General features: G+C 40.3%; 1 protein-coding gene across 2 annotated transcripts; it reads right to left on the reverse strand.

The window, feature by feature from the left end:
- Positions 1-2,167: 2,167 nt before the first annotated feature.
- ldlrad3 (low density lipoprotein receptor class A domain containing 3) lies at positions 2,168-102,529 on the reverse strand. Of its 2 annotated transcripts, none has more exons than XM_084734925.1 (6): positions 102,156-102,529; positions 66,197-66,343; positions 49,166-49,291; positions 46,095-46,226; positions 4,096-4,498; positions 2,168-2,693 (listed from the first exon to the last, which is right to left on the reverse strand). In XM_084734925.1, the coding sequence occupies exons 1-6, from the start codon at positions 102,208-102,210 to the stop codon at positions 2,489-2,491; spliced, it is 1,068 nt and encodes a 355-aa protein (XP_084591051.1). In that variant the 5' UTR covers positions 102,211-102,529; the 3' UTR covers positions 2,168-2,488. The 2 variants fall into 2 exon arrangements, with proteins under 2 accessions (XP_084591051.1, XP_084591050.1); XM_084734924.1 differs by having other exon boundaries at positions 46,095-46,229.
- Positions 102,530-126,497: the final 23,968 nt, after the last annotated feature.

The raw sequence follows: 126,497 nt of genomic DNA on the forward strand, positions 1-126,497 counted from the left end.
CCGTTCAGTGCAGACTCAGATGACATTCCTGCAACTCAGTCTTTATTATGTGGGGATCTGTGATCTGAGGTTTGTCTGTCTGGGACGCAGGCTGGCGGTACAGCTCCAGACTTTGCAATAAACAGATTTTCACAATATATTAAGCTGCTGAGAAAATGTAATATTAAATCTCCAGGAAGGCTCATACACACATACACACACACACACACACACACACACACACACACACACACACACACACACACACACACACACACACACACACACACAATCTGAGTCTGAATTTTATATTACTTTCAGCACAAGAGATAAAAAGATCAGGATGGGCAATGTCACAAATATGTAAATAACTAACCTCATGATATCAAATCAGAAAAAAGAAAATGGAAGTTGATCTTAAACAAATCCATGATATAAAAAACAGAACAGACAGACCGGTATAAATTTTGTCCTGAGAAATATTTTCCAGTTTTACAGCAAATAACACCAATTCTGTTTTACTCAATAAGTTTTTGCACATTTGAATATAATAACGGTACAAACAGTTGTGACACATAATTACTCCTTTGGAGGGTAATAGCCTTGGGTTAAGGTTAATAATGATTATCTTTGGTTTGATTGTTTTGCTTGTGCCCGCATTATCACTGCTGGCTCTACAGCGAAAATGAAATGAAAAGCACAGCTATATTTACACATTCATCTCTCACGTTAAACTCTACTTTTAAATAGACTTCTTTACTTTGCCTACCTCCTATGTACAGTGTCGAACAAACCACTTTGAAATGAACAAACAAAGTACAATAGTATATTTATAACACAGATCCTTCAGATATGGATTTCATCAGTCATTGTCTAACACTACCGAGGATAAATTTCCAGAATAATTCACAACCAGAGTTATATACATTAAAACGTCTCAAGAAAAATGTGAACAATCTTATATGAGACAAGATATTCTTAAATGTATGTTTTCATGTTAGCTTACTATAAAATATCTGACCAGGCAGTTGTTTATTTTTGGAGGTTTAAAAAGGCTTTTTGTGCCCAGAAACATATCGTGTACAAAGGCACTAACTGCCAAACTCGCACAGAATAAGGCCTCAAGAAAATTATTTCTATTTGTTTTTCTGTCTCTACATGAAAACATTATTGGTCTTTAAACAGAAATGTAATAAAAAGTTATCTTTGCTGACAGAGGTGATTCTTTAGCTTAGAGGAATGATTTATGAAGCTCACTTGGTAAGTATATATGCTTATATAATTTCTGCTCAGCATTATTTTAAATCTCAGTGGTCCTCTTCACATTTTTAGCCTGAAGTTAATCAAACAACAACAAAAAAATACTGTGAAAAATATTGGGGGGAAAAAAAGCCCATGACCTCCCTTGCTCTTTTAGAAATACCAGTACCACTTTGCAATAAACCTACCCTGATAAATTATTTATATTAGTATGGTATTAATTCGGTTGTAAAAACTCGATAAATCATTAATAAACAATTCTAAACAAGTTCATGTAAAGTGTAAAAATGGTGCATGTCTTACTGTAAAATGGTATCGAAATATCTTTCAGATGTCTCTCAACAACTCAGTGAAAACACGGAGCTGATACAAGCTTGAAGTACCACTATAAAAAAAGCTACAAAATGTTTTACTATAATCAGGTCACTGTTCACATCATCACTGAAAAAACAAATTTTAAATGTTTGAGTACCTCCAAATGAGCTGCTCTTCTATATCAGATCTGCAAGTGTTTATGTTTAACAAGTAAAAGTCTTAAACAACACTACTGTATTGTTGGAAAGTGTATCAACTTCAGTAAGAATAAGGCAACAACATGTTTTTGCTAAAATGATTTGCGTGCAGTGAGTGATCAAATAGTACTGATTTTATCTAACATTCAGGAATTTAACAAAATCCCACTATGAAAAAATATTGATTCGAAATGAAAAACAGAGAGGAGGATAAGAAAATGACGTTGACTCATCTGTCCAAGTGCTGCCAAAGTGTGTTACACAAAGGAGAACAACACCACTCTTTCATGATTATCCTTAAACACAATGACCATTTATAGTGCCATTATATGATTAATGAATATGTTGATGAATGGCTGTTTAAATCCTGCTTCTTTGTAGATGCAGGTTGTGGTATGTCAGGCATCATACACAGTACTTCTTCAAGGGGAGCACAATTCAGCTGAACTGAACTGATGAAAAACGAATGAAACTGATTAAGGTGTAGTGTAGCCGTGACCCCAGCAGGGGGAGCCAGCATACAAGATCAGTCGAGCAGGATGGGCTTGTCTCAGTCCAGTGCTTCAGTAAGCCGATGTGTAGGCGGCGACTTTAGGGCACTGTTTAGTCTCTTAGTCCCTGTTGATTCTCCTCAGCGGCTCTCTGCTGTGGACTGTCCTGGCCCCGTGTGGCCCTGCAGCCCGGTGCTTGAGTCCCGCAGTCTGTGCAGTCTAACTACAGTCTCTACATGAGAGCGGCTACAGCTGCTCCGACTCCTCTCTCGAGCTCAAACTCGGCTGCGTGCCCGAGGCCACAGTTCTGGGTGTGGAGGGTACAGAGGGATGTGCTGTGGGGTGGCTCAAAGGGTCCTGGGGGCCCTCGTATTGAGGCAGCTCGCCCTCTGATGGAAGCTCCCCATCTGAGAGGTACGGGGGTGGAGGGAGATCAAACCAGGGAGGCCGACTGGGGAAAAAACAGAAGAAACAGATGGAGGAAGAATATGATGTCAGGGCCAAGAGCTATTACATAAGGACTGTACAATGAATAGTTTTCAACTGGGACCAGCAGCTAGCAAACATTCAGGATGTATACCCCACTCTGACAAAATAACATTATTAAATAAGAACCATTATTTAAACAGATTTAGTCTGAAACTAATTATATGAGAAAAATGAGGTGAGAACTAAATTAAATTACAGTCTTATTAGGTTATATTAAAATTAAAGTCAGTGTATTGCCTACAGTACTTACCATTGCTTCTGTTATTTTTTGTATTGTTCTGTATTTTGTGTTCTTAATAACTTCGTGATTTTTTAAGTGGAAGCTTCAAATAAGTCATCTGAGATTTAGCTTCTCTCTGCACTGCACATAATATGTCGTCTAAACTAAAACTAAACCAAAACTAGATGTCGGTCAGTGTGCTTCAAGAGGCAGGGAGGGGCCACAGCATGGAAGCTAAGCAATGTACTGCTGTGGACAGGGTCAGCAACAAAAGGTATTTCAGGCACTTAAGAAAGGTTCACCTAAAAAGTTCAATATCAGTGTAAGTGCATGGTATTTTTAGAACATTTTCACAGCTTTACTTTGCCTTCAGGCAGCCTTTTCCGATGGGAAATTATGGTTATGCAAGATAAAAATTGCTCTCTCCAAACCAATTGAACTCCATAGTAATTTTACTTCAGAACGCAGGAGTTGCTGGTCTACATTTGACTCGGTCTGGTAGTTTGTTTGTGTTTTTGTGTGACTTAGGTGAATCTGAACATCCTTTTGAAACACCATAGTCACACAATAACACAAAATATCTAATCAATTGAGGCAGTTGTAGGCCAGCAACTCCTGTGACCTGCAAGGTAAAATTACAGATTTTGGCTATGGAGTTTGGCTGGTTTACAGACAGTGACATTTGGCTTATATTGAGCGGTCTGACGGCAAAGTAAAGAGATGAAAATGTTCAAAATATAGCGTACACACATGACGTGAACTGATATCGATTTCAGGTCAACTTTTTTTAGACCCTGTCCATAGCAGTACATTGCATACGATCTGTGCTGATGCCCTTCTCTGCTTCTCCTAACTGAGGCTGTGCCTACTGTAGGTACCTTTACAAACCTGTATAAAATAATCAGAACTATCCAAAAATCACAAAAAAAGTGCCTTGGAGTTTTTCATTATTTTTGTGTACATGTGTCCCTATCCAAAATGCACCTTAAATAAGCACATTTTGGGGGGAGAAAGCACTACCCAAACATTTTTTGAAATCTGAACTAACTATCTAACTACCCTTTAAAGTGAAAAGCTAACTTTATGGTTAGAGACAAAAGCTTACAAGCTTTCATACAGCTGGTAGAATCATTATTCCTTTCACCTGACATCTAGAACAGCTTGTGAGTATGACGGAGGTGAGTCCATGGAGAGTCCCGAGGGATACAGGGTACCAGACAGCAGCTGCAGTGCCTGAGGAGTTGAACGGTACTGGCCCGCCACAGTGGGGGAGCCGGGGGAGAGGCCTGGACCTCCAGGGTGGACGTGGCCCCGGTCCAAGATGACCAGACGGGACAGTAGCAGGGGCTGGTGGTGGTGGTGGTGGTGTGAACTCCCTCTTACACCTCTGGGCAGCAGGACACTCCGCTTCCTCTGGTGGTGGAGCACCAAGGCGAGCAATGCCACCACCAGGACGAAGATGACGGCGCTGCCAATGACGGCGTAGGTGATGCTGGGGTAGTAGCGCAGGCGATAATCTAGGGTCACAAAGTCCTGCCCTGGAGCTTCTGTGTGGAGAGGAGGAAGATGAGGTGAGGATGGTGCAAGGCAAGGCGAGGTAAGTTTATTCATATAGCACCATTCAGACACAAGGCAATTCAAAATGCTTTACAGGAGAATAAAAATAAAATATTAAGAGAACATCAAAATATTATTTAAAAAAACATAAAAGGAAAAAGCAAGCCAAAAGTTATTACGTTGCAGAAATTGCAATAAAAACAAAAAGCAAAAGAAAACAAATACAGATTACTTTAACAAGCCACAGTAAGCAACAATGTTTTAAACCCCCGATTTAATGAGCAGACCTCAAATATTCAGGAAGTTTGTTCCACAGGTGGGGAGCACAGAATTTAAAAGCTGCTTCACCTTGCTTGGTTTTGATCCTGAGAACAATGAATAAACCTGTTTGAGATTATCTGGGAGGTCTGGGTGCTTCATAACGTACATGTAAATTAGAGATGTATTTAGGCCTGAGAATATTTAGTGTTTTATAGACTAGTAACAGGATTTTTAAATCTATCCTCTGGTACACAGGAAGCCAGTGCTTCAGTGCAGGAGGTTGGGAAAAAGAGCGGTTGAGTGGCAGTGAAGCAGACAAGAAAGGACTGTAGGAAGGAAGGATGGAGATAAGGAGGAAGAAGGAAACAATTTAAATGGATAGTCACTATTATTTAATGTGAGGTTGTGTGAGGTACTAATCAATAGGCAGTGTATTAACTACAATAGATGGCGGTCAGCACACCCCGAGTTTGAAGAAGCAGAGAGGAGCAACAACACAGATGCCAAGGAACATAATGCTGTGGACTGCAACAAAAGGTATTTTAGCCACTTACATCTAAAAAAATCAATATCTGTTTAAGTGTATGCTATTTTTAGAATATTTTCACTGCTTTACTTTTCTGTCAGAAAAGTAAACCACCATAAACATAAGCTAAATATTGCTCACTCACTGATTTCACCCATGGAGTTTGGTTGGTTTGGAGAGAGCAATATTTGGCTTATATAATGGTTCAAAAGGCAAAGTGATATTGATTTTTTTAAGTGGACCTTTTTTAAGTGGCTAAAATACCTACTGTTGCTGACCCTGTCCACAGCAGGACATTGCTTAGCTTCTGTGCTGATATTCCTCTCCACTTCTCCAAACTGGTGGTGTGCCAGCTGGCATCTACTGTAGGTAGCCTCATATAACCCCAACATAACATAACCCAAACTATACCTGTACAGGAGTTTGAGGAAACAGGAGGATGAGTTGTGGAGTTGCATAGACAGGGGAATGGAGAACGGAGTGAAGGAGAGAAGAGGCATGAATATCAAGCAGTGAATTGTTTTCAGGTTCATTCTGAAATGCGTTCTCTGTGATTCAACAGAGGCAGCCTCTCCTGGAGATGAGAGCGCTACATAATAAGCATAACAGCAGTCAGACTCTCCCCGAGAGCTTCCAGAGACAACGAGAACAAATGGAGCATCGTGTACGGTGCAGAGGCTAGTTTTGAGAGCCTAGTTTAAAAGTAAGGGACCTCACTTTTTATAATGAAAGAAAAAAGAAAGAGAAAGAACAGAGAGAGAGGACAAAACAGCTTACAGCAGTTTTAGATAAAACAAGACTCGAGTTGCTCTGCATTGAAGATGATAGAAGGCAGAGGAGCACCAGGGGCTGTCACAGATTACCATGTTTGTCGCAGAGAACAGGGGGTGTCTGCAAACTACTTAGGAGTCCAGGGAACTTAAAGTTCGCAATGAGAGCCGTGGCCAGCAGTAAGAAATGCAGAGCAGCCAACTCGCTGCCTGCCTGAAATGAGGAAAGGGACTACTATAATGCCAGAGAGCAGTGCAGCTTATTATTCCAGATGGGATGAGGGGAATAGCACTTAAACATTTCCGCTGACTGATATTACAGTGTGAGAATTTCAATCAGGCACTCGGGGTGAGGCTCATGTAAATGGTGTTTCTGCTGCTTACCGGCAGACAGTACTGTTGTATTACGGAGAGAGGGAGGGAGAGTGGAAGGAATCCTATTTATTACGGAGCTGCAGCGAGGCTGTGCTAATGAGGAATGGGCTACATAAAAGTATTTTACAGTTGCTGTTTCAGTTCAAATTACACTAATGCCTCAGGGGGCTGTAAACATCAAACCTCTGTGTGCCTCCTAAAAAGTTCAAAACACTCATTGGAGTGCTTTCAGTGTTCTGTGTTTGAGGTTTCTGTGTTGCTGCTTAACAGACTGTGTGTATTAACACCTAATATACGCTTAAAAGGAATCACATCTCTGTCCACTTGCCATCATGCAGACAGTTGAGGATATTGCCCAGAAATCTTGCCAGGAAATAACCATTACAAGGTATCTCGAGGTTGAATCAATAGTTTGAAAATGGTTCCATCTGTAAGGATTAGATCCCCTGAAACTGCAAAGCAGGCAAGCCTTTTTTCGAGCTTTTCTGAAGTATTCCAGGCTTACACAGACTTACAGGCTCTTGGGGGATATTGTGTTTAGACCAGGGCAGAGATTCCCCCCAAAACATACGAGCTACAGCTACAGGGCCCCAGAGAATCACATGAAACCAGCAGAGCTCCCCAAAATTCAACCAGTGTGATCCTTTGATAGTCAATTACAGGTCAGCTCCACAAAGCTACATCAACTAAAATGCCTATAAAAGTAAACTTCACTTTCTGATTCCAAAAAACTAGTAATGTACTGTTTATATGTACTGGAATTCAAGTCATGCATTAATAGAGGTCACAATATGTACTTAAAGGAACAGTTACACATGTTGGGAAATACATCTGTTCTATCGAGTGAGGTGAGAAGATTGATGGGACCCCCTTAAACTTATTTCATCCAGATACCCATGACCAGTGCACAGTTCAGTGACCTTCATGACCATCTCAACCCTTGCTCTGAGTACACACCCACAATATGAGATCAATTTCTTTACAAAATGTGAGAATTTAGCCAGGTAAAAGTAATTTGAACATTTGCGGGGGAGTCTAGCTGCAGTTGAAGCTGTGTGAGCAGTACAAGAAGTAAACATCTAAGTGTATCTACATAAGTCAGTGATCACAGAAAATAAAAAAAATCATCTCTGCTTTAAATTATAATTGGGCTTAAGGTTTCCTGTATGTTTAATGTTGGGGTTAAGGTAAAGATTATGTTAGTAAACAACTTTTTGAGGTTACGTTTTTGCAAACTTATCCAAAAAGCGACAAAGATGGCCCGATGCCAGCCAGCGAGAACGCTAATCAGGCACACAACACTGTGTGACACAAATGTTGTAGGACACCACCCCAGGTGAAATATCAAATTTTTTGGGTGATATTTTTTTAGGAGAAACGACACTCACATCTACACAGGAAACAGCCAGCAGCTGGCTTACTTAGCTTAGCATAAAAACTGTAAACAGGACAGAGGGTTTTACTTGTACTAAAAAAAATGAATAGAAAACAAAAACCAAACCTCCCAAGACAAATGGAGATTTCACCTGGCTAAGTGCCAGACTATTTCTTGGCTGGGTGCAGTGACTTCCTGGAGTCCAAGCTCATCCAGGAAGTGACTTGTGCCTTTCCAGGAAATTGTCTGGCACATAACCCCCAATATACTGCAATGTGTTGTTTTTATATTTCAGTTTTTCTTGGGATTTAATAGATGAGATGTAATGTGTTAATTAGTGAGATTTAGAGGGGCTCATAAGCAGATAATGTGACCGTACTGATGTGATGCTAGCTGTTTTTCTCATTTCCAGTCTTTATGCTAAGCTAGGCTCAACTGGTACTGTCTTCATATTGAGAGGTATCAGTCTTCAGGTTCCCCAAAATCAAACTATTCCTTTAAGAAAAAACGTGGTTGGGGTAGAGAATCTATCGAAGATTAGTATTATATAGTATTTGTCCGAGCATCTGTGTGGACAAGCAAGCTATCGTTAGAGGTGGAGTTTTTTTTTTTTAGCTTGTTTTCCCCTTCTTTCAGACACCATGCTGCATGTTTCCTCTGTCTACCTGACCTTGAAGGCCTGCGGGAGTCTTCAGCTGTGTGTGTGTGTGTGTGTGTGTGTGTGTGTGTGTATGTATGCACACATACTGTTGAATTCCCAACAACAACTAGCCTGGCATACAGCCTATTTATGTACCAGTGTGTAGTCAGGGGCCCCATGCCTTAATTAAATCTAATCTAATTCAGATGCTCCACCCGCCCGCTGCCCCAACCAGGCACCAGCCAATAAAACAAGCCCCCCTCGACCCCTCCCTTGTGATTTAAAATTGGCTAGTCCTTCACGCTACCAATTAATTATGAACTGGACTCTCAGCAGAGAAAGGCCAAAACAAAGAAGAATTATTTCCATAATTACCTAGTAAAAAAGCACAAATAAAGAGATCCCACCGCTGCCACCCTACGCTGCCTATCAGGTTTCAGTGCAGTCCTCTGGGAGCAGAGAGAAACACACACAAAAGGAACTCATAATGCTGTAACATTAACAATGGGAGCCTATTCGGTACATTAGCGATAGAGGCCTGAAAGGCTGTTTCAAATCACACAGGAGATGAAAAGACAGGGAGAAAAAGAGAAAGAGACTGAAGCAAGCTCTTTTTCTGTCAGGGGAGAGAGGTCCTGTGTGTGTGTATGTGTGACCCCTCCCTTGCTGTGTGTGTGATTGAGCTTCGCTTTCACATTTTGAGCTGTTAGTTGTAGTTAAGGGACAAAGAAAGGTGTGATCATCACGTGCAAAGATAGGTGAGGGGGGACTCACAATAACAAGGGTAATTCTGTTTCAAAAGAGAAGCGTCCTAATCATAACTTACAGACACACGCACACGTTATGTCCTTTGAAAGCAGGATGTTACTGTTGGTTTCTATCTGCATATCTTATTTTTAGTTTCTACCTGTAAATGTAATCTCTATGAAGAATGGATTCACACATCAAAGTCGTGGATAGCTGAGACAGAGCCAGATGTTGGGTTTAAAGTACTTCAAAGGAAAAAGCCACACACTCACTGATGCAATCTTTTTATTTTAGATTCTATGGATCAACATTTCTGCAGATATTGCAGCCTTTAAGATAAAAACCAGCAACCACCTGGCTGATATATTATGTATAAACAGGTAATTCAAAGCAGTGGACTTCATATGTCCATCCAAATCTCTGAGTAATGGTGTTCTCACATTACATACATGTACTCATAGTGCTTGGTCCTGCTAGCATCTCTGGAAATGTTATTTTGTACCAAATTTATGTGATGGAACTGTCATGATCAAAGTTGAACATCAAAGTTCACTAGAGGGCTTTCCTGTCTTGTCAAACTTGACATGAAAGGTTCAGCTGCATTCGTGCTGTTGACCAACAAAGCTGCTTGGACACTGTTGACTTCAGAAGGCGTAAAGTCCAAAGTGAAGGAAGCGTTCCTTTTAGATCATCCAATTTCATACAACTCTTGGGTGACATAATAAAAATTGAAATTCTTAAGACCTGCGGCATGGCTTACTGTCAGTCAGGATACAAGCTGAAGTAGATCAGTGCGTTCCAAACCACAGGAACTTGTACCAAACTTTTGTTTCCAGGGGGTAGTAAGCCAGAAGAAAAGTCATAACAGTTAGCTAAAAGTAATGGATAAATGATTGAAATAGATAGCTGAAGTAATACAAGGTTCCCTAGTGAAAATTAATATAAGTTAGCTAAAAGTTATAAATACCTTAAAGTAATGGATAAGTGGTTGAAAATTATAGCTGCAAGCAATAAACAGCTCAAAGTGTATTAACTTTGAAGTTAGCTATAACTACTTAGCTAAAATTAATGGATAAGCCTTTGAAATAGTTAGCTAAAAGTAATGTACACATGGTTAATAAAGCTAGTTAATTGTAATGGTTGAAAAAGCAAAAAGTATAGATAAATGGTTGAAACATTTTTCTTCCTCTCCAAGTGATAGTCATACAAATACAATCTTGACCAAACTGACCTAAATATTGACTATTCAACTGTATGAAAAAAGTATTTCAACAATTTTGACATTTTAATGATTTTGGTCATGGTCTGCCTAAACTGACTTTTTTTGATGGCTAGAACTTTGCTTTGTATTTGAAAATTAAGTTTTCAAGGATTTTTTTTTTTTCATTGTTGGACTCCGAGATGACTTTGAAAGATGTAAGTATGTAAGTTGCATACTTGAAAATGACCACAATGACTAAAAAGTACCAATACATTTATTACATGTTCATTATCATGCAACTTGCAACCTATCAAAATAGCTTTCTGTGAAACATAGAGCTACTGCCATTCTGTGAGTGGATTAGTGAGCAGTGAATGACCAGGACTTAATCTTGAGGGGGTTAACATTAGCTGACCCCGGGACAATTCTGGAGAGTTTCTAGGTGAAGATTCATGTTTAATGCACATCATGCACACAGATGTACTCATGTTCCACATGAGTAACCTCACTTTGCAGCTCTCCCAGTCATATTGGCACCTCTAATCGGGCTTCTATACTGTATTCATAAATACATAAACCTTCCATATGTGGCGGTATGAGGAGGGGGGCAAGGTGCAGCCTTTCAACTCAGCCACTTTAATTACATCAGAGTGCCTTTTCCCCACATCTCCTCCCTCCCGTCCCCTGTCCTCCCCACTCGCCTCGTCGCCACCTCTCCTGAGCCTTTTGTTTCCCTCTCTTGTTTCTTCTCTAATGCCTCCCCTCAGCTTTGTGTTCTCCATAGCTCCCTCCTCTCCTCTCCACTCGCTATTCCACTGCGCTCCCCTCTTGTTGGTAATTTACTGTCATGGAGATGACATGTACCATGCCTTTATGATATACAACAACTGCACTACCCCTGGATTGTACACTCAATAAAGTGCTTATCGAAAGCAAAAACCTATCAAATCTCTCTTTCAATGTTCTTCCACTTTCTCTTCCCTTTCTATTTACACCCTTCCGCCTTGTTCCCTCTTTCACTGCCTTTTCTCTTTCCAATAGCCTACCACTCTTTTTTGCATTTCATTATCTGCTGCCTGCATCAATCTTATTACCCCTGCATGGGAGGAGAGAATTATAGGGACATAGAGAGGTCACAGACAGCACAACAGTGGACAAAGGAGAGGAGCTGAAAGAGGACAGAGGTAGGAAGAAGGAGACGAGGACATGTCCAAAAGGAGAGGGAGGAGCATACAGTGTCTTTTGAAGTATCATGTGCACACATCTCATCTCCTCTAACACAGACTAAGAAAATTGAAGTCACCACACGCTGTTCTAAACTAGCTTTAAATCTATTACAAGAGGCAGAGTCACACAGACCCCCTGCTGTATGCCTTCAGTACCAGGAACGGACTCTTTTTGCCTCCATCCATTTTTGTTCTTTCACTCTCTTCTACATCTTTGAGCCATCTTTTATAAATCTGGCTAACGATCCTTATTTCCTCTGACAGCTTCCTTTGTTGTGGTACTTTTCAGTAAAATAAAGGAACTATATGAAATAAATAATATACGGGACAGATGCTAATATTTTTAATTACTGGTCCCACGGGCCACCAAGTCCCTAAATTTAGAGGCTACAGTATATATTTGGTGGCCCAGATGTAAACTTATGTATAACAAAATAGAAAAAAGACAATCTAATGCTTGTAGTGTTTCCTGAATGTAGCGTTTCCTGAAGGCATTGTCTCTGATAAAAAAGAGAGGAAACTTGCAGCACACAGTACTTTCACATTACATTCTTAGATGTGTCATATTCTAGCCTCTAAAACTCCTGCTTTTGTTCACTCCTACATGTTCGCTGCCGATTTGCTTTTCCGTTTGCCTTTAATGTCTCTGGTTCTTCTGTAAGGATCATCTTAGCAGTTTGAGTACGCTCAGTAAATGCATACTTCAGTAGACCTGACACATTAGTCGCTAGTTGTCGATGAGAACTGTTGGTTGTTTTCTGAGTATGTTGAACTAAAAGGCGCAAAGGAATTGGGATGTTTGTGGACCTGCAATGCTATGTTGGTAAAACCAAGTGTGGAGATAAAACTTGGTTTATATATGTATGTATATATTTACATTAGATGGAGTTTGTCCAGAAAAAAACACACAAACGTGTTTATTTTTCAACTAAAATGTTCCACCATATACAGTATCTTCATCTTAAAGCCAAACTGGGAAACCTCAACATTTTTCTCTTCAGCAATGTGACATATTTCCAACTGAAACAGAATGTGTAAGAAGGGTACAGTTACCAGAGGAATTTAAATAAAATTATTCAGATTTTTTTGTACTGCTCAAAAGTGGGTGTGGCTGAGTGGATACAGCTCAATATGAAGCTGCAGAAGATGTGTTGATCTGTTGGCCTTTATGTGTACCTCCCTCCTGTCGCTACATCAAGGAGGAGGATGAGGTAGATAAATTAACACAAAGACACAGGATTATAGCTTGAAAAATGTATTTTTCATTTTGTGTTGTGTCTTAAGTTGAAGGGAAAACACTTTTTTATTATATTATATTAAACAAATATCGAGAAGTTTATCATTATCATCATTATCAGCTTTTTTTCTTTAAAATCAAAATATTTCTCTGCTGAAATTAAATAAAAATCGAAATCCATTGAGGGATCCTACAGAACAAGATCAGACAAGAGTATTGGTGCACACACATACCCAAAAATAGAAAACTGTGCACAGCTTCTGGAGCAATGTGAGGGCCGATGTTGGTGCACAATAGGCTATTGAGCATGCAGTGATTAAAACAAGCTCTGAAGCACTCCTTTGTCTGTCTTTAATCAAACTACGCTGCAGGTCAACAACAGACATGCTGCTGGGTTGCTGAGATACAGGCGTTTTTGTTTTTTTTTTTCATTTTGTGGAGTGCATTCCTTTATCCTGATTGGCTACCTTCCACTGAATATGCTAACTAACAACTGTCAGGATACGCTCATCTGAAGATGAATGAGCGAAATAAAATGAAAAGAAATCGGGCTAATAAAAGACTCCACATATCTTAATTGCCACACTTTAAACGCCTCTGAATAAAGGGAATGGAGATATTTCCCCCCTCTGGCTCATTCCTGAGGGAACAGATAGGGCCTGCACAGATGTGCTGTACTTTCCCTATGCACTGAAGACTCATTTCACATTCACAAAGTGCCATCTTTAAAAAGAGTCCAAAGTGGGGGGAAAAAGTAATCATCCTCTGGCTTTGGCATACCAGGGTTTGCTGCTACGTGTCGAGTACCGCTGTCTTCGGCTGATAGAGGTTGGTCACAGCAGTACTTTCCCCTTATTGCACAGTCACTTTGTCTGACGCTAATTACAGGTGTGGGGCTGCTGGCTCATTTGGCAGCTTGGTTACCACAGTTACGCCCACAACAACAGAGTGATAAAATGAGAAGCAGAACTAGTGACAGGCTTGGCCATCTTGTAGCTCAGTGCATGAAGTCCAATATGAGAGGAAGAGAAGAGAAGAGAAGAGAAGAGAAGAGAAGAGAAGAGAAGAGAAGAGAAGAGAATGAAACCACTAGGGGGCAGACAGTTCTCATGTTAACTTGGCAACACACATACGTACAGTACACTCAGGCACAGTCACACTTCATCTGTTGTATTGGGCGGGCATCCAGAGCAGAGCCAAGGCGTGCTTTGGGTTGAGGGGTGGGTTGGAGGGGGGGGGGGCATGCCATCTGGCTTCAAACACCCGCAAACAGATGCAATTGCCATACAGTCCCCACATACAGAGCGCACACCAACAGGCACATATATTGCCTGTATGTTAGCATACATTAAATTTACTTACCTTACACTAAGTTCATCAGAGACAAAGTTCAAACACATCCCCACGCCCACACATTTGCACACAGACTGCTTTCAGATGCGAGTAAAAAAACAGCAATACAAACAAAATCCCAGAAACCCTTTCATCCTGGTCCAGAGCGAGCTAACTAAACCCATGCCACATGGTCGAGAAATGTGAAAAAAATTGGGGGGGAAACTACAAACAGCAACTTGCGGGCTGGTTGGGTGCACTCGTGCCTTTCTTCTCTTCGAACTCCACTTTCAGCAGAGAGGGTGAAAAACAAACTCTTAAAAGTGACTGCGGTGGTTATGGTCACAATAAACTTTGCTAAAAAGGATTATAAAACTGAGACTATCCCGCTTTTACCATCTTTCTGACCCAATTTACACCTGCTGTTAAACTTAAGTCTGCATCTGGAATATAACACTATCACTCCACTGCATTTACTCCCAGTGATTTGTCTTCCTTGTTGTCTGCATTCTGCCTGCATTGCGATTTGGTCTCATTATTATGCACGCTATGCAAAGCAGGTGAGTAGGTGGAAAGGCGAGAGGGTTATCTATTCCCCACAAAAAGCATGTAGGTGAGTTGAGGTTACTGTACAGACTACACCTTTTCTTTCTTCATGGGAAGCATCCAAAAACAGCAAGTTGGTTTTCAGCATTTGTTTTTTGTTGTAACTGTGAATGTTTCAATTTGAGATGGACTGACCCACTGTTTTTAAGTTCTGATCCAACTGCGATATCTGAATTTGGGTATCTGTTGATATAGATATTACACTGATACCAGTGTATTATTAATGTAATATTATTCTCATTATTATTATTATTACTGTTATTATTATTATTATTATTATTATTATTATTATTATTATTATTATTATTAGTAGTAGTAGTAGTGGTAGTAGTGGTAGTCTGATTAAATGAGGCTGAAACTTAACTTCAGACTGGAAAGCTTGTGTAGTTGTGTAGGCTGAGAGTTGGCCCTTATTTTCATAATTTCCCATAATGCATTGCTGAGAGTTGCATAATGCATTGCTGAGTAAATCTGGAGATGAAAAATGTCCTTTTAATATACCATTTCTAGTTGTGGAGCAGAGCTTGTAGTGATTTTATTTCTCCACCTCATGAGCGGACACGGTCTAATGCGATCCAATCCCTCTGCAAGCCAGATCAACTCCAGAGGTGGTCCGGCTGATCCGGTCACGTGCTGATAGTGTTTCTGTGTGTTCGCGCCTTCCATTAACATACAATATTCTTTATCAAGATAAGACATCCAGATAGAGATCAAACTTTAATTCCCACAGATAAATGCAGTCCACGCCTCACCTCCATCCCGGCTCGCATGTTTCCACTATTGCACCTGAGATATATGGTGTTTGTGTGCCGCACCGTACAGATGAGACATTTCCACTGATAAATGGCTTTTGATACAGGCATCCGCGCTAAGATACTATGGAACACTGAGGTATATTTTATCTAGCAGAGACCTGGAAACACAGGTCCAATGTCCTCAGCGAAAGGACATTGGATTTTTCATTAGGTTGGTTGCTTGACACAATGTATTTGCAGCAAATTAAATACTTTATCGCTCTGACCTGCCAAAGCCATTTAAGCAACTGGTTTCATGCAATCATTTCAGGGTGCCTGCATTTTAAAGAGAGCGAGAGCCATCCTTATTTGCCACTGTTGAGTTAGATGTACAAGTAGAGCTTGCTTGACCATAATGTAAAATACAATCTGCAACTCATGTGAGCTAGTGAGCTAGTAACAGTAACAGCTACTTCAACTTGTCCTTAGTTTGGACATATTTAAGTCTCCAAACAAAAAAACACAAAAAGCCAGACAGTAACTTGTAATCATTAGGGTATTGGTATCGGCAGATTCCTAAATTGGGTTTCAGAATTGGATCGGAACTGAAGAAGACTGGATCAGTGCATCTCTAGTTGTAGGGTTTTTACACACTGGTGTCAGAAATTTGTCATTTTAGGAATATATGTGAAAATTGTGACCAGGGAGGAAACCGGTAGAGTGCAATGACCAACTGGAGTCTTTTGCAAAAATCATGAGAGTTGGCAAGTACACTATGGAGCCATCAAAATGGGACATTGGTTGTAGAACTTTTGGGACTATTCTATTCTCCTGTTTTAAATCCCTACTATCTAAAGTTCTTAGGGTTTTCACCCCTTCACTTTCGAGTGTGATCACCCTTGTTGTCCTCTGTTATGTGTTATTGTTTTCATAAGCCCTTTCTGCCAACAAACTTCTCCCTGGTGGGACATGAAAGATTGATTGATTGAAAGCTGCTCTGCCAAGCCATGCTAGGAAGCAAGGCATGTTAACTGTTCTGTGACAGGACTGTTCCAGATCCCTTCGGCATCCCAGTATTAATATTCATGTCCCATGCTGTCACCCTGTTCCTGTTGCTGTGCCCTGTCATGTAGTATATGTCTGTTCTCGTTAGCATGCAGAGAGAAAGAACGAATTAATGGGCAGGCTCTGTGTGTGTGTGTGTGTGTGTGTGTGTGTGTGTGTGTGTGTGTGTGTGTGTGTGTCTGTGTGTGCGTAGTTCTCTATAAGTCTGCCTATCTTTTTTTCTCATTAAGGACTTATGCATGTCTTTATGGTTTCCTGGAAGAGAGGTGGTAAAAGTGCCTGTGTTGTGTGTGTTTGCCCTTGTTTTTTTCTGTCTGTCTCTAATTCTGTCCTGCTGTATGACTGTATATCTCCCAGTGTGTGTGTGTGTCTGAGTGGCGCTATGGGGAAGGGAGGTTTTCATGCTTCATCGGGCCTCTATTTGCCTGTCCTGTAATAACTTGTCCGCTCCATTGCTTGCAACTATCAGACCCCCCCAATAACACTCAGTCACAGCTTACTGTGGGATGCTAGAAGAGCGGAGGGGAGGTGGGTTAGAGCTAATGGATGACTTCAGCATCTGGAGAACATCCACAGAGGAGGTGGAGGAGTAAAGTGGAGGGACAGCTGGGGAGGACAAGGCAGAGAGGTTGAAGGACAGGTAAAATGAAAGCAATTGACTGATAGATAAATTTAAGGAATCAGCTATTGACTGTAAAATACAAGAAAGGATGCAAGTAGTAGAGCTGATAAATGAAATGAGTACTACCACAGTAAGAAATTCTTGTAACATGATAGCCTGATTTAATAACCAATAACAATGCATATTACTGCTAGTGCTTTACTATAATGATATCTGTAAACTGCATGTATTTGTGAATGTATATGTGCATATACAGTACAGTACGTATAGATGAGCACCCATCGTGCTGCCATAAATGCAAATTCTGAGGTGTTTAGTAGCATAGAATTTAGATTTAGTAGCATTAAATAAAACTACTGTGTTCTTTGTTGGCTATTATGAGCCCTAGTCCTATGGCAAACAATTATGTTATGTCCTTGCTGATCAACAATTGGCATTGTTATATAGAAAAAAAAAAGAAATTTAAGGAGTTAATGAGTGTCCTTTCAGTCTGCCTCCATCAAAGTAGACTAACCTGACACATACAGTTCATTATTGACTCTGCAGGTAAAGACACTTACTGAAAACTAATTACCTTTGTGACAAAGCGGATCTGCTGTCTCTGTTTTTGCAGCCATTTGTGAACCATTATGTGCTAAGAGAAGCAGAAAAACAGTTGAGTTTAAGACCCACTTCCAACGTTACTTTACACTGTTTATAAGGTTCATTATTGGAAGATGAGTCAACCCAATTCATGTGAATTATTCACATTAAAATAACCTCTGCTCCTGTTGTTTTTCTGAGTGGACAGATTGTTAAACCAAACTGGTAGAACTATATTATTTCACAGTGAAGACTTTTTGGACTCACTTCAATCTACAGGAATAATTGACACACATGTCATTTACTCAGTAACATCATCAACTAACCTCTGGTCCTTTAAGCCATAGAGCTCCTCTTTACTGTCCTACACTCTTTGGGGTGTTGGAAGAAAAACAGGGGTTCTTTGTATTGTTTAATGTGCAAAATGCGTTGCATCATTCATTTGAGTACTTTGACATTTTTGTTTTAGTGGACAGATATCACAGGTGTTACAAGTGATACTAATTAGGGTTCAAAAAAAAAGAAGGTTTTTTGTTGTAATCAAAAGAAAAACAAGAGAAAAAACAAGAAAAAACATACAAACATACAAATATAAAGGCAAAGTTTCCACTACTGGATCTCCAGTACAAAGGACTGTTGCTGCTGTTGAGGGACCATGGGAGACAGTGAGAAGTGGGATAGCAGAGTAGCCGCTGTAGCACAGTGGGGAAAGACTCTAAGGTACGCTCATGAATAAGCTTTAGAAAGCTGGTGAAAAGATGGGCTATGAATATCACTTTTGCTTGTGTATCACAGAGAAACAGACTCCGTAGGAGTAGCAAAACAAAGACGCGTCACTCATGGTTCTATTTGTAACATGTTGCGTGCTTCAACTGAGGCACACAAGTGGGAGTTTCAACTGTTTCTTTTTTTTTTTTATAGAAACCCTTTCAGTGGATGTGAAGGGTAGGCTATTTTTTTTCCTGTAGGAAAAGGAAGAATGGGGAGGGTGAGAGGTTGCTCGGGATCGTTGAGAGGCTTTGACAACAAGCCCGCCCCTCCAAACCTGATGGGTACAGTCGCCATGGCAACTGTTCTTTGAGGCCGAAAGGTGAGTTAGTAAAGGGGATGGAGGCTAGCCTGAGAGTGGACACAAACAGAACTCACACACAGCCTGACGCATGCGTGCAAACAGATGACGCCCGAAGCCAAGAAGTGATGGAGATGAGTGATAAGACTGTTGAGATTAAGAGTGCTACTCGGGCCTGTGTTCATTTGCAGGGATGGGATCCGCAGGCTTCGACCAGCCTCCCCAGGAGGGAGAGGAGACTATTATGAGCTGTAGCCTGCAGCGAGACCGACAAAACAGTTCGGCAGGATGACATGCAGGAGTCACAGAAGAGACGCAGACTCATCTGACAGCCTCAGTGACAGGGGGCTGATATGGGACGTCTGTCTGTTGAGGGCAAATTGGTTTTAGTGACTTATAAAACTTTCATACAATACAGAAGTAGCGCTAGTTGGGGTTGAATATTGAAGAAGAGTTCAGGCTGACATTCACAGAGAATTAGGATGCTCATTAAGCTCAAATGTGAAATACACAGAATGTGAATATATAAAAATGAATGGATTTTCTCTGCATCTCTGAAGTATAGTCCTGCCATGAGGATGATTTAACACAATAAAGTGTGCCATAATATGTTAAAATCCGTGAGAAAAGTATTATGTAAGCACTGTAGGGAATTTAAACATCCATTTGCATTTATCTGCTGTGGGTCCTAGAGGACAGAAGAGAGCTACTCAAATATTATGCGAGGACTTAACCATAAAAACACCTGAAATCTAAGTAAAACACCACATTTTCTCTTCATTACAGCTGGCCTCAAATAAAAGCTGGATTTATTAGAAGTCAGATACAAGGTCGACTGAGAGGGTAAATGGCACCAGAGGCAACCCGACCAAAAGACTTGATGAAAGACCGTGTTAGATGCGGAGGAGGATAAGGCTGAATTGATCAGAAAATGATGCTGTCTCGTGTTTATGTGGAGAAAAATGACTGTTTAAGGGCCACACAGTAAAGGAGAGAGATAATTTAAAACAAAGCCCTATTAACTGAGAGTCTGTCAGCAGCAGGGTGTAACAGGGCTAGTCTTTTAATAACTGAGAAGCACAGCAGTGAGGACCTATGCTGTACTGCCAGTATCCCAGTGTTATCTTTAGATTCTTTGTTCTGCTCACCACTAATTTAAGTTTCTCTGTCATCCAAAACCTTTGTTTCACAGCTCTTCAAAGCACTCAGAGGTCTGTGTGTCATCAAGAGCTTGAACTGAAACGAGTTTTCAACTTGAAAATGTAGTCCTGCCCTTAACCAACACATAAGTATGCATCTTTTCTCAGAATGTAAAAGGCATCTCTAAAATTATTTAAAGCACCCTATTAGTGGTTTTGAATGTTTTAAGTAATTAACTCCAAATTGTGCATAATGCCAAACATTTCCTTAAAAAGGTAGTTCAGATTATTTAATGTGGGGTTGTATGAGGTACTTATCAACAGTGTATTACCTACAGTTGATGAAGGTTGACATGCCCCCAGTTATAATAAGCAGAGTGGCTCCAGCATGGAAGCTAAGCCAGGAACTGCTGTGGACGATGTTAGCAACAAAAGGTATTTTAGCCAATTAAAAAAGGTCCACCATAAGAAAAAGAATAACAGCGTGAGTGTGCGCTATATTTAGAATTTATCTTCATTGCTTTACCTCCCATCAGACAGCCTTTTCTGATGGGAAAGTGCCATTATAGAGGCCAAATATTGCTATCATCAAATCAACCAAACTCCATACATGAAATCAGTAATTTTACATCAGAGAATATAGTTGTGTTATTGTGTGACTTAAGTGAATCTGAACTATCCATTGAAAACACCAAAGTCACACGATAACATAAGCAAATTAACATGTCAAGCCAGCAGTAGGTTGGCAATTCCCGTTTACTGAGAGAGAAAATGACTGATTTCGCCTGAGGAGTTTGGTTGGTATGGAGAGAGTGATATTTGGTTTATATAATGGCAGCTTCCCCTCAGGAAAGATTGTCTGACAGAAAGGTAAAGCAGTGAATTGCTTCCTATTGTTGCGTGGTAATTTAATCATGTATAGGAAATGTTTTGAAAACTCCTCTTTGGAGACGCTTTCATGGAAACTTGCAAGGTATCCAGGAGACGTGACTGGGTCAAAATCCTGGATCAAGCCTCTAGAAGCAGCCTGAAAAGGTTAAGGTGAGTGTTGTAATTTCTTCCAATAAAATATTTGCATTTCAGCAGTTCAATTTCAAATGCCACAGGGTCCTTGACTACACTAATAAGGAAAAGTCTTGTTTTGCTAGGAAATCAATCTAAAATGTGTTGTGAACTCAAAATCATTAATCGGTTACCATAATAGTGGGTGATTAATTTAATAGTTGACAACTTGAATGATTAATCAACTAGTCATTGCGGCTGTAAACACTGGTAAAGCCGTTGCTATAAATAAAAATGCACACAGTAGCTGTCACTATTGTCGCAATCTTTCTTGTGTAAATGCCCGTAGTTAGACTGCTAGTGTTTACTGAACTCTCTGAAGAGAGCTATCCCCACATCCACATACTGCAGCGATCAGATTAGTACATGGTTATTGCTGCTTGTCTAAAGTTGAGTGTGCCCGTGTAGTTGTCAGCTGCATTGATCACATAAGTGGCAGTTAAGCTATCAGTCATTCTCATGCTGCCACTCACAGGTTCACCTGCTGAGTTTGTCCCAAAGTGCCCTGCTGACTGGCAGGTCTATAGATGAGATTAGAGCTGGTTAAAAAGGTTGCTGTGGTGCAGCTTATTTATTGTATCAGTGCTGACATTATGGCACACAAAGATGCCGTGTTTGTCTTTTTTTTTTTTCAACCCTTATCTGCACAGTGTCGGATTCTGTGAAAAAACTAATCTATTTCAGCATTATGTTACATCTTTTTTTCTGTTTGTGTAGAAAGTTGTAGTACTTTGAACTGGGAGTTAAAATCCAATTATTCTGATATTGTTCAGAGAAAATTAATCCAACTATATTTCAGCATGTGTTAAAAGCAGAGCACTTAATCTTCCCTTTTCAGAAACAGAAGATAATGTGTTATGCTACATTATATTAAATCTAAACACAAACAGCAGCAACATGGAATGAAACTGTCAAACGGAGTTTTTATGTCAGATTTTTTCTTATAGCGGTCTGAGTAAAAGCTGCAGCACTCTCAGTTTCAACTCTGACACAAACTACACTCAAGACAACCACACACACTCAGGAACATGCATGAGCACACATGCAATACATTCCTCTTGGTAAGTTTATCTACTGAGAAGTGGTGGCAACAGGAGACTGTGTTTCAGTGAGTGATACAGTTGAAAGCATTTGATTTAGTATTCAGTGCAGAGTTCATAGTTGGATGGACAGGATTAATTAAGGTGTGTTGAGACTTTTTTCTCAATAACAAAGTAGAAAATGGACAGTTGTAGATTAATTAAAGGTACTCCGACCTGGATCTACCAAAAGGTTTTATCAATTAGATCACTGAAGAGTTTACCAGCCATCAAACTTCCCAACAACTGACTTTCAGATCGACTGCCACTTAATATTGCTGCATAATTTGGCTTGCTTAAAGTTCCCATGAAACAGCTGGCAGTGTGCTTATTTCTTGTAAAACAGGCAGCTAGGGAGGAACCTGTTGTAGACATTCATTGCCGTTTACAGTAGACAATAGCACTGTGCGTTATGCCCCCTGCCATGCAGTTAAAGCAGCCCATAGATGTCAGAAGGACAGCGATCATTTGCAAACACTTCAAAACTGAGAACTCTGAGTGCACAAAACCAGACCATGACAGTTACAGGCTAGTTTGGCAACAGCAAATAGGCTACAGTAGTCCAGGTGGTTGTCTTGCTGGGTATAGCTCTCAGCACCATGAGTCTGAGTCACAGCTAATCAAGCTAATAGCAGTTAGCGTTTAACTTAGTTTAGAAACAAGTAAAGTTATCTTTCTATCAGGCTGTGTTCGTCCCAGTGATGGTTGTGTTCACTGGGAGGCTGCAGGCAGATAACAGCTAAGAATTATGGTAAGCTACTTAAGCAAAAAATGAACTGTGCAGCAGAAGACCAGAAAAGAACCAGAAACAGTCAGAACCACAGTCTCTCACTCCGGTGAACAGATACATTCTCCTTCAATGCTCATAAATGAGAAAGTGTTTCACTGGAAGCAAATCTGGTGTACGCCTCAAAGTGAAGGATGATTCATCAATGGTTTTTAATAGTTTTCCAGGAAAAGACAAACCATTAAAAATTCCTGAGAATCTACTAAGGATTTACTAAATGACTTTATGTCATTGTCGGGCCAGAAACTGGCATATAGGTGATGTATAGCAAAATACATATGTAATAAAAAACACTTAAATAAGACAAACACACAAACAAACCCCTGCTTTAGAAATCTGTGTACACAGTTTGTAAGTTAGTTTGTGTGTTCATCCATAAGTATGCAGAAGGCCCAGTCAGTGCTGTTTAGGCAGCCATAGGCCAGCACGGACAGTCTGCTCAAGGCTTTATCTGTTAAAGTACAGTGAACAGCAGCCCACTTTATCCTGGCAGGCCATGCTACGATAAGTCTGAGCTCAGAGAGGAGAGGAGCACGGGGAAGTCAGGCCAGGATCTGGCTTCAGATCAAGTGGGATAAACCCTACAAAAACACACACACACATGCACATTTGTACTTTACACATGCACAGAGAACAAACCAAAAAAGTTGTCTGCAGAGGGCATTTAAATCTTTTGCAGGCATGCAGACGCACACATGCACATGCACAAAATATCAGTGGCTGCATACAATGCTGGTCCTCCCATGGCCTCAGTTCTGCCCTGTTCTTTTCCTGGTTAAGAAACAGAGCAAGACCCCTGATGCCCATTCCACCATCTAATCCCCTCTCCTTCAACAATAGGCCTGGTCAGGCTGGTGGAGGCGCGAGGTACCCCTGCGTCTTTTATCAAAGTCGAACAACAGAACAACACAGCCCATTGCTGAAGGTCTATGGCTCCTGCTCATATCTCTGCGTTCAGCTAGAGTGGAATCAATGGCCTCTGTCTGAGTGATAAGAAGTGGAGCATGATGGTCAGTTGTGCAGATTGTACATATTTGCTCCGAGTGTGAAAGCTAGGGTTGAGGAAGCATGGAAAGATTGGGAATCAGTGCCGAAGGGGAGGCTGGTACCTGGAGGTCAGAGATAAGGCTGGTCCCAGGGCGCTCGCTGAGATACATTTTTGAAGACATGACCTTTTGCATATGAGAAGGCGGGATGGAGCCAATCATTGATTGTGCGGTCTGAAGGCACCATGAGGAGCTGTTCTGACAAAAAAAAAGGGAGGAGGGAGTGGGTAGAAAAAATAATCCCAGCAGGAATTTTGGTTTGCCTCACCAGAAGGTATGCTAAGTATGTCACCAGCTCTGTGTGGTCTTTTGCATACTCTCTGGATATCACTGCATCTCAATCTTTCTCTTGTATCTGAGCCACTTTTTCTCTCTCTCTGCACATCCATTTGCATCTTCCTTCAAACCAAGTGAAGCGCACAGCTGGAAATAGCTGACTGAGGTCTTCTTGAAGACCAAAAAGACTGAACAGCGGTGTTCGATAAATTGCGAAGATGTGACGAGCAACAGTCTTTGGCATCTCTTCCCCTGACAATCTCCAACATAACAGCTTCATTAACCAGAAGGAAATATAAAGAAACTGCTCTTGTCGCTGAAGGGAAAGACTTTAACACAACACAGCCAATTAGGATCAATGCTTCTAAAATCAATTATGCATGTACTTTACTGTATATGTGCTATATACGCACAAGACCCCTGTGGCTTATTGGCTGAATTGAAGCAGTGGGGGTGCATGTGTGTTTAACCTTTATAAGTGGGAGGAGCAGGTTTTTTATACTCTTGCCATACAGCTTACTTTCTCAGTACCTTTTGCTCCTTCCTTCCTATGTGCTCTCATTTCCCTCCTGCATTTAGTTTTTTGTCCGTCTTTATCGACAGCACTCTTTCCGTCATTTGATCACTAAACACTCAATGAATGTTTGTTTTGCATTTGATGTCTTTGTTTCTCTGCTTGTATCAAACAATTCAGCTTCTTTATATCTGCTGATGCCATATTCTCAGCAGGAGCCTCTTCTAATGATTTGGATAGCAACATTAATGGCTTCCTTCAAATCAATAACAGCCAGACACAGTATACGATAGCATACTTAGGCTGCATCATTTCCAGCGTAACTGATCCTTGTCCCTGCACTCACACACACAATCGTTCCATCTCTGTAATTAATGCTTTTGAAAATATGCACATTTATTTATTATCCTATCCATCAGCAGCAGGCTTAGGCATGCACGCACATATTCTGTAACACAGAAACACAATCTCTCGCCCACGCACCCACAGATGAGACAGGCCACACATCAAGCTGTGGCACACAGTGCAAGTGAGTCAACTTTATGCCCATCTAATTAATAATGCAGCCTTCAGCTATGCATCATCCGCAGCCTGAGGGAGTCGTGTGATACTGTGTTATGGAGTGTGATCATGTACCATACTTTAGATGTTTAGTATGTTGAGGCACAATTCTCACAGATGCAATTACAGACACAGGGCTGTGTCCCAACTACATGCTAGAACTATACAGTATATTAATACTTATATCCAGACTAATGTGTTTTTGCAGTTCATGTACTTACGGGATGATTTTAAAAATAAAACAAAGGAATGCACAACGTTAGGTAATAATTAGTATATGTGAAACTGAGACAGCAAACCATAAAAGTGAACAAATAATGCTGTAATACATTAAAATTATTGGATTGATAAAAACTGAGAGATATCAACAATCAAGAGTTAGTTAGGCTCAGGTCTACAATGTCAGACTGAGTTAGCTTTTTCAGTTTGAACTGTTAGACTGATCAGCCCTAAACTTCTGAGCTTAAAGCTAAAATATGGAACATTTCCACATTAAAGTGTGTAAAAATGCTTGACATATGCTATATATTTTGTTTAGTTGAGTTGTTGAGTGCTTAAATTATCCCAACTGTTTCCAACAATGTTCATGCGCAAAGAAATTTGTAATTTATTCAAGGTAATGGTGTGTTTCCTGCTAGCTGTTGCTAGATAGTTTCTTTATCTTCCGGGAAAAATGGATGAAAAAAAAGGGATGCATGGTGGCTGTTTAACAGCAAAGAGAACAACTCCCATGATCCTACACCACTTCACATCATCAAACTATGTCACCTGTTATTGTTTTCATGTGAGAGAGACCTATTGTGTCAGAATTTACAAATTATGTAATTAAGAACAGTTCAAGTTAACATCCTAATGATAACATTATCATAGCACAAAAGAAAGACTGAAAAAAGAGTCATTTCTTTTTTCTGCCTTGCACTAAAGACAATGTGATATGTTTCTGATGCTGGATAAAAAGTTGGTGTATCATCAAATCAGTGAGCGCTCTGGGAAATGGATGTCTGTATCAAATTTAATGGCAATCCATCTTAACTATTTTATTCTGGGCCACACTTTTGCACAGAACAACCAACCCCAGGACAGAGCCACAGCAAAAAAAAAAAACAAAACAGCATACTATCATTGGAAACAAATGGGGGTGAGTTTCCAAAAAATGAATAGTGATTCTGATGCTACTTTCAGAATAGTAAATTATTCACATATATTTGGTGCTATGTGAAAAATAAGCCCTGGTAAAATGTGTAATGTATCAAGACATTCTTAGAGAGAAAATGAAACAAATCAAGACGCTGCTTTGAGAAACTAGGCTAGCGAGAACATAACATCCCTTGAAAGCCATCCCTCAAGAATAAACCCAGTTGGTCTAAACATTCACATCTATATTGTGTGCATTGTCTACAAGGAAATCACCTATAGCACAGTACAAACAAAGGAAATGCATATAAAGGAGTTTTTCATAATCAAAAGAGTAAATAAATGCACATTATAGCCTGTGTGAGGTGTTTTAACAGGCAGTAAGAGTCAACATTTGCACCATGACAGATAACCCTGATTAAAAAACACTGTAAAGAGCTTTGAAATTAGACACTCTCTCTCTCTCTCTCTCTCTCTCTCTCTCTCTCTCTCTCTCTCTCTCTCTCTCTCTCTCTCTCTCTCTGTGTGGTTTTCTGTCATTTTTTCAATATTCCTGTGAGAGTGGTCATTTGTTTTCAGTCTTTATGTACTTTAATCTAAGATTCTCATTGGCTACGAGGCTGGTTTAAGAACCCACACATTTGGATGACAGCTATGTAAGAATTTCTACCAGAGGGCAGAAATCTCACTCAACTTTGGTGGAGACACTGCAGCCCTGTTAATCCATCTACTGACAAATAATAAACTGTTGTATCAATGACTTAAATGCACATTCAAATTCCCAATAATTTCAATGTCAGTGTCATAACACTTGAAGTGCCAACCACAAACACTATTCTAAAACATACACTCATACTCCAACACAGAACACAGCCTTTGTTGCTGCATCAACATTATTTTAAAGGACGCTCAAAGCAAGTGGACATATACACACTCATCAACCATGATATACACTGATAATGTCAAAGTGCAAGTGTTTTCTGATTCTGATGTTGCAGTGGCTCCACTGACAATTAAAATGAAACCATTAAAGGCAGTTAGTTAAAATGTAGCCTACCAGAAGTTTGAGAAAGGTCAAAGCTAATTTGCACATCAGCCAAGAAAATTCAATATCTGCAATCGATTGGGTGACAAAATGCTTAGCAGCCAATAAATGTACAAGTACAAGTGATTCAGTATACTATAGGAATTCATCCATTAATCAAGGTCAAAAATGTCATGCAAATTGAAATCAGTGCCACATGCATTGCTACATGCTTCGAGATTTGAGCTTATCTAAGACACAGGAGAGATGGTGATGTATTTTTCAGACAGGAAACTCAAGCAGTAAGGAAGATTATTAAAGTACCAGACCAAAGTATAACCATCATGCCCTACTGATCATTGATAAGTAATCACTTTTAATCATTATTTATAATATTGAAAAATAAGTGAAAGTGATTTAATACGCAAAAAGCTGCACAGCAAAAACTTTTACATAACAGTATGTGCTATGTAAGCAATTAAAAACAAGAAGGATGTACAAGGATGTCACTTTAATGGAGGCTCATATTTCTATTATTGTTATATCAATCAATTTGCATTTTCATGGGTTTTCAGAGAAATGCATTTCATACACAAATATATTGTGTTCTCTCTCAATCTCTGTCGCTACTGTAATTTGAACTGCCCAGTGGCTCACAAATGTATATCACAGATGTGTACACTCATTTGCCTGCAGGCACATGTGTCCTTGCTTTTTGCTGTTTGTGCATTCTCACCATCAAACAAAGCTGCATAAGAGAAGGTCTCTACTTATTGTTTGCTGTATCTCTTGCTCTCTCTCGCTCCGTTTCTTTCCCTATCCCCTGGCTATCTCAATCTCCAGCATGGTCTTAGCATGCCTCTGGCATGTGGGTGTCCATATGACAGTATCAAACAATGACAACTACATAAAGAGAAAGAATGGGCGAGGCTGAGAGAGAAAAAAGGATGAGGAGGGTGTTAGAGGGGATGATAAAAATACAAAAAACCCCACCACTACTGGAGCACAGTATTCTTATCGTCTCAAGCGTTGCGTTTAAGCCTTGCCCATCTGAACAAAGCGACCGCAGACTGCCAGAGGAAGTGAGAGCAGAGAACAGAGGCGAGAGGAGAAAGGCCATGATGAGAGGAGACAAGACACTGGGGAACGAGGAGGTGAAATGGTAAAGAGAACCGAGGAGAAAAGGGTGGAGATGGGAGCCAAACGCCAAAACTGAAAGAAGCTGATGGGAGGTTAATGGTACATGAGCAGAGTGAGTCAGAGAGACGGAGCAGAGAGAGGGCAAGAAAAAAAAAAAGAGAAGACAGCAGTTGAGAAATATGGCGCAGAATCCAGTAATTACTGTGAATGAGACCACTGTTGCATGCAGGGACTAATCTAGCTCCCCTATTCAATCTCTGCGCTTCAAGTATGACCCCCTTCAAAATCTCAGCCAGTAGTTTTTCACTTCACCCCCAACTCTCATCATTCATCATTCACACTCCTGCTCTCCATTTTGTTTGCAAGGGTGTTCCAAAAATGGTTCTTCCTGAAGGGCTGAGGTTCTACCCAGAATCATTTGCTTCTGAAGAACCCTTGTTTGAAATAGGGGTAGTCAAGGGTTCTTTGTAAGACTAAAGGTATCATTAAGAACCCTTCATCTAAAGCCCCCCTTTTGGAAGAAAGTATTCTTCAAGGATTGGTGAAATTCCTGAAGAACTCTTTCATCAAGGGTTTGAGGGTTCTTGGTGGAACCCCCCTGGATGGGTAGAGCTATTACAATGTAGAGGGGTTCTCTGTAGAATCTCTCATAGGGGGTTCTGGGTAAAACCTTTCACAGATGGTTCTTTAATATTGGGTTCAATGTAGAAATCTCTAAATTGGTTCTCAGTGGAAGTTCCAAAAAGGTTTTTCCTATGGGAAAAAGCCATAAAGCCCTGTATGGTTCTAGTTAGCATCTTTATTTCTAAGAGCTTATTTTCAGTCTCTTTTTTTGGGTCTACCCTGCTTTGTTTCATTCCCACCTCGCCACTCTGGCTCGACTTCAATCCACTCATCCCCATCACTCACTTTGTTGTTTTCCGTCGTTTCCCCCACATCCTCTCTGTTCTGCTCTTACCTTTGCTTCCTGCACCTGTCTCTCAGGTTTCTACCTGTTTATTCCCCTCACTGCAGATGCCTTTTTTCATCCATACTTTCCTCACCTTTTCCTCCACTCACTTCCTGTCTTTACCTTGTTTTTTCTCTCTACCAGCGCCTCTGACCCCTTCGCCAGCTACCGTTTCCATCTCCCTGTTTCCCTCCGGTTCTTTGTCCTCCCCCTTGAATCCCTGTCTTTCTACACAATGAATCCAGAGGGTTTTATCTTTTTTTTTCCCTCAATGGCTTTGCCACTCTCCCTAATCCCTCATCTCCATCAGCTTCCCTCTCACTCTCTATCACTCTCTCCCTTGTGCTTTCCTTGCCTCTTCCGCTCCATCGTCTTCACACTCACACTTTGCTCTTTTTTCATCCCATATTTTACCCCCCCCCCCCCCCCCCCCCCCCCACCATCCTCTCACATTTCTATCTCTCACACTCTCTGACATGCAATCCCTCTTTTCTCTCTCCAGGGCACTCTTCTTTTTCCTCTGTTCCACTTAAGCCTTCCTTCTTTTTGCATTTTCCTCATGGATACACACATACCCAACACATATGTGGACACTGAACGCACACACAAACCACTGCACCCTCACCTTTATCACCACTCAAACACACACCTCTGCATTCTATCACATGCTTATAACTGCTGTGGCTCTTTGTCTGTCGAGCAACACCTTCAGCTCAACTATATCATGGGTGAATGCACACTTACAGTATTGGCAGAAAACACATTTGCAGAAAATAACCCAGCCCATTATAGTGAGAGAGCTGACTGACACCTAATGCATCACTCAACGGTGTATATCTGTTTAGTCCTAATAGCTCCACACCATTTTGCTCCATTGCCACTTGAGTGGTTGCATGTGAGGATAATGCTGCCTTTTAGTAATAATTAACAGTGGATTAGTTACTGTTAGGTAATCATTGCATAAATGCACATCATGGAAAAATCATGAATAAAAAAGGTGATGCAGTATTCAGCGGACTAGAAGATGTTAAGTGATCCAAAACCTAAGCAATTTTGTAGCCCAAAGGAGTGGCATTTATAAGGGTAAAACTTTTGATAAGATACGATAAGTCAGTGATGATTAGTCCTATTTCATGTGTCAGCTTCTATTATTTTCTTTAATACACCGACCACATTCAGTCAGAATAATTTTTTTATAGTGCTGTGACAGAATGGATTTTTTTCTTATTCATTTGTATCAGGTCATAAATGCAGCAGCTTCTCAAGACCAAGAAAAGTCTTGAAAATTTCTGTAAAAGTGACGGGGGTTAGCCCCACAGTTAGCTGAGTAAGCTAACGCTAAATTAATGCCAATGATAGTTGAATGATAGTCATCTTCAGTGTGATCATAATGATAAATTCAACACTGGATGTCTTTTGTAATTATTTACACATGTTCCCATCTTCAAAACAATCATTGTTGTTAGCATGTTGATAGCTGACAACTGACAATCCCATTATGCCTTGGGTTTAGTTTTGTGACCAATCAGAGGCTATATTCCTGACATGTAATGTGTGGCAGCACTGATCCATTGATGTATTAATGGTGGGGTGTGGTCCTCTGGGGAACGACTGTTTATATTTGAACTTGTCAACCAAACAAATCCTTTTTCATCGCTCCTTCAGAAGATTTTTCCCTTGTCCTCTGCATAGGAACTTATGCAATCTGTCGCTGATTGGCTGGAAGAGTGTTGTGTGGCATGGCTTGAGATAATGTTTGTTGCCATTTACAGAGCCAGGGGACATTTGCTCCCAGAGGAGACATTTGCTGAATTTGATATCAAGTGTGCTAGATTAGAATAACACACCCCATCTTTAATAGATCACGGCTCTAAAACACACTGTGAGACTCACCCTTCAAAATGAACTTTGTGGTGATCACAGTAGGCATCACTTAAATGCAGTTTTGTGGTAATGCAGCTGTCACCACAGAGTTTTAAACAATGTTTTATTAAACTGATTCGATTGGATGATGATTAGCTTTCTCGCCATCAGTGCTCCCTCACCTCATCCAGACTGTACCTTGCAAGACCACATCTGTGTGCTCTCTCTCTCTCTCACACACACAAACAAATAGACAGCATTTTTCAGTATAAATTCCAAGCCTGAACCAGATGCCAAAGCTAGGTACATGAAATAAACAAAGCAAGGACACAATTGGGAGAATGTCATCGTTTGGTCCATGAACTCTGCCTGAATAGTGCCTGGTTTTAGAGATATTTCAGACTGACTGTCTTATCATGAGTCATGACCACCGCAGCATGACACTGGGTTGTGTCTCCAAAAGCTGACTCTGTTTTAACTTTGCTGCTGTGCCCTGCTGCATTTTTTTTTCACTGCAATGCCTGATTCTGTCTGAATGTGGCCTTAGCCCTGCAAAACTGCAACACCAAATCTAGTATCACACTATGATTTACTCCAGCAGACTAGAGCTGTAACGCTACTAAGTGGCTCTGCTACTTATGGATGGGCGCATTAGACATGCCTGAAGAAAAGATAATATGGTCAAAAAAATGTGTGTGTGTGTGTGTGTGTGTGTGTGTGTGTGTGTGTGTGTGTGTGTGCATGCATGAGGGGAAATTAAATTGAGCTCTGGGCACAAACCATCTCTTAAAAGTACTGTATCTAAATTTCTCCAATATTCATCAAAGCTATTCAAGAGAATGAAATCATATTCATGGCACCTCTATGCTCTGGTTTCATAATTTTCACCCATTTTTAAAAGCAGTACAATTTAAAAATGCAAAAACAGCATTTTATTCTTCTCTTGAGCCACAAAGAGCCAGCAGAGATTAAAAAAGTCGCTTGTACAAACTTATGGAAAGATTTCTGAGAGAAATCAAAAACAAGGAGTGATTAAATGTTCCTTTCAAGTTCTTTTTATTGCACACTGAATGTATTAAAGACTTCATTAATATTCTCTAAACTTTTGCAAAGAAGTAGTCAAAGTATCTGCCACCACTTAACAGCTATTGAGGACTTTAGCAGAGTGACTAATGAGCAGTCAATATCTAGCACTGGTGCAGCCTCAACACCTCTTGGTCCGTCTTTAATGTGATATTGTTCAAGAAAGATAATGGCCTTGTGAGCCTCATTAGAGTGTTGCACAATGCAGACGAGGCATGCGCAATTTTCTTCCCAGTGTATGGTGAAAAGAGTGAAGGTACTGTAAATGACTTGAATGATTTAGATTCACAGATGGAAAGAAAAGACTTATTAGAGAGACGGAGCGCTATTCAAGCGCTCTTTACATGGTGATCTCACCTCCTTTCTGCTGTGAGCCAACCAGTAAGTGCATGGTGAGGGGCCAGAGAGGGGCATGTCTTTCAAGCCAAGTGTTGACGGAGCAGGGAAATGTTGCAGTTGAGGCCAGGCTTAACACACTCTAATGCAAATGTGATGCTCATAGAGGCTCAAATCAGCGAGCTAATGAGCTTGTTTTCTTCCCTATTGGGGTTTTACGATTTATAGAGTTACTTAAGTAATCTAATGGTTCAAAATCAGATCATTCACCTTGATTCAATCATCTTGGCTGCTGCGTAGCCATCATGGAGCGCGCCAGCTCAACCAGAGATTGACACTTGAGCTAAATTATCTCTAAATGGCAAACCTGAACTTTCCTCTGAGCCGCCCATCCAAAAAGCTATTTAATTGGAAGTGCATAAGAATGGCAACAAGTAGTGATGGAAAACAATTCCTAGAGCACCCACGCACATACAGGGACACACAAATAAATAAAAAAAAACAAAAAAAAACCACCCTCATTCAAAGTACAACTCTGCCCAGTAGCAACAGTAGAGCTATTGTTTGGAGTGAAATTCCTCCACTAGTAATGTGGGTGCAGGTCATCACTTGACCACCATCACCATGGCGACTGAATAAGGATAGGTTTAGGAGGGAAAGGTTGTTAATTTACAGGAGCCGAACAGCAATGGCTGACTGGAAGTGATTCAAGGACAGGGATGATTCATGCAGACTCTGGTCCCTGGAGTGACCCCCTCTGTGTAGCCACAGCCAATGGCAACAGGGTCCTTAAACAACAGGAGCTCTGAAAAGACTGACACTTAGCCTTGGTGTGCGAGGGTGGGGAGGGAGGGGGTGACAAGTAATGAAAGATGAAACAAGCGTAGACATATTCTCACACTTTGCTATAGCTGGCTGTGCACAACAGATAGGTGGATGGTATTCATTTATACCTACATGGATAACGACAGAGAGACATTCTACCAAATTGTTGCAAACTGCTGTTCATAAAAAACTCATTTAAAAAGCATTTAAGCGTGCAAATCTTGGATGTTTACTAAGATCCTTCTATCTGATATATCAGTACGCTCAATATATACAAAATCATCACTTGTAGGGTACTTTAAATTTGCAGCTGGCTATCCCAAACCCTAACTCCTAAATTTCAACTGCAAATGTAAACCATGAAACTTAATGTAAAAAATGGTACAAAAGGTTATGAATTTTCATGTCACTTCAAAAACAGTGAAAGTTTGAGTCAGTACACTGAGACAGATTTTCGTCACACCCATACATTTTTAATCAGTAAGTGTATTATATCTCCCTCTCTCTCATGGCAGCATGGCGAGTAGAGGTCCCATCATTTTAATGTAAATGTGTTCAAAAGTCTGAAAATCAGGGTGAAACTTTAAGTAATGTCTCTACCAAATACCTACTTTCTGTAATTTAGCAAACTTTTTTGCCTGTCTGTTATTGCAGCAAAAAAATATATCATGTGTCTACAACTATTCAGTACTGTGCTAGCCAACCACGTGCTGACTAGCATCAAAATGATCACAACTGTCACCATTGAAACAACCATGACAGAAACAAGATGATGAAGTTGCAACAAGATTGTTTTGGTAGTGACAAAAAGGAATACTGAATTCTTTATTTGGAGAAAATAAAATAATTTTAATCCCAGTCATGCAAATCCCAGTATTTTAGCATATATTCCATGTCAGTTAAAATCTGTCATGTGATGTCACAACCAAAACAATCATGAACTAAACATAGGATGTTTTGCTATGTTTCGATAATGTCAGTAAGGTGATATATTGCTATTGTTTAAAATCTAATTTCAGGAAAACTATCATAGTAATGAAGAACACACCACCATATGCGTAAAATCTGAGTTAAAAAGTTAACTTTTTATGAAATCAGAACAGTTAAGATAGATCACAACAGTGCTGTATAGTAGTTGGGTATTTAAACACAAAACTGCCATGAACGTATCACAATATCACAATACAGTGTTTTTTAGAATTAAGACAGTACTACAAAACCTAATACTGAAATACTCAAGAGTATCGATATTTTCATACACCCTTAGGAAAAATATTATAAATGTGTACTTTGGATATACTATATATTAGATATATTATAATTTATATACAGGAAAAACAGTAGAAAAAGACACTTCTTTTAAGATGCTTCCAACCCAATTAAAAATATACTCTTACTATATTGGAGAACTATTTTGTTTTAATTTAAATGACAGAAATAGGAAGCTGCACCCCCTCAGTTCAACTTTGCCAGCAGCAGCTAATAGCATCTTGGCAACTGCTCTGCTCTCGTCTCCTGTAGACCAACTGCCGAGAGCTCCTCAATGCTGCTTTGTGAACATGCTTTAGGCTAACAAAAGCAAAATCCTGAAACTTCTCCAGAGTTCAAATCCATGGGCGGTGACATGCGCAACCTTCCCTATTTGCGCCTGTCAAGTGTGCGTTGGCTCTGATGAACTGGCACTATTACATTCCACTCCCACACCTCAGTCTACTGCCATTATATTCCCCTGCGCCATTTCACGCTCCCTCCCACACCTTTCTCTCTCTGCCAGCAGCGCTCTGAGTGCTACTGACGAAGGGCATGAACGGACCAACATCTCAGCGTCACACACGTCTCTACCACAAAAATTGCACATGGATTAACTTGTCATTTTAATCTATAGCAGCTATATTATTCGAGCCCAAAGTCTGGCAGCAATCAATGGGGGAGGATGTGGCTGTGTGAGAAGCTATTAGCAAGCTAAAAGGATACCAATAGTGAATAGCGACTGAAGGACTTTTAATCACTCTGACATTCTTTGTTCTTTATATATCAGACTGACACCATATATTAATGTCTAGTTTACTGGCGACTCTAATGGGGAGGCAGGAGTTACTGCTGGATGTCAGCACACAGTCACTGTATATACAGCCCCATCTGAATTACTGGTGTTTATTGGCGCTGTAAATGGCAGGGCTGTGAAGACAGGTTGTTGAATACATAGTGCTTATGCAAAGCAGCAGATGTAGTGCTAGTGGATCTATCGAGTAGTTCTTACACAGCCTTAGGAGGATATAACAAATAGAAAGCTGCAGATTACTCTCTGTGGGAGGGAAGCATCCCTGGAGTTTAAAATGAGGGATTTGACTTCTCAGAGAGCAGCGCTCCATACACAAAACCAGAAGGTTAAAATTGCTTTTTGTACTGTCAGTGGGAATACAGAGGGTTTGTGGATGTGTGGCGATTGCAGCAGAAATAAAGCTTATGATATTAATGTTTTAGCTGGACAGACATTGTTACTTGCCAAATGCCCTTGATGCTGTGAAACAAGCGATTCTCCCTGAAAGGCTTATGAAAAGGAACTGGTAGGTTTAAAACTGTAATTATACACAGTCATGTCCTCCAAAAAGTCTTGCTGCCACTTCATTTCGCAGATCTTGGATCATGTTTAGTCTGTGGCTTAATTTTCATCAAACCAACCAGGGTCAAGAGCGAAGTCAGCTGCCAGTGTTTTGACAGTGTACTCATCCAGCAGACTAATGTTAATTGTCAGCTTGCTGCCCAAGATCTCACTCTGACTGACAGTTCTCTGAGGACCTGTAGGCCAATGATGACTCTGATGGGGTCACTGTTAAAAACCGCCATGCAGCAGAATGTGTTGTGGCAGTTAGACTTCACAGTAAAAAAATCATACAGGGATTTAGTGGAACCAGTTTCTTTTCTCATTAACTTGACAAAAATATCTAAGTTTTATTTCTTGAAATGGTAAGCTGAATGAATGTTCTGTACAGAGTTCAGTCAAGTCATTAAATTAAGTTTCTAAAGAAACAAGATCAGCATATAAGCAGACTTCCCAGCATGCAATGTGTGAAAGTTAAAACTCTCCTAACCATTCTTTTTTGTAGTTTGAAGAAAACATATATCTTGAAAAGTTGATGTGTTTGAAATGCACTTTAAGATTGTTGTTTGTTTTCACACCAATACTTCAGTACAAAATCGATGGCAAAATTCTGAAAATGTGCTGAAGACAGGAAATTCTTTCTGTCACGACAGGGACAGCATACACTTGTAAGTGGCGCAGTCTAATGGTAAATGCCAAGGGAAGAAGAAAAACACCACCCAGCACTGAGGAACAACAACAACTACATGTGTAGGACAGCAACATGTGCAGACGCAGCGGCAGCTCGACTTGTAAAAAAAAAAAAGAAAAAGAAAAACAGTAACAGAGCTGTGTATGGAAGTACTGTGTGTTCAGGCGAATCAACAGGGATTAATTGGAAACTTTTCAGGCATAAGGAGTAAACACTTATTTATAAATGCACCTCAAATCACAGTTCATGTTAATGTTACATTTAGCACATATCCAATGTGTTCTTGTTATCCTTATCATCATTACCATTTTTTTTTGTGTAAGACAGCTAGCATTGCTGTGTTACGTTCCATGATGTTTGCAATGGCTAAATGCAAAAGGCTACTGTGTTAAGGCTAACATAATGTAAACATAGCTCATAGTACTAATTTTTGGCTACCGTCCTGACTCATTACCATATAGTCTGTGTCATCGGTCATCAAAATATGCAAAATATTGTGTTAGAGTTTTGTCTATATCATGTCAGTAAAGTTAAACTACTGTTTGGAATCTAAGTTCAAGTTATACTCAAAGTTCAGCAGCAGAAATCACTGTCTCACTCCCTTACTGGCCAGACATGGCAGCATCGAACAGGCAGGAAATCAGACAGAGAAGGCGGTGAGAATCCGGGTAATTTTCAAATTAAAAGACCCAGTGCAGACTCACGTTCATAAAGACAGACAGAAAAGAAATTATTTAACCATGTAGCCTGCTTATCCATGGTAGACGCACAAACAGCAAGGAAAGAGGACCTAATCAACAAAATCTGAGCAAGTCAACATAACGAGGTGGGCAAAACGCTCCGCTGCTGAAATGCTTCTGAAACACTGCTGGTGGGGTTTGCAGCCGTGCAGAGGACAGATCACAACCACGGTGCAGATGTGCCATGGAATCAACTGCCAAGTCTTTTGTCTTAGAAGCTCAGAAGAGTTTTGTGACAAAGAAAAATAATAATGGCTGAATTTTATTGTTTTGTTTGTTTTTTACCAGGTATCCAATAGGGCATTTAAGTGTCATGGAAATTCACTGGTATTGGTATCAACCAGTAATGTTCTGGTGACATCCCTATTGTGAACCATGCTGCAACCTGGTATACAATCTTTAATTATTGTCTTTGGGCCAATGCTGGTACAAATTAGCTCCAACACAAGCAGCTGCAGCTGTAAGTTCTTTGATTTAAATGAAGAATTCACTGTTTAAACTGAGAAAATGTTAAAGTAAATCAAATGTGTTTGTGTAATTCAACAGTTGTTGTTTAATATCTTAGCTTAACATCCTTAGCTTATTGAACATGTTTTCACAAGTACAAATGAATTAATAATACGTTTATGTGACCAGAAAAGTTTATTTGTCTTAAATTATTACAATAGTACCTCAATTTGTCTTTTCAATTCAGTCAACTTTAAATTTTAAGGTGGCCTGAGCACTACCTTTTTAAAGTTAAAACTAACAGTTTATTTTAACAGACAATACAGCGTAATTTGTATGAGCATTCTTTCATTTGCTGAGGGATTTATGGTTTGTCTCCATAGGAGTCTAGACATTATGGAATATGCAGACTATACTGCAAACAAAGGCCTACCCTTGGGAGTGATTCCGTCACTCTAAGAGTGATACAAGATATCCCCTTTTTTTCATGCATTGTAGTTTTAATTACATGCTAATGTATTTATCCAGCAAACAGTATAAATGTATTCAACGATGTGTCCTGATTTCGAAAACATTTTGGTCTGAGGAATTAATGTTGCCCCTTTTGTTCAAAGAAGCTTAATTGATGCACAGATTCTTTTAAAGTGTTTGTGTGCCACAGGCGGTGCAGTCTTCACGTGTTAAAGGATTTATTTGCCTTTTATTTGTCCAATTATTGCATTGATATTATACAGCCTGGAGGAGACGCAGCAGTGAAAGCATAAATCTTCCTCATGTGATGTTGAAAAGCTGCACTGTGTCATGAAACTTAATGCAGGATTGTACAGCTTTACTATCACAACTTCACACAGTTTTAATGAAGAACATAACATAATTTGGACTTATATGTGTGTGTTATTCACTGAAAGAATAAATTCACATTGAAACAAATGCAAAAACACAACCAAAACAAATGCCTTTGATGCCTGTGAGCACACAAAGAATACCTTATCTTCAAAAACACACAAAGCCATTGGGAGCCTTTGAAGCCCTCATCCTCCGGCCTTCTGTTCCCACCTTCACATCACGTTGACACTTTTTCTCTCTCAGAACAACTTCAGTTAAGAAAAAGGCCAAGTAGGAGCTCCTTTGTGATAGAGGAGATGTGAGAATTAATCACTATCACACTCTCCCACAGTCACCACACCATCTGATACTCTTTCTCTACTTGTGTTAATTAATGCATAATGAGAGACGCTGATGTGTGCATTTTAAATCAATTACTTTTCTTAAATGACTCTGAGGGGATTCTCAGACACTTCTAAAAAAGAGCGTCAACTTCTATGCTCATCACTTTTATACTGAGTCCTTAAAGTTGTTTGTGCTGTGACCTTCAGGAAGTTTATTCTGGAGGTTGCGGAGTTATTTTTTCTCAATTAAATATGCAGAACAATCACTAAGAGATGCACTGTGACTCTTTGTGAGTGTGTGTGAGTGCACTCAGGCACTCATGCACATGCTTCCTTGGATATGCAGAGTGGCTCTCTTGTTCTCAGCGAGGGTTCCCCAAGCATCTGGCTATGTCCTGTGAGCCCGGCGGCGGTGCTTCAACAACAATTCGTTGCAGGGGCAAACATGCGCTCCATCACTGCGTGCTCTCTTCGCCCTGCTACGAGCAGCCAGGAGACCAGGGAGAGCAAAGAGAAGCTCTGCTTTGCTTGCTTTTCATGTGATTCCTGTTTTCAGAGCTACACTGCTCAGGCCTCAGGGCTCGACTTGAGATGGATGCCGCTCTCATCCTCTCCGGCTTATCGCTTTACCCCTCGTTCAGTTCTATCCAAATCCCTACCTTTCTCTATACCAAATCACCTGTCTCTCTTTGCTTACCTCCATCTTCCTGCCTATTGCTATTCATTGCTCTTTGCGACTCCCCTTCTGGTTCACTATATTATGTTTATGTGGTTTTCTTTCCATTTCTTTATCTCTGTTATCCGTTACAGGCTCCCCTTTCCTACTCCTTCTATCTCACCGAGCAATGATTGCACCGATGCATTTATAGAAGATTGTATATTGTTACATTGCACTGTTTGCCACTTTGCCACCTCTCTGCTATTTCAAAAATCAATTACCCATCAAATAAAACGATAAACAGTAAAGCTCCATGCTGCCTCATTCGTATCTAACTGTGCCAAATTGTTTAAAATCACTCTGATGGGAAATAAAAACACTGAAGGCATAAAGGAGCTGGAGGACGGCGCTGGATCTAATTATCAGACACCTCTAGGGCAGGATAAGCAAACGTTACTCTATAAATGCCATGATGATGTGTCCGCTGACAGGCCATGTGCTGAACTCTCGCTAGACTTTTCAAATAAAGGAAGCAAATGTGGAGACACTGAAGCACGTAATTATGGGTAAGGAGGAAGAGGAGTTGAACGGAGGAGGAGGTGGTATGGCAGAGAAAGTGAGGAAGAAGATGCTGTGCTCAGGTGGCTTAGAGCGGATATTGTATGCCTTATCTGTCACCTGCAGGTCTGTGCTTATTATAGAGAGAGGCAAAGTCAGAGCAGAATGTAAGGTGAGAATGTGTGCATGTGTGCGTGTGCGTGTGTGTGTGTGTGTGTGTGTGCACATGCAGAAAAGAGATGCAAGGAGTCAAACCCCAGCGATGCCTTCACTCCACAGTGAGAGATGATAAAAAAATAACTAAAAAACAAAGAAAAAAGCTGCTCTTCCTTCTTTCGTTCTGAAGGTCATGACAACATGACAGCTTGCACCTTCTTGACACTTGTACTTTACGCAGCACTACACAGGTTTTCAGCAGCAACGTAAGCGAGAGAACATTTAGGTCGTTTGCACCCCTTACATACAAATACTACCATAAAATCAGTGCTGACAAGGAGTCTTATGGAACACAACAACACGTCCAAACACTAATAGGTTAGAAGTGGGTGCACTGGTACAGATCTGAGAGCTGATTTGAAAACATGCAAAATACACCCCTGTATACTGGGAAGTTCAGACATTTTTGAGATAAGAAAAAGATGAAAATTTGGTACTTTATCATTAGACACCTGAAAACATTTTAGAGATGGAGGCAGTCTGAGAAGCCTCTCAGTCAAGCATAGCAGGCCTTTTAATAAAATCACTGCAAAGCAGGACACTTTTGTAGAAAAGAGTATAATAATTGTACTTAGGACTGGCAATATTATATATTATTAATAATAAAGCTCAGACCTTAGATCTTCACTCATCCCCTGAGGTACATAATATTTTATGATCCATTTTTGAGCTGTAATAAAATGGGCTGTTTTCTGCCAGGTAATTATCACTGAACACTAATTGTATTAAAGGTACCCTGTGAATTTTTTTTGACCACTATCAGTGCTATAGAATTATGTTTCTGAGTGGGGTCCTGTTTGTTTGAATCTTGTTCAAACTGAGCGTTTGGCTGCCAGGCTAAAGGTAAAGTGTGTGTGGGGCCATCTGCTTTCCTCTCTGCTCTGACTCTGAATCTGACACCCCTCGCTCTGCCAGCTCACTCTCCTTCGTCCACCACTGCTTTTCGTCGATGCTCCATTGACGGTTCATTTTGTAGACATTAAACATGCAGTCAATAACTTGAAACAAAACTTTGCATGGAAAATGGGTAAACTTGACGGTCTTCTTGTCGCAGCGTCTCTCTGTCCCACACCTGCTCCCCATCATCACACTTAAATACTTTGGCATGCTCCTTTCAAACTAACAATCCCACCCCATAGCTTGACAGCCACACAGGAGAGCCAATAGGGAGACAGTGTGTCATGACAATTTGAACTCTATTAAATGTGAAATGGGCAAACAATAAGATAAGTTGTGGACTGGAATAGAAAGCTGTAGCGTTGTCAGAGAAACCATTATTTCAGCTTAGTGTGTTTCGTTCTCTGATGACATATCATGGTCATTCTATGATTTATTACAGTTAATATATTACAGTTTTCTCCTTTACATCACACTCAGAATTCAAACTCTCAAATAAAATGGCGCAGGTTGAATATAGTGCAGTGAATATATACTGTATAGAAAATAGAGAGTGATTTTAGACACAGCCAAAGTCTTCCAAAATTCAAGTTTCTTACATGAGAAGAAATGCACACATTTATTAGGCATCAAGGATACAAACAATACAGTTCCTTGAAAAACAGTGCATTTTAACCACCGGTTACATTAAATGTAACTAAGTATTAGATTTTCTGCCAACAGTGAGCAGCTTGATCATTTCTGCTCTTCCTATCCAGTATTTCTTGTGAAGACTGTGATTCAAGACCTAATCTCTCAGATGCCATAACAAGACACAGCTACATCCTGCCAGCCGGCACCAGAGTCGGTATTGTTCACTTGTCAACAAGGAAATGAAGTGCAGTGGACACAGATATCGATCAATATTTCTGCATCACTACAGAGTTCCATCCAGCATTCTGTGGATCTGCATTGAGTGGTGTAGTGTGAAACAGACAGGCTTGTGATATTGGATCTATTCCCTTTCTTGCCTCCCTGACAAACACAAACACAGGTTAAAAAAGAATAATAAAAACTCTATTAAATCTGCTTCAGTAATTCGGCAAAATAAAACAATAGATTGACTAATGTCAGCATATTAAATTTAGATGGCAGGCTAAATTATAACAAGCGGAATAATTATATCCTGCAAGCATTATCCCATCTGTGTCAGATTAGAGGCATTTAAAAAAAAAAAGAACTGTTTTATTTTGTTTCAGAGTATAAATGGTGTTGAAAAGTTTCACTAGGATTTACTCTGTTTATATTCTGTTTATCAGACTTTTTCTGCTGACTTTGCCTATCTCAGTACTTGTAATAACATTACTGTCTTGTGGGCTATAGATGCTGACAGGTTATTGTCGACTTTTTTTGGTACTCTGCACTTTCCGTTTTGTTATTTCTGACAGACATTTTTTTTTAACTGCAGAGTAAATCAATGTGACAGCAGCACCTAGACAGAAGGATAGGGATCCACATGATTTTTTTAACAAAGGAAAGAAAAAAAAAAAAAAACACTGACAGTGGTCCACATTTGGTTGCCTGGGGTTATATGCACACCCGGGTTGGACTGCTGGCAGAAATCATGTCGGCTTGCCAGTGGAAGTACAGCTCAAGTGTTGACAGAAGCCGACTGCTGTGCCATAGTGGCAGCAGCTGCGTGAGAGAAGCGAAGCTGCCAGTGGAATGAGACATGCTATACCAGAAGACGTCAGCCTCACTGTCAGAGATGATACTGGTGCTATTTATGCCACAATCCAATGCACAATGTCATCAATATCATTATATTTCACAACATGAAGCTGGGAGAAAAAAATCGCAGCAGCTCATTTGGCATAAAGTTTAATCTGTCAGAGGCTTTGCTTTATATCTTTATGAAGCACAGACTGCAGAACAGATTTCCCGAGCGATGCTTTCAGAAATATCACAAAATGTGACATATTGAGTGACTGAATGTTCCACCTCCTCTATCATCATTTCATCCGCTTTTATAGAAAAGCTACCTACAAGCTTCCACCTGTTCAGAAATCTGCTCCAAAGTTCACTGCCAATAATTCCAACAATTATGGCCTGATTAAATTACACTCCAGTTCGTCACAATAAGTGGAAGCGACAGCGGTTACGACCCAGTGGGTTGTTGTTGTGAATGAACTCTGAATGAAGCAAATAAAGTGAGAGGAGATAGTGAGTACTATTTAAATACTTTTGAGGTGTTGAGGAAACTTATCTTACTCATCCAACATAATTGGTGTCTCTGTAGCCGTTTCTGTCAGACAGAATCATAGCATGTCAAGGTTTTTATTGTGCAGTGTTTTTTAAAACCCTCCATGAAAGATTATCATCTACTTGACCATTCTTGGCATGGTTTAATTACAGTACACATAAAGGGACTGCTAATTGTTATCTGTACACATAATGTGTAGCTTTAGGGATGTGATCTGGTAGTGTGTCACCATATTTTTGATAGGAATGCCTCAATCACATTTTTTTTGCCATCAATCACGATTGCTGATTGTCTATGAGCCAAATCAGATAATACTGACCTTCCTTTGTTTTGTTGTAGCAGCTGGAATAGCAGTATTATAGGTCAGTTTCATATTAAGCACTCAGCCACTTTCAAGTGAAACATAATGAGCCCATGCATGAGGTGGACTTGTAAGTCAGTCAGTATCCCACATTCCTGCAAATATGTCACAATAAAAGCCTTGCAAAGAAATTAATGGTTTTTAACACCCGGTCCTATTAATGAATTTGCAAAGAAATGATGTCCACTGAAATGCTAGAGAGTTTGTAATGAAATGGACACAGGAAGTGTTGAGTATTAACAGCGTAATGTGGTAACTTTTCAGTGGAGAGTGGATCGCAGCTACCTCACTAACATAGCAAACAGATGTGACAAACATGGCTGACATATAGAGGACAGGGTTATGTTACAGTTATATTATATATGTAGATAGTATGTGTCAATGACACCAACACAGCTGAAAATGGGCTCACGTGTGTTGTGTAACTAATTAGTTTCGCTATTGGCGATAAGAAAGCATTAATCCAGATCTCCTGATCACATATTTTTACTGAATATTGTCTGATAAAGATCTGTGACAAATCAATCTGGGCATCCCTGGATTTGAACATTCATTTCTTTAGGGTTTTTAAAGTCATTCCAAAGACAGTCCTTTAATTCTGCGAGTTCTGAAACTGTCCCTCTCATAAGTTTAAGCTTAAATCATGCATGTCTCATGCAGTAAACCTGCTCCTGATGCATATCTTGTACACAATTTTCATGCTTTCTAATTTCCTCCTTCAAAAAGTGTTGTTTATTTAAGAGATAATGAAATCAGACATCAATACAGATATTGTTAGTTTTTGTTGTACATATGGTCCCTCCATCTGGAGTTTGTGATGAAGTAGACAGCCTCTAAATCACATCCCTAAATCTACACATTATGTGTACAAATTACCCACTTCTGTAGAGTGAGTGCATATTTCATTTATTAGTGTATAGTTTTTATATCATCGGCAAATACCTTTACACTCTCTGACACTATATGGTTCTTTGTAGAGCACTGGTCTAGCAGAAACATGGTGTCATAGTATGAACACGTTACATGTTATCTACATATAGTAACATATATACATATAGTAACTGTTTTGTTTTCTTGTAACTTTCTAATCTGCAGCCATATATTGCTATTTTTGCAGGAATTTTGGGATTCTTGTGCTGCCAATATTTGTAATGGTTTATCAAAGTCCATGTTCTGCTGCTTCTTTTCCTTTTATTAAGTGCACACTGTTGATCAAAAGAAATCATACTTCAAATGTTCCCATGGTAGCTTTGTGACTGATTTTATTGTATAATCTTTTGAGTTTTGGTGAAATGCATCAGTTAACCAACCAAAACCCTAATGAAACAGTTTGCAATGTGTGAGGGATCAGTAATGTCTCTGATCTGCTATAATTCAGTTCTACTACATCATTAGGGCTGTGTATTGCCAACAATCTGTGATATGGTACTTATCATGATACAGGGGTTACAATTCAATATGCAATATAGTGCAATACTCCAAGAAACGTGATATACTGCTATTTTTTTTTTATCTAATTTGGGGAAAACTGTCATAGTATAATGAACACGCTACCATATGCATGAAATCTCAATTTAAAACGTTTACTTTTTATGCAATCAGAACATTGAAGATAACAACACTGCCATCTAGTCGTCAGGGGTTTAAACACAACACAAAATTAACCATCTTTGCATGTATTACAATATCAAGATATATATTTTTGAGAATTAATGCAGTATCACAAAACATATTATGACACCCAAGTATCAACATTTTCTTACTACCTTTACCTTTCTTTTCTGCATAGATGTCCATCTCATTCGACTTAATGACTTACCTGCTGTAGTTAGGCAGAGCTCCTCATCACTGTTGTCCTGACAGTTGTCCTGGCCGTTACACAAGAAGCTGCGGTCTACGCAGTGGCCGTTTCGACACTTGAAGCGCGCCTCTGAGCAAACCAAAGGGTTACCTGCTGGGGTTGAGTCAGAGCAGAGGTCAAGTGTAAAGTGTTAATTCAAGGGGGGTTACAGTGAGAGGTTTCAAAGCTACCTGACAAACAAGAACAACTGTGAGTAAAAAACAAACTTCAGAGTTTAAAAAATGATTTAAAAGGAAATAAAACTTATATTTTGTAGTGGTAGTTTGAGGGGTGTTAAAGGCTGTTTATATGTGCTTGTATTTGCTGATCTACAACACTTTGATATGATTAAATATAAAGGAAAAACATGGGTATTACATTTTCATGGGGACTTTAAGAGATTGAATTAATCATGAAAAACAGTTTGAGTTAGTAAAGCATTTGATCGGGAGAGTCGGACAAAAATCTAACTGAAAATTTTCTAAATTTTCCTGCCCAGCATGTCCTCCTTTTAACACATGTTCTGGTTTGGTCTTTGTTCTGTCTTCTGCAAAATGAGGCAGAATTATCTTGTGAGAAGATCCAGACAATTACACAGTGATGACGCAGTATGTGCTGGGAGCGTGGAGCAAAGCTCCATTTAAATGGCCAGATTAGATTTGTGAGCGTGGGGCCCTGCAGGCTAGGAACGGTGCCTCTGACAATGGTGAGTGATTAGCTTGATGCACAGTCCCCACTGGGAAAGCAGCGTTGGGGTCATGCCAGGACAAACTATATGCTTTATAATATAGACTACACCAGGGTGTTCCCCTCGTCCTTCAGTTCAATGGAACATGGGTATTAAACTGTCTTAAAGGCAAAGCTAGAGCTAAGGGTGCAGAGTTATGAGTTAAAAGCAATTCAAACAAATAAAGACGACTCAAACTTTTCTGAAAAGGTAGTAGAATTTCCTGCTTTTTGCCATTTATACCTTGTCACCACTGGTATTATCTGCTCTGAATGCAGGATTTGATGGTGAGTGGAGGGAGCAGCAACAGTGCAGAAATTGGATTCTTTATAGAATGATATTCTCCTTCATTTTCCCCTGAAAGAAGGGACATAAAGAATACCTGCTTCACGCTTTAGAAAGCACGAGCAATACTGTTCTGGCATTACAAAAACTAGATCAGAGCAAAAGAAACCAGGTTGAACAATAAATTCTAGCGACTAGCTCTGAATACTTCTGCCTCCACTGTACATAACCAAATCTAAAAAAGGCAACCATTACATGATACTCATGTGCGTGATGTGCCTCTGGAAATACAAAGAGATTTTTGCCTTAAAAAATCAATTGCCCAACCTCCACAGATGGAGGCTGGGATGTCAGCTCAGTTTTCTGAGCTAGGTCTCACTAAGCATTGTTTTATTCCATTATTTAGCACTGCAACTATGCAAAGTATTTATGCCTTTGTGGTTCACTGAAGCATATTTCTAGCTCAAAGAGAATACTCCAAAGGTTTAGTACTGCACTTTAGGCCTTGTGCAGACTGCCAGCTCAAATCCATTTTTTGGCATATCCAGATTGTATCCAGATTGATTTCAGACAGTCTTTCTTTTGCAAAAGCAAAGAAACACATGATATGTGATTTTTGAACATCTGATCCAAGCCCCATTTGGAGGTGGTTTGAAATTTGATTTCAGTTGGATTTCTACATATGTGTCCAAGTCCGGACACTCTGGTTGCTCAAATCAGTTTTCAAAGTGCATCGCTTGCAACCTGACACACAACAATAACGTCGCATCCAGAGTGACCAAAGTGTGGCACAGGGTGGCTCATCAAGCATAAGTTGAGCCCCCACAAGGCCTAAGCATCTGGCAATTTTATTTTCAGAGGATGTATTTACAAGATGTTGAATAAGTAACAGTTACACTGGGGCAACTCAGTTGGAAACATAGATATACTGTTTGGAAAGCTCAGCAGCAACATTGATTGTTGAGACATTGTTGAGTTAAAACAGTGAATCATCAACAGAGAAGCAAAGTCCCTCCCCCTCCCATCTATCTGTGGGACCTTATTTTGGAAAAAGATGTATGGTAGTCCACAGCAAGAGACAATTTGTTTTTATTCTGTTTAAAATTGTGCTATGAAATAAATGTTTGTCATAATAAAAAATAATTTCAAAAGTCAAGAAAGTCAATTTAATTTCTTTTGTCACTTAACCTCACTTCTGTTACTGCAATCATGATTATGTTTTCACAGAAACTATAGGTCCCTGCCTTCATGCTGCCATCAATCTGTCGCTGGCTCACTCCGGGCCCCCGTCAAAAAAGACACTTGGCTGCTGGCTCCCGTCAAAAGATATTTGCCATCGGGTCTAACAACTTTACTGGGGAAACCCTGCTATCACATCCAACCCTTTAGAAAGGCTGGTGATGTCTGGACACATAAATCCCAGCTGATCACTTGCAAAAAACAATGCGGTCAGTCTGTCTTTAAGATCTGATTACAGAAATAAATCTGATTTGCCTGCAATCTAAACAAAGTCACATCCATTATATTGTTTGACTGAAAAGAGACATATTTAAAAAAAAATGTTGGAACACTCATACTTTTATTTCATAGTGTGGATCAAGCTCCAAAAGCACTCCATCCTACCTTTCCCATAATGAAATTGATTGTATTGTTTAGCTAGAGCTCTCACTGCCTTGTTAACACCATAAACTCCAACACCAGTTTTGTAATACAGACTTTCTTCTTATAGATTTTAAGTCCAGGTGAGACTATATAACAGTTTTTACAGGTCTAGTAGTACATGATGAGTAAACTGAATTTTAAATGTAAAATTACTAGACTGCCACTTAAATGCTCAGATCTTACAGGAATAATTGTACTAAAGTAAACTACATATTCAGCACTCAACCCACCACAGGCTATAGAGTAGCAGTACAGTAACTGCAGGATAAACTGTTATCACTGAGGGACAGTACATCACTGAACAGACCATGACTTCTGGTGGCCATGGGATGAGACAGATTGCTACTGTTGAAATTGGTTGTGGTGTGACACTCACTGCAGTTCTCCTCGTCACTCCCATCAGGACAGTCAGTCAATCCATTGCAGCGGAAGCGTCCGATGATGCAGTGGACACCATTAGCACAGGCGAAGAACGTGGGGGCGCACTTTGACTTGACCTTAGCTAAGGACAGACAAGAGGAGTGGGGGAGGTGGTGGAAAGAAGAACAGTGAATTAGTCTATGGTTGATGTGGAGATGATGCAGTAGATTTCAATGCATTACATCATGCTTTATGACAGAATTAGCCTTGACTGCGATGCACAAGGGAGAGGAGGGACCCATCAATAAGGTTGGCTAAGTTTTCTTTAAGTTATTATCAAAATAACATAACACAACTCTGTGTACTAAAGTACAACAGCAAACCATTCAACCATTAAACACTGTACAAGGTTCAAAAAGTCAAACAGCTGCTTTGTTACTGAGACCAATTAATTACACAGCTCATTTTCTTGTGTAAGGCTTATCTTTATGTTCTCTGAAGTATGACAAGTAAAGGGTAAGATCCCGAGCAAAAAGCACTGATAGGAGGAGAAAACAAGTTAATGACAAAGACAAAGAGAGCCGATTGTGTGGGAGAGTGTTTGTATGGATTCTGCCATTGATCAGCCTAAGCAGGCCACAGGACTTATCTCACAGGACAGGCCTGAGACTGAGTGACGAGCCTGCAGAACATCAATGCCTGGCATCCTCCGTTTAGCAGTAACCCCTAGTTTTAACTCAAACACATTGATCTGACCAGGCAGAAGATAGCAGGTAGATGTGAGCAAAGACATCAGAAAAAAAAGGACCCCGATCACTGTGAAGTTAGAATTTTAAACCCTGATGGAAACAAACAAACAAACAAACAAAAAAATCCTATAAAAGTCACTAGAGTACAGCCATTGCTATTTAAAGTTCATAATAATTAGCCCTGTCCCCTAACTGTTGACAAAACCATTAAGTTAGTTAGTCCACCACTTTTTCATTAATCTGTTAGTTGCAGACAAAAATAAACAAAATATGAATATACAGCAGCATTCACAGCCTTCCCACTTATTTTAGCTAGGAGTGACAGAATCACTATTGACAAGAGGTTGCAGTAGATATATGGGTTAAATGCGGGTCCTGGTTAGGTTTACGTAACAAAACTGCCTATTTACTGATTATTTACACCCTGGGTGAAAATATCATTGTTGGCTACAGACACCTGAGTGCTTGTCTCTGCCATCCTAGTCTATATACACCCAGGTGTAAATAGCCACATTGGTTATTCCACCCCAGGGACAAATAGGCACATTGGCTAAACAGCATCTAGCATCCCCATATTTATCCCCAACATTTATTCCTGTGTTTTGGACTACGCTACTTGTGTAAGGTTATATAGTGTTGAAATAAATTAACAAAATCTCCTTTCTGGCTGTTTGGCACATTCAGAGTCATTAACCACTTTTGCTGTTAGCATGTCAAAGGTGGCTTGATTCATGCCTCAAACGTATAAATGTAAACCTACTGCAAGAAACGTTCATATTTTGTTGCTTTTGAGGGTTTCCACTGTAATAACTACAAAATATAATGTTAAAATATTAAATAAAATTATCTCAATAAAAATCTTCTCCTGCTGCATTTGAACTTGTTAACATACTACTCACTGTAACTTTGCCAGGGACAATGTAAACACAGGCTCATTTCATCTGATTTCAAGCAAAATCCAATGTCAGATATTAAGAATAACTAAGTAGAAATAGCCAGTCATCTTGAAGATCATCTACCTTGCTTATATGGTCATATAGAGGTATCGGTATTAAATTGAGACTGTTTCATAGCTGTTTAAAAACTCTTTCTATTGGGGCGCCCCTATAGCTCAGTTAGTGGAGTGTGCGCCCCACATACCGAGGCTGTTAGTCGTCTGCGGCGATCGCTGGTTTGGGTCCCGCCTGCAGCCCATTTACTGTATGTAATTCCCCCTCTCTCTATCCCCTTTCCTGTCATATCTTCAGCTGTCACTATCGTAATGAAGGCAAAAGCCCAAAAAGTAATCTTAAAAAAACCCCAAAAACAAACAAACAAAAAAAACAAAGAGAGACAAGCAATAATGACTGCACATTCTGAGTTTGTCACACCACAGAAAAGTGGTATTTACCACCCTACCAAATCTGAATGATTCAACAAATTGTAAGCTATATAAAATTGAGTCTCAAAATCATGAAAAACCAGCAGTTCTCTCTGCTTTGAAATATGGGGCTGCTGTCTCAATGTCAAACAACACTATGACCTTAAAGATGGGTGCTCCGTCTAGCAGCTTTTTGGACTTGTACAGACATGTTTGAACCACCAGAGCCAGAGGACAGTGACCTTTCAACTCAATCCCAAACTCAAACTCAACTCAACTCAGTTTCAGATCCGCCAAAAAAAAAAATCCTTAACACAAATCGTGAGCGACAGTTTACTCCACAAATCAGTACTGCATAGTTTTCAGTCTTTTCACATTTTCAGCAACTATTGTCTAAGATGTATAATGTGTTTTGAAAAAAAAAGAAATATTTTACACGGACTTTAAACTACGCATGGATTATTCCTTTCTGGTAATTTGCATTGCAATACAAATGCTTAAACTTGTAAATTCAGCTTTATGTGAGATCTGCTCCTGTTGTAATCGTACTTATTGCAGACAGAGAAAGGCAAAGCTACCAATTACAGCTGAGGCATTGTTATGATACTAGTTAAATAAGAAGTTAATGCCAATGAGGGAACGGAATTATGAACATACAAAAGGATGGAACAACCCACACACTCAAACACACAGGGAGGGGGAGAGTGAGTGGGCATACTAGACATCTCAAAGCAAGCCACCAAACAGTCTTTCTGTTTTTTTTTTGTTTTTTTTTCTCTCTGCTGAATACAAAGGGTGGAATTGGCCTGCTCATAGGTTGGCATTGTGCCGTCTCAAATGCCAGGGGCGCACATTTTTCCCTCTACGATATATTGTGCTAGGCTGATTTATGAGCTCTTTCAAGCTGCGGCGATTATGTGCAGCAAGGGGGGAGGGCTAGGCATAACAACCACGAGGGTTTGGAGCGGCCGTCTCCAGGATGAAATGTAATCCGCTGAACACGAGGGGAAGCTGGGATAGCGCCCGATCTCTGTGTCTATAGTCTGAGAAGCCTTTGTTTACCTGGACAGCAGAGGCCCTAACCACCCAAAGCTTATTTTGCATGGTATATCACGTTCATTAGAGGCCAGGCAGGGAAACAGCCATGGCTTCGAGGTGTAACAACACATAAAAGAAAAGATACAAAAACATGCTGCAGTGGAGGGGGTAATTCAAATTCATTTGGCCGCAAACACAGGCAATACCATCCTTTGTTATGTATTTTTATTTATTTTACATGTCCAGGATTTCTCTTCTGTTTCTGGGTTCTTTTGTTTTCTACCAAACTCTTTTGGATGTGGATCCTGACTGCTTTTTTCATCGTTTGGTGGGCAGGTTTTGCTAGAAGGACAGCTCTGGATTCCTCATCCACTTTCTCCCTTGCCTGAATCCTCATTACCACTCCTACTGCTGGCAGGACTCATCTGACCCAGTGTTTATGCTCCAAATTAGCTCAAAAGTCACATGAAGGGCAAGCTCATGAAGGGAAGTTCGTGGGTGGGAGAGACAGCGCTTGTTTGGAAGGATAGAGCTAATGTGCTTAGCTGCATTTTGGGGGATGCATGGCCCTTTATAGCCTCAGCTGAGCAAGAAGATGAAAAATTAATTAGAAGGAGCAAATTGAGGGTGGATGAGATGGTAAAAACACAAACTCATTAAGTTTCTCATGAAGGTGTCCTGTTTTACTGTACGTCTGGGACTGGACTACCATTCAAATTCAAATACTGCTGCTGATCCAGGTGATGCTGAATCATTTCAGCACCTCTGCCTCACTCTGCAACCTACAACCATTTATTTCATCCAGTCTTCATCCCTTCTGTCATCATGCTGTTTCTTGGTTTCAACTGCTTTAGTTCCATGCCAAATTTTCTTTTTCTTCCCTAAGCCTTTGTAGAATTTGTTTACGAAAAGCAGGCAGGGTGTTGGACGGCTTCCAGACTTGGTTCCAGTGTTCAGTTGCGCAGCACAAATGAAAACGAATGAGGTTAGCAGTCAAGCTGATTCCTTGAGGTAAGACTATCAGTAGCAGAAAAACGTGGCTGGATCACTCCGAAAATGCTGAGATGGAGGACGGGACACACAAACACAGGCAAAAAGTACACACATGAACATGCCCTGTCTCTCTTTGTTTTACTGTCAGTTACAGGCACTGTATTGTCAAAAGTACTGGGTTATCAATACTTCTTCAATACCACGTGTTAAATAATATGATATATTTTAATCACACTATAGTAAGTATCAAAGCTCTGTGCAGGTTGTTGTGGTTTATTTTTGTTATATCCAAAGGCAGTGAGTCATTTTTTATATTTAAATCTCTTTATTGACAGCAGCACATAAATCAGCAGCACCCCCAAAAAAACAAAAAACAAAAAACAAAAATCAAAAAACAGCAATGGCAACAATACTCTGCTGTGATCTTTTACAAAACCCATTACGCCTCCCTCTCAACCGTTCTTTGAGAACACTCACTCACCCGCTCCGGCCCTCCCTCCATCCCGCTCCACGAGGGGGGATTCCTCACCCCAACCCGTTTACCCAAAAATCTCATTCACATCCACATGCATACCGGATTACAAAAAATGAAAATACAAAAGAAGAAAACTAAATTTAATTAAAATGAGACAAATAAGTAAAAAAATTAAATAAGTAAATAAAAAAGTAGATAAATAAATAAAGTGATCAGTTGGAATATGTATATGTGTGCACATACAAAAAAAAAAATTGGGGATTATTACTCTGTTATTACTCTGTTCAGTTATAATTCATTGGTTTCCTCATTAATAACTAGACTATCAATATGCTCTAAAAAAAGGTTTCCAAAGGGAACCTCTCAGGGAGAACCTAATTCTCTCAAGCTGAACGCATTGCAGTATCTCATGTATCCATTTATTATGAGTCGGTGGAGAGGAATGTGTCCATTTAAGGAGGATAAGCCTCCTGGCGAGTAAAATAGAGAATGCAATGATTTGTAAAGTAGCTTTAGGTACACTGACAGCAGAAGAAATTCCAAAAAGGGCAGTGAGAGAGGTCGCTAAGGGTGTCAAATATTGCAGACCAGAATGTTGACAGTTTCGGGCAGGTCCAAACGTGCATATAATCAGCGGGAGATTGCTTGCATCTGTTACAACTATCAGTCCTGTCAGGGTAAATCTTAGCTAATCTTGCATTGGTAAAATGAACTCTATGTAAAATCTTACACTGCAATAAACTGTGTCTCGCTCATATAGAAGAGGTATGGACACGATGTAATATTTGTCCCCACTGTTCATTGGATAATGTAATCCCAAGGTCCTGGTCCCAAACGCCCCTGAGGGACTCTAGCTTTGTTGAGTTTAACTTAAAAATAAAGTCATAAATAGCTTAAGTGAGCTTCTTTTGTCTAGTGTCTAGTGATAGAAAGAAGTCCATCGTAGAGTCAGGGGGGCGGTTGGGCAAATTCAGGAATTTATTTTGTATAAAATGTCTAAACTGCAGAAATCGGAACAAGTGAGTATTTGGAAGATTAAATTTAACCGATAAGCAAATGAGTAAAACACCTCTTCATCATACAAGTCGTAAATGGTCTGTAAACCCTTGTTTGACCAGGTCTGAAAAACTGGATCTGAACAGGATGGTAAGAATAAGTGATTTTGAAAAACTGGAGCTAGACCTGACAGTGCGTGTAAACCAAAATGTCTCCTAAACTGACTGAGTTAATTGCAATTGGGTTTTGTACCAGTTGTCTAGTTGAAAAAGGAAGCTGGGAGCAGACCACCGACCAGAGGGAAAGATTTGAAGATAATGATTCCATCTGAGCCCACTGTGGTTGTTCGTCCGATTTCACATTAGTATTCCAGAAAAGAAGTTTGTAAATATTACAAGCCCAGTAGTACTGGTGGAAGTTGGGTAGAGCCAGCCTTTGGACTTAGGGAGTTGAAGGACTGTTTTCCTAATATGAGCCTGTTTATTGTGCCATAAAAAAAAATATCAATTGATCCAATGAGGAAAAGAAAGACTTACTTATAAATATTGGTACATGTTGAAAAAAGCGATCTGCAAATGAACTAGTGATGAAGATACCTAGATATTTAAAACCCCCCTGAAACCTTCCGAAAAGGAAAGAGAGCCTGAGGATATTTATCAGTGAGTGAATTAATTGTAAAATATTAACTTTTTCCATGATTAAGGTTATAACCTAAGAGTTTCTCAAATTTCTCTAAAATTCTTAAAATTACGAGGAGAGAGGATATTGGGTTAGAGACATAAAGTAAAAGGTCATCCGCATACAATGAAAGTTTATGGGATAAGCCAAAACGTAAAATGCCTTCAAATCCCTTCTCAGTACGCAACCATATGGCCAGAGGCTGTACTGCCAGGGCAAACAATAACGGAAATAAGGGGCATCCTTGCCGTGTACCGCAAGACATCGAAAACAGGCCAGATTTCATACCATTAATATTTATGATGATAAAGAAGGTGATGAGGTGATGCATAAAGAAGTTTAATCCAGGAAACAAAATTATAACTAAAGTCAAATTTTTCAAGCGTGTAAAACAGATATTTCCACTCTACCCTATTGAATGCTTTTTCCGCGTCTAAGGACAGTACAATTTCAGGAGAGTTAGTGGTAGGAGGAAAAAGAATATTAAACAACCTTGTAGTATTTGAAAACGAATGCCTTCCTGAAATGAAACCTGTCTGATCAGAATTTATCAGGCTTGGTATAGCTTTTTGGAGAGAAGAAGCAAAGACCTTAGCCAATATCTTAAAGTCTGCATTCAAAAGAGAGATTAGCCTGTAGTTGCCACACAGTACCGGGTCCTTATCCTTTTTAAGCAACAAAGTAATAGAGGCCTCTGATAAGCTTAGTGGAAGTTGACCTTTCAGATGTGCATCATTAAATACTCCTACTAAGATTGGGGCAAGTACTGTAGAAAAGGCTTTATAGAACTCTGTGGTAAAACCATCAGGACCCGGTGACTTGTTACTCTGTAGAGATTTGATTACGTCCTTCACTTCAGAGATAGTTACGGGTGCACCCATATCACTGGAGGCCGTCGCATCCACTTGTGGATATTCAAGAAGATCAAGGGGGTTGGGACTGTCCCAATGATGCAATGAAAGCTCAGAAGTCATTTTTTATGCTAGTATTATATTGAAGTTTGAAATTCTAGCATTGTGACTCTAACAAGAAGGGCTTGGCAATACACCTACATTAAATCAATATTGTGATATGAAACTAAACATCATCTTAGATTTTGGATATTGTTATATAGCGATATGGCTTAAGTGTTGTCTTTTCCTCATTTAAATGCTGCATTAAAGGTCCAGCATGTAAGATTTAGGGTTATTTTTGTCAGAATGAGGCTGAAATGGAATATAAAATTCACAAGTATGTCTTCTTTAGTGTATAATCACCTGAAAGTATGAAGCATCGTGTTTTTGTTATTTTAGAGTGATGGTTCCTAAACTCCCCAAAATATCAGCGTTTTTTAAACGAACCGTACGTGGCGAGGCGGAAAGCACAGGTAGCTCTGCGGCCAGTGTTAGCCTAAATGAGAGCATCTCTCCCAGCCCCGACCACAGCACTTGCCAATCTCCTGCCCCTGTTAACGTCGCCACGACTAGACCCAAACACACCTGTTCAGACTAGCACTTCCAGTCGATTATGACACTTTTAAAATCTTTTTAACAGTTTCAGCTGGCAGTTAATATTTATTTCAAATTGCACAGTATATCTCCTTATCTATGTTTTCTCTATGGATCAAGTAGATCAGTATATCAATTCATTAAGAAAACTGTCACTTTATTCCTTTCAATGCATTTTCATTTGATCTGGCTGGATTACTCTTTAAATTAATTGTAAGGAGAGAGAGAAACGAAGCGATCAGAATGATGGGTGAGCTACAATCACTTTTAACAGGAGAGAGAGTCCGGTGCGATGCGCTGTTCATTCATTAACTTAATAATAGTCTGTGCTGTGAAGGTAATCTGAAGACAGTCAACTCAGGCAGCAATATTCAGCTCTACCTCCTGTATTGTCTACATTTTATAGATGTTCTAGTTTCAATGAAAGATTTATTTGCAGGTGACGCTGACCGGCTGGTCACCGGTCTCTGGCCGGTCAATCTGTGCATTTCTAACTATTTTAGAATTTACATTAGTTATTTTATAGCTTTTAAAATGTGCATATTTTGACATATATCATGTATAGCCTTAAAATAATGAGACATTATTTATAAACCATATCACCCAGCCTGACTAACAGGCACACACCATACTGAACATCTTATTTTGACATCTGTCTGAGATTTCTTCCAAAAGAACATTATTTAATTGAGAATACTGTACGGTTATTTCACCAAACATCCATACCTCATTTGTTTGTTTTTTTTGTGGATTTTACAAAAACAAAACAAAACAAAACAAAAACAAACAACAACAAAAAACCCCCCACAAAGTTTAAATCTAGGCCAGGCAGCGCAGCACAGTGGCATATTTTGGATTTCAGCATAAATCATTTGATAATCTAACAAGAAGTTGAAACTGAATGGTGCTGTTCATCTCTTCTTTCTGCAGTCTTTATCTCCCCCATGGCTCCAGCATTCATGCCAGGCTGAATCTGACAACAGAACTCCTGTTGCATATGCCTTGTGCTTTTCTCTTCCCCCAACATGCACCTCTATGCCCCTCAACACACTTCTCCCCTTTCCTTCTTCTTTCTTGGCTCCCCAGAGAACAGAATAATCTGTTCGGCACAGGTAGGCTTGGTCGTGATGGGCATGCATGATTGACGGAGTGAGGAGAAACACTGGAGGAAGAGACTAATAAGAAAGAAAACAGCGGAGAGAACAGAGGCCGAGGAGAAGTGGAGACAGCTGAGGACTTCAAAGGTTCTCCTGACCTTGCCGAGCATTTCTGACGGGAGGAAATCAATAGGTAATGGAGCTGGGCTGTAAGCAAGAAGGGCAAGGGTAGTTTCGGTCTAAAGGGCTCGAGGATCAAAATAATCATTCTGTAGATTTCACTGTCTAAGCCCGGCACGCTTGTTGTACAGTACAATAACCTTCTGTGTGCAGGAAGAGGCATTGCAACATTATAGAGCCGCCTTCGTCTCATGGGCCAGGAGTTTACAGGCCACTGGTGCACTGCAAAGCCATCAAACTTTATGCTAGATGATGAAGCAAATGCGGCTCGTATACCATGCAGCAGACACATGTGCAAAATATCAGTAATATTTCAACAACTTCCGATAAAAGGAGAGGGAAGCAAGGGCATATAGTGAAAAAGCAGCAAGTGATCTGTCCGATAATATCGCTGCTGCAATATTCATCATAGAAAGCAGTGTGCTGGTAAAATTGCCTTGTTTGAAGTGTAAAATGACGAGACAGCATTTCTTATTTCTTTTGAAGATTTTGATACAATCATTTTGCCTCATTGGTGACTATTAATCGGACAAGGGTAGTATTCAATCTGAAAGAAATACTAGAACAGACTGTATGTAAAATCCTAATTAATATTTTATCCCTGCTTCTTAGTCTTAATTACACCACCTCATGAATCAGTGAACCATCATGCAAGTGGGATGTACAGGAGCTATGCAATGAACAGCTCTGGATGGGGTCAGCAACAAAACATATTTTAGTCACTTTAGTCCACCAAAAAAATCAATATCTGTTAACGTGTATACTATATTTAAAATATTTTCACCACTAAACTAAAGGGAAACTGCCCTTATATAAGCCACATATTGCTCGCTCCAAATCAGCCAAACTCCAGAGGTGTAATTTTACCTTGCAGAGAGGTGGAGTTACTGGTCTACTGCTGCCTTGATTGGTTAGTTAGTTTGTGTTATACTGGGACTTTAGTTTTTCACAATGTCACAAAATGACACAAACAAACTAACTGCCCAAGGGAGACCAGCTACTCCCATGATCTGTGAGGTAAAATTACAGATTTTGCCTTTTGCCTACTGAGTTCGGTTGATTTGGGGAGTGTGGTATTTGGCTTATATAACAATCGTTTCCCATCAGAAAGGGCTGTATGATAGCAAAGTAAAGCCATGAAAGTATTCTAAATACAGCATACATTTACACTAATATTGATTATTTTATAAGTGGACTTTTTTAAGTGACTAAAAGGCCTTTTGTTTCTGACCCTGTCTACAGCAGTACATTGTTTAGCTTCCATGCTCATACTCTTCTCTGCTTTTCCAAACTGGGAGTGTGCCGACCAGAATCTACTGTAGCTAATGCTTTTTCTGAGTTGGGTTAAAACAACCCACCCAAACCAAGACATGCTTGAGTCTGACTCCCCCACACTCCTTCAGTCCCACATGCTTTTTCTTTCATGATGTCCTCCTAAATCTACACCCCCACACAGAGACAGAAAAACAAACTCACTCTCAGAGCAAAGGACACCTATGCACAATGAAGCGGAGCATGAACAGAAGACAACAGAGGAATAAAAACAGATCTGTCAGCAGTATATGGCTCTTTGTGTTAAGAGTCAGAGCATTGGTCACTGTTCTTATCACATAAACACACACTCCTAATCTTTGCAACCCCTTCCTTACCCATGGTGAGGTTTGGTAAAAAATTGGCAGTGTGTGCAGTCTTGATATCTAAATCATACCCAATCTGTCTCAGGAGTCCTTTTAGCTACTTCCACCCCTGCTGTCGAGGAGAACTTTGTTGTTGATAAGCATTTAGTGGCTCTTTTGAGCTCAATATCTCATGGGCATTTTGTGGAGGTCAGTACACAACAAAAAAAACAAAAAAGCACCCTTGATGTTCCTCCAGACTTTGGTTGTGTTGCCACTGCAGAAAGCAATAATGTGATAATATTCGAGTAATCCAATCAACTGAATTTATTTTGCTCCTAATTGTTTTGAAGAGCTAACAGGATCAATACACTGTGCATCAGGTAATGTAAACTCCAAACAGTTATATCCAGATTGTTATGAAGTATTAATAGACTTTTAAACTAACTGACAAAACATCAGCCCCTCAAACTTTCTGCCCTTCCTGTGTTCTCCAGTGATAGAATAAAGACAGCTGGGAGTCAGTGATGTTACTGGCATTTACAGTGTATTTCACATAAAGTTCAAATAGCTCAGACTATTGCAGCAAATCTTGTGGCATAAAGAAAGCTGACTTTAAATGTGTAGCTCGGGTAAAGAAGAGTCATCAGTCAGCAAATTGACTTGGAAATGTCAGCTATGCAGCAAAATTCATCTAAAGTTAGCTAACCCCCCACTCCCCCGGAGAGCATTAAATTGAGCAGTAGTTGATTTTATTGCTTATCAATTCAACATCTCATTTGAAGTGGAAGATTGTGTTATTTCTTCTTTCAAAAGTACACAGCCTGAAAGACTAAAATGATTCAGTATTTCACAAAAAAAGAATTGTTGAAAACAAGTATGAGAAAAATAAATTTTTCACTGAGGAGAAATGATCATTGTGTGAACCCTCAGATTTATCCTGTGACACCTTTGGGGGTCTTGATTCCCAGGGGAACCACTACTCTGAAGAAAAGACTAAATTATGTTTCTAGAAACATTTTAGGTAGGAAATAGGCAATGCAGTAATCAATGTCTGAGTTTTGGGGAGGCTGCATTGGAAACTGGTAACTACATGGTGATTGCCTGGTCACAATCTTTCTCATATTACAGCTAAACAGCACACTAAAATATGTTTCTGAAGATATTTTATGTGAGAAATAGCTAATGTAGTAACATAATCTTGATCAATATGTATTCAGCACTGAGAATGACTTTTAAATCACACAGTAGCCAAGTCCTGAAGCATATCCTGAATTATTGTCTGTTTCATTCTAGATGGGACCATAATTTCCAAAATTATCATCATATTGTATTGAAGAATAAACCTGTGATTGAAACCATAAACTAATTAGGAAACTGTTCACTGTACTAATAAATCAAGTTAGAAGTAGGCCTTGGCCAGTCTTGATTCAAGAGATGTTGACATGCTGACTTCATTGTGAGCAGAGCCCTTGCTGAGCTTTGATCCTTAAGAGCTGCTGGCCTTGCTGATAGCTCTTCTAGTTAGGAGACTAAAAGTTGAACTTGTCCAGAAGTTTTTAAATGTAGTAGTCTGAATACATGGATTTCTCCACACAGACAGGCCACAGCCTCAGCCTGCAGGACTGCCAGTTCAGAACAGTCATTTCTTTGAAATGTACTGCTGTCTTCTCTCTTTCTCCCAACTGTGTTTCTTTCCCCCCTCCGTTTTTGAAACCCCACTTCTTCTTGCTTCATACATCATGTCCACTCGCCCTTTTGGCCCCACTACGTATCTCTCCTCTCTTGCCTGCTCGTGCTCTGCCCAGACAAGGGCAAAGAGGCTAATCCTGGCTCTGAGGCCCAGTAAGCTCAGTCAGCTCTCCTCCTTCTCTCCTCTGTCAGTATCCATTTCGTCTAACACCCTCCACCCTGTCGTTATGGACACCAGAGAGCAGTCTGGTACTTTTGACCTCTCTGTGCGAAGACTTAGTCAGCAGCCTATCTCTGAATCACTGCTTGAAGACCCCTCAGATGTGCCAACACATTTCCAATCAAACACACCTATGTACAGAAGATGCTCAATATTAGAGATACTGTAAAAGCTACTGATACATTTTCATCTGAAATTCAGTGGAGCAAAGCAGAGGTTACACTCCATAAAAAATTGGACTTGATAAAAACGATCTGTAGGGGGGTCCTGGCCTCGCTCAGCAGGACAGTAATACAATAAGCTGCATCTTTAATGCAATAAGACTCAGGCTGGAGATACTGCCTCTCTACTCTCTTCAGCTCAGACTGTTATTTAAGAGCGAGCAAAAAGTATTTACATGACTCAAGTTGACCCTTGTGCTAGAGGGGACCAGAAGAACAAACAAACAAGAGAAGAACAGAGGGGCTTGAGAGAAAGGGAGAAGGCTGTCTTTTCTGGGTGAATAAACATTCCCTGACCATTCGAGAGACAACTGCTCGCCTATGAGACATAGCAGACTGAGACACATGTACAATAAATTGTTAAATTTAGGACGGAGCCAAGCAAATACAGATCAGGTTTGCATAATTTTTGTTCCAAACTTCTACATCCACTAATACCATCGGAACAAAATATGGTCAGGTCAAAAGAAAAGGTAGACAGAAGTTTATTTCCAAGGCAAAACAACTGTTTGTAAAAAACTTAATATCTTCCAGAGTGTCATCTTAAGTTCATGTGTGGGTGTTTCTGTCTTGCAAAACAGTTTTGTACTGATTGGACCGATGCACCCCAGGACGTGTAAGTAAGTGTGCATATCGGTGTTTCTGCTAACTCGAGTCTTACAAATTTCATACAGATTCAACTGAAAATTGATCCTCACATTTTCAACAGAGTAATTTCAAGTCCAAATTGATTTCTTCTCTTTGCGTTTCCCTGTTAGCTACATGGCTTCCAAAAACCAGATTCTCGTTAATGAGACACCAGGGAGATGTCACCACCTATAACCTTTACCTCAAGCTCAGCAGAAGAATTTCTTGGATCAGACACATCCACATAAACACAATGTGCTGGCTAAATAGCATGGGCTTTAGGGGATCTACTAACTACAGCTGTCTACTGGTGCAAATGTACATGGTAAAAATTGGGATTTTGTATGTTCACACATGCAAAGAATAAATACACAAACTTATTATGTATGTGTGCATGCACGTAAGCACTGAGGTTGCTTATAATGCTTCAAAACTTATTTTATTCTGCAGGGACAGTGATGTTCCTGGCTGCCATTACTCTCTTTCAGAGGCTGTAGTGGGTTAAGTTTCAAAGCTGGAGTGAATATACTGCTGTCATATAAAACTAAGAGACCTAAGGAACCCATAATGTTCCAAAGTTAGGCAAAATTTTGGCGAGTGAAATAAAAAACCAGCATAGCAATTTTCAAAGGAGTCCTTCAATGTCTCACCTCAAGACATCTGCTTGACAATAGGTTCTATGGGTACCCAAAAGTCGCCTCTTTACAGATATGCCCACTTCCCATGCAGCTTATTTGCATGCAGTATAAATGTGTTTTTCTTTTATATAATTATTTCTGCATAATGAGGCACCTAAACAGTGTTGGAATTGCATAGATTGGGCCTGATTGGAAAGCTTAAATGCTTGTGCTTTCAATAAGCCAAATTGTATTAATTTGTAATAATTCTGGTCTCCATAGTAGACATTTCATTGTAGTGAGTTCATTTTTTGAAACTTGACCTTACTGTATAAAATGACCTTTTGTAACTGCTAGGATAATCACAGCCTCATAAAACTTTAAAACCACAAACTTGAGAGGTGGGGCATTCAGAGAATTTAATGGCTGTCCTTGGTATATCGACAGTAAGGGGGTCTATGTGCAATCTGCAAAACAAAGGCTTACCATTCCATTGCCGAAACATGCTATTCTTGCAGAAATCTCCAAAATGTCAAAAGCTTTTGATACCAAGAAACATTGCCCTTTGAATGTGAGTCAGAACTGCAATCAAATCATATTGAATCAAAACACGAGGTGCCAAGAGATTCCAACTCCTAATGGGAAAGGCCATATACTGTTCATCTGCTGTCTCCCCTGAAAAACCCCTCCCCCTCCCTCAAAATGACAAAAATAAGTGTATAATAGTGAGGGGTGGAGTTAATGATCTAGTCACATTGTTGGCCTCTTGAAATTGATAAATTAAAGACGAAAGTGGTCAAAACTGTTTTTAAAAGCTTCCTCAATGATGGACAATTAAAACACTTGTTCTTGGAAACTTCCTGACAGAAGCCATCTGCTCATATTACAGTTGGGGGGAAATTTAATATCCTGTGGTGGTCAGCACTGCTCTGCCTCCATAGTAATGTAACTGCAATGATCAGATTCACTGTGTGATATCCTAACTGGTTATATAAAGTAAGTCTAATAGCAATGTTTCATTAAACAAAAGTGATATCCACTATTTTTCTGAGAAGTCTTCATTGAAGCTTGCACTTCCTGTAGCTCAGTGACAGACAGAGAAGAAGCAAAGTCAACAAACTTCTTTCAAGTTCGCAAATCAACCATTCCCTTCTGTTAAATATATATAACTGTGTGAGTGTATGTGTGTTTTCTTAGAGGGGGGTTTCTAATTATGATTCTACTTGCAGAGAATCCAGTGCCGCAGTCTCTAAGTTTCCAGGCACTGTGTTCTCCTCAGATAATAGACATCCAGACACAACTCCTGCTGTAGCCACCATAATGAGTCCTCCATTCTACCTCCTTTCCTTCCCTAAATCCCTTGTCTCCCCCTCCCTCTCTTGTTCCCTCCTTCCATCGGTCTGTCTGTCTGTCTGTCTGTCTGTCCCTGCTGAGCCCCTAATGGAGCCAGAGGTTTGTCTGGGGACTTTTGTGAAGCAGTCGCTGGAGGTATCGACTGACAACTAGTCATTTATTTGAGGATAATAAGGCCCATTTATGCCAGTGTAGATAATGTAGACTTCGACAACAAACACAAATAGACCTCTGACAAATGGAGAGGCGGGCTGAGTGTGATGCTTTCTGATAACTTGCTTTTATCTTTAGCTGTAACACGTAGTGTCAGCCACAGACAAAAAAAAATCTTGCTTTTTTTAAGTTCAAAGTGAAATTACTTTGATTAAAGATGTAACAAACTGACACACGAATGATTAGATTAAACAGGGTCGCTTAACATATCCAGTTCTGATGCACTTAGTCCAAAATCAGAATTGGAATAATATCTTTCCAGGTCTGGCAGCTGTTGACAGTTTAAGGCCACTGAGTGATGAGAATCTGGAGCGCAGAAGCCATCCATCTACGTAGTTTATTAATGCAACAGAGTTTCTTGAAGTTACAGGGATGTCAGGAGTAAAAGTGTATTTAAGGATATAGCCTGGCACATCTCTTGAAATTGTCCTATGTACATAAACTTAAAATGACAGAGGTGTTACAAACTAAAAAGATTGATGTCTGCAAAGTTTGTGAGTTTGTGTGTGTCTGTGAGTGTGTGTGCTGGCAAGCCATGGGACGCAACTTTGTTGAGAGTAGTTTGCCTGTTCCCCAAGCTGCCAGCAAGAGAGAACAGTGAGAAAAGTGTCTGCCGGAGGAGGAGAAAAGAAGAAAATGAGAGAGGTGACAGAATCGAGGACAAACCATATGTGATTTTCTTTTGGCAGGGACTTTAGTTGGGTAAAGAAAAAAACACTCTGCAAGAAGAGGGTAATGCTTCTTCTAATTGAAAACAAGCCCCTGTGAAACAAATTACAAGCCAAAAGCCAAAAATAATCAGATGAGATAAAGAGGGCGAAAATGCAGAGAGGAGTGAAAACGGGAGCGCGAGACGGTTAAAGAGATGAATTTATCTGGAGATGGAGGTTTCCATTTGGTGTGGCAGGCCCTCAAAGTCAATCTGCATCAGCAATCCCATCTTTGCATGGTGCTCCAGCTGAGACAGGGAGGGGGAGGAGGAGGAGCAGCAGACCAGAGAGATCAAAGTCTGCTAAAAGTGAGGATCAAAACTGAACTATTACTGTAGCCTTACAGTAGAATTATGCATGCGCTGCTATTCCTGCGCACAGTAGTAATCGGCCTTTGCTTTGATGGTATTAAATATTGCCCCGGTGCTAAACTGGGGCCGAGGGTCTGGCGGGAGGGGGGCTGCACGCTGTGGGGGTGAGAGAGAAGCGAGGATTGAGGAGGGGAGTTCATTTTAGTTGGCAGAGAATTAGGTTTAAATGGCCCTTTATGGCTCTATGGATAGGAATGGGAGAAGAACTGCAGCATTGGATAGGGAAAGGAGTTCAGGAGAGAAGTTGAGAAGACATGACAGGACTCTAAATAGGCTATCAGGCTTTATTGCTTTAGGGCGCAGCTAAGGGCTGGGAAAAAAAGGGTCTGATAATGGAGTCTAAACTGGACTTACGACAGCCTTTCTCGTCGCTCTTGTCAAAGCAGTCGGGCAATCCATCGCACTGCCACCCACCCGGGACACATTTCCCATCTCCGCACATGAAGTTTCCAGGGATGTTGCACTCTGTGGTGAAGTTATTCCCCGGGAGCAGCTGGCTCTCTGATTGACAAACAGATAGAAAGAGGAGAAAGAAAAATGAGGACAACAAGAAAGAGAACAGACGATTACAATCTCACTCCACATAGAAATTAAACAAGCAGAGGGATGCTGCTTTCCAGCGATATTCATCACTACAGTCAAAATGCGGAACCGTTATTATCACCTCCTCTAAAGACAGAAAAATATTAAAAGCTCTATTTAAGAAGCAGAAGAGGTTATTCGGCGTTAACAGTATTATGTAGGCGCAAGTGTAAGTTTAAAGCAGGGCAATATCATAATTGGGCAGATAAGGACACAATAAAAAGAATGCTCAGACAAACAAAGCACATATTTATGTCTTGGACACAGATGCACAGATATGCTCATACACACACATACATACACAAAATAAACACACTCAGCAGAAAGTCTGGGCCCTAAACTAGTTGGGGCATTTCAAGTTGATGCAGTGCAGCTGCGGCATAATGGGCTGGAATGTGAAACATGGCCTTTTGGCTGAGGTTTGACACTATGCGGTGAGCAGTTTAGCTCGTAAACAAAACTATAGGGCAGTAATGAGGAGTTCTGGGCAAACTGGGGGAACTCTTTAGAGCTACAGAGCTAAAGCTGAGTTCAGCTGGTAGGCAACTTCATCACACTTGAGAGCAGGACACAGCAGGTGTGGACCTTCAAGCTTTACTTGACGATGTGGTTAACCAATAAAGTGACAGACTGGGTCGCACTGTAGGTCTCTCTTTCTTACACAACTCCAACTGAGAGAAGCAGTGATGTGAAAATGGAAAAAGGTGCTACACTGAACTGCTACACTTCTACTGAAGAGGATGGTGGTGTTGGAGCTGAGTTTCCATGAGCGTCGAAATGATTCCCAAAGACTCTTGGTCAAGGTGTGTTTGTGCTGTGCATCAGTATCCTTTTGTGCCATAGATCATAACTGGTGGTTTATTAAAGGAATACTATGCAGGATTTCATAACTTGTGACCTAGACATGTGTCCACCTGCAAAGACCCTGCCCTCTGCCTGTAACCCTGTTCAGATGAAACCATGTCCCTTCTTTATAGTTCTGAATAATGATCATCAGGCCATATAAGGAAGTGAGTGTGGTTTCATCTAAAATGACTAAAACTATAGACATGTTTGGGGTGTTTCTGGGGATCAGGATTTAGGCAGTGGTGTGTAGCCCCAAACCAATAACAGCACGCAGGTTGTGAGGTTAGGACTCTATAAAACTGCAGCAACCAATGGTTAAAGCGCCGCCATCTCTCTCTCTCTGCTCTCTGTCTGTGAGAGGTGCAAAGAGTGATACACACACACAGACACACAAAGCAGACTGGCTACATTCACACAAAATTTACTATGTGAAGGTATGGGCATGTTTATTTGTGCTTAAGAACATAACCACTGTAAAACAATCTGAAAAGCAATAATCTAATATTCTTGTCATTTATTTTGAAAAATTTATGAAAAATTAAATAAAATGAAAAAATTTATTTGGTCTGTTGAGAAGCGGCATGGAATACTTTGGTGTCAATTAGAGAAGTTAGGGGAGTGCAAGGCACGTCCATGGTGTTCAAAGCTGTCTGTGTGCCCATCTGTCTGTGTAAACATCTAAAATTATTAAATGAATAAATAGTTGTAGAACATTTTTTTCTTCTGTATTTTCATGAAGCAAATTATTTTTTCTTCATCATTATCAAAATTTCACTGCAAAAAGTTGGCTTTCATGCATACTGGCTTATGAGTGGTTTGGTGCACTCTTAAATCCTGTATATTCTACTTTTAAATGTAAAATTCACTGGCTGGCCATGAGTCACACCACAGACTTATTGACTTATTTACATTGCAATATTGCACATATGACAAACTGAAACATGTCATGTTTAATAAGGATGTAAAAAGATTAAATATTGTACAATAGTGCATTTTAAAGAGATCAAATATTTCAAAATAAATCAGACAAATGAATTCACTGTGCAGAAGAAACAGGGTTTGTTTTCTCGATTTAATCATCACAGAGACACATATTCATCACTGAGGGATCCATTGTGTTCTGAAACGAACGGAAAGATTTGACCTTCAAATGTTTGTGAATTCATGGCCAGGGTTTGCAGCTTCAGCTCTGTTTAGTTGATATTCACTTCGTAGAAGTAGCCAGTTCCCAAAGTACAGCTGAGTAACTGACGCATAGAAATCATCTGTTCTTACATCACCCTTCTCCCGCTGCCCTTACTGCAGCAGGTTGTGGAAACCATGTATAGATCCTCTCTTAAATGAGACAGCACGACCCTTCTGATCCTCCGTGGGATGATGTAAACCCCTCTTTTGTCTCGTGCAATATAGAAAAGGAAAGTGAGGGTTAAAGAGGAAGGGCTCTTGGAACTTATGAGGGCTGAAAGCTTTTCAATTATCATTTCTCTCATTGCTGCGAGGCAACTGTTGATGAATACATGCAGTTAAAACTGAATTGTTGTGCCCACCTCTTAGTTCAAGTTTCAACTGTGTGGTTTATTATTTCAGTAAAATAGAATAATACCAATCTCTATGGTGTTGCGGGTGAGCTTCCTGGATATATAAACAGTTGTACATGTATGTTTGAAAACTGTCAAATGTCAATTTTTTATCTATCTATCTGTGAAAACACTAGCATCTTCACACAATCTACCCTGGCTCTTCCTCTCCCATCTTGTTCGTCTCTTTCAAACATGCACACACAGAGAAATAGAGAGAGATATAGAAAAAGAAAGGAACAACAGTGTAACATTAGAAGGCGTACAAAAAGACTACAGAATTTCTTACAAGCCATCATATGGAAAAACTTAAGATAGAGTTAGACAAGTAAATTTATAATTTTAACTGAAAAATGGACTTAGAAGCAAAATATGTGCAATACAAACACACACACACACACACACACACACACACACACACACACACACACACACACACACACACACACACACACACACACACACACACACGCAGAGCAGCCTGAGAATAGAAGGTGTGGGCTTGTTTATTTGTCTTTCAGAGCGTAATCGCTGTGAAACAATGAGAAAGTAACTTATTATTTCTCTGATTCACTGCTTTGTTCTCACAAGTGATGCTCGCTCTCTTAATTCACACTCTATGTCCCTTTGTGGGAGGAGGGTCCAACTTTGAATGGTGTGTTTAAAATGAGAATTCTACCTTTAAATGTATAATATGTACATTCTGTTACTAGAGGTCTCTTTCACACTAAAACAATATCAAAGACAGTTTGATGATGTCATGAGGCGACATGACATCATAGCTAATGAAAATCTATCACATCTATTATATAAAGTCATATTCGAGACTTCCTTCCTTACCTGATGTATCTGACATATCCTGTGTTTAGGGACTTCATATTTCAAATTCACATTTCAAGAAAAGATAGCATGAAAATGAATTAGAATATGTACAACAATAAATTAACTTATTGTCTTAATGTTATTGTTTTGATATAGGCAACAGAATTTTTTGCAGCCTGATTAGTATGAGGTTCATGTCACATACTGTATACAAGGTAAATATTGTAAATCCAGAACTACACTCTGGTCTACCAGCTCAATCTAACTTGTTTATAATGTTCACCATACTGTGTGTGCTTCTTATACTTTAGAACACTATAGATCCCTCAGAAGCCAGCAGCTTTTATAAAGTTTTACAGACTCGCAAACTTACACACAGACAAGAGTGATTAGGGCCACTCAGATCTAACAACAGGACTGAACAAAATACTATAATGTAAATGTCCGTGCACACCCACACAGAGTGAGTGTAGGAGGGATGCATGTAAAATGGCTTCAAAGAGCTGGCGGTTCGGGAGGCATCAGGTTAATTGGCAAGTTGCATCAGAGAGAGAGGACAACGTTTATGTGTGTGTTTGTGTGTGTGTGTGTGTTTAAGAGATGGCCAAAAAGAATAAAGAAAGGAAGAAAGAAGGTTGACAGACAGCTCATTTTTTCCCACAAGTCTCTAACACTGCCAGTGGCAAACCTTTGCATCACTTCTTGCATCCAGGTTGTGTGAGTTTCTCTTTTGGCAGGCTTGGCACATCTCATCACTATACTCTTGTCATTCTATCAATACAGTAATAAGCACGAATACTTACAGTGGTTTACCATCAGGGTAACGAACAGGCCCACCTCATTACCACAGTGAGTGTGGCCACAGCTCATTACAGACTGCTCTCTGAGCTTGTTAACAGAATAATACGTCACCACAGCCCTCTGTGGACACTGCAACACTCCAACAAGGTGACCCGGAGAATTTTAATGGACATGACGGTGTCTACTCACTCATTCGTCCCTTATGCTTTTAACTATTATGTTGTGGACATCCTCTGGGCATTATGCACAGCTGCACAACACTGCTGTGTGCAACTGTGGTCACGCTGTGGGTGTGTGAGGGAGAACTGGAGGAGATAAGGTAGGGATGACGCTGGACGCCTGTGTATCTTGCTGGGGGAAGTGTAGACCAATTACTCAGGGTAAATATTGACAATACCATCCTTGCCTCTGCACACCCATCCTCTGCCTTCCACCCTTTCCCACCCTTCTCCATGCCTGTGTCACCTAAGGCCCTTTTTAGACTGTTAAATCATAAAGGGGTAGAATCTTTCAGGCTGGATACTTTTTTAATTAGCGTTTACATTTTCTGTTCCAAGAAGTTTCTCTGGTTCACGCTGGGTGAAAAGTCTTTGCTTCCATCCCAATTTTAGCTCAGCTGCTGTTGCTGGTATTGTACATGGAATGCACCTCTCTTACCTCAATTATAATTTGAAATAAAATCTCCCAGCATAAACACAAGTCTAATTTCCCAGTGGTTCTGAATAATACTGAAATCAAATTTGCGATATTTTCTAATGGCAAAATCATCCCTAATGTAATCGTTCCTTGTTGAGTCCTTAGTGGCATGCAATATGAGCATAGCTGCTTTCTTGCGCGAAGATTATATACAGTAGAGTTAGACAAATGCAAGTTTAAAAATCCTCTTTGGAAATGTTTTAAGACATATAAAAATACTTTGCCTTGAATAATATCTTTTCTGATATGATTTTTCCATAAAGCCTAGTTCAAAATTCTCGGTTTACATCTACTCCATCCCTCTCATTAGAAACCCAGACTTATGAATATGCAGATGCTGTATTTCTGTATGTATGCCTTTCTCGTACTTTACTTAAAAGGTAATTCTCTGTGCACATCTGTAGGTTACATATTGGACAATGTTTGGCTTCCAAACAAGCTATAATGTCACAAAAACCTGCTTGTATTTTCGGGTGAGCACAGAGAAACTTTCCCCCTCCAGCTGCTGAATGTGAAAACAGCCTCCTGGTATTAAACTCTGCACATACATCATTCGGCACAGTGAAGGTCAAACATCCAGAGGATGTAACAATAAGCAAAACACATTTTTCAGAAGAACCGTGTGTAGTTTTTGACCGCTTGTAGTGCTACAGGGCAATGTTTTTATCAGTGGCTTCTGTCTGCACATGCAAGCATGAGAGTGACATAATAGGGTTGGGCGATGTCTACCATTTGACAGTCTCCACAGTGAAACATCACACAATGGCTTTGTTATTGTCGGGGGGGGGGGGGGATTTTCTGTCCCCGAGCAGAAAAGCAAACTTGCTCACCAGCTGTAGTCACCATCGCCTCCCACTGTCACCAGCAACGATAAACTGTCTCACTTAGAAAGTGACAAATGTAATCAGGCATTACGATGATTAGGCACAGGGTTAAGCTGAGGTATGGGTGGGGCCCGCAGAAAAGAAACATCAAATGCCTGATTTTGCCCTGTCAGGTTTAACAAGAAAATTATAATCAAGGCAGGGAGAAGTAACTTTAATGACCACTGATCAGCAGCAACAGCTTCTTTATTTCTTTCCCAGATGTCAAATATGGAACAGAACTCCTGTCTTACAGCAACTCTGAGTGGACATAAATAAATACAGAAAGTTTTTCAATTCCATTGTTGTTGCAAATTTCCATTGTCGAAGGCTCAGTAGTCAATGACTGTCAGCCTTCAGCAAATTGGCCCAACCCCATGACCTGGAACACATTCCTGCTTCTAATGTATGAAGCTATTCAGCTGCAAGCTAGCAAACAAAGATCCAAACAAAGCATAATTTAAAATCTTTAAAAACTGGCTTAGCAAATGTTGTATGAGGAAAGAAACATGTCTTAAATATTTGTCAGGTGAGTAACACTGACCATAACTGGATGTTAAAAACTCCTCAGGGCAAGTTTAATCAAAACATTCATTTCTGGCTAAAAACATCAAACTCATCCTAAATTAAAATAAAATCACAAAATTAAAGCGCTGGGATAGGTCTGGTTCTCCTGAGTATATGATTTCTACATTTTTAAAGGCGGATTACTTTTTGCTTAATTGGAATTGGAAAGAGGAATGCATACCCACAATCTCTTGAAAGGGTTGTCAATTATTCAATATCTTTGACCACTGTTACCCATTTGAATGAGCAAAAATCAAGTCAGTGCATAAATGGAAAGCTTCCAACTGTCATTCCAAGATTTTCCATGGGAACACGTCATACAGTCCATAATGATTTTAGAAATGGCAGGCTAGAGACCTCAGTACACCCTCAGCAATACTGAAAATGTAAAGATCTGCAAGGCAGCCTACAGTCCAGCCACCCACATCTGCAACTCTCTCCCAGGTCTTATGAATATTTTCATACCTTAATGTCAGCATGCCACCCCAACATTGGACAGTTAATTTAGTAATAAAATCTATATTACCCTTGGCAGAGCCTATTGAAAATTTAAACACCCTTAAAGCATATAGATGACCCTCAATATGACCCTTTTTTGTATGTCTGGACAATGGCTGTACTATTGGAGACATTGCAGTAAATACTACAATAGTCAACAGCACGACAGATTGTAAGGTGGGTGAGGAGAAACAAAACATCATGCTTTTTTTTTAAATGTATAGGGAAACATGTTAAGACTGTCAGCTCACTAAGGAAAACGAGAGATAAAAAAAGAGTTAGATGAAGGGGAACAAATGGAGGGGAGGGAAGATCAGCATACAGCTGGAAAATATGTGAAATGGGACTCAAATGGAGAAAAAGGTAGAGGAGTAATAAAAAAGAAACAGAGAGGTGGACAGTAACATCATTTTCTGCCCTCACATTCCTAGTAATAGCCGCCCTAAGCAAGTTCTATTCCCTGTGCTCTGTACATGAAAGGTCAGTGATATAAATCTATACCTGAGATGACTATTGGCTTGGCTGTTACTGCTTTAACCCCATCTTCCTCAGCAGACTTGGATATGTGACCTACATTGATTAGCCCTGGGTGAGAGGTTCGGCCTCGGCTTGAAACAGTACCAGGGAATTGATTGGGCAGTGGAAATAATACTAAGGCTTATGGGAGAACTATGACAATAAAATGTTTATAAAGGGGAGTTGTTGAGGTCTCCAGAGGAAATAGAAAATCAGCCATCCCTTAACGTAGGCTTTTTGTCCTCAATAATATGCCATGCTGCGCAAAACAGTCTCCAGTGAATTATGTGAAATCCTCTTGGAAGCTGGAAAAGAGCAGGTTAGGTTACAATATATCCTGATAATGTCAATTCAAACATGGACGTCAGGGTCTGCTTGTGTCAGCTGGCCTAACTGAATAAAAAAAACAGCTTTTTAATGTGATAGAGATAGTAACTTGTTTTTCAGTTACACACAACTCTTAATGGCCTGCCCAAACACACAGGCTCTGAGGCGCAGCAGGAGAAGGGTGGAGGTGATTTACATATCTCTCATGTCTCTTTCTCATCTATGCAATATCTTTTTCAGCATCTATTTTTTCATAACTTCAGAACTTCCTGACATTTTACCAGGGTATATGGTATATGATGATTTGTGTAAAACTACTTTGAAACAGTTAAATTTGACTGAACTCCATTGCCAGACCAACAAGTTCGCTGTTCACCTCGGCTCATCACGCATTCACCGTCATTCCCTGCCACTCATTCTCTCAAGCTCACTCAACCAAAGCTACACGCTGCTCTGACAAGTCAGTAGTCTGCAGCATTTGCTAGCTCACCTTTATCTTCAGGACATAATTTAAATGACTCCCAAATGTGTTTTTTTTTTTACTAGCTAGCCCTCTAACTTTGTGTCACAGATGTTCCTCAGTACAACTGCACTGCTTGTTCCAACCCCAAGCCTAGTGGTTGCTCTTTTCTGAAAATAATATCTCTAACCCTAGAGAATTTTTTTACAGGGCCTCCCATTGATTATACCATTCATCATTAATTTCCATAACTTCAAAAGACTCGCCTGCAGTCCTCACACAATGGCAACAATACCAAGTCTGGATGCTACAGTGTCACATGACCAAGGGGCACAGGACATCACTTTGCACCACGTCTCTTTGTCCCGTGGAGCCATCCAAAAAAAGTTATAGTTTGGATGATATGGTGATTCAATTCTTAAATAAATTCTAACTTCAGCAGTTACAGGCTACTCATATTCATGCAGCCACAATGGCAACAATTAAACAATTATCATTATTCTTTTCTCAAGAGGGGCAGCTCAAACAAAAAGGGCAAATGGGCTGTTACCCAGGCAACTTCAGCCTAGCTTTGTGTTCTTCCTTGGTGTCTGTGTGTGTGTGGCAGAGAAAGAGAAAGACAGAGCTTCCCAGAGAGAGAAAAAGATTCTCCATCCTGTTCCCTCAGCCCACTGAAGCGTCCAATATAAATAAGCACAAGTGTAAAGAACCTGGTCTGCATCAATTAAAGGCCCCCTACAGACGGACAGACACACAGCATAAGCACAGAGCAGCAGAGCGAGCAAGGCCTTAATGGGGACGGATAGAGAAAAGGGCAGTCATGCATGGAAAAAGACAGTAAAGCCCGAATAATATGATACTGGCTGCTACATTTAGGGCTGTGCCTCTTTCAGCTGTTGTTTAGCCTTTTTCAGCCACATGGAAACTGTGAATCTGAGCGTTTGACGGGTAGGGGCCACAGACTTCACCACCTGCTGAAGCCTAGTCACCTTATTTGTGGTGGCCACACTGCACAGTTACGTCCACAACAACAATGCTAAATGAGCGACTGAGCCAAAGACTAACGGTTGTAATATCCCTAATTAATTCTAAAGTGAGAAGAATACAACTGAGAAGCAAAGTTAGATCCTCATTATCACAAATATTCCCATGAACAAATGCATTCTGTGCTCACTCATATGAATCCATAACCAAATCCCCAGAAAATCCACAACAGAGTGTGAGCACCTGATGAAGAAAATATAAAACAAAAGCAGATTATGAATGCAATAAGGCTTTAGAAAAGTGTAAAATCAAACGTCATTGAGCAGATATTAAGTGCTACAAGGCAAATAATTCTTAACATGAACAAACTCTAAACTACAACTAAAGAACAATAAGTCTTTTGTGGATTTCAGTTGGCTATTCTATAAGGCACACTGAAAAGAAACATAGCATGAAATGTATTTTCGTACACTGTTCAGATATGTGATCACTAATTTCTTCTTTATCACACACAAAAAACCCATTATTTGATGCAGTGGAGTAAAGTGTACACTTCATACACCTGACACGTTAAGTTCTAGCAATTCCACGGTATGACGGTATCCAAAATCTAAGATGACATTTAGTCTAATACCAAGATAACGATGTTAGATCAATATGTTGCCCAGCCCAAGTGGACTGCATGTTGTGCCTCAAAATAATGGGCATTTGATAGAAAGACTATGTAGAAAATAGAGGAAATTGAAATTAGCAGAATAAAAGCATGGCAATAGGGAGAGGTAAATCAAAAGTTTTTATATTGTCTTTTTTTTTTTTTTTTTAATAAACTAAATGGATCCATAATTTAAAATTAAACAGCAGGGAAGAATGTGGACAGACCACCTCTTTGGGGATATTATGTTTTCTATTCTGAATAATGATTTTGTACAGAAATGCAATGATAAATAAAAATAAAAGGCTACATGCTGAATTACTGGTTGTGGGTGTGATATTCAGTGTTAGAGCATAACAATATTGTCTGCATGTGATTGTAGCTTCTCTGTTGGTGGGCTTGACCTCGACATACAACAGTTGCAAGCAATTCTTCACTTAATATCCAATATTTCCAAAAATACATCAGTGATCTAGCACTGGGTAATCATGGGCTATATTACTATGTGTTCAGAAACAACTTCAAGCTAAATTTGTGTGTGGTTACACAGTAATGGTTTTCGTCAATTGTCTGCCTCGTATCAAAATAATAACCCACTGCAGTGCAATCTACCACCAAGCAACCATAATTACACATGATGCTTCATTCCCATATTGTTTGTCATTCTCTGTATGTTGCATTTGTGGTGTGGCTTGGTATACTCAATATGTAGGCCATATCTTTTATTGAATTGTAATGTATTCTATTGTATTGTTGTTAAATGTGTAGTACAATCCAAAAATAAGATTTCCTCACAAGGGAAAAATGAGGAACGTGAATATTAGAAGCCAGGACATCCAACATCCATCTATCAATCCAAGCATGAAACAAAACTTAATCCTTAAAAGAAAGTTAATATTTTTGTACATTTGCATTCCACGTTTAGTCTTTTTAACTCATTGACACAGCCTGGGACACAGCAGCACTGGTACAAGCAGCTTTACAACAAAAGGACAACAAGGCAACAAACACCGGTAATCCTACAACCAGACACGTCTGAAGTAAATCCCAGATTTACCCGGTTGTATAAAGCACACATTTGGAGATGAAAACAAAAGCATATTCACCTGGAGTGTCCGATAAAATCCAGCACTACTTTGTAAGACTCTAGTAGGCGCAGTGGGTCAAACCTAAACCTGGGTACCTCTCCAAAACCAAGAGAACATTTACAGCAATCTATTCGGGTAATAACTCTAACATTTGCCTTAATTTTCACATCCAAATTAGGACTTTATATAATACTGCTGAAAAGCTGACTTGTTTAAAACCATCACTGAATCACAAGATCTCAGCATTAATGTTAGTTGTCAAAAGTAGAACTGATGGCAAAAACTGTAACGACACAATTTGACCATTGGTCACCCTTCCAAACTAACAGTAATGAGACCAAATCATCTTTGCCTCTGGTACACGAGACAGCTTTATTTGCAGTGACAGCTGTGAGCATACAGTTTGTTATGTAATCCCGATTTTCATTATCCTAAAAGTGAGAAAATGAGAATATGATATAGTTCCAAGGCTGCATGGTTTGTCATTTTTAATCACATCTAAAGCTGCAGGCTTTTTTTTTTAGAGGGATTGGTACTGTAATAGAGATGTGTTGATCTCTCATCTGCCCATCATCACTTGTTAATTACTGTAAGGGGGTCAAGAGAAGCAGCTGAAGTTAATTGTGCTGTTAATTTGTAGTGCCTTTCTCCTGATGGGGAATCAGATTTTGTCTTCTATGAATCATATGTTATGATTTAACACAGAGGTCACACAGTGTGAACAAACAACACCATTCAATATCTGTAACTTTGTGACTGAACCTGATTTTGGTGAAAACACTCAAAGGTCCATTTTCTCTTAAGTGCATTTTATAAGATGCCCTATCTCAGTCTTTCACAATCAGTTTTCATGCAAAGCTGTTATCTATGAATTATAATAAATTTCATACACTACGTGCAGCTCTATTTAATCAGTACACTGGGCCAGACTTAGGCGTAACAAGTTTGATAGGCTTATGTAATACTGCATGGGTGTAAACAAGAGTGTGTTGATGCAATAAGAGTGTAATAGTGCTGAGAAAGAAAACTAACAACAATTCTATTTTATTAATTTTGCTATTTGCCCCCATTTTTCTCCCAGTTTGCAATAAGGCTATGACAATAACTGCATTATTGCAATACTGCTGGATTAAGCTCATTACCATCATCGCTGCAAATTGTATTTTTTAAATTTTGTTGAGCAGTGCATTTGAGATCAGAGTTGTAACACACAACAAGTCAGGAACACAGTCTCTGATTAGTTGACTAGTAAGGAACAGAGACTCTGATTAGTCATCAGACACAACCCAAGGCATCATGGGATTGCCAGGGGATGGAGAACAACATGCTAACCACTGTTTCAACATCAAAAAATGGATAAACAACTGCAGAAGATAATCAGTGTGATCGCACCGGAGCCAATGTTAGTGTTAGCCTGTCCTGTTCAGCTTACCTCAAGTCTAACCGCTTCACTTTTCCAACAGTTGACAAACAACAGTCGAGACTTTTCTTGGTCTTGAGAAGATACAGCATTCAAGAAGTGACACACTGTAACCTGTAGTGTACATTTACCGTCAGAATGACAACTTACAGCTAAAATACCCCTCTGCTGTGGTAGGAGCGTTGTCACTCTCAGTCTGGCACTCTCTCTTTTTCAGTTGTACACCGAACACACATTACACACTGCCCTACTCCTTATGCTACTCTTATTATTATCTTTTTGGCAGCTGGAGTAAACTGCCATCCATACCGTCACAGACCTTGTTTGGAATACCCATTTCTACTGCAGTTCTTGTCATTACTTACCCCACCGTTGGCCTGTAGAGGGCTGCAGACAGGCCTGAGCTAGCTCCATGATAAATGGTGGTGCAGCCCCTCATTTATACTTTCCAATGAAATTTAGTTTTCACTGACCTTTTAGGCACACTGATGGTATAAACTAGGACAGATTGGTGGTTATGATTATGTGACTTGTCTTTACGTGTGTTACCACACATTTTGTAGGTGGACCTGATGATACTTGTTGTTACAGTACCATTATATGCCAGTTTGACTATCTCCTCTTCTGTGTTTGACACAGAGCTAGAGAATTCCTGTGAAATGGAAATGTCTGTTACATTCATACATATTATTTATATCAGGGTACCATGCATACACACAGAAAGCAAGACAGAGAGAGTGGGGGAGGCATACTGAGCAAGAAAGTTAAACAAAAGCAGCGTGGTAGCTGCTGAATAGAGCAAAATAATGTTTAAGAATTTTCCGCCGTCACTTAAGTCAGCAGTGTAGCAATACTGCGCTTCCCCCATTTCACAAGGGACTTAAAATATTCGTATCACAAAACAGCACAGTCACACACATTGTCTGTAAAACTAATAACATGAAAATTTTAGCACACATGTTCCAACATCCTGAGGAAACTGATATTAATAAAAAAGGGAATTTTTCAACTCATCTATCCTGCTAAATCAATCACAGACCACATGCAACACACATGCTTAAAATAAGAGGCTGTGTTGCTGTGTTCAGATGAGAGAAAAACTGGACCACAGACACCACAGTGGTGGGTGTGACGCGGCGCGCCACTGCGCCTGGAGGCATCCCCTTATTTGCATATTCATAGATTTTGGAATTTTTGATGAGGGCGAAGGAGTAGATGCACTTTTAATCTTTTACAGTAGTTGATTTAACATGTTCTTTGTGGGGAAAAACATATTAGACAAAATATTATTCAATGCAGAATATTTTGCATGCATTTAAATTACTCTGGATGGGATCAAGTAGATAAAATGATCCCTTCTCCTTTTTCAGTTCGAAACTGCAAAAAATTAAAAAAAATATATATATATAAAAAAAGAAACATCAACTTGTAAAAAGGCCACATCAGAAAAGCATTAACACTTGCATGGCCAAAATGAAAAGCTCTTGTCATGACCACATCAAGACAACCAGACTGATTGCTGCCAGATGAGCTCATGTCCTGGCAAAAGGAATCCCAGGATGCCCCACCACCGCCAACTGTCAGACCAAGTCTTCAGCACCAATTTCACATAGGGGAGAGGGTGCTTCATCCTCAACAGGATTGGCCACAGCGCTGATCAGCACCCACAGGTGGGACATGATCAGTCCAATCCCCCTGCATGCATCTGGAGAGGAACAAACAATGGACCACAGGCTTGTCCTCTCTACAGCCTAAAGCAGGATTAGTCACCATCCATGCAGCTGATAACGAGGCAATTGTTTGGCTTCGGGACTTAGCATTTGCAGTTTAATGGAATAAGGACACTAGCTCTCGAAGCAGAAAGTCAGAGTGAATTCCTTAAGGGATGAAGACAGAATATATGCCAAGGTTTGATGTGTAAAACATACTCTCATAGCTTTTCACTATAGATTTTGTTTGTATTATGATCAAAATTTTATTTAAAGAAGGCATGATACAAGAAATGCTGTACGAACTTGCAACATATTGAGACCAACTAGCCTCTTTTCCTTTGTATGCAACATGAGTGGCCCCGATTTACAGTGTAAAGCACAGCATGTGAATTGAAAAGACAAAGGCTTTGGCAACAGTCGCATCGCTTTAATGGCCTAAAAAAAAATGTCCGTCATTGGCTTTTCATTCTTCTTCATGTCTGAAAACAAGGATGGTATGGCAACATCCCAACATGATCATTATCTCTGTGTGTTTGTTATACATGAGTTATTTTTGTTTTTCTGGATCTGCTCTCTTGGACTCACATCAAACACAGTGCTGTCTTCAGTCAACATGCCTGAAAGTGAAGGGAAGTTTTCTAACCTCTTTAGCTTATGGCATTATCAAAGATTTTGAGGGATAACCGTGAGAAAACAGCCTCGATTTCGTCAAGATCCCAGAGTAACTAATCCAAGCACACACACACACACACACACACACACACACACACACACACACACACACACACACACACACACACACACACACACTCCACACAAAATTAAGCAGGCTGCACCACATGGGTTTGACCTGAAAAGGGACATGAAGCTGTCTTTGCAATGCCTTCCAAACCTTCTGTTGTCCGCAAACAATATATATATATATATATATATATATATATATATATATATATATATATATATATATGTATATATATATGTATATATATATATATACATGTTGTTCAAGCAGAACATAACTCTTTAGCAATACAGGACCTGCGCTTTCTTCTTGCTTTAGCTGCCACCTCATTTTTGCCTACAGCTATGCAGCGAGTGCTAATTTCTTTACTTCCCTGATGAGACAGTGACCTCCTGCCCCTACCAGCATTAAGTGCTTTCCAGCATTTGTGAGGTTCAGAAGAGAAAGCCTTGATAATGATTTGAATAAAGTATAAAACGTCTGTTAACAGCAAGTTTATTTCTGCTTTCATTAAAAAATCGAACATTCTTCCACTAGGATGTGGCCACCCTGCAACTAGCGTGCATCTAGAAGGGAGGGGCAGAGACAAACCCTCCTAAAAGCCTCAGCCTTGTTTAAGAGGCTGCATTATTGATAGTGGATCTGTGGGCTGAAATAGGACCAGAGTGAGTAGAGAGTCGAGTAGAGAGACAGAGAGAGAGAAAGAGAATAACAGCTTGAAGAGGCAAACTAATGACAGAGAGAGTAACCCTGATTTTAAATTAAAGAAAAACAGCTGTTACAGACATAAACACAATAAAAACATATAACTAATAATGTAGTGTAATTGAGTATGATAATCTATACACGTACAAATTGTCTTAATGAGTACAGATACATTTCTATCAGTCCTTAAAATATTATTAATTGGATACTTTGGATTATTTGATGTATGTGGGATGGTTAGTATAATACCTACAGTCGCTTGAGGTTGGCAGGCCCTCAGTTTGGAGAAGTAGAGAGGGGCACCAGCACACAGGCTAAGCAATGTACTTAAAAAGAGGCCCACCAAAAATCAATATCAGTTTAAGTGTATGCTATATTTAGAATATTACCAGTGATTAACTTTGCTGCCAGACAGCCTTTTCTGAGGGATAACCACCATTATGTAAGCCAAATAGTGCTCTCTCCAAAGCCACCAGACCCCATAAGGAAAATCAGTCATTTTTACTCTGCTTGAACCCAGGAATTGCTGGACTATCACTGCCTCAATCAGTTAGTTTTTTGTGTTTTATTTTGAGTTGAGACGGCAGTCCAGCAAATCACTGTTTTTTTTCTTCAGCAATAATCTGTTTGCTTTGAAGAAAATGATATTTGGCTCACATAGTGGCAGTTCCCCATCAGAAAAGGCTGTCTAACTGCAAGGTAAAACAGTGTAAATACTCTAAATAAAACACACACTTTAACTATAATCCAACTTCCTCTTTAAGGGAGTATATCAAAGTATAATTTGAAATATGTAACATACAGTCTACATCTGTATATTTAGATTGAAAACTGGTGAAAAATTGGCGCACTGAGAATTGCTTTTACAAAATCCCAATCCAAGCACGCACACATATGCTCTTAGGTGAAAGTGAATTTTTTAAAAATGACAGAGAAAATAAATGAGCGTTTTCTCCTCTGAATGGAGCCGCAGAAAGTAGTGGCTGTATTTTTGTAATATACAACTAACAGCTGTCTGTTCAAGTAATTACTCCCTGCAACTGATTCCCCAGCGGCTATTTCTGTGTTCTTACATATGGATGCGTAAAGGTTAATGGAAACATAAAGATGCATATTTCGCAAGCAAACATGCACACACAGCTCCTTGGCAACATGAGCACAACACTGATTGCTTCATTAGCCTCTGCCTTATTATTATGTATTCATTTAACAGCCTCTCCTTTATCAAATAGGCCTTGCAGTGACTGCGTTCCACTGCCTTTGGATCTTTGGGACGGTTACTGGCCAAATTAGCCTGGCTCGGCTAAACAAGGCCCTTATTAATCACACACTGGTTTCCCACTAATCTGGCATCACAGATCACACTGAGCCTATAATCCCATAGTATCAGTTTATTTTGGCTGTTTATGAGTCCATCTGTGGTCAAATTAAAATGGAGATCAGAACATAAATGCATTACAATGCATACTCAGTATCGAGGACATGAAATCCAAGCACACACACAAAAAAAAACCCTTGCACGCTGGTGTTGTAAGGCACTTTCAGAAAAGTTGTTTTGTTGCAGTTTTCTTTTAACCACTTGGCTTGGGTTTCAGAGAAGCAATTGTCCATCTAATCCTCTAAGAGATGACAGTGGCATTTTCAACAGCATCTCAGCCTATTAACATCACCTTGGGATTACCTTCACAGAGAGGAGGAGCTGATGGAGATAGGGGGAGAGGAAGGATGAGGATGAGTACGGTGGCTAAAATGAGATTTAGATGTTGGCACTGTGGGCAAACCGCTCGCCACTCAAATGCAGACAAAAAGCAGACGTGTTTGTCACACAAACATACAAAAACAGACATAGTATGGCCACAGAGAAATGTACGCACAAGTACACACACAAAGCCAAACAGACAAATATCTTCTTATACACTCTTAGAAATAAAGGTCCCAACTAGAACCATAAAGGGTTCTTCAGCTTGTCCCCACAGGATAAATGTGTTTGGTTCCTGGTAGAACCTTTTCTAAAGGTTCCACTTGGTACCCTTTCAGAGTTCTTCTTAGAACAACATAAAGGGTGAGCCATTATCTAGAACAATCTGTGAATGGTTCCACCCAGAACCCTCCCTGGGGATTCTATCCAGAATCTGTCCACCTTCTAAGGGTGCTAACAAGAACCCAACCCAGGGGGATTCTGCCAATAACCTTTACATATTTTGAGGGTTTCAAACCACCCAGGGAGTACCAAGGACCCTTTTACATTCCAAGGGTTCTACCAAGACCCATTACATATCAGCTCAGATTATATCAAGTTCTTCAAGAACTTCAACAGAAAACGGCTATTAATAGAACCCCATTGAGTCCTTGAAGAACCTATTCTTCAAAAAAGGGTAATTCAAAAGCACCTCAGTTCTTCACGAAGAACCCTCTTGAAACCCTTATTTTTAAGAGTGTGGGCTTGAATTCCTCATCAATCCCAAGGAGGAAGCTTCTCCCGTCAAATGAACACATCTATCCCATTAATTCAGATCCCCCACATTGGCCCGTCACCGGCACAAATCTAAATGTCAACACTCCCCTGCGTCTCTTTCATCATGCAGTCGACTGTCGCAAAACACACCGGTAAACAGCACACACCCTTCATCCGCCGCTATGCCGCGAGACCTCTTGCTGAGCAAATTGGCATTTCGGCAGAGGCAGCCAGATAGTGAGAAATGATGCAGACAGTGTCACAGAGGGAAGCTGCCAGTGCTGACCTTATATTGCACCTGTGAGACTTGTGTTTTTCAGCATGCTTCTAGCTCACACTGAGCTCTGAACTGAACATGACAAGAGGAGAGCATCTGCAAATAAAGAAATTCTTAAAAAGGACACTGCTTACATAAGGTAAATAAAAATGTATAAAGCAGTTAAGCTTTCTAGATGTTAAATGAGCTGGAAAATGACGCACGGAAACTCAAATGTCATAGGTGTATGAGTTAAGAGTACATTTAATTTCATAAAAACAAATCCATAAGAGATGGAAATTGAACTATTAATTCTTCTTAGCACATGCGGGCTCATTATGCGTCGAGGAGAAGATGTACTGTAGCAGAGGGTATGATGAGAGGAGAGGGAGGAGGAAAGAAGTAGCACCCTTTTACTCAAAAAGTGCCTAGGGAGAGAGAGAGATAAAATGATGGAAGCAGGGAGCGCTCCACAAAAAAGGCACAGACTGCCTTTGTCTGTCTTCTAGTCTGTGTATTAGCAAGTAATGAGCTCCTAATTGTGTAGCCAGGCCATGGAGTCACTGCAGGGGTTGAAAAGCAGTGGGAATGAACTATATCTGCCAAAAACACCGGGGCAAAGAGAGCGATAGAGGAACAGAAAGAGAGAGCACAAGGTGAGTGGGAGAAGACATAAAGGCATGTGAGATAGAGACACTACATTAAGGAGAAAGGGTAAAGGGGGGGATGACGGGGGCATTAACGGGAATGTTTATTTCGACAGAATGCAGATGAGGGAGAAGAGCGCCATAGGGCCTCGTCTGTGCTTCCTGTCTCTACGTCTGTCTCCCCTTTCTCTTTCTTCCTTTATAATATAATATCTACTCAACTGAATGGTAATGAGTCAAAATGGTAATAAGTCAAATGGAGAGCCTTTAGCTTAAAAGAGGCAGCGGGTGTATGAATAGTTCCCACCGTGGCAGCTGATGTTATAACTAAAGGTCATTCCAATAAGATTTCAGTCTTATGTGCTATTTGTAAAAGGCCAACTTAGACATAGAAGCAACGTGACAGGAAAAGACATGAATGGTGATGAGAAAGGTCACGAGAGCACAAGGTGACCAATTTCTTAACCAACTGGTAATCACACTCAGGGTGATGAGTTCACAGCGGTGGGATATCTCACGTTTTTATCCTCTCTGTTGTGCTTTCCTCTTTTCTGCCGTGTGGTAGAAAGTGAAAGGTGTAGAACATGTTCATTTGTGTTTTACAGTGCATTTCATGTGTTTAACAGTATTTGTTCATCTAAAGCCCCTTTTACACTGGACAAAAAACCCACTAACACCCACATGGCTTATTTCTTCAGTGGGAAAGGGTTGAATCTGCATTCACTCCCAGGTCAGATGACTCTGCAGTAGTCACAGTATTCATCAGCTCCAACTTCGATCAGCAGGGATAAACAAAGGACACCTGGTCGAACTCACTTTTTCACCCCCTTTTGGCAAAGACAATGAAGGCTGTCGGTAAAATCTGTGCATCAGCCCAGCAGGGCAGAGTTTTCATCTGCATCAAGGTGTGTATTTATGACGTGCTCCCACTTTTGTTATCTAAAAGTGTAACTTAATATGTTTCATATACAGCTAAAAGTACAAGAGAAACTGAACTTCAAACCAAGGAGAATCAATTAAAATCTACAAATGTCCTAAGAGCTATTTTTTTTTCACTTGACCAGATGAGCAAGTGGATCAAAAAATCTACTTGCTTGGCCCTGTACATATTGTTTTATTAATGGTTGTAACAACACAGACTAAAGTTAATGGTCATGAGAGGCTAAAAACAGCACCTTCTGCCCTTTTGCATTAAAAATTACTTAAACAAATCATTGATTATCAAAATAGTTTAATTCTTTTTACCACTTACACAGTCAGACAAGTGACATGACATTATTTGCCTTGGGCTAGTGGGCAATCCTTATCGTTGACCCCTGCGCAGAGACATTAAAAAATGCCTTTCACTCTGCACATCAGAAAAACCCCCCACAAAAATAGAAAGGTAAACTTGTCTACTGACAAAGGGAAAAAATCTGCATATAAGTGCTAATTTTAGTTTTATAACAATGTAAATCTGTCAACATGTTTGCAGTGTTGACAACCCCCCATTGTGTCTCCTGGTTGCCACTTCATTCAATTCATTTTCAGTGGTGAGCCTGCTTCATTTGGCTTCACCTCCCCTCTGAGAGATCTGCTGCATAACTCAGATCTGTAATTCAGTTATACTCACTCTCACAGAGAGCCCTGGACCTCTATGTTGTCATGGTAATGGTTAAAAAGTCCTCTCAACACTGGCACTGGATAAAAAGCTTCATATGCTCACAGTCGTGTCCTTCCCGCTGCACAACATGCCAGTGCTCCCACTGCTCCACATCACATGCAGACTTGCACTCAGAGCTGCAGTTCCTTGACACCTCTATAGCTTCCCCCTGGGTCAGCATCACCATCTACTCCTGACATTCTTCTTCTTGCATTATTGCTGATGGGCTCTGCACCATTTCAGATGCAAAGAGCAGCACCTTAGCTGACCAGGTGACTGAAAGTAAATCAGTCTGCACCAGAGATCAGTGCCATTCATCTCATTTCTCTTCACCGCAGCTGCACCAGCACCATCAGTTGTAATGGAATGAGGGGCGGCGGCTGTGGGTGGAGGCAGAGGTGGCTGGTCTGACAGAGACACACTGCTCTGCACCCCACCGGCAAAGACGCCAAACAAAATGAAAACGGATGGCCTCCACTGAAAGCAGCTCCCACTCTTAGTTCATGTTTTTTTTTTTGGGGGGGGGTTTGTACCTGGTGATGTAATTTGCATTCATGTGAGTTTGCGGTGAGTTAATTGAGTTTGGTTTGAGACTCTCACTGGTACTGATCTGAGCTAACCTGTAAGACGGTCAGTTCCAACTAACAAGCACAGCACTGCATGGTGCGCTGTGAAGCAGAGAGGAGTACCAGCACAGAACGCTATGCAACAAACTGCTGTAGACGAGGTCAGCAGCAAAAGGTATATTAGCCACTTAAAAAAGGTCCACCTAAAAAGTGCCTTACTGTGCCACTAGACAGCCTTTTCTGACAGGAAGCTGCTGTTATATAAGCCAAATATCGCTCTCTCCCGTATGTATGCGCTTGGGTGAATGTGCCATCCCAATGCAACAAGGACAAGCAAGTGTCTGAGCAAGTGTGCCCACTTTTGTGTATCAGTATTTCTGCATCTGTGTTTACACTTGTTTGTGTCCATAGATTTATGAGTGTCTGTTTGTGTGTGTGTGTGTGTGTGTGTGTGTGTGTGTGTGTGTGTGTGTGTGTGTGTGTGTGTGCGTGCGTGCAAGTGCAGTGAAGAATGTGTGACTGTCTGCAGAGGTCAGTCAAGGAGGAATCTATCATAATCCATCATAATCAGCTGCTGTGCTGTTCCTTCAGGACAGATGAGCTCCTGACCCATGGCGGACACGGTGGAGATGAGAATCACATGAGGGTGAAATGTGATGTTTACCAGCTTGGCTGGTTACTGTACAAGACATTTTCGACTCTGGCGAGGATTGCGTAGGCAGGTTAAGGCATCTACAAATCTGTGTGACATTTTTCCGTATACATTTTTTCTAGTGAATGCACATTTAGTATTTTGGAAATGTCACTTGGAAAATTAAGCTGCATCAATAGATCACCTGTCTGATGTTGCACTGATGGAGTGATGGGCATGCCAATGTCTGAGCATTAAGACAATACATATACTGCTTGTGGGCATAAGGTATGTAGAATATCTCTGTTTAATCAGTACCCATGGGAAGATTATGTTGTCCATTAATATCTTTACGAGAGCTGCAACAATTAATCAATTAGTTTTCAAGAAGTTCTATTAAATTATTTGCCAACTATTGTGATAATTTATTAATAATTTTGAATATTTTTGAAAGAAATGTGTGTATTTTCTGGTTTCTTTAACCTCTATGACAGTAACTTGAATATCTTTGAGTTGTCTACAAAACATCTTGTCGGCAAGACACCTGACAATGTCACACTGGGCAGTTTACAGACCAAAGAACTAATGGATTAACTGAATTATATAAAATTATTATAACTGTAATTATTTGCAGCCCAAATCTTTATAAAGTGGAAAATGAGTTGATCTTGCATCTCCTCTTCATTTGATTAGAAATATATATTGTAAATTCACTGTCATGGAAGAAAATCAGGTCAGTAATCAATAAAATATATTTATCCAACAAAAATACATGTATAAATACAAATATATAATATAATACACACCGCCTTTGATCAGCGGCACGTTGCACTGTCAGCACATCAAAAGCCTTGGAATGTCATTACATGAGACTCCAGAGCGCACTAACTTTTGAAGTACACTAATATAAAGCTCCATCCAAGTCTTTGGAAATCCCACCAATCCTTCATTAAGTATCTGGAGTCATTAAGCACGGGACGGCCAGGCTGACATATCGTCCTGGGCATAAAAGAAATTAGTCAAATTTTAAGCCTGCAGCTTCTCATTAGAGCGTGCTGCACAGAGACGGACTCAATTACCATCTCTGACACACTGGACCTGGGCAAGAATAATGGTTCTGGCCCAATAATGACCTGAACTCCCCGCCCTCTCCCCCACTCCAGAATGAAGCCTCCCCCACTCTCATTCACCCTGCCATTCCTCTCTCCATATCCTGCTCTCCCAAGTTCAAAATATCAGAGGGTAAAAATGTCTTTCTGCTTTTCAATTCCGAGGAGCAGAATCCCCCTGCTTTCGTCTTTGGTATTCAATGAACAAGTGAAAAGAATTCATTTCGTGGCCTAGTGCTGGAGGCCGCTGCCAAGCCATGGTTGACAGGGAAGCAGCATTAAGGCAATTAACATGGGCTTTGCATTTGATTTTGGCTGGCGAGACTGCCTCTGTAAACAGCAGGCGGGATCAGGTGATTAGTTCCTGTGAAGATGAGCGCCTCGCCTCCCCTGGTCCCAGTCCAAGAGAAGATTACCCTTTATACAAATTGTGCATGTACACACTGCATCTTATACATACACAAACACACACGTATACACTGACTCAAATGCATGATCTCCACTGAAGAAGAAAGATGACAAGCTTGGGGAATACAAGAGCGTGCACACTTGGGAGTGAGGGTGCCGCTGGCTCATGGGCTTAAGCCATGTTTGTGACACGACAAAGGTGGAGTCACGTGTCCTCTGCACATTAACATCCAGCTTCTGCATCACTTCACCTCTCGTCCGTCAAACACACATGGAAATTATCCCTGCCTGCCTTGACCCTTTTTATCATCCATTTAACACACAGACTAATTCTTTGGATTCGGCTCCTTTTAATGAGCAAATGTTCAGGTATGTAATAATGGGAAATTCAATATCAATATCAAGGGGTCTTGAGTCAAAGCTTGGAAATTAATTGTGACAAATAGGCAATTATTTCGAGCCAGGCGAATTGAGATTGATCTTATTTGTTCATTTATGCCTGGAGGAGTAGCCTCAAGTACATAATGGCTTTTAAGTCCCTAGATTGGAAATTCACCTGAGAGGTCGCTAAATCAAATGAGTGACTGTGTGAGTGAGCACGCAATAATTGGTGAAAGGATTCCATTGGCACCATCACCTAAATGCCAAATCTGGTGCAGAGAAAAGGGCGGGTCACGTCTCCTCTCAACAGATACGGAGTGGACATCAGAGCAAGTGAGGGTTTAGTTGTCTTCCACTCTCACTCCATCACACCAGGCCAAATACTTTTGCTCTCAGGATAATAAATATGACACATGCAAAAAACCCTTAATGGCACGCAATCATCACACTTAAAGTTCACCCCAAAATAAAAATCTGATATTTTTCCTCTAACATGTAATGGTATTTATTCATCTAGATTGTTTTGTGTAAATTGTTTTGGAGATATCAGCCATAGATATATCTGCCTTCTCTCAAATATAATGGGACTAAATCGACTTGTGGTGCTCAAGGTGCCAAAAAAAAATACATTTGAAAAATTCAACTGCAATGTCTCTTTACTTAAATCATGACTCAGTTACTCAAGATAATCCACAGACCTTGTTATGAGCAGTTTCATGTTGGAACTACTCTCTTCCTGCAGTGGAATCTACCAGAACTATATTCTTTCTAATAGACAGAATATAGTTCTGGAGAAGGCATACACTGCACGGCTGATATCTCAAAACACTTGGCCACTCACAAAAAAACATCTCGATGGATGTATAGCATGACAGGTATGAGAGAAAATATGCAGTTTTGATTTTGGGGTGAACAGTCCCTTTAAAGCATAATCTGTCAGATTACTGTCAATAAGATACACAGCTATACTATGTTCAAATGAGGAGAGGAAATTCAGTGCAGTCTGCTGAAATTTCACACTCTACGACACCTGCAATTGCAATTGTGAGGTTCACTTGAGCAAATGGCTTGTTTCATGAGCCAGCATTTTTTGCGCGAGTCTCGGACTTTTAGTTTAACCCTGACCTATTAAGCAATCCTGAATCACTGTGTTGTGTGATAGAAGGAGAAAAGAGTTCCACTAAAGGTCTCTGTATTTCAAAAGATTAATCCAGCCCTGCACAAAAATACATTAGCAGTGATGGCGTGCTTCTAAAACGAGTTTCACCTTCAATGATGCTATTAAAGACAATTTGCATATTTATCACATAGGACATTGAACGCTTACGTAATCACACTTGGCATGCAAAATGGTGAAACAAGGGAAACAAATGTCTGTGTGATTGCAATCAAAACACCATGTCTAGTCAAAATAACCATTTTACTTATGATTAGATGTTTGGAAAATTGCATCTAATTACAGCATCCAAAGCTGGTGGATGGAGTTGGGCCATTCACTGGAATGATGAAATTGCCAGAGCTGTATCACAAAAGGTATGTCCACACTAAAGTTTAGTGCAGCATAATCATCACCACAGGTATTTGGCAGCAGAAGATAAAGCCTTGGGCAGTCATGAAAATAAGTACACAACAATGTTCTGTGAATGTACAAAATTTTGAGCAGCATCTCCTTTTTAACCTTCACCAAAGATGACAAATCCCTCCATTGTTTGTTTCCCTTGGGCTACACATTGTCCCCCTGACACCACCATAGACTGGAAACAGTCAATCAAAGAAAGACTGTTCATTTTGCTTAAACTTACCTCATCACTTAATGACAAAGTAAATGAGCTTAACTGTTTTCTTCAGCCCGATCTGGCTCTCCTATTCAATGGGAAAGGGTAAAACCTGCATTGAGCCTCAGGTCAAATTACTCTGCAGTAGTCATGAGTATGCATTGACCCCCCAGCTCTGACTGGCAGTGATGTAAACATCACACCTAGGTGGACATGCTAATTTTCAAACCTTTTCGGCAGAGGCAATGACCCCTCTGTCCCTTCGTCGTACACATGTGCTGCTTAGCTTGGCTTGGTGTGTCAGCCCAGCAAGGTGGAGTTTTGCACTCAAAATTGTGTATTTACTGATGAAGCCATCATTTTTAGTAGGGCACACTACATTTCATAGAAATTCTTCACAATGTCCCCATTTTTTATCTAAAAGATTTTAGTATTAGGCAGCAAATGTTGGGTTTTCATGAGTAGTAACTCTTACACAGCTGAGCGCAAACATGAAACAGTAAAATAAAGCAGATACCTGAAAGTACAAGCAGTGACGCACAAGAGATAAGAAGCTTCAAACCACAGAAATTCAGTTAGAAGCAATAAAACAACTGAGAGCTGAACACTTGACTTTTAAAAACTTATTTCTGCCTCAGCTTTCCAGCACGTCAGAAAAAAAAACTTAAAGGCAAACTCATCTACTGACTATGGGAAAAGAGTCAATTGCTTATTTCTAGCGGGATTAGCCGCATTTAAAAAAGCCACACCTACTCGCCAATTTTTGAGGTAAAATCGTATTTGTGAGTAAAATATACTGAATTCATTTCCTAGGGCCTTAGTCATCTCAGCATCTCAAGGGACAAATCAAAGTCATGTGAATATCCAAATTTATAAACCACACTAACACCACATCTATTTTCACTCGGGTCAACAAACAAACACAGGATCAGCTGCCCTGATGTTATCTGTGTTTCTCTCTGGATCTGTGTTGACCTTTAAGGTAGTGTTTGTTTGGTCTGACAGAGGGATGCTGGAATTTCAGTCCAAAATAGCCTGTCAGTGTCCACAGTGGCTGCCACGGTGGCAGTGAGACACAGTACAGCAAACGACTGTTGATCACAGGGGACAGCGGGGGAGCCAGCTGTCAGCCTGCCAGGGTCCATTCCCTGTCTGACAGCAGGCAAAGCAACACAGGGGACACATGCAGCAGGTGAGCCTCCTCTCAGAGGGGGCACTTGGGATGAAGATAAAAGAAGAGGAGCCAAGGTGACTGGCCAAGGCAGAAATGAGCCAATGCCCTCCGTAAGCTCTAAACAAACCAATCCATAACTCTGTAGCTGTGTCCAAATGCAAAGGTCAGTTCCTCCAAAGTCTGCAGACTGAATACATCACAACAAATCAACAACTTCAAGGTCAAACATTTCCAAAGGTTCGAAACTTTGGACGAGACTCAACAAAAGACTGACAGCAACCCGGCCTGCTGTTGACAGCTCGGCCCCAGTGAGCTAAAACAGCTGTAGACTTAAATTTAAAATATTCAACATCAATCAATCCAACATCATCAGCAAGCAAGACTCTGCGATTATAGTCCACTGTGGGAGGATCTGCATTACAACCTTGGATAGTTCTCCACCAACTATAAAACACACAACATAATGAGCAATTAAGTGTTAAATTACCTTGATATTTTACAGGCAGAATGGGGACTATATACAGGACAGTCATTAAGAATTATGACAGGGGGACAGAATTGGGCCCTCCATCCACACACACCACCACCACCCACACCTAGCTACTCTAATACCAACACAGATAATTTCAAAAAGGCCATTAGCCAAGTGCAATGCAACAGCATGGCAGGCTGCAAACTTTGCAAACCGAGTCTCAACATCACCACAAACCACAAAATTAACTGTGATGGAAGCAGAGAAGACTTATAGACACAGAGCGCAGATGGCATCCTGTCAGCCACCCCAGCACCCCAGAGCGAGCAGGGAAGGCGACGCGCTGAAGTGGCAGCCTTGCACGAGAAATGGTCTGTGGTGCGCTGAGATTTTATACCTGCTCACATCACAGATGACGAAGAAAGGCATACAAACATGAGTTGGCACCGAACTGGAAAAAAGGACAACACGATGAATCTCTGTATTGAACAGCCAAATCTGATTCTAGGTTGTATACTGGGACAGCACCATTGTCACAATAATTTTATCAGATGACAAGTTGAAAAAATATTAGATATTGCACATATTTCAGTAATAAAACAGAATGTATAATATAATTCAGTAATTTCAGTAATATTTCCATTGATTGTGCAGCCCTAATATGCATTAAACATTGTTGTGCAGCCATAAACCTTTACATGGGCGCCCCCTGGACTGTGGGCAGGGGTCATCTGTACCCTGACAGTATATGCAAACAAAAAGCTTTTGTCCACAGTGATATTACAGACATATTAGTAGCGGACAGGACTAGTTAATAAAACATCCTAAGCAGAATCAGTGTGACAGTTAACAATCGTGTGTTCAGTTTTTAAAGTATTTAAAAGTAAGAAATCTACTATTTAATTCATATGAAAACAAGATGTGATGATGTACATAACATACTGAGGACAACATATCAAACATGGTCAGGCTGTCAGCCTGCTGATACATCCCACATATCTTCACTTGTGGGCAGATCAATCATGCAGTTTACTGCTAGCCTCCATGGTTGCTGCAGTTTATATTCGCAATTGATACAGATCAGTGCAGAACTTGCATCTGAATCTGAATCTTATTTCAGCAGTAAAATTACTTAATTTACATTAAATGCACAATAAGTGTCAGATGTGATTGGTTACTGCATTGCAATCCTCCGCCTCTGAATGTCACAGTTCACTGAAATGAACTTTTCCTTCCCGCTCTGCCTGATCATTTCCTTGCTGCTTCGCATGAGCCATTTGCTGCTTTACAAAGGCAATGAATGGGATGCTGCAGCTCCGCCTATCTTGCTGTGAACAGGGTGTCTTTACCCTAAAGGATTATTCTAAACTGTAAAACAATGGGATATCAGTTAAGGAAAGGGAGGCCTGTTTGAAATGATAAGAGGGACAGGGGGGTGTGATTTCTGGAAAAAGAAAGAAAAAAATGTTTTTTTAAGTTCATCCAGTAAAACTGAAAACAGAGGGGTGGAGAGCTCAGCACTTTCCTGCCTTACAACAGCTCACAGCATAAACTGTGACATGTAAATGGGCTCTCCTCTCTCTGCTGTGCTTCTCAAATAGTATGAGTGAGATGAGTGCACATTTGCATGTGTTGCGAAATACACTGAGAGACTATAGCAATCTTTAAAATGGTCCAAAAACATTCTCTGCTTTGGATTCACTTTAAAACAAGCTCCTCGGCATATCTCAAGTTACCCTTTGGGCTGGTGCTGACTGTAGACAGTTAAAATCAATGTCTAGCACAAACTGTCCTCATGGCTAACTCCAATGGGAAAAACTGTAGATAGTATACAAGATACTGGGTAAAAAATATGGAGTAAACACTATATGCAGTGAAAAGTTCCATATATTCATAAGTCGACAAAAATCAAATGGCTAGAATTCTCAAAACAAGTTTCTTCTTTAAATAAGCAGAATCATCCCAGACTGAGGGGTGATCTTGACATCCAAGGACATGGTGGATCAATATAAGGCAACCACCAAGGATTAACAAAGCTTCTGCATCACTGCATGGCAAATTAGTTAAGATCAATCCAAAATCAATATGTAATGAGCTGTCCTCTAACTTTTTCCAGTACATTTTACTCCTCTGTTTCTCTCTGTCTCTTTTGAGGTTCATGAAACATTTAGCATCATGACTTATAGATCAGAGATGCTCAAAGAGAATGGACATTGGGCCTACAGCCCTTCAAGAAAAAAACACAATGTGATGGTCCACCCGGTGGTCAGAAATCCTACAATGTGCAAATATACTGGTCAGATGAAACAAACATAATGTGTAGTTACATTTGACTGATACATGATGAAACAGAATCAACACAATGAGAGGTTACAGTACTTAAAGCTGCACTGTTACCAAGGTCTGAAACGTGACTCTAGTCATGTGGCTTTGTTTAACAACTCTGGGAACTGAAGCCACACTGGCCCTCCTTAATCCCTGGCCTTCTCTCTGTGACTGTGGCTGGAAGCATATCAGCCATGTCAGCCTCTCTCTCTCTCTCTCTCTTTCTCTTTCTTTCCCTCTTTCCTGTTCCAAAGACACGCAAAGATAAGCACAGACACATAGCGGTTTATTGGGCCAACTGGCCTGTCTCTGGGAAACCACAGTGCAGAACTACAAAGCACACTAAGCAGGAGACAATGTGATTCTGTCTCCTCGTTCAGTAGGAGAAATGACCCGAATAGTCTTGTCTTTTGGTTATGGATGAAAATATCCGACCACCTGGCATGTGTGTGTGTGTATGACTTGGTAACACAGAGTAAAATCTGGGCCATTTAAGAAACAAGAGTGTGTGTATGTGAGGTATGTTCTATTTACTAGGGTTGTGCCATCGTCCATCATCGGTGGCTGACAGTCACTGACCACTGGGCCTTCTACCATTGTAACATTGTGATTTAAAGGCCTTCTGTATTTGAGGTAGTGTGTCCCCTCAGAGCTGCCGTAAGGCAGGAGTTTAATTCTGTCTTCTACATGTGGGAATGAAAATATAAAGAAGCTATTGTTGCTGGTCATTGCACTGTTACATTTCCATGTCCCGTTTATTATTTACTTATTAATACTGACCAATTAGGCAAACCCAAGATGCTCAATGTTTCTTTTCTTATTAGCTTATTCTATGTTACACAGAGAGAAAGAGCACGAAGCTGTGGTCGTACAAGGTAAGGGCTGAGCAAGGAAAGGGACCACTGTAGTGAGAAGGCTGGTGAATTACAGAACTAAAACATTATTTCCTGATTAAAGTTCTACACCCCACACAGCTGCACAGCACTGTGGCTATTCAGCACATTGTGTCTGCCTCTGTCTGAGTGAGACAGTTGAAGACTGTCAAATTATGTCTTAATATCTCAAAATAATTATTAATTTACCTCAAAACTATGTCTATGACTTACTTCACCCAAAATAATGACTTAATATTTATGTCACTATGTCTATAAAGTTTCTCTTTCTAATACCTTCTTTTTTTCATCATATCGGTGTAAATGGCCTTCCATATAACTTAAACTGCTAACATTTTGTCGCTGAAGGCTAAGTGCTAAAGTATAATAAGGTTGCCTGACATTGACTATAGTTAGTTATGAGTTTGATTAATGGTCAGCAGTCAAATGGTGCGTGTTTGTGTTGATTACTTGCAGTTGCTGATCAGGCTAATTATCGGCTAATTGTACTAATACTGTTTAGTCTTCATACAGTGTAATCATCATTTGTTGTTCTTGCATCATTGGTTTTGGTTTTTATGTTCTACATTTTGCCCATGATGCTACAATGTATTTATCAATGGCCTTGCGCTAAAAGTCACTTAGTTCCAGGCCTGGTACTGCATAGTTATTCTGGGTGAGCAGGAGAAGTAACCTCTAAACTGTTCCACTCTGTAATCATAACAGCAACGTGTAAAGCATCAAGGTTTCTTACAAAATTCCTCACTGAACCAAGACATTGGCTTTCAGTGCTCTGAGAGCTTACTTGTTCAAGATGAATGGTAGAACATAGGCTTTAACATATGAAAATATGCTCAAGCGTAATCCTTTGATTTATATGCACCAATAACGATGCACATAAATCAAAGGGAGATGGTCCTATTGTCACCTTGTGTTTGTTTGAATACACAAAGAATTTCTGTGCAATATCGGATATCAGTGCTTATAAATGGGGGTTTGGGGGGAGCATTTGAAATAAATCAACTAGTTTAAAAAAACAGATATACAGTATTTGATCACCACACATCTGTAAAAGACAATCATTACAGGATATTTGATCCAGGCAGCCCTGGGTGCAAAAGCATAGCCTAATCAAACATTTATGAAGTTGTGATGCATATCACAATGCAGATCCTGCAATAATCATCCTTGGGTGTAAAGGGAAATAACTGATGGAAAGCTTATTCATCTTTCCAATCTCATACCTAAATTTATTTGTATCAACAACTCCCCAGTGCATAGCTGAGCAGACCAGCTGAACAGCTTCAATATAGCCTATTTTCAGGCTGCACGCCACAACAGCATAAACTCGCCTTGTTTGTAACTGCACCGCAACATTCCATTGTCTGTGGCTGAATCTCATATTACATAATAACACTGATTTATCTCATCTAGCTTTCAGGGCAAGTGCAAGGCTGTGAGGCTAGGAGTGTGGTTCAGTACAATGCCAAATATCTGCAAAGTCTGTTAGCAACCTCTCAAAGGGAGTGGAGTTTATACAGGCTATCATTGTCACTATGGGACAGATACTGTACCTACACTGGGACACTGGGTTTTGACATATGACATAAGAACTATGACTACAAATAATAAACCAAAAGCACACAGATATAAATTCTGAAAGAATGGAAATGACATTTGCTGAGATAAAAAAATGGGAATTTTATGAAGAAAAAAATGTCTGTAGAATACCCACATATTTACCCAAATATCTGTGGCAAATTTCCCCAAATTAGAATGTGAATATTTTCTTAATGCTGAATGACTTGGGCCAACTGATATGTGATCTTGTATACTGTACAGCACATTAAAGTGTGTGTAAAGCAATAATAAATATGTTTGTCACACCACAGAAAAATGTGTTATTAACCACCCTGCCAAATTTATATGATTAAAAAATTGCCATGTAAAATTAGGTTTCAAAATGGTGAATAAATGAGCAGTTTTCTCTGCTTGAAAGCTCCATGTCTCAAGTGTGAAATACCACCGACCTGAAAAATGGACGCTTCGTCTAGCAGCTTTATTGGACTTCTGCAGAAATGTTTTGAGACACCAGAGCCAGAATCCAATTCAGAGCCAGAGGACAGTGACCAACCTGAGAATCGACTCAAACAACTCAACAAATCAACTCTACAAATGTTCCTAGTTCTCTTGGCGTCTGGTTGTTGGAAATGAAGTGAGCAATAATTGCCAAGCTGGTCTGGACCGAAAGAAGCAGTCTTCTCATCAGTTACACTGCTGATTCTAAATGCTAAGGTACTCTAGTTGATATAGTATGTATACATTATTGAACTAAGATTTCAGGGTCACCCAAAAAATCAAAACACACAAACAGCTGAACAGTCTAACTCCACAATTTAGTACTACATAATGCACAGTCTTTTCACATGTTTTCAGCCATTATTCCAGCATGTTTAGAAGAAAATATCTGAATTTCCTTTACACAAACTGGAGCTAAAAGAGATCTTTATCTTGTTGTATAGTATCACATCCATAGTCTGATTGGAAGACTCACTTTATATTCCATTAAGAGGTTTCATATTGTGAACTGCAGTATTTTTTGACAGTTCTGGAAATATATTAAAACATCAGTTGTTGAGTGTTTGTATGACAGAATGCAAAAGCTTTACTGTGCTGTGGTTTGTAGATATCACATTACACTTTTGTGGCATGTGTTTACCATTCAGAAACTGAGCTACTGCAGGGTGAAGTGTGTACAGAAAATTTACCGTGCTCACATATCATCTGCGTGTTTGCAGATCTGCACCATTCATAGCTGTAATTATGTGTAGTTAACAAAATATTTTGATTCTTCAGCGCACATTTGGAAAAACCCAGATGCTGGTGCACAAGGCACACCTACCATGGAAATTCCACTCCATTCTTTTTGCTTTATTATTTTTAGGACAGGCTCTGTCTGGGATGGGAAATTCTTCCAATGCAATTTCCCAATGCCATATCTTCAAATGTCAATGTTGTGATTATCATTTAAATAGGTACTGCCCAGCCAAGACCCAAATAGATTTTGAAATGCATTAGACCTTTCATTAATGTCTGGACTAAATGTCAAATTAAATGCAAAACACTGTGACAGAACACAAAATTTAGACCTAATATTGTTGGTTCATTTATACGCTAGAATTTACACCAACAGTAATGTCCTGTCTGCGGACAATACTGGCCGGTAATATCAATGCTCTATTTGTACTTACATGCTGGCCTAGGCACCAATACAACACACACACAGTCTAGCTGACATTATTACTACCCTGGTCAGGCTGTAAGCTAATAAAAGCCTGAAACACAATTTGTTTATTCAAAGCTGACAACACATAAGCAATGCTGAAGAAAACAAACTTCAGTAATATTCTGGGAGAAAATGTCTGACATCAATCATGTGTATGTCATGCTGCTTGGCTCCAATAGAGCAAATTAGGGTGGGGTTTGGCAGCTCACAATAAATCTCTGTTCCATACCTAATATAATGTTATTTACACTTCACTCTCACTGTCATTAACAAAAACATATACATATGTGCATGCAAATACACAACTACGTGTGTATTTCCTGCATTCACTAACAAGTGTTAAATGTAAAAGCTGACATAAATTTCAGAGGTTTGTGTTTGTTTACACAGAGAACAAATGCCTGACAACTGTAGCAATAAGAGACAAATCACAGCACACATACTGAGTCATCACAGGTGAGAAAGCACAGGTGTTACTAATAACATTAACAATGGTTTTCTCCATTCAAGTGTCCCAGTTAGTCATGACAGCATGACAGACAGACGGCATAGACCCTGAATTTAAAGCAGTTACATGGAATTCAGCAATCACTAATGTTGTCCTCCATAAACAAGACCTCCAGTACCTGAAGCATCTTAGATTTGTTTTGGCTACACCCATTCAATGCAGCTGCAATAAAAGTTAAGCTCAACTAGATGCATTAATATACTGTAGATGTGACTGAGGTTTAGCTTGAACCATGTTGACATTTAAGTCACATCTCTAAATGATTTTATTACACCCATTAAATTATCCTATTAAAGACAATAAAAGCACCACTAACTTCTTAGCTTAAATGCACGTCATGTAATTGATAAACTAACTCATTATATATATTAACTGCACTACATTAGCAGGGCTCAACTATAAGGATTGCCTGATTGCCAGGGGCAAGTAAACTTCCATGATCGGTGAGAAAATCTGGCAACTCATTTGCCTGACCAAGTGGTAAAAAGGAATCAAACTATTAAAATATTTTGATAATCAAATATTTCATACAGAATGGTTGGAAATGTTGTTATCAGCCTTTGAAATGTGGAGATTTCTCACTACTATTTGTTTATTATCATATTAAACTGAATATCTTTGGGGTTTACATTGATAACACTTGACATTTAAATCATCTTGGACTTTGGAAATTGGCCATTTTTCTCTATTTTCTGACACTTAATAGATGTTGATAACCACTATAAATAAAATCATTTGAACAGGAGCAAGTAAAAAACTGACTTCAGGCAAGTAGATTCCTGAACCACCAGCCCAACTGACAATTAACATTTTTGCATCAAAATTTTCGCTGTTACTTAAAAACAATTAATATCATGATCATGTGACATTTGCTGGGGTCTGTTCCAAACGCACACATTTTCTTACATCTTTTCTTACAAGATTTGTAGGCCACGGCATCTCTGCAGCACTACAGTAATGCTGTTCTGTCACACAATTTACCTTTATCCAAACATTGCACTTGGCCATATTGCGATTTTGATCATATTTCCATTAGTGTGCAGCCCCACAGTGCAAGCATTTGTATCATCAGGAGGAATTCCACCTCACCTGATTTAAAACTTGTGGGACAGAGTTCAACAACACATGCTGAGCCCACAGGCCTATACCCATTTTGTGATGTATCATGTGCAGATAGTTATTTTAAGGGGGAAAACATATAAACCGTTTGTTACCTTATCATCAAGCTCATATATATTTTGAGGCTGTTTATCAAACACGTGTGTTATGTTGATGTAATTATTGCCTGCAGTCCATCACTGACAGGACAGTTTTTCAGCACACTGTAACAACCAGTGGATAGATGTCCCTGATTGGAATACCAGCTCCAAACTGCAGCTGCATGTAAAGCACCAACTGGCTGTCCTATGTATAAACCCCTGCAGTGTCCTCCACCGGGCCCCAGCTGCCATGGTGGGGCTGCAGAACAGATTGACTTGTCAACACAGTCCTGTCAACAACCTCTGGGTCATAACTTAACCTGGAGGAGACCATAACCCCATCTGAGTAAAACACACAGTGGATGAATATGACATGGAGGGTGTCTGTAGCAAAAAAAATATTCTCAGTCTGAAGTGAAGGGGACACGCACTCAGTGCAAAGCTTTCGACATGCATGAAAAACTCGGGAAGCTGCTGCCCCGGCTGCTACAACTCCCAATTTCAAGACAAAAACACCCGTTCAGTCGATGGAAATGAAAAGTCGGATAACTTCTTTTCATATAGGCTGCTGTAATAAGTTTCTGCAAACTCGTCGGAGGGAAATAAAGCTCTGAACATTGTAGCGAACACTTCAAAAGATTTTACATGCCCCCCCCTTCCTCCTCCTCCGTCCTCTAACCCACCCGCACACCGGAGCGTGTCGGCGCCGTGACAGCAACATTAGTTTCCGTGAGCTTTTATAAACTTACCAACAGTTCTTGAGCCTGACCCCGAACCAAGCAGAAGGTACCAGATCCACATCATACGCTCTCCGTGTCCCCCCCCGGCCTGTCCGTGCTGTCCTGCCCCGCCGCGGGGCCAAAAACTGGGGGCAAAGAAGAAAAACTTCTCCGGCACGGCTACTCCTCCTGCCGTTTGTGCTTAAAACTTGGACTGTTTTTTTGTATATTCCTGCAAAACTACGAGCTCATGTGGCGTCAGAGAGGTGGTTCCGCGTTAGGAGTCCGGGGTTTTGGGGGAAACTCGCAGGCTGGAGCTGGAAGGGGCTTCGGGGTGGCGGCAGGCAGGCTGAGGAGTCGGTCGCTCGTGTGTTGGTGCTGAGAGAGGCGGAGTCGGAGGCAGAGAGCCGGAGAGCAGAGGTCGGACAGACCGAGACAGCGGTTCTCAAACTGCGGGCCAGGGACCGCTAATGGTCCCCGGTAGCTAAACCACGACCTGTTTACCGTTACTTTCACCTATTTGTTCAGCACAGACACACAAACAGGTGAAACAGAGATAAAATTAGCTAGAACACAACCTCCAAAATGAGGAGGGTCAAAGCTTACTGGTTTCCCTGCACGTGGAAAATATATGAAGGAGGCCTGGGAGAGGAACATTTCAGCATTTATGTTCCTAGACCTGAAACTGAGCATGGGATAATTGTCTCAGAAACTACAATACTCTGGTAGAAAAGTGAAAGGCAGACCTACAGAGGCAAGAAATTACAGCATTGGTGCATAATATGAAATTAATCATCTTAATTGTAAATCCCATTATGAGAATGGCTGTTATGAAAATCAAGCAGTAATACAGCAGGCTTACAAAAGGTCACCATAAAGTTAGTATGGTATAACACTAACACTTTCCTCAGGAAATATTATGCACACTTGAGGCACATGTAATTATGAGACACTGGAGTCCTGCAGTGGGTCAGGAACCAGTTTATCACAGTGCTGACACAAAGAGACAAATAACCATTCACAGTCACATTCTCACCTATGGGCAATTTAGAGTCACCATATTACCCTGCATGTCTTTGGACTGCGGGAGGAAGCTGAAGTACTCGCAGAGAACCCACGCAGACACAAGGAGAACATGCAAACCCCACAACCACAAACTCCCAAGCCACCCATCCAGCTGGGGGGATTCGGGCGGAAGTGTGAGGCAACAGTGCTAACCACTGCAGCACCACGCCACTCTCCCTCAGGTCTAATCAGCCACCAGGATTTTACAACCAGTGATCCCATATCCTGCCAAACAATGGGAAGTCACTCTTTGATCTGACAGTGATATAGACCAACTGATAGTTAAAATGGACAACATAAAGGCAAAAATAGCCGGACATGTGGGATTGATCATTCACTGAAAGAATAACAATGTCAGTGGCTTTGTTGCTTGTCCAAAGTCACAAAACGTATTGGCTTTTGATAGCCACAACCTAGGCACATTGTTGCTAAGGAAACACATCAACAGCTGCAGGAGCACAGGGGCTGCAGCAACTCAGAATGCAAGGGACCGTGTATGTGTATTTAATTGCGGGTCAGGTTGCAGGACTTAACAGTTCTGGGTGGGTCCAGATTTGACTTTGAGATAATTCCAGGCACGTGGTCGGTTCTGGTGCGCAGAAGATTTAAAAGGACAGTTCACTTAAAAATACATAGTTTTCCTCTTTGCTGTTTATCCATCTAGATTGTTTTGGTGTGAGTTGCTGAATTAGAGAGGTCTGCCTTCTCTTGAATGTTATGGGACTAGATGGCACTCGGCTTGTGGTGCTAAAAGCGACCCAAAAATACACTCTACTGTACTGCGCTCACCAACTGAATCACTGTGCAGAAAGAGGCATTAATGGCATCTTCCCAAGTAACATTAGCACCACTGAGCAAGCTAGCAGAGTAATAGGGTTTGCAGTTATAGTTTGGTTGAAAGAAAATAGATCCTACATGAAACTGCTTACGACAAGGTCTGTGGATTATCTTTAATAATGAGTCATGATTTCTAGAAGGAGACAGTGCTGTTGTCGGACATCTCTTTGGCCAATATCTCCTAAATTCTGCTACTCACACCAAACAATCTAGATGGACAAGAAGCACTAAAGGTAAGAGGAAAAACAAAGATTTTTTAATTTGATAGATAGCAATAGACATGAATTGATTCATCAATACACACAGAAGTCTGAAGGATCAGTCACAAGAAGGCAGGGGACTTTTTCCCCTCAGTTCATTTTCCCAGGAAGTTCCTCTAGATCCTCTTCAGTCATATTTATCTGGTGTTGTCTTCTTTTTGCTGCGTGTTTGCTATTCGGGCATGCAAATGGCTGACCCATTGAATTCATAGAGACAAATCCTTTTTTAAACAAAGAACAGAACAATGTTAGGACAGCCCCATGCATACCAAGTTAAAGTGCTCAAAAGATCACTGCCTGCACCACACACCCACACTTATAAACTATATAAGGCAGATCACCCATGCATTTTTATCTTTTTAGAGACAATATTTTAGCCAGATGGAGGACTACTAGAACTAATTTATGTTTCTGTTTCATAACAGTTATTCCATTTTATCATCATTACATTTTAACTCTCACCTCATCTCTCATGTTGTGTTTTAGACATAAGAAAAGACATAATGCAGTTGCCAGCTGTGTGCCAAACTTAACTCACAGACATTTCACCAGCATGTTGCCCGATATTACTTGCTTGCCGAGGTGTTTTCCATAGGAATGTAAATATTTTTAAACTGGAAAAAAAGTAGATATGAAGGCAACAGATGGCACAGGGGAAAACTATTTGGAGCAATCTTTTAACAGATGGTTTGCCTTGATGAAAGTTAAAAGAGGCAAATACTTGTAGAAAATCAAAGCATGAAAGACGTTTTGGTGTGGGAACAGAAAGTGAGAGGGGGATGCACAGACTTCTCCTTTCTCCTTTTCACTTGTATTTGTGATGTTTCCCCACAAACTCAGCTCTAGTAACTTCCTCAGAGTGAGCACTTTAATATTTAACAACCCACACAGAGTACTGTCCAGGCACTGATGTACAACTCACATGCATACCGAGATATACAAGGCAGAAAGTAAGGAAGAAAATATCCTCATGCTTTCTATTGGTGTTGTCATGCCAATTTAAGCTGAATTGAATTAGAGAGAGACAGAGGGAGGGATGGAAGGACAGGAGGCTTCACCTATCAAACCTCTCTTCGCTTTATCATAGAGCTGCAGCTGTGTGCAGACAGACAACCTTGCTTCAAACAAACCCCTCCTTTTGATAGCACGCTAACCTGGAGGCATATGATTGGGATGAGTCCCAATATCAGACTCCTCCAGCTCACTTTATATTCATCCACACACTGCCTTATCAAGCCAAAGCCTCATGCAGACTCAAACTCCAGGGGAGGGTCTTGGCATGTCAGTCGGATCTGTTAAAAATTTGTCAAAGATTCTGGCTTGATATCTTCTGCAGGGGCCTGCTGTCCTCACATCCCCCCATTGTTGCCTGCAGGGCCTTATGTATTTCAGTCTGTTATGATGAGTCTTCATGTTAGACAGTTGTGTGTGAGTGCACTGTGTAACCATGCACTCTTGAAAAATCTACAGTTGGCAGATATGAATATTTTAATGATCGCTACAGCTAACAAAAGCAGACACAAGTCTCCTCAACACTGATCCTGAACACAATCAACACTAATAAAGCTAAATGCTTGTTGAGGAGGAAGAAGATTTGTCAGTCAATGTTTAATGGATTTTATTCTGCTCCCCTGGAGTTATCATTAACGTTAATGCTGAGCTGTTTCACAAATTATACAGCCTGATCCATGAACCAGAACGGTATAATCTGTTTTGGGGGGGCCGTGCACTCGAGGGCTGCAAGCTAAAAGCAGGAATGGGCTCAACTACATCACTGATTGACACACAGTGTTTCAGCCATGCCCATCAATTAGTTTAGGCTATCTATAAACAGCTCAGACCTAATTAGCCGCTGGCCAACAAATGGACTCATTAGGGGACATTAAACTCTAATATGAAGGTTGTTATTGACTTAATCGCAGGAGAAACCCAATTAGTGGCCAAATTTGGAAAATGACTCTGAGGTAGTGAGACGATCTGATTGGCGAAGAACAGGGAGTTTGGCGACCTGGGATGACTTTGCCTGTGGGTGAGTGGTGGCACTGAGAGAAAGAGCGAAAGAGAGATTCAAGCGGATATGTAGTGTGAGGTGAGGGAATGTATAACAGGAACAACACAAAAGGGAGTCTGTGCGAGCGTATGCATGTGTGGGTGGAAGGAGAGAACAATGCTTACAGAGCAGCGAGAAGAGAGAACGAGTGAGGAAGCCAGCGGCAAGAAAAGTATCAGGAGGTGGAAGAAGGTGGAAAAAGATGGTGTGAGAATAAAGAGGAGAGATAGAAATCTGGGGAGATATTGTAATAGAAAAAGATGGCTAATGAGAGGAGAAATGTATTTGAACAAAACTTTCATCAATACTTAAGATATTATTACATATATTACAGCGTATTACATGCAAGCTGCAAGGTATTACTGAGAGTAAATATACTATAGCTTCTGCCAACAAGAGTAGCTGAGGCCACTGCAGCAAGAACTATGCTAATATATCACCTCATCTAACAAGTGGGTGAAATGAGGGCAAGAGAGCCGTAATACAACTCACAGGCGCTTCAGGATGACATGTCCTTGTCATGTCAGACTGCCTCTGAGGTACCCGCGAAATGCCAAGGCCCCTGAAGGACTAGCGATCACAGTTACACTCTCTGGTGTAACTCTCTCTTGACATTCATCTTATATTTAATAACCAGCGTACCGATGTGAAGGACATCTTTGTTTGTGAGTGAGTGTGTGAGTCAGAAAGTGATATAGAGAGAGAAGACAGAGGAGAGGACACATCAAGGGACAATGAGCTAATGATTTCCACAAATGTTTCTGCTGGCCCATTAAGAAGCTGACTTTAGTGGCAAATATTCAGAGCAGCACACAACTCTCCCTAAATGACACCACACAATTCATGTAGAGGCTTAAAGCGACACCTCATCCCAAAATCCCAAATACATATTTTTCCCCATGACATAGAGATGTCTGCCATTTCTCCAATGTAAGGAAACTAAATGGCACTTGGCAACTGGTGCTAAAAGCACCAAAAAATACATTTGTTAAACTGAAAAAAAAAAAAAAATCATGACCGTCTTACTCAGTACAATGTTGAGTAATTGTTGTGAGCAATTTTGAGTGCAACTTAGTTCCACTATATTGCAGAGAAGACAGACATCTCTATGGCTGATATCTCCAAAACTCTGCAACTCACACCAAAAAAATCTAGATGGATAAATAGCACTCCAGGCCAGGGGAAAGAACTGTGTTTTTTGATTTTGGCATGAACTGTTCCTTTAAGACTCATTTGTGCCCTCTTTACCAAGGGCGTAGAATTGGGTAGGGACAGTCGGGACATGTCATTCAAACCATCAAGGGTAAAGAGAGAAATATACACAAATCTATTATTTTGTGATTTATTCACCCACCCCTTGTATGTTCACCCTAAAGAAGAAAAAGTTTCTGACAACAAACATGGCCACACCAGAGGAGGTGGTAATAGTGTTGTAGATGGCACTGGTCTGTGCAGCCATTAAGTACATCCCAACATGTGGATGGAGAATTCTTTTCATGACCTAACTGATGATGAATGTCATTTCCAATTCTTTTGGATTTGTGAAACTTTTTCTTCATGTCCTGTGGTTATGTTTTGCCTGAACTGTACGCTGCTACACTGCCTCCACGACTGCCAGAGGTACTGTTTCGTTATGACTGTATCCATAAGCTTTCAGAAAATGAGCAGAAATACGGATGAAATGAACACACCCTGTACATATGAAAATAAATATGTCCATTTCAAACAATGTAACAGTCACTGTCCACATATTTCCATGCGTCCTTTATGTTGGCATGGATGTTAAGCATCCACTAGAGGGTGTTGCTCAGGGTCTAAAAGTTATGCAAAGAGAAGAAGAGCCAAAAGTTTCTGACAGCAACAAACATGGCAACTCTAGAAGAGGTTGAGAAAAAGACAAAAGCGGAAGCAGCATTGTAGACGGTGACGGTCTGTGTGGCCATTAAATACACTGTGACATGTGGACACATAATTCTTTTCACTATAATAATGATGATGAATGTCATTTCCAATAATTTAGGATTTTTAAAGCTTCTTCATATTGGCCTGTGGTTGTGTCTCACTTGAAATACTGCCTCCATCCAAGACTTGGTAGGAATGGTAATACTGCTCTGCTTCATTCGCTTTCAAAAAAACATGCACAAACAACAAAATGAACACAATGAACCCATTAACATGCACAAACGACAAAATGAACACAGAGTATCTGTATGCATATCTAGCGTTTAGTATAAATGAGCCTTTATGTGACCATTCATGTGAAAACACATGCACAAACATGCATGCGTACCTGCTGAATTTTGCTGAAGTCTACTTTATGCTCCTCCAAGTGCATTAATTGAACAATCATTCAATTTTGTGCTCAATGCCTTGTTCCTTTGACATTAGTTAACAGATCTGAGGCTTGGCCTGGTGGTGCAGCGGGGACACCAGATAGGCATCAACAATTGAATCAGAGGGAGATAGAAAGAGTAGTTTGTGTGTGTGTGTGTGTGTGTGTGTGTGACTGTCAATCTATAAGGCCCAGACTGAGAATCAAATGAGGAACAGATATTGATTTGGGATTTCAGAGGCAAGGGCCAATAACAATTTGAGTGAGAAACGCCTGAAGCATCAACAATCACTTTCTTAATTAAGCTAGACAAAATGATGTACAGATTGGAACATAGCACATTGCAAAAAACAAGGATAATAATAAGTGTGACAAGTATAGGATTAGCATGACATTATTCTTATGGGAAGGTAGGCATTTTGATAGACATGTGAAAATAAAATAAAATCAATCCCAAGGCTATGTGAGTAAATGTAAATAACTAGTGGCTAATGCGACCTTCAACACAAAAGTTAATATAACACAATCAGAGCCAAAATAATTGATCAATTAGCTGTAATGATTTGTACTTCTTTAACAGCAAAACATATACAGAAAACCAGGCAGCAATTGTTTCTGGTGGATAAAGATCCAGATCCACTCCAAAACGAAGCTGGAAGAGGCTGGATTTACTCTCTGTGGTGAAACAATTCTCAAGGTCGCAGTAGTCTATTATCACATCTGGTCTTCAAACAACAGGCAGTGGCATTTCTAAATAACAGCCTCAAACAAGGTCAAGTCCAGCTGAGAAATGGGCAATCTTCTCTCACTTACACGTGATTAGTAGACCTCGGTTAACTCAGAGCACTCATCGAGGTTTTATCCCTCTCTTTAGGCAAAATATAAACTAAACAGTGGCTTGTACAATCTTAAATGTCAGTCTAAATGACGAAATTATTGTCAATTGAGTTTAAATGATGGCTGATTAGAGGGAGTAGATACACCAGGGGCTGTGTGTCAGGCTGGGACTGTCCTCTGTGAGGCTCTACAGAGGCACAGTGGTGCTTTGAGCTAAATGCAGCAGAGCACATCCGAGGCTGATGGGAATGTCATTAGTTTTGTAGGTATTAGGCCATAAACCATAGTATTGGACAAATTGAAATTCTGACCTGATAAAACTCAGGGGATGACCAAAGCTATTACATATCATCATGCGGGCAGCATCAATGTCCAAACCTCAGGGCAACCCAACGATTGAGACATTTCATTTTGGACTAAAACTGCCAACTGGCTTGTGACACCATAAATCAGGGAACCACCAAATACCGTTTGCCAATCCATCTAGTATATGTGCAGATATTTCACTGATAACTGAAACCTATGGTGTGCTGGTGGCACTAGATGAAAAGTTATTCCATTCAGGTAGGGCTGCAACTAACCATTATTTCCACTATCAATTAATCGGCAGATTATTTTAATGATTAATCAATTGTTATGTCATAAAATGTAAAAAAAAAAAATGACAAAAAGGCTTATCACAATTTATCAGAGCCCAAAATGACAACTTTAAATTGCTTCTTTTGTCCAACCAATGGTCCAAAACCTAAAGACTCTTCATTAACTATCACATTTAAGAGGCCAGAACAAATGTTCGAAAGTTTTTCTTGAAAATGACTGAAACAATTTATTGATGTTCAAAACAGGTGGCAACTAATTCTGTTTCAGTCAACGAATTAAGTAACTGACTAATTGACCAATTAAGTAATGGACTGATGTGTGCAGCTCTACATTAAACTATAATATTCAAGAGTTGTCCAGCCATTCAACACAATACCAAAATTGTTAACTTTCCTGGAGGTGTTAGAGGGAAAGTCGGTGGACAATTGAAGTCTCAGGATGTTTCAGTCTGGACCAGGTGCCCATCAACCTACAGCCTTGCAGTCAGCATGGATAAAAACAATGGCATTGTTGGTATGTAGAAATATTTATACAAGGTACGACACAGAGTTGTACAGTATAATAAGATTAAGTTGTTCTCTAGCCCTGCGATGAACTGGTGACTTGTCCAGGGTGTGACCCGTCTCTCGCCCAATGTCAGCTGGGATAGCATCCGCAAACTTCACTAGAGGGTTCTTCCCATGTTGGCGGTTGCAGCCATGGGTGCAGCAGGAGGGGGCTGAGCACACAGCCCTGAGGGGCTCCAGTGTTGAGCTCTAAAGGAGGAGGAGATGAGACTGCCAATCCAAACTGTCTGAGGTCTGTGAGGAAGTCACATAAACATAACAACCTATGTTTATGATTTCAATGACAAGTGGCCTCTTGTGATCACGTGAATAATTATTGTTTTCTCTCAGAAGCAAAAGCAAAAGTAGCAGAAAAAAGCAGGAAAAAAAAAGATTTGCATCCTTTCTCTCAACTGACAGCACTGGTTTCATTTAACATCAGCAAGGTAATTTTAGTTGCCTAAACTGCGCAATATCTTAATCATAGAGCGGGCAAAGCAGAAATGCTCATTTGAATGGTCATGTTGTTTTGGAAGGCACAGACAAACAACGTTTTTTTCACAGCTTGTTTTCTGATCTGAGTTGTTTTGGAAGCCGATGAAAAATGAATTAATATTTCGTTTATTTATGAATACTTTTTGGTCAAAACACAGTCTGGTCAGCAGCTCATGAGCATCAGAATTGATCATCTAAGCCTTAAAGATTTTATTTTATTGCATCTTTGCTGCATAATATCTACTTCTTCAATCCCATCTCTCTCTTAGCTTTTGCCAGGTGTTGCCAGTGTCATCTATCAAAAAGGGTGTTCACATTAAAGTCAATAACTCTGGTTATCAAAGGCAACATTAAAATAGGCCTGGGGATTAAACAGAATTAAAGAATTGAGCCTATTGAATTGTGCATAAGTCTGGGCGACCAACTGCACAGACAAAATCTAATAGAATATTGAAGAATAGAAGGAGTGGGAATATCACAGACAGTGAGCCAAAGAGAAGAAAACCGGAGGACAGACGAGAGCATCAGGGCCAGAAGGTCATGTGATGGAGTGAGGCCAGGATGAAAAGAGGCACCAGCACTCCCAGCAGGCTCGGCCTGTTTTATAGCAATCATTTTGGCCTGGCCCAATGCTCATACCCGCAGGCTGCCTTCGTTAAGAGGACCACAAACTGTCACAGGTGTTTTTTCACAGGCCAAAGTGGGCCACACATTCCCTGCTTTCCTGCCATACCCTGGCCCTATTCTGCATTTTTCATCAGACTGCTCGGTGCTCCAGGCTATATTTGTGTTAGATAAAAAGGCCCAGATTTGTGAGGGTAACATTGAGAGTAACCTTGAGAATATTACAGCAGCTTTGTGTGTCTGCGAAATGTCAGAATGAACAAATATGCAAAGCACCAGAGAGTGAGTGACACATTTGAGCTATTGAAGTGTGAATTAGAATAGAAAGATCAGCAGACGGCCATTGAGAACAAAAGAAAGTTGGAGCAAACAGGGACGGAAGAATTGGTTCATACATAAGATTCAGCAGTCAAGTGCATGAATATAGATGGGTGTGTGAAAAGGGGGTTAGGAGGAAAGGAAGCATGAAATGTCTTAACTAAACTGAAAGTTATGGGTGTTAAGAGAGGTTTCGTCAAGGGCGTGATAGAGTGTATCACTTCAAAAGACTAAACACAAGAGGATGGCAAAAGGTAGCAGTACTGTTGCTGCCTAGAGGTTTCTAGACAGGCCAGGAGTGAAAGAATTTATTTAAGTCTGGGTGCAGCTAGAGTATGGAGATTGACCAAGAGACGAGGAAGTTTGGTTTGAAGGGGCAAGAGTCAGCACAGTGAGGGACTGCCAGTCAGGCGGGACCAGTAAGATCTGCAAGACTCAGGGATAATAAGCAACAGCACCACGGGGGGGGGGGGTTGACTCACGCCTGGTTGCTCTGGGCCATGATTGGAGCAGCGAAGAGAGGGGAGGGAGGGGAAAATAAGGGAAACGGTGAGAGGGTGGTAAGGGATCTTGCTGAGAACCGGTCTTTTGATCACAGGGTGAAGAATTACCAGCTCAATGCCCACTGCTGCTGGGCCCCAGCCCCAAAGCACCATGGGAAATGTTCATATTCAAATATCAAGCCTTTTCTCTTTACATGTCTTTTCTTTTACGGACATGCACAAGGACAGAAATATACACACAGAGCCTAGAGACACAAAAAAATACATTCAACAAAACTATAAGCACAACTATTGTTTTTGCTCCCATTTTTCACAAGTCGAAGCAAAAAATCTATGACTTCTTCTGTGCACACAAGAGGTCTGTCTCTCTCAAATGTTCCCAAACTTGATTCAAATCTGTGTTATAGTGAGCACTTCTCCTTTGCCAAGATAATCCCACCACCTGACGTGTGGCATGTAGAGAATCTGATTAAACAGCATGATTATTGCACAGGTATGGCTTGGACTGGTCATAATAAAAGGGCACTCTAAAATGTGTAGTTTTATCTTGAAAAAAAAAGACACATACTAGCCTCCATTACCACCATAAACTACCTACTACTTGTTGCCTTCATTGCTTGGGTTGGTTAGGTTTTAGGCATGAGAAGCGACTAGTTAACCCATTTACCCATTTTCAGAGTTCATTTTTCATTGGTGGTTTGCCTTGCCCCCTTCGATAACTAATCAGCCATTTGTCATAGAGCTGTCATGAATTCGTGCTTGTTTTCAAAATAAAACAGCCCTTTTTTGACTGGCGTTTTATTGTGACCACTCTAATATACACTTGTGCAATAATCATGCTGGTTAATTAGCATCTCTAAATGCCACACTTGTCAGGTGGATGGATCATCTTGGAAAAGTGCTAACAAATTTGTAAACATAAATAAACTTTTTGTCTCCACAGAAGAAGGGTTTTTTGATGAAAAATGGGAGCAAACATAAAAGTATTTCGTTTACATTTTTGTTGAGCTTTGCTCTGTTGTCTTGCCTTGGACGAACTCTCATTAGGGTCACTGCTGAGGAGCTATGGGACTGTGACACGCAGCGACATAAGGTGACGCCAGTCTGCACACATGATTGAGACTGAAAAAGAGGGCAGCCGCCAGGAGCATCGAAACAATAGCAGCAGAAAAGTGGAACATTGGAACTGCTGAAATATAGGACATCTTTTGAAGTGTGAACAACAGGGTTTGGAGGCTAAACATGTCTCAGACTGGACAACATGGAGGCAGCCATTCAAATTCAAAAAGCTGAGGACATGTTATAAAAGCAGTGTGATTCACTTATAAATGAGTCCTCTGATACACACAGGACACAGCCACAACAACACATGGTACGTCATGAGAATTTATGCACAGTAATAGAAAGTTTTTAAGCTGCATTTGGGTGCGTATCTCCCTGTCCCCCTCCAGCATGCCTGAAGCTTACCCTGCTGGCTGATACAGAGGTGTGTGTGCGTGTGTGTGGGCCAATGGGGGTTTCCCGCCCGCTGTTGGGAGGGAGGAAATGTGAGCATGGAATGAACATAGCTTTGATCGTTTCTAATCCTCAAAGGAGGGGGGCCACCTCAGCATGTCGGCAGGGGAAGGCCAAATCCAGCATGCAGGGAGAAGAAGGAGTGTCGGTGCATGTTTGTGTGTTGCGCAGTGCACTTGAAACGATTATCTGTGTGATTGAAGTGTGAAGTGCCAATTTTTTTGGAGCATGATCCATCTTCCATAACATTTGATGGGGCGAAGAACTGCCTTCCATTGCTAAAGTGCCTTTAAGACCCAGTATGTCCTAAAAATGTCAGTGTGGAGCAGAGACGCTGGCCTCCGTCTTTGTTTCCCTGTGGATAATTTAATCGAGAAAGTCTCATTAAATACCACTGCTGGTGGCGCCTGGGCTCAGACACACGCTGAGCCTGACCTTTCATCATAAGAACAATTAACATGACTGGATGCTCCTTTAATCAGACGCCCATTTTATTATCATTATCTTAATGGCGACTCATGTATCATGGTTAAAGTCAAACCCTGTTCACTAAGTTGTGGCCTCCAGTGCAGTGATGTGGGCACAGGTTTAAATGAGCATTCTGATTGGCTATGGCAAGGACAGGCATAAAACATCATCGCAGACTACCCACAGAAGACAGAAAGTAGACGTTAAATATGAGGGAGGGAGGAAAGTTTTATTGTATCCTCTCATTACTCCACTCTGTCATACACAAAGCTTTCAGGAGGAAAAGATTCTGTATACAGTGCCACAATAACTCAAAAGCAGTGTGAATAAACAGATACTGGGTATCAGAAACAAGATGTGTGTTTCTTTTCCTCTGAGTTATCAGGTCGGCTTCTCAGTGAGTGTGTTTGCATTTACGTTGTTGCCATCTTTTTCCCTATTATCTGCCAAGCAGACCATAGACCTTTAACATCTTTCCAGATGCCTCCATCCAGTTAGAGGTGCCATTAATAGATAAAGATTGTCTTTTGTTCCATCTGCTATTGTTTTTAATTCACAGTGTAGGGCATATGGATCCTGTGATGGGTTGTGTATGATGTATTGTATATATTTGTGTTTGACTACTGCCTGTAAAGCAAATTGCCCCTCTGGGACATTAAAGTTTTACTCCACTCTATGGTTATGGAGATAGAGTGGCCGCATTTGAAGTGATTTTCTAAGTTTTGTTGTGATGGTGCAATCTTCTCAAGGGACACAGGGGAGAGCTGGGATGAAACTATATTTTGCACAGACATGCATTCATTTAGAGTAACTGTATTTTTTGAATTTTTAAATTTTTATTTTTGGATAAATCAGTCTGTTAAAACCTGGAATTTGATGTTGCACAATGTTACATTTGCCCCTCTGTGTTTGGAAACACAGGCCCGGGGCTAAAGTAACCGTTAGATTCATCAACCACAAAACAAGTAAGCATCTAATATTTCTGGCATATAACACTCATTATTGCTTCAGTTAGTCGTCCATGCAAATGATAATGTCACTCTCAAATCAATTTATCATGATAAATGTCCCAATTGTACGAAATTAGTCCAGTGCATCAAACACACCTCAGTGTATTATCATCACTTTTGGGTTGTTCTTCACATAAAACAGCCTGGCATTCTGTAGCACAGAAGTTCTCAACCTGGGGTAATTTGGAGGGTTGCCAGATCATTTTCAAAAAATGTAACAGCCACGTCCAATTGTTAAAACTACAAACAAGTACAAAAATGACAATTGCCAACATAAACCACCATGTTCTGAACAGACATAAACAAAAAGTAACATTTGTATTTTCTAACATAAAACATAACAAACTACTCACTTCAACAGAGTAGGCATGATGGGAAATGAGCCATATTTTAGATTGGGGAATGGTTGTTGCGTCGCATCGCCTGGACCAGTGATATACTTTGCCACATGAGTTTTGGCAAACAAAAACTCTTTTGGCGCTTTTGTGCTTTTTGTGCTTAACCAAGCAGATACAACCAATTTTGCTAGCTATCACATGGAACGACGACTACGGAGCAATGACTTCTCAGAAAAGTATCCCAGCTCAAAACTCGGGTCACCTGAGTCCAACAGCAGAACAGAACAGAAAACACTTCTGTTTTGTATTTTTTTGCTTTCAAAGAGAAAAATCCCTTTTCCTACTGTAACTGACAAAAATGATCAGCCGTGAACTCAGTGATGGGGTGTACTTTGTGTGGACTTCAAGCATGTTCCTGGCTTTCATGTTGCAAGAAAAAAGGTCTGGGTTGCAACCGCCCCCACTATACTTTCCACCCCTGCTCTCCCCTAGCATGTTCGAACATCGGCGGGAAAGCGCAGAACAGGTAGAAAGAAGGAGAGAGCTGTCTGTGCAACTATTTATGAAATCCTACAAGCACATTCATAGATAGTGTATTTAGTATTCCACCCACAGGTAGAGATCGCAAGGCCACTCTGAAACAGTCCAAGCTACCTTGGGACAGCTCCAGCTCTCACTTCACAGTCCTCCTGTATACATCCGAGACCCAGCAGGGCACTCAGAGGGGTGGTTAAAATTGGAACACATTCATCTCAATCCCCTGCCTGCCAGCACTAATGGATGTTAGCCTGTTTTGGAGAGACAATGAAATCGAAGAAAGACAGGATTTCAGGCTCCTGTGGCGCATGTGGACAAGAGTGAAAAATACAAACACGTTTAATCCCTTCGCACTGCCATGTGTATTCTACATGATTTGAATTCAACAGCAGCCTCTTCTTAGCCTTGAAAGCAAAGCTCACCTCCCTCCATTGTTTCGCAGGAGCCCTGATGTGTCAGTTTACAGCAATCAGGTTTGGAGAATAGAATTACTTTTCATTCTGCTCCATCTCCACATTGTCTGCCCTTTGTTATAAGTCCCATGTTCCATTTCCTCTACTACAAATAAAAGATGCATCAATAAATCTAAAGGATGATTGAATACAGATTCCTTGGCTGCAGACAGAAACGAAGCTAGCTGGGAAGATACATTGAAAAAAATAAGATTCTTAAGCGCCTTGAATGCAATAACACCTGTATTTATGCTTTGAGCTCCATCTACACATCATAAAACATTTTCTATCTGCAATAGAATTCTGATCCAGCTGCAGAATGTGCCTCATGCCTTGTTTGTGCTTTTCATTTCTCTACTTTTCATGCCTTTCAAACCTGCACCTCAGTTCGCGCACTATTTATTATGTTTCTCTCGCTGCCTGTAATGTAGTTCTGTCTTTTTCTGCAGAAAAATACCACCCCTCGAGACCACACCTTTATTCTCCCCCTTAAAAAGGAGAAGCGAAATCACAAACACAACAGACTGAAATATCTATTCTGCCAATTTACCGCTCCAGTTTAGGAGAAATCCATCAAAAATTGCAAGACTCCCTAGGTGTGAAAAAAACATAATTTCTCTTTCATTTCTTTTGATTTCCCCTCTTATGGCTTGTGCTTTTTAAAATTTAGTGAGTGGAGTCTGTGGGCTACAGTGCTAGCCATCCAGAAATACTATGTAATATCACGGTGTATTGATTATACTCTCTTAGCAGCAGTATCATGTCTAGATGTCTATGCAGAGGAAGCAATGCTGCAGAGATTGAAGATGCACTCTTTCCTCTTGCTGAACAGAGGTCATTAGCACATCCAAACGTGTTGGTTCCATACGTGTAGGAGCCCTGGTGCAGTGTAGTGCAGTAGCACCAAAGAGGTGACAGACACATTAACAGAAAGCAGGAAAACGAGAGGTGTTGCAGCATGTGGCTGCAACACAGAGGAGTTCTAATTCTCCTTTATATATTCACTTCTATGCAACTTCCATTTGAGAAGAGATTCTGCTTTAGATTAGGGACAGAATCTCGTTGAGGGAGAGATTTCGTTTGAAAATACAAAAGAGTGCATGTTTAGTTAATGTCTTATCATCACTGCATCCAATTAGGATCTGATTTTTAAGCTGCTTGTCATCTTGATTAAACACTCACCATGGGGAGTCTGCTGAAGAAACATTTGTGTAGGCGGGAAGTACAAGGACAGACAGCAGTACAAGATGTGGGTAAAGAACTAAAAGGATAAAATCGTGCTGACTGCACAAATACGTACTGATATTGACATTTCAGTGTCTATATTTTCCATATAGCTTTCTGTCTAAACCTTGAATTAATTTAGAATCTCACGGCTCCTCACACAGACTGTTCTGAAAAACAGTACGCATTAAAATGTGTTTTATCAGTTCTAAAACAATAATTGTTACACAATTGTAACAACAATACATGTATTGAGAAAACATTTTAGACAAATAGGATTAAAGAAGTATTTCAGTGCATTGTTAGAGTTAATCGCTATGAGTATAATCTGATTTCACAATAAAAGCTTTATCATTGTTATAAGATCACAATCACATTTGCTTGTAAATCACACACACTAACTTCTAGGAGGAAAGAAGCTGATTTGAGCAAAGATAACTACTTGAAATCCTTGCATTTTAGGCTGCCACTGCATAACCCATGAACACAAGCAGAAACTTTTAATGTAAGACTATTTAATTGGCGGCCTGTGGGCTTTTAACAACCTCAATCCGGCCTAACATTGGTTATGCCTGTTGTTAAGCACAGAGGCACTTATTTTATTACAAAGTTTTAACTCAAGCTGTTTAAGCAGAGGCAATTTAGGAAAATCAAACTGAGTGAAAAAGATTTTAAATGCAACATTTGGTTTATTAAAACAACAAGCTATTTCTAATTTAGGATTACAAAGCTGTATTGCTTTTTCCTGCAATATTGTTCGTGTCATTTCTTTCCCAACTGTGAAATCTAATAAAGTGGAGAAAAATGAATTGTTTTGCCTATTTAAGTTCTCGGTTAGACATATGAAATGTAAATGCATGGCTTTTCAAAAAAACATAATTGAATAGGCCTACTGTAATGGGCTCTACGTACAAGTGCATGTATCAGTTTGGCTAATCAGGGCAAACCCATGAAACCTCCACCTGGTATGAACAGGAATTCACCAGTTTTCCTATAATCAGGGTCACAATGTCTAACCGCAGTCCTTCTTCACACCAGCATCAGGCTCTGAGCAGAACTACACGCCACAGGGGACGATGCTAACACCCCTCCGCTAAGCAATGGACCTCTGTGAAGCAGATGCAGATTTCTGATTGCTTGATTTCACGCTATACCAAAAGCGGAGCAGAACAACTCTACATACAGTATTTTACTCAGGCAGGAAATATATGAGCTCCCTATACGGCATCCTGGGTAGCAGAAGCAGTGGATTCCTCTTGATTGGCTGAGCAAGTGCACGTAAATTTCACTGTGCTGCTGCAGATCAGAAATGTGCTGCTCCACACCAGCAGCACATTACAACATGCTGCTCCAAAACTGCAGTTTCTTTCTGACCTGAGAATAGTTAGGAGCGAGAATGATGCTCTTGGCTGAAACAAAGCTGACAGATAACACAATGGCTTCCTATATTGCTTTACAAAATTTATTTCTACGACTTCTGAGACTGCCAAAAACACTGTGTCTTGGCAGCAACTTGTGCAACCTTGAAGTTGAAAATTAATGCAACACCTGTTATGTTGTATTTCATTAATCAATGTGAGGAAATTTGTCCTCTGTATGCGACCCTTTTAGCAACTGTGGGCAGCTGTGTTGCAGCCCTAAGCAGCCAAATTAAGGTCTAAGGCCAGCGTGTTGGTCGATAGTAATGTGAAGTGCTTTCCCAATACTTATAGGGATAGTTTGGATTATTTGAAGTGCAGTTGTCACTTTATTAACTACAGAAGATTAAGGTTAGTATGCACCCAGTTTTGACAAGCAGAGAGGAGTACCAGAACAGAAGCAAAACATATTTTAGTGATTTAGAAAAGGTCTACCCCCCAGAAAATATAGAATTTTTAGGATATATTTATAAATAACTACTCTGCTTAATAAATAACTTCTAATAAAATTTTCACTGATTTACTTTGCTGTCAGACAGCCTTTGGGAAACTGTTGTTATAAGCCAAATATCACTCTCTATTCAAATCAACTCGCCTCCTTGAGGAAAAACAGTAATTTTACCCAGCAGAACAATTGAGTTGCTGGTCTACCTCTGCCTTGATTGGTTAGTTTGTTTGTGTTATTGTGTCTTTGGTGAATCTGAACTAATCTTTTAAAACACTGAAGTCACAGTTACACAAACAACCTAACATATCGCAGCAGTAGACCAGCAACTCAACTGTTGTGCCACGTAAAACTACGCTTATGGAGTCTGGTGTGTGAAAATATAGCATACACTTAAACTGGTATTGATTTCGTTTAGATGGACCTTTTTTTAAGTGGATAAAATACATTTCGCTGCTGACGTTGCCCACAGCAGTACATGGTTTACCTTCCATGCTGGAACTCTGTTGCCCTAATCTGATTAAATTCCCATGCTTTCATTGGTCACAATTATTCTCAGTACGACAAGTGTTTCTTTAGATTTCATCTTTAGAATTGTCTTCAATCATTTTTAAAGCAAGAGAAGTTGTGCCCGAATCCCAAGTCGACAGCAACCCCCGCAAACAAAAATATCAACTTCTGCTTTAGTAAATTACAGCCAGGTGTGCCAAGCCTTTCTTTTGATAAATCAAACTGCCTCATTCTGAGCGCTTTATATGTAACTGATTTCTCTCCGAATGCTGCCTGTGACTTATTTAGGATAATTTGCATGGTAGAATCTCCAGTCTTTCCCAGAAACAGCTTGATGAATGGGGCCCACTGACACTAAGCCACTAACTGAGAGAAAGCTATTTGTACAACAGCATGCATTTAAGTCTGCCACTCTCATGCATGTGAGTCTACAAATTATGCTAAGTGGCGGCATTTGAGGTGCATGTATTTGCGTGAGGAGAAACAAATACTGAGTGAGTGGATAACATGGTGCCTCTGCTGCAATCGAAAGGTCATCATAATATTGTACAGACTGTCTTCTAGCTTTTATTGAACTGTACAGCTAGAAAACATATCTGTACTTTTTGTACAGTATCTGCAGTCAGGACAGGAGTACAAGCTTGATGGTACACGCTTAGAAATAAGGGTTCAGAGAGAGAAGGAGAGAATGCTCAGAGAGGGTTCTGGGTGGAACCAATGCACCATAGAAGGGTTCTCCTTATGGGGACAAGTGAGAGACTCCTTATGGTTCTAGCTAGCACCTTCATTTTTAAGACTGGGGCCTCTGTCCCTGATAAAACTGCTAATGCTATCCATCTCATCAAACATGGAAGCGTGTATCTAATCTCATAGCCTTGGGGCAGACCTGGAGGCCAGACGGGTACACCCTTCCTCTCCTCAGGCCAGGCCAGAGCAATTACAACTGCTGCTTCACACGCGGACCTGTGTCACCGACGCAATTAACAAGCTCCGGAGGAGCCTGGGCAACCAGAAAGGGACAGACTGTGTACACAGCATGAATGATGAGAGGCATGAGCACGGATGAGGAGCGAGGAAGAGATGGAGGGGACACACAAGTGGAGCAAGTCAGGTTGCCAGGTTTGTTTTTTTCTTAATTTTTGTGAGAGTCACTGTGAGCGTAGGCGAATGTCAAACTGTGAAAAGAAATATCCCCAGGATTTTAATGCATTATATCATTTTTAGATGCATGCAGACATATTTGTGTCAACTAAAAGGAGAAATCTGATATTCAATTTTATCATTACAATATGGACACACACTGTTTTTACTTCCACATACCTTTGGGCAGGGATTTTGGCGAGCAAGCCTGCAAATACCATGCTTTGCCTCCCACTTCTCTACATTTTACATTCATTCTTGTTGTGAGGATGATTCATCACAGCTGTGACAGAGAGAGTATAATGTGTTACAGCTCCCAGAAGGAACGGCAGTAGGTGTTATCTGGGCGGAACGTTCATTTTATTCAGAGGCACGTCCCATTATCAGCTGGAGGAAACCAAGTATCCCAGCCGCTCTCCGCTGCATCCACACCATCATGATCCCCATCTCTATTACCTCACGTGTGACCAGTTTTATGTCTCCCCATTGCAAGCTTAATTCTAAACTCTAATCTTCATTCTAAGCCCTGGTACGAGCCTGCTCATCTGCTGCTTTTGATCGCAATATCCCCTCAGTCTCCTCTTCCTTCCCGCGCTACAATTCCTCTACCTGTCCAAGTAGCATGCTGAGACAGGAAACGATTGCATAGAGGTTAGAGACAGAGGCCCTAAGGTGTCTTTGCTGACTCGGGGATGTAAGAGTGATGGAAGCTGTCGAGAGTAGAGATGGATTCCCCCGGCCGTCTTGTCTTCACCCATTCATTGTTCATGAGCCGGGCTGCCAGACAGCTGTCTGTACCTGCCACCTCTGACAGATGCATGCTGTCAGTCAGTCTGGGAGGGTCCGCAATCTGCATTACCTGCTCGCTGGCTGGATCTCATATGAGCCAAAAATCGACGACTGGGGAGGGATTAATTTATTCCGTTAGTGTTTCTCAGTGGTGCTTTAGCCTTTTGTTGAACACATGAAATGAAAGAGAGACAAGCTGGGCGTGTTCATGTGTATTGTGACTATAAATATATAATCAAAAAGCACAGAGAGCACATCCTCAAATCTAGAAATGTCACTTTTTTTGGTTATGTGCTTAATTTTCTCAGCCAGTATGTTGAATTTGTCTGCTCTCCATCCTGTGTTTTATATCCAAACACATATCCATAACACAATATGTTTACATAGACAAAATATTCAGTTTTTTGTCCTTGTTCAGGAAAAGACAATGGGCCTCACACAAGAACCACAAGTATGAACAGATTTGTTCTTAAGTGGTGCATATGAGTGATTTAAGAGAACTTGTGGTATTCACCAGTATTCTGGTATTGTGAATTTTCTTTCAGATACTAACACAATTTCTCAGGTCCAGACCTGCTGTAGACTCATGCACTCAGTCTGCTGTTATACAAACCAAAGCTTTTCACTAATGATTGTATATTTCATTAGTTTGAAGACATTTTGAGTTTGAAAAATAAATTACACTTCATAATTCTGTTGCAATTATATAATTGCAAATTTACATATAAAGCCTATCATCATTCATTCAATGATCTATTATTGCCTGCTGTCAGGTGTATTGGCCGTATTTCTGCACATGCAGGTTTCTGAAGTCTCTGTCCAGGCGAACATCCTCACTTATTCTGTCCTCTGTCTCCGTGGTGGAAACTTCCCCTTAACCCTTCCTCCTGCTGCAGTCATTGATCGCCCCTTACTGTGGCTGTGGCGAGTCGTTTTTTTCTCTTAAGTAATTTTCATATCGAGACGTTTTTTTTTTCCTTTATTTCACAGTGACAGTCCAACCCTCCGGTAACATGGCATTAACGGCACTCACTTTTCCCATGTCTTTGCTTTTAGTAGGTCTTTTAATTCCTCTGTTAAAATGACAGATTTTCTTTTATGGATCTCTGAGAGCAGGACGTCAAGTTCTTCTTTTGTCTCTTTGATGCCATTTTCATGAATGAACACTTCATGACATACGAGGCCGGAAGTGCAGTCGTATATGACATTATTGGGGGATTAACTATGCTAATTTACAAGTCTCATGATAATTTAGACAGTTTTCTTGAAGTTTCGAGCGTTTGCTGAATCTGACGTGGGGTGTTTGTAGGAGCCCTTTGTATGAAAAAAGAAAGAGAAGAAGAATTTAAGACTAGAATATGAAAATGTTCTTGCATGAGGCCCAGTATTCCTAGAAAGCTGTTTACATGGCTAATGAAAATTAATATTCCATGTGTATTCTTGTTTACATGCAGCTGTGCCTATTCCTACTTTCATGATGTTTAAAAGCAGTGGTGAAAAAAAATACTCATATCCTTTACTTCACAAAATTCACAAAATGTGCTAAAAACCCAATCAAAACCTGAATAATATCAGCCTATTCCACATCCTAATTGTAAAACACTACAATCAGAATTAGGACTAACCCTGTAGTGGAACATGCTGTTTACATGACCTGTATCAGAGTCGGAACATTGTCATATTTCGAATAATAGTGGAAAATAACCGTGCATGTAAACGTGGTCAGTGGAAATAAGTCACAACAAGTGTTAAAAATATACTGACAGTACCTTTGAGCCTTATAATAGTCATCTCTGATTTCAGTTAGTGGCCGAACCCAAAGCAAACAGTGAGAGATGTAAAAATACGAGTTAGCATCCCTCGGCTGATGCCTATTTCCTTGTTTTTGTGTGTTTGTGTGTGTGTAAAGAGGCCAAGGGGAAAGATGAATAAGATAGTGCATTTACCGTGAGACAAGCAATACATTCTCTTGAATGGTACAAGAGGTGTGGGGTCTCTGCAAATAAACTGTCATTTTTCACAGGCTAATGCACATCCTCACAAATACTTAAACACACTCGTATAGACACACACATGCAGCGCGCACACAGATACATCTCAGGGCAATGTGTGGCCTGTTATTAGAAAAATTTCCTTTCTCTCTTCCCACTCTTGCATGCTAATAAACAGAATCATTAAGTCGTAGTGGGCTGGTGGGTGGTGGAGCTGCTTTGCCCAGACTCCAACTGTCTTTAAAATGATGGCAGAGAGAAATAGGCTCTATTAACGGCGGCAATCAAAGCCGCATCACAACTTGCAAGCATGTCACGTAGCTAATTCAATCTCACAACCCATGAAGCAATTAATTCATGTCAATACAAATACACAAATAGTCTCTTTTTTGCCCATCAGGAAAGCGGAGCTCTTACGGCTGTGCAGCTGTTTATTTGTGCATCTTTGTGCCTCTGTGTGAACATGCTCGGTGAAGTGAACCAGGAAGAGCAGGTGTAATTGGGTGTGGAAAAAAAGAGGACCTTGTGGTCTCCCTGGCTAAATTAGATCAGACAATCTTCTCCTCTCCATTTCCTCCACAGACAACAGGCACATTGTGGCCCCTCTGGTTTGTTATTACTTCTCTGATCAGGCTGGAACCTACGAAAGAGGCGACCCAGATGACGGGATAATGATTATTCCCCAAAACCAGAACCCTGATAGCCCTGCAGCCAGCACCTGGCGATGCTTCCTGCAGGCTAACCTAAATCAATTTAGCCACTGCCATGCTAAAACACACACAAGAAAAAAAAATCTCTGAAAGGGTTTGAGTGCTGTGGTGTTTGGTCAGTCTGCAGTGGCTTAGTGGATGCTGAGGATCAATGTCTCATGCGGTAAATCATTAAGCCCCATTATTTCCGTAAAGGGAAACTCACAAGAGAATGCAAACCCAGATGTGTTACCACCCAGATAGCAACGACCACAGCTAAATGAGTTTCTCTGAGTCAATATCTCAATGCGGGAGAGATTGGACATGCTGAGAAAGCATTCTTGGCTTGATGAAGGAGCTCTGGTGGAAAAGCAGGTGTGAAGCCAATGTGGGCCGCGTGGTGTGATTCGGAGAAGGGAAGCAAGAAAGAAAAATGAGCAGTGGAGAGACAAAGGCTTTCTGATTGAAGCTGCGAGTTGATGAAAGTGGGTTCTGGCTTGTCTGGGTGTGTAGGCATGAAACTGGTCTGCATTTAAATGCATCTGCGGAGAAGAAGACGAGAGACCCCAAAGAGCTCTCCTGCTCCATCACCCGCCTTTGTTCCAAAACCTCCAATTCCCAGTCCTATTTGGATGAGTTGCTGCTTTGAATTTTGATGAAGGAAAACTTAAAAGTCTTCCCATTCCTGATTCCACCCTTTACAGCACTTTTATCTCCTGTCCTGTCTCCATCCGTTGTTATATTCCTGCAAGGTTTTCTGATAACAGTGTCTTGAGTGACTGATGGTTTTCAGGTGTTTGTAGTATTAATTCAGGAAGTGTTCCTAAAGTGAAAATCTGAATTCATCTTCAACATCCAATCTAAGAAAGAGACTGTTTATTTATAGATTTAAGACAAAAATAGACAAATAAAAACAAGAGGAAACAGACAGTCACACTGTCTGTTGTTACACTAGAATAAAGAATGAGCACTTGGAGTTATTTCAATAGACTGTTGACACACCAACGTTTCCCTTGGGTGGGTGCACATGTCTCAATGTATCTTAGTGCAGTGCAACACAAGTGAAGTCACACTGTTGTCAAATATTATGGGTGACACTGCATTCAATTCTGAATTGAAGGCAACAGAATCAATCATATTAAAAACAAACTGCTGATACAGACAGACTCGTGGTGGTACATCACGAATGAAAGCTATGGCTGGGCGGGTCAAGGTAGAAAGTGCATACATTTGTCTGAACGGTAATCCGTCATACGCTGCAGATTGGCCAGGAGTAATGAGCCTTTACATTACAGTACATAGAAAGCTGATACTGCGGGAGTTCTACTTTGCACAGTCAAATTACAGTTCGATTTTTACCTAACAAAGACTCAGCAGCAT

Source organism: Lutjanus erythropterus, chromosome 13, assembly GCF_056507025.1.
Source record: "Lutjanus erythropterus isolate fLutEry1 chromosome 13, fLutEry1.hap2, whole genome shotgun sequence".
NCBI lineage: Eukaryota > Metazoa > Chordata > Actinopteri > Lutjaniformes > Lutjanidae > Lutjanus > Lutjanus erythropterus.

Excerpts from the sequence above, each read along its gene's own strand:
- ldlrad3 (XM_084734924.1), bottom strand. The coding sequence starts at position 102,210 with ATGATGTGGATCTGGTACCTTCTGCTTGGTTCGGGGTCAGGCTCAAGA. Across the intron at positions 46,230-49,165 it reads GAGTGACGAGGAGAACTGCA|CAGGTAACCCTTTGGTTTGC; the intron begins GTGAGTGTCACA and ends ACTCAACCCCAG. Across the intron at positions 4,499-46,094 it reads GCTCTGCCTAACTACAGCAG|AAGCTCCAGGGCAGGACTTT; the intron begins GTAAGTCATTAA and ends CTCTCCACACAG.